Source organism: Martes martes (genome assembly GCF_963455335.1).
Source record: "Martes martes genome assembly, chromosome: 2".
Taxonomy (NCBI): Eukaryota; Metazoa; Chordata; class Mammalia; order Carnivora; family Mustelidae; genus Martes; species Martes martes.
In genome coordinates, this window is record NC_137889.1 from 95,526,915 (window position 1) to 95,671,093 (window position 144,179).

The window sequence follows — 144,179 nt, forward strand, 5'->3', positions numbered from 1 at the left end:
AAAAATTCTGGATCCTTGATGACAGTCTGACCAATTCTGAGACCAACAACTGGTAGCCTTGTAAAGAAAACAAGATACGGCCTTATGGTTTAAATCACTGTTAGTTTTTCTGTTTCTTTCGGGAAAAGCATTTCTGAATAGGAAACCGAAACAGGAAATTAGTTGAGGGAAGAAAGACAGGAAGGAATAAGCTGATACCAAATTAAGACTTCTGTGTCACACAGAAGTGGCCATAGGTATGATTTCTGTAGAATGAAGAAATGTTCTCTAATTCCAGAACTATTTTCTCATCTATTTTTGATGCTTCAAATTCAATTAACTTCCTTTTATTATGTAATTAAAGATCAAATTTAAACTGCAAAGATATGTGGCAGAAATAGCCACTGAGAGACAGTGTTGCTATATTATTTCATTAGTTCAGACACCCAGAAAATGATTCTTACAAGCCTGAGGTTGGGGAGCAAATGCATGAGGACTGGAATGTTGACCCTTCATTACATATACCTTGAACAGATAGATTTTATCCACACTTATCTTCACCCCCCCCTTTGCAGAAGACACAGAAACATTCATAACTTAGTGCCTATGTACAAGTATAGCTTTCAACCAGAAAGTCTTATCTCATCTCTTTGTCTTCTTTCAACTCTTCCTTTTAGGACCCAACTCAATAACCATAATCTTAATGTGGGATATCTCCCAATATCCACAAAGCTAGTTGTATGTTTTCTGTGCCACTTTCACTTTTATCTTTGTAATAGCACTTACCCTGTGGTAATATTCTGTTGACAAGCTTGTCTCTACCATTTGATGATAAGATTTTTCCTTTATTATTTCAGATAATAAAATCACTAGATTTTATTATCTCTGTGTTCCTAGCATCAAGCATTGCAACTAGCATATAAAACATAAAATGATTGGGACAGAAATCAAATCAGTGGATGGCAGGAACTGGGGAAGTAGGGAGAAAACTGGTACTAAAGAGATAAGATGGAACTTCCTGGGGTGATAAAAATGTTCTATATCTTAGTTGTGGTGTGTAAATAACCACATATATTTGTCAAAAATCATCGAACTGTATATTATATTCTATATAAATTATATGTCAATATAAACATGTATTGTAAAAGACTATGTAAGAATAAGGAAATAAACATGAATGAATGCAAAACACTGATATATTTACCTGAGATTTTTCTATGCTTAGCTTTTTAAAGCATCATCTAAAACCAAGGCAATGCTTAGCACAAATAAAACTTGAATGGTGGGCATTTTAGATAAGCCAGTGAGATTTCTAAACAGAAGTACTTCTAGGAATTCTTTAATTATTCTATATAATTTGCCTAAGGAGAAAATTGACTGGTCAATATGTATAGTTTGGAGACAACTTTAGTATTGATTCTAACATAGTACGAAGTAATCCTTTCTAGTACACTAACTCAAATGTAACTTTGCAGTCAGTCTTGGAAGTAACTTATGTTGATATTAAGAGGAGAGAGCAAGTATACCATAGAAATTTCAAATGAAGCCAATCTCTGGACGTGTAAAACTTACAAAATATTTTGTCTACCCTGTATTTTATCACATTAGATTTCCTCTTCTCACATGTTTTAAGATTATCCATGTGTCTAGAGAGTTACCCTTACACACTTTTAACATGAAGGTAATCTGACAACAAATTGTTGATGTTGAATTAGAGTTATGATAGATTACTAACCTACCGGGGCACCTGGGTGGCTCAGTTGGTTAAGCGTCTGCCTTGGGCTCAGGTCAAGGTCTAGCTGTCCTAGGATGGAGCCATGCATAGGGCTCCCTGCTCAGTGGGAAGTCTGTTTCTTCCTTTCCCTCTATCCTCTTCCCCCAGCTTGTGCTTGTTCTCTCCCTCAAATAAATAAAATCTTTTAAAAAATTAAAAAAAAATTACTGACCTACCTTTTCTTTATAAAGACTTAAGCCTAGTTTCTCTTAGGACATAAATTTAAATTTTTACTACTTCTAATCACCAGAGAAAGGTGGTGTATGTCTATGCAGGTATGTATACACAGCATGCTATATATAGAATCCTACCCCTCATGAATTTCAGTCTCTGCTCAGAAAAGGCATAATCCTAAAATTAAAAGTGAAACTTTAAACCCGTGTAGAATGTTGTTGTATGTTACCTGGAGCAATGTCTGAGATCACATAAAGTTCAGTTGTTTCATTACTTCTTACTCAGTTTTTTAAACTGAGCATTTTCTACAGCACCTGTGTGGTAGGTTTGGCCTATGTCTGTTTTCCAGTTCTGCTTCTTACCAGCTAAAACATGGGCTGAGTTATGACCATTTAATCTTTCCAAGAGCCCATCTCTTCATTTATAATATGTAAACATAACATCTTCATGATTATAATCAAGATTAAATGAAATGATATATGCCTTTTATAAACATCATATCTTCTACTATTTTTATTCTGGATTCCTATCTTAGGGCGTGGACAAATCAATAACTTTGTTTTTTATAATTAGTCATAATACAAGCTTGTTTATTGGTAGAATGAAAAGTGAACATAGGGGCTGGAGCGGGGTGGTTCAGTTGGTTAAAAGTCTGCCTTCTGCTTAGGTCATGATCCCAGGGTCCTGGGATCGAGTACTGCATTGGGCTCCTTCCTCAATGGGGAGTCTGCTTCTTCCTCTGTGTCTGCCTGCTGCTCCCCCTGCTCTGCAATCTGACAAATAAATTTTAAAAACCTTAAAAAAAATAAGTAAACATGGGGAAATTCCAGAGGTGTTGCATTTAATTCAACATATATTTATTAAGCACTCATTATACACATAGGTATTATAGTAGACACCTGGGACACAATACTTTCCTGAAGTTTATTATAATATGACTAAGTCTTTTTTTTTTTCCTTTGGCATAAGTGAAGATTTCTGTATAGAAATGCAACAGATTTCTTTACATTGATTTTGTGTCTTGCAGCCTTACTGAATTCATTTATGAGTTCTAGTAGTTTCTTGGTGAAGTCTTTAGGGTTTTCTATATATAGCATGTCATCTGAAATAGTATAAGTTTTACTTCTTTCTTACCAATTTGGATGCCTTTTATTCTGTTTACTTATCTGATTGCTGTTGCTAGGACTATGAGTACTATTTTGAATAAAAGTAGTGAGACTGGTCATCCTTGTCTTGCTCCTGACCTTAGGGGAAAAAAAAGCTCACTTTTTCACCACTGAGTATGAGGTTAGCTGTGGGCTTTTCACATATGGCTTTTATTATGTTGAGGTAGTTCCCTCTAAACCTACTTTGTTGAGGGTTTTTATTACGAATGGATGTTGTACTCTATCAAATGTTTTTTCTGCATCTATTAAAATGATTATATGGTTTTTATCCTTTCTCTTATTGATGTAATATATTCCATTGATTGATTTGTGAATATTGAACCACCCTCGCATTCCAAGAATAAATCCCACTTGACAGTAGTGAATGATTTTTTTAATATATTGTTGGGTTTGGTCTGCTAATAGTTTTTTGAGGATTTGTATCTATTTTCATCAAAGAATCAGCCTGTAGTTCTCTTTTTTGTAGTGTCTTTATCTGGCTCCAGTATGAGGGTAATGCTGGCCTCAGAGAATGAATTTAGAGGTTTTCCTTCCTCTTCTACATTTTGGGAATAGTTTGAGAAAAATAGGTATTATGTCTTCTTTAAATGTCTGGTGGATGGTGTGCTTAGGTGGCTCAGTTGATTAAGTGTCTGGCCTCAGCTCAGATCATGATCCCAGGGTCTTGAGATCAAGCCCACATCGGCTCCCTGCTCAGTGGGGAGCCTGCTTCTCCCTCTGCCTGCCACTCCCCCTCTCTCTGGCAAATAAATAAATAAAATCTTTAAAATAAATAAATAAACAAATAAATAAGTAAATATCTGGTAGAATTCCCCTGTGAGGTCATCTGGTCTTGAACTTTTGTTTGTTGGCAGTCTTTTCACTACTAATTCAATTTCACTGATTCAATGACACTTAACCAACTGAGCCCCCCAGGCACCTGATGGTCCTGTAAGTTCTTTACTCCTCTCCCCCCTGCTGGTAGCTGGTCTGCTCAAATTTTGTATCTCTTCCTGATTCAGTTTTGGTAAGTTAAAGAGGTCTAGGAATTTATCCCTTTTTTCTAGGTTTTTACATTTCTGTCATAAAATTTTTCATAATATTCTCTGACAATCTTTTGGATTTCTGTGCTACTGGTTGTTATTTCTCTTCTTTCATTTCTGATTTTGTTTATTTGAGTCCTCCAGCTTCTGGTTTCATTGCTCTATTCTACTGTTTTTTTAATTTCTAAATCATTTATTTCTGCTATACTCTTTTTTTTTTTAAGATTTTATTTATTTATTTGACAGACAGAGAGCACAAGTAGGCAGAGAGGCAGGCAGAGAGAGAGGAGGAAGCAGGCTCTCCGCTGAGCAGAGAGCCCGATGCGGGGCTTGATCCCAGGACCCTGGGATCATGACCTGAGCCAAAGGCAGAGGCTTTAACCCACTGAGCCACCCAGGCGCCCCTCTGCTATACTCTTTATTATTTCCTTCCCTCTACTGGTTTAGGGTTTTGTTTTCTCTTTTTCTAGCTCTTTAGCTGTAAGGTTAGGTTGTTTGCGATTTTTTTCTTGCTTCTTGAGGTAGGCCTATATAAACTTCTCTCTTAGATCTACTTTTGCTGCATCCAGAAGCTTTTGGACTGCTGTATTTTCATTTGTCTCCATGTATTTTCTTATTTATATTTTGATTTCTTAGTTGCTTAGTAGCATTCATTGCTTAGTAGCATGTTGTTTAACTTCCATGTATTTGTGCTTTTTTCCAGATTTTTGCTTGTGGTTGATTTCTAGTTTCATAGCATTGTGGTCAGAAAAGATGCATGGTAGGACTTAGATCTTTTTGAATTTGTTGAGACTTGTTTTGTGGCCTAATATGTGATCTATTCTGGAGAACATTCCATGTGTGCTTGAAAAGAATGTATATTCTGCTGCTTTAGGATAGAATGTTCTGAATATATCTGTTAAATCCTTCTGGTCCACTCAAAGCAACTGTTTCCTTATTAATTTTCTGTTTGGATGATCTCTCCATTGATGTGAGTGGGGTGTTAAAGTCCTCTACTATTATATTACTATTCATTAGTTCCTTTATGTTTGTTATTAACTGCTTTATATATTTGGCTACTCCCATGCTGGGTGCATAAATATTTATAATTATTTTATCTTCTTGTTAGATTATCCCCTTTATGATTATGTAGTGTCCTTCTTTGTCTCTCCTGACAGTCTTTATTTTAAAGTCTTTTTTGCCTGGGGCTCCTGGGTGGCTCAGTCAGTTAAGTGTCTAACTCAGTTTCAGCTCAGGTCATGATCTTAGGGTTGTGAGATGGAGTCCTGCATTGGGCTCCATGCTGGGCATGGAGCCTACTTAAGATTCTCTCTCTCTCTCTCTCTTTCCACACCCCCTCCAAAAAAAATTTTTTTAATTAAAAATTATAAAGTCTATTTTGTCCAATACTGCTGACTTGGCTTTCTTTTTCATATCCATTTGCATGATAAATGCTTATCTACACCTTCACTTTCAAGGTGCATGAGTTTTAGGTCTGAAATGAGTCTCTTGTAGGTAGCATATAGAGGGCTCTTGCTTTTTTAAAAATCCATTCTGTCACCCTATGTTTTTTGATTGGAGTGTTTATTCCTTTTACATTCAAAGTATCGACAGATATATGCTCATTGCCAGTTACTTGTTTTATGGTTGTTGTTATAGCTCTTCTCTGTACCTTTCTTTCCTTGCTCTTTTCTCTCACAATTAGTTGGCTTTCTTTAGTGGTATACTTGGATTCCTTTCTCTGTATTTTTTGCATAGGTGTTATTGGTTTTTGATTTATGTTATTGTTTGGTTTGTATATAACATCTTCTGCATACAGCAGTATATATTAAGTTGATGGTCATGTAAGTTTCTTTTTTTATTTAAAGATTTTATTTATTTATTTGACAGAGAGAGTGAGCAAGTAGGGGGAACAGCAGAGGGAGAGAGAGAAGCAGTCTCCCTGCTCAGCAGGGAACCCCAATATGGGACTTAATCCCAGGACCCCAGGGCCACGACCTGACTGAAGGCAGACACTTAACTAACCGAGCCATCCAGGTGCCCAATGGTCATGTAAGTTTCAACCCATTCTTTACTCCTCTCCCCCTGACATTTTAAGTATAAGATGTCATACTTAATGTCTTTTTATTTTATAACTCCCTTGACTGATTTTTACAGATATACTTATTTTTACAGTTCTTGAGCTTCCTACTTTTCTCAAGTAGGAAGAGACCCCTTTAATATATCTTACAGGGCTGGCTTAGTGGTCATGAACTCCTTTAACTTCTGTTTGTCTAGGAAACTCTTTATTTCTCCCTCTATTTTGAATGATAATCTTGCTGGATAGAGTATTCTTGAAATTTTTTTTTCTTTTCAGCACTTTTAAAAGATTTTATTTATTTATTTGACAGAGAGAGATCATAAGTAGGCAGAGAGAGAGAGAGAGAGAGAGAGGAGGAAGTAGGCCCTCCGCCGAGCAGAGAGCCCGACGCGGGGCTTGATTCCAGGACCCTGAGATCATGACCTGAGTCGAAGGCAGGGGCTTTAACCCACTGAGCCACCCAGGCGCCCCTCTTTTCAGCACTTTTAATATATTATGCCACTCTCTTCTGGCCTGCAAAGTTTCTGTTGAAAAATCAGCTGACAGCCTAATGCAGGGAGTGGCAGGAGTTGGGGGGAGTATGCCTTTGTATGTAACAGTATTCTTTTCTCGGGCTTCTTTTAACGTTCTCTTTTTATCACTACTTTTGCCATTTTAATCACTGTCTTAGTGTAGACTTCCTTGGGTTGATTTTGTTGAGGGAATCTTCTGTCTCCTGGATCTGGATTTCTGTTTCCATCCCCAGGTTCAGGAAGTTTCAGCTATTATTTCTTCAAATGAATATTCTGTCCCCTTTTCTCACTCTTCTACTTCTGAGATCACTATAATGAGAATGTTATAATGCTCTGGTGTCGCTGAGTTCCCTTAGGCTATTCTCATTTTTTATTTTTTTTTTTTCTCTCACCTGTTCAGATTGATTGCTTTCCATTGCTCTGTCCTCCAGGTCACTGATCCATTCTTCTGTTTCCTCTAGTCTTCTATCTATTCCATCTACTGTATATTTATTTTCATTTATTGAGTTTTTTATCTCTTGACTGGTTCTTTTTTATGTTTTTTATCTCTTTGTTAGAGGTCTCACTGATGTCTTCCACTCTTTTCTGAAGTCCAGTGAGTATCTTTATGATCATTACTTCAAAGTCTCTATCTGGCACATTACTTATCTCTGTTCCACTTAGGTCTCTTGCTCTGATTTTGTCCTGTTCTTTCATTTGGGACATATTCCTCTCTCTCTGCATTTAGTCTACCTCTCTGTTTCGGTTTCTGTGTGTTAGAAAAGTTAGCTATGTATCCTACTCTATAAAGTAGTGGTCTTATGAAAAAGAGGTCCTCTAGAGTACTGCAGTGCAGGACTAAAGACTGTCACTAGAACCTGGTGCTTCAGGGTGTTTCCTATGTGTGTTGCTGCACACTGTTGTTGTATTTACCAATTTTTTCATCAGTCTAGTCATCTGTGGTGGTTTTCTTTGCCTGTTGTAGGCAGTATTTGGTCCATGCAGTGTTAATGGACCAGTCTGGGACGTGAGTTAAGTGAGACCACACATTTTTCAGAATTGCAGTAGCACCAAAATGCAGGGCACTTTCCCTGTTTTCTCTGGAGAAGCTTTCATTGGTGGGTGGGGCCTGCAGTCAGACCAGCTGTCTGCCCCAGACCACTGCTGGGGGCACAGTCAGACTAGTGTGGTTGTTGTTTCTTCTGCCTTAGACAGGAGTCACTCTGGAGTACTGCAGCTTCTGTCAGGGCTGCTTATACACTGCCAGACTTGTAGTCACTGCTTTGGATGGGCTGTGGCCAAGAGTGTATTGGATGTGGCAGATCTGCAAAGTGCACAGGGGCAGGACATGCAGTGTGAGCAAGGTTTGCATGCCCATCCTCTCCAAGAGGGGACTTATAGCCATGTGGACTGAGGCTATCCTAGTTGGAAAGGGTAGATCCACAGAAGTGCAGAGGGTGGGGAGTGGTTCACACAGCGTAAGTAAGTTAGGTAATGAGTGTCAACACCTTTTTTTCCCTCAGGTGGCTATGTATTTATGCTGGGGAATGGGAAAGGGAAACGGCACCTGCCTGCTCCTTTGTTCCTGGACAAATATTCCATTAATCTCTGCCCCTCCAGCATATCTTCTGAGATTAGTAAAGAAATCTTCTGGTATTCTCCAGGTATTTCTCAGACCACCATTTCTATGTTATATCTCTGCTTGCTTTTACTTGTGCTGTCCCTTAAGGGTGAAGACTCAAGTTTTCTCTTGCCCTCCCAGCTCTTCCAGAGCCACGCCCTCTGATTTTATTTAATTTTTGCTCTTTTCAGTTTGATTGTTGGTTTGTTTGTTTTTATCTTTCAGAGCCTGCTGATTTTTAAAGTATTGGGTTGTAAGTCCTACTGGTTGTGTGAACTCATAAAATTTTGCCCCTTTGGTCTTCAAAGCCAAATATTATGTAGATTCATCTTCCTCATGTCAGCTCCCTGGTGTGAGGGTCTGTTTCTCTCTCCTCACTACACCCCTGATGTCCCTCCCACCAGCATATAGTCCCATTGTCTATTTAGTTCCCAACCATGTCTCTGCCCTTCCTGAAGAGGTTCAGTGTGACCTCTTCTCCACATTTAGTTCTAAAGTTTGTTCTGCCAGTCTTTGGATCATTTTCTGGGTTATTTACACTGATGTGAGTATTATTTAGTTGTATCCATAGGACAAGGTGGGACTTGGGTTTTCCTACCCTGTCAAGGTTGGTTTCTTCTCCAGGCATCTTTCCTTGATGTGTATATGTCCATCTTTTTCCTGTCTTTTCATGGTCTTTCCTCTGAGTGAATCTGTGTGCTCATCTCTACTTCTTATAAGGACAAGAGTTGTATTAGATTAAGTCCACCCATGACTTCATTTTTTCTTTTTTTCCCATGTAACCTCATTTTATCTTGATTACTTCTTTAACGATCCTATCTCCAAAACAGTCACATTCTGAGATACTGGGGGTTAGGATGTCAACATATGAATTTTGGAGAGATACAATCCAGCCCATAACAACTTCTTATTGCATTACATCAAGAGGCACATAAGATCAAGTTCACAAGATCTCTCCATTCTAAGGATGCATATTTTGCTTCGTAATTACTAAATCATCTGTAGGATGAAAACTTGAATATCCTGTGATTATCCTGTTCCTTGCCATCTTTTCACCCATTCATTTTACCATTATCCATTAATGATTCTTCCCTAAATTATAATTTGAAGAATGCATAGTAGTGATTTTCTAATTTCATTCCTCTGAATTTATTAGTTTGAAAGAAGCATTACTGAACCAAAGACATAGGCTTCAATAAAGAGTCATGGATGACATATTTATAGTTATCTATAAGGAGTACAATGAATTGGGGCACCTGGGTGGCTCAGTTGTTAAGCATCTGTCTTCAGCTCAGGTGGCTCAGTTCTTAAGCATCTGTCTTTGGCTCAGGTCATGATCCCAGCGTCCTGGGATCAAGTCCCACATTGGGCTCCCTGCTCCGCGGGAAGCCTGCTTCTCCCTCTGTTGAAGAATTAATAAATTCATTAGAATGAATTTATTACATTCTTTTGTAAAGATAGACCTTTAGTCTTACTGTACTCCAATTCAGTGCTATATAACAACAAAGTCTATAACTGCTTAAGAACTTTTAATCCTATCCTCTGCCATGAGGGTTAAGAACAAACTTCATTACATGGCCTCCATAGGACTTCAGCCATTTCTATCCTTGTCATAAATGTACCTCTCTGTTGGTTAATTTCTATTCCTTCCTTCAGAACTCAGCTGTCACTTTCTCCCTGGCTTCTTCCACGAAAATCATAAGAGCCCCTCTAGCACCCTATACTTTCACTATTAAAGCACAATTTGTACTATTTGGTAATTTATGATTAATTGTCTTCCTGACGAAATTAAGTCCTCTGAGGAAAGGAATCAAATCAGCCTTGTTCATTCTTCTATCTCTCATCACTTCTCATAGTCCTTGGCACAGCATAGGCACAGAATAATGATTAAGCACATTAACAGAAGTTACATACTATACTAAATCTATTATGTACTTTGTAATTTATTATTGATTTACTGAATTTATGGGGGTAATTTTAATTAAAAGTAATTTTTCACATAATTTGCTTACTGGGAGTCTAACTCCTAAATGAGGTGAATTTCACTTTAAAAATCACAAATATTTACTTGCTATTAGCTCTATGCCAGGCCCTGCCCTAAATATGAATTATTTCAAATTTAATTCACAGAAACTCTTTAGTATGGGTACTATTTTCCCTCCATTACAGATGAGGTAATTAAAAGAATATTACAACACTAATCAACAGAAGAGATGGGATAAGGTGTCTTTAATCTCATAATGAGTTTGTAGTTTTTAAACTGCTTTCTTATGAAGAATTCATTGTACTCTCTTTTTTAAAAAAATATTTTACTTATTTATTTGACAGAGAGAGAGAAAGAGAGAGAGAGAGAGAGAGAAACAGTGAGAGAGGGAATACAAGCAGGGGGAAGCAGCAGAGGGAGAAGCAGGCTTCCTGCGGAGCAGGGAGCCCAATGCGGGACTTGATCCCAGGATGCTGGGATCATAACCTGAGCCAAAGACAGATACTTAACAACTGAGCCACCCAGGTGCCCCAATTCATTGTACTCCTAATAGATAACTATAAATATGTCATCCATGACTCTTTATTGAAGCCTATGTCTTTGGTTCAGTAATGCTTCTACTTTCAAGAATACAGACATGAATAATGTAAAGCATTTATAATATTATCAAATAACTAAGTAGGAACAATCCACAAACAACATATATTGCACAAAAATGTAAAATGTGAAAATTGAATTTATCCCCAGAATTGTGTTTTGACTAAGTCTAAATAGATATGGCAGTAAGAATGGCTGAAGGAAAAGAATAACTTATTTTATTTTGGAAAGTCTTGGTAAAGACCAATTCAAGAAGAAAAAATTTATATAAAGAACTGATTAGAATTATACAGTTTGAGTTAAATATATGGTGGAAAATGATATTTGCACAGTGGCAGATGTAAAAGGATAATTTCAAAGCAAGCATTACTACAAGAAAATGAGATAACATAAGTACAGATGTGGAAAGTTTTGACTGGATGTGTGAATTGAATGTTTCAAAGTATCTAGCACCATCCTGACATTGTGGGTGTAGAAAATGACAAAATGATGACCACACAGTATCATGAGGAAACTGTGTAAAGTCTTGTGTATTTGTGTATGTGAACTCAAGTTCTGGTTGAAAGTATCCTGACAATTTTAAGACATAATTAACTACAAAAAGAAAAAGAGAAAAAAATTAGGATGAAAAAATCAAATAAGGAAAAGATACAACATAAGATTTTTTCTTTAATGGGAAATTATTGACTATCAAGCATTATATATTTTTAATGAAATTAATTTTAAGATTTAATAAAATCAAATTCCATTCTAGATTTGAGAATAAAAATTTTCTGACTAAACTACTTTACTTCATGTTTGACTTTTATAGCAGGATCATAGAGTCTTTCTTTTAATTCCAAAAATTAATATTTGAAAGTTTAATCAGTTTTCCATAGGCCTTTCTTTTTTTTCTTCCAAATTTTTATTTAAATTCTAGTTAGTTAACATGTAGTATAATATTGGTTTCAGGAGTAGAATTTAGTGATTTGTCACTTACATATAACACTCAGTGCTCATCATAACAAGTGCCCTCGTTAATAACTATCACCCATTTAGCCCATCCCCTACCCGCTCCTTCCATCAAACTTGAGTTTATTTTCTATTATTGATTTCAATTTCAGTTCTCAAAAACTGAGAGCTTTTCCTCTACTGTCAGTAACAAGACAGGAATGTCCACTCTCACCATTGTTATTTAATATAGTACCAAAACTCCTAGGCACAGCAATCAGACAACAACAACAAAAGGCATCCAAACAGGCAAGAAAGAAAGAAAACTTTTATTATTTGCAGATGACATGATACTTCATGTAGAAAACCTGAATGACTCCACCAAACAAACAAACAAACAAAAAAAAACTGTTAGAACTGATAAACATATTCAGTAAAGTCGCGGATACAAAATCAATATACAGAAGTCTGTTGTATTTCTATATACCAGTAATGAAGCAGCAGAGAAATTAAGGAATCAATCCCATTTACAATTGCCCCCAAAACAATAAGATGTCCAGGAATAAACTAAACCAAAGAGATAAAAGACCTGTGCTCTGAAAACTACAAAACACTGATGAAAGAAATTGAAGATGACACAAAGAAACAGGAAAACATTCCATGCTCATGGATTGCAAGAACAAATATTGTTAAAATGTCTATACCCAAAGCAATCCACACATTTAATGTAATCCCCACCACATTTTTTACAGAGTTAAAACAAACAGTCTTAAAATTTGTACGGAACCACAAAAGACCTGAATAGTCAAAGGAGCCTTGAGGGGGTGGGGAAGCAAAACTGGAAGCATCACAATTTCAGCCTTCAAGTTACATTACAAAGCTGTAGTGATCAAGACAGTATGGTACTGGCACAAAAAGAAACACGAAGATCAGTAGAACAGAATAGAAAACCCAGAAATGGATCCATAACTATATGGCCAATTAATCGTCAACAAAGATTAATTTCCAAAGCAGGAAAGAACACACAATGGGAAAAAGATAGTATCTTTAACTTGTGAAAACTGGACAGCAAAATGCAAAAGAATGAAACTGGGCTACTTTCTTACACCATACACAAAAATAAATTCAAAATCAATTAAAGACCAAATTGGAGACATGAAACCATTTAAATCCTAGAGGAGAACACAGGCAGTAACCCCTTTGACATCGGCCACAGCAAATTCTTTCCAGATATGTCTCCTGAGGCAAGGGAAACAAAAGCAAAAATAAACTCACTGGAACCTCATCAAAATAAAAAACTTCCGCACAGGAAGGAAACAATCAACAAAATGGAAAGGTGACCTTTGGAATGGGAGAAGATATTTGCAAATGATATATCTGATAAACAGTTAGTATCCAAAGTAAATAAAGAACTTACAAAACTCAACACCTAAAAAATGAATAATCCAATTAAGAAATGGACAAAAGATATGAATAGACATGTTCCCAAAGAAGACATACAAATGGCCAACAGATATGTGAAAAGATGCTCAACGTCACTGATCATTAGGGAAATACAAATCAAAACTATAATGAGATATCACCTCACATCTGTCAGAATGGCTGAAATAAAAAAACTCAAACAACAATTGTTGGCAAGGATGTGGAGAAAAAGGAACCCTCTCGCACTGCTGGTGGAATTGCAAATGGGTACAGTCACTGTGGAAAACAGTATGAAGGTTCCTTAAAAAGTTAAAAATAGAACCACCTTATGATCCAGCAATTGCACTACTAAGTATTTACCCAAAGAATACAAAAGTACTAATTCAAACATACTATTTACAGCAGCATCATTTACAATAGCCAAATTATGGAAAGAGCCCAAATGTCCATCAACAGATAAATGAATAAAGAAGAGGCACACACACACACACACACACACACACACACACAAACACACACATGAATATTACTCAGCCATAAACAAGAATAAAATCTTGCCATTTGCAAAAATATGGATAGAGCTAGAGAATATTATGCTAAATAAAATAAGTCAGAGAAAGACAAATACCATACGATTTCACTCATATGTGGAATTTATGGAAGAAAACAAATGAGCAAAGGGAAAAGAGAAAGAGAGAGGCAAACCAAGAAATAGACTTTTTACTATTGAGACCCAGCTGATGGTTAACAGAGGGGAAGTGGGTGGGTGGATGGGTTAAATAGGTGATGGGGATTAAGGAGAGCACTTGTCAGGATGAGCATCAGATATTGTATGGCAGTGTTGAATCACTACATCGTTACACCTGAAACTAATATTACACTCTGTTAACTAACTGGAATTTAAATTAAAAATTTTTTAAAAAGACCCATACAGGCATGGAATAATCATGAATTCCACCAGTTTTAAGGATTGAGGATCTCTTTGTCATAATTTCTCAATGTAAAAAAATAAAAAATCCCCAATGTGAATTTCACAGAGCACTAGGAGCTCCATGAATCTCCTGAAATTATGTGTAGTCTATCACATGCATATGCAGGTTTTGGAAGGCATTCCATGGCTATTTATTTACTTGTTTGAGAGAGAGAGAGAGGGAAAGCATGTGTGTGCAAGCATGGAGGGGGTAAAAGAAGGAGAGAGACAATCTTAAGCAGGCTCCCTGCCCAGCACAGAGCCCCACGCAGGGCTTGCTCTCAAGACTCTGAGATCATGACCTGAACCGAAATCAAGAGTCAGATGCTTAACCAACTAAGCCACCCAGGTGCCCCTCCATGACTTTTTAAAGATGAGATTCTCAAAAGAGTTTCATGACCATCCCCTCTACCTCAAGAAATTAGGAATTACTACTCTGGGAAAGAAGTATTTGCTTACAAACTGGTAATATTTGTCTCAGTCTTGTTACTAAGGAAGCAAGATCTACTTAGTTTTATGATTTGGTATCTTGTCTTTTCCATTTCATATTTGTGTGTGGGAGCTAAGATTAGTTTACACAAGTTTCCATTACCAATTAGGTGTGGTTCACATTTTTAAGGTATCAAGTTAAGAAGGGATCCAGGTCTGCAAATCCCATTTTTAATCTCTGTTGCTGTTTATTATTTTGTTTGGCTTTTTATTTAATTCAAATTTGGAAGGATTTCCTTGAATTGGTTCATGATTTTATTTTGGTAAATATAAAGCAAAAAGAAATAAAAATAAAATTTCCACGAAGTCTTTCCTCCTATTTAATGAGGAAATTTGAGTCTTCTATAAAACATTTTCACTGGGCCTATTTCAAAGCTAACAAGTAATTAACAAGATTTTGGCAGCTGTATTAGTCAGGAGTCTATGGAGAAACAGAACTGGTAGTATATGTAAGTATACAGAAAGCGATTTATTATGAGGAATTGACTTACTCAACTTCAGAGGCTAAGAATTCCCTCTACAAGCTGGAGATCCAGGGAAGCCGGTGGTATATCTCCAGTCCAAGACCCAAATCTGAAGGCCTGAGAACAAGCTCAAAGGCAAGAGAAGATGGATGTCCCAGGTCAAGCAGAGAGAGTGAATTTGCCCTTCTTCTACCTTTTTCTTCTATTCAAGCCTTAAAGAATGAGGTGATATCCACCCACATTTGTGAGGGCAATCTTCTTTAGTCAGTCTACCAATTCAAAGGCTCAACTCTTCCAAAAACACTCTCAGTGGACCCATTTAGAAATGTGTTTTACCAGAAATTGATACATAAAACTAACATCACAGCAGCTGTACATAAATATTTATTTTAACTTAAAAGGTGAATTCTATCCCCATAGGGACGCTTGAAGCAATCATTTGTTTCTGAAATCTTAGTCACCACATTTGAGTAGTCCTGCTGACAAAATTCTACTTTATAATCTGTTATTCTAGAAACTTCATCTTAATTACCACATTGAATCACCTTCTACAAATTAGAAATGATATGCTTTTTTGTGACCAAGTATATATTTCTAAAAAGAGGTGACTTTTATTTGTACTACTGAGAAAGAGAAATTAGATACTATTGTGGGAAATAATTCTTTTGGCAAGGAAGACAGAAAGAAAGTATGAAGACACACTAAGTATTAAATGTTGATTTCTGGACTCAGCCACTCCAAACTTGAGGGGAACAGGAAATGAGCCTAAGATTTTCAGTTTCTGAGTCTAGGTATTTCGAGACAGGAAAATAAGTAACATTTTACTTCTAACTGGAAGAATCAGTATACTTGAAACAAAATGTAGGAAAATATTTGTATATGTTCTAATTATTCTCTATTACTGCACAACAAAAATAACCCCTGAATTTACTGGTTTAAAATAATAGCCACTTTATTATATCTTAAGATTCTGTAGGTCAGAAATTTGGGCCACACTTGCTGAGTGATTCCAATTTTATCATTTCTTTCTACTTACTAGTTGGAATACTTTTTTAAAATAATTTTTTAAAAGATTTTATTTATGTGACACAGAGAGAAAGATCACAAGTAGGCAGAGAGGCAGGAAGAGGGGGAGGAGAAAGCAGGCTCCCTGCTAAGCAGAGAGCCCCTTGTGGGGCTGGATCCCAGGACCTGAGACCATAACCAGAGCCAAGGCAGAGGCTCAACCCACTGAGCCACCGAGGTGCCCCTAGTTGGAATACTTTTATAAAGAAACATTTCCTTCATCTATTCTTTGATTACCTAGTAGAAAAGTAAAGGCAATATAAAAGCTTGATTCTTTTCCCACACTTACCAGTTTTCACAATAATGAATTATCTTTTCCTTCCATTCTCCAAAAACACCAGGCTTTAAAAAATACCATAAAGAACTCATGAATTTAAACACATTTGATCACTTTCAAATAACTGAAATTTTTAACCTTACTCAATTTCAAACTTCTCCATCAATGGCCAGTAGTAGGAGCCTCTTTGAGTTGGCTCCTGAATCTTTTTGACATGATGTTAGTGGTCTTTGATAACTTTTTTGCTTTTGGTATAGGAAGATATTCCAGGCTCATCCTGTACATTTCCTTTCCTAGAATGGTGTCTGTTCTTTTTCCAGGAAGGATGGGTGTGTGTGTGTGTGTGTGTGTGTCTGTGTGTGTCTGTGTATCAAACTTCATAGGTCCCTGCAGATATTTCCAATTCAAATAAAAGACCACTCTGCATTCTAGGATTTGCACTCTAACCTCTTTCTTTCTCTTCTTAAAAATTTTATTTACGTATTTGGGAGAGCGATTGAGTGAGAGAGAGCTCACAAGCAGGGGGAGAAGGTAGAGGGAGAAGCAGATTGCCCACTGAGCAGGGAGCCCAATGTGGGACACAATCCCAGGACTCGATCATGACCTGAGCTGAGGGCAGATACTTAACTGATTGAGCCACCCAGATGCCCCACACTCTAACATCTTTCTATCACATCTGTACCTCCTTTCTTCTACTTGAAAATCCTGGCTTCTAAAGAAATAGGATATAATGGAGTTATTTATTTGCTTTATTCAAAAATGTACACAGAAAAGTCTCAGAATAACAATACTAATATACTTATTCCAATACAATCACTGAAAAATTAAAAAAAAATTTTCATATGTTCCTACCATTCACTTCCAATTTTAAAAGGTGTGCACCAACAGATTATATAACCATTATATGCTGTTCTTTTCCTTTTAAACCTCTTACTGTCTTTGTTCTACAAATAACCATATATCTAATGTTCAATATCTGTCCTTTTGTGTTGTTAGTACAGATATTTTGGTTTTACGAAGTTCATTCTCTAATAAATTCTGTAGGAGTGCTCATGAGAATAATACCCACAGAGTTCTTGCATGATGTTAAGAGTCCATTTGTGTCTTTATATTTGAAAAGCACTTTTGCTCAATATAAAATCCTTGGATCACATTTTATTCCTTTGAGCCTCCTATATACAATATTCCATTTTCTTTTAGCATAAAAGTTTGCTATTAAAACTATAATAATAATATAATTTTCTTTCTTTTATTTTTGTCTAAATGTTGAAGGAATTAAAAAAATTTAAGTCTAAATTTTACTAGAACAGGGCTTGGTATTTGCCATCTTGGTTGATATTTTGGGGTAAATGATGTGCTCTTCCAATATACGGTTTCAAATCTTTGATATTTTCAGGGAATGATTTTTGAATTATAGTTTTTAGTTCTTCCACATTTTTGCTTCTGTAATGATTCCTATTATAATTATGTTGGATCTTCTTTGCTTATCTTCAATATTTATTATTTTCTCTTGAAATCTATTTACCTTCCTATTTTTATGTTTTTTTCCCCCTTTTCACCCTTTCTCTTTAGGCATTATCTGTTATGTTTATTTAACTACATGTTACATCTAGTTTAATTTTCATCTCTGAAATATTTTTTTTCTTTTACTTTTCTTCCATTCTTGAATGGTATCATCTATTTCCTGAGTTGTTTTTTTTTTTTGTTGTTGTTGTTAATTCTAATTCAAGGGGTGCCTGGATGACTTAGTTGGTGGAGCCTGCAACTCTTGATCTTGTGATTTCAAGCCCAAGACTGGGTGTAGAGCTTACGTAAAAAAATAAAACAAACAAAACATATTTTAAAAATATTTTGGTTTATGTTGTTCTTCCATGATGTAATATTTTGAAGATAATCAGCTTATTTTAAAGTTTATTTGTGGTTATCTGTATGCTTAGGCATCTTATGTAGTAATTAATAGCATCCATTCCATCAACACATATTTATTGAGCATGTACTATGTGCAGATAGGCATTGTAGCCCAAAGTTGAACCACCCTAGCTGATCAACATTATTGTTTTATACAACTAAAATTTTGTGTGTTGATGAATATACCATATTTATAATTATTTATAATTATTAATTATAATTAATTATAATTACTAAGTCCTAACTTTATTTAGTTTCAACAGAATACTTCTATACCATGAATTCTGCATTCTTCTTGACCCTGTCACCCAAATTTATGTTTTTAGGAACAGTTTAACAAAGATGTATTTCAAGGAATTAAAAGTTTGCAATTTTTTTATCCATAAATGAGTAATGTACACATAATCTAAAAAATGACTGAGTTACAATCTTTTCCCTCTAGATCTCTGTAGTTGTTTCATCATTACCTTCTGGTATTTAGTTCATTGGACAAGTTTTTTGTTTTTTTTTAAGATTTTATTTATTTGACAGAAAGAGATTAAGCACAAGCAGGTTGAGCAGAAGAGGAAGAGGGAGAAGCAGGTCCCCTACCAAGTAGGGAGCCCAACGTGGGACTTGATCCTATGACCCTGGAATCACGACCTGAGCTGAAGGCAGACACTTAACTAACTGAGCCACCCAGGCGACCCTATTAAGCAACTTTTTTGACTGATTTTTTTTTTTTGTCTTTTTGTACGCTGTTTTTTCTGAAAAAAAAAAAAAATTGCAATACATTTTTTTTTAATTCTTGAAATTAAAAAACATTCTTTAGGACATTTTTAGTGTCTACTTTCCTTGTTTTTGTCTTGAATACCATGAGCATTTTCAGTTGCATATTAATGAGAGCTCAAGAAATTTTCTATCTTATATTTTCATTATTTATTCTGCTCCTTTTGTGTGTATTCTGTTCTTTGATATTAATTCATCAAAGTTTGCTTCTCAGTCCTCTGAATCCTATATTTATCATCTCTTTAAATCTCATTGGTTCACCTCTTCATTCTAGGGGGAGAGGTGGTTTTCAAACTTTCTTCCTTTTATCAATTATTTAGTATTTTTAGTCACTTTTAAAAAAGTGTTAGGCTTAGGGGTGCCTGGGTGGCTCAGCAGGTTAAGCCTCTGCCTTTGGCTCAGGTCGTGATCTCAGGGTCCTGGGATCAAGCCCCATATTGGGCTCTCTGCTCAGCGGGAGCCTGCTTCCTCCTCTCCTCTCTCTGCCTGCCTCTCTGCCTGCTTGTGATCTCTCTCTGTCAAAAAAATAAATAAAATATTTTTTTAAAATGTTAGGTTTATTGAGTTATAACTTACAAGCAGTAAGATTAAGCTTTTTAAGTCTATAGTTGAGAATAAGATTTCACAAATATATTTAGTCAGCACTATAATCAGTGCACTCTGGGCAAGAAGAGAATGAGATAAGCAGGACACCAAGGACTGAATTTTGGAAAATCATCATATTTATGGTCAGAGGGAAGAAAAATCAGAGGACTAGTTTTAATCCCAATTCCTGCTATCATTCCAGAAGATTTTACATTCATATTGATAATCCTTCTGCCCTTTTGCCCCCCATTATATACTGAATAGTGCTCCCCCAAATTCATATGCTGAAGTCCTAACCCCAAGTATCTCAGAATGTGACTACACTTAGAAATAGGGCCTTCAGAAATGTAGTTAAATTAAAATGTGGTCTTTTAAATTGTGAAATTTATTCACAAGTACAGAGGGAAGATTACATAAAGACACAGGGAGAAGATGGCCAATGAGAGAGGCTTGAAGCAGATCCTTCCCTTATGGTCCTCAGAAACCAACCCTACTAAGACCTTGATATCAGACTTCCAGCCTTCAAAGCCATGAGAAAATTAAATTTCTGTTTTGTAAGCCATCCAATCTGCAGTACTTTGTAATGGCAGTCTGTGTACTTTGCTATACATTCTCTTAACCTTTTGATCCACAATCAAGCAAAATCCCAATCATGGAAAATTCTAATTCTCCCAGGTCAGTGAATGCTAAAGACATCCCACCCTTAGAACTGGGCAAGAGCGGTGCCTGTACTGCACGTATTGCTTTACAGAACACAATTTGGCCCTTTTCCTGCTATACCGAACCCTAAAGAGTAAGGAATCTGTGGGGCCAAAAAGACAGGTTCACTCAGAACCTATATCTTCAATTTTAGACAATGCTTTTGAGTAGCAGTTGGTCTTTAAAACCTCAGCTCACACAGCTCCAAAAAGGCAAGGAGTGACCTTTCCCCAGGTCCTCTGTGCTAAGGGCCAACAGTGCTTCTAGTATCTAAATCCTTAGACCAAACATGTAGTAAAAAAGCTCCCAGCCCTAAGAGGTGCCTTAGCAGTGGTGTGGGAGTAGGCTTGCCAAGTAAAATACAGTATACCTTATTAAATTTGTATTTCAAATGGACAAGTAAGTTTTTAGTACAAGCAAGTTCCAAATATCACATGGTACATACTGACTTTAAAAGGTATTGTTCATATAAAATCCAAACTTAACAAAATAGCCTTTTAAAAAAATTTTTAGCAATATAGGAACCCTAGGTGGAGTCATAGTTGGGCATCTGAGCTGGGTGTTCATATGCATGAGCACAACGCCCCTAATGGTATCAAACTGAGTGAGAGGACATGATACAGGGAAGGCAGGATACATGCGCCAACTAGTTCTCCTGCTATTATCCATTCAGTCCAACACAGAAATTCTAAATTGAACCTGGCTTTCCAGGTCATTTTCAAAATAGGACAATAAAACAAAATTTATTTTTACATTTTGTTAACTGTATTTATGTTTAAATATTCAGGCATATGATGTTTGGGTCTCTATTTTCACTCTTGCTCCAACTGTACAAATGTCAAGGGGTTAATACTATGTTGCAGAAAATTGCCTTAAGAGGTCAGTGGTATCATCAACCACATTTAAAAGATGAGGAAGCTAAGGCTTAAAGACGTTAAATATAATTTGCCACAGTCATTGAGCTAGTGGAATCCATTTTCAATGTTAGATCTGTCTGAATATAAAGCAAATATTCTTTTTTAAAATTACATGTAGTGAATGGTGACTGCATTTAATACTGTATTGTATATTAGAAAGCTGCAACAAGTAGATCTGAGAGCAAATATTCTTTATCACCAACAATAATTTACTATATATACATTGACATACGTTTTGATACCATCAGTATACCTGGAGGCATAAAGCTGGTGAATTTCATGGGCTATCAAAAATAGGTATAACAAGGGGCGCCTGGGTGGCTCAGTGGGTTATAAGCCTCTGCCTTCAGCTCAGGTCATGATCCCAGGGTCCTGGGATGGAGCCCCACATCTGGCTGTCTGCTCAGTGGGGAGCCTGCTTCCCCCTCTCTCTCTGCCTGCCTCTCTGCCTACTTGTGATCTCTGTCTGTCAAATAAATAAATAAAATATTTTTTAAAAAGTAGGTATAATGAAATCACACTTGTTCAGGCTTTGATCCTGAATTTATGGGTCTAGACACTTAATTGTATAAGTGTACCCGCATTTGATAAAACTGTGGGTTCATGTTATAATTATACAGTTCAAAACACTGATTTATAAAATAGAATGCCAATTTAAGTCACAATGACCAGTGTGTTTGGTAGAATAATGATTTGTAGTAATTTCTCTTTAAGGGAAATGCCAGCCAGAGGACCAAATTAAAACAGAAAACTGCCTGTTCAGCCTAATGTTAGAACAAAAAGGGTAAATATCCTTAAGGTAGTATTTCCGTCAAGATAGGTGAATTGTCATATTCCACTCTAAGAATAATCCAGTCAACAGTGGGGAGGCAGTTCATATGCTCTGAAGCTCAACACACCCGGGTTTTTACTTCTTACTGTTTAACATTTGCAGGCCTCAGTTTTCTTATTATGTAAAAAAAGCTTCTTGTAAGGGTTGAGATTATTCATGCAAAACATCTAGCACACTATTGCCATCATACTATGTATACATTATACAAAATATTATACATTATATCAAATGTCATATTATTTATTATTATGTTATTGCTATTGTGCAATTTATCATTGTTCTATTTAACAACTCTTGCTAACCTGGAAAAACAGGCCATAAGCGCGCTTCCCAGGCGTAGAGGCGGGTACGAGTTACCATGGCAACAGCGCGCGCCTACACATCTTCCGCTCGCGCGTCGCTGGAAAAGAAAAAAAGCCCAAGCTGCGTGTTGCGTCATCACCGCGCGCTCGTTTGGGCTCTCCGTTTTGGAAGGTCCCGGCCCGGCTACCGTCGCCCCCCCGCCAGGAATTATTTTTTCTTTCAACCTTTGTTACATCGCATCGAGCCTGCAAGACTGTAAGTACTAAAGAAAGAAAGAGGGCGAGCGAGGTAGCATTAAAAAAGTAATGCCGCAGCACACTCCCCACCTCTGAACCCTCCCTATGTTTTCTTGATCCTATCAGCTTCCTCTCAGCTGGGTTCGCGCCGCGTCAACTTCCGGGCGGGTGCCCGCCAGCACGGCCTCCGCCGCTCCCCTTCTTTGGCCCCTTTGTGTCCCCGCAGTATCGAGGCGCGGGCCCTGGCACGTCCTTTCTCGAGGCAGGGAGCACCATAGTGCAGGGAGCCTCTCACTGTGGGCGGGCGCGCGGCCCGTAGGGGGGTTAGAGTGGGAACGTGCCTGCGCGTGCTGGGGTAAGAGGAGGTTGCACGAGGGTCAGCGTGTGGTTCGAGGAAGGAGGGGCGGGGCGGGGAGGGGGGAGACGAAGGGGGGTAGAAAGAGCAATGGAAATTTTTAAAAAGATACTCCTGTCCACCTTCTGATTATTGTGGCCTAACAATGAGGCGCAGCCATAATAGTCATCCTGTGCCATGTTTTCGTGCTCTTAATTGCCTTGGGAATGAACTGCTAAGGCTTTGTATTTTATATTGTTTTCATGGCCTCTGTTTCTCTTTTTATTTTCTTCCTGCAGATAGTTCATTTAAAGTTCTTAATTCCACAGGGTGGTGGTTTCTGCCAATATGAATCTTTTCAACTTGGACCGTTTTCGCTTTGAGAAAAGGAGTAAGATTGAGGAAGTGCCCGAAGCAACCCCTCAACCCACCCAGCCTGGCCCTTCTTCACCAATTTCTCTTAGTGCTGAAGAGGAGAATGCTGAAGGGGAAGTTAGCAGGGCAGGCACACCTGATTCAGATATAACTGAAAAAACAGGTGAGTTACAATGTTGCAAAATGATGTAGCATCAAGAGGTATTTTTTGAGAGAAAGAAATTCTAATATTCTTGATGTAATACATACTAATACATTGTCCTCTACCTTGTCCTTTAAAATACCGCTTTGCTGCCAGAGGCACCATATACCTGCCATGAACTGAACATCTATGGCTTCTTCAGTTTTATATGAAGTTCTTGGAATATGACCCAGTGATGGAAGGGTCATATTTCATCACTGGGTAGCTGATGGAATATGGTAGGATGGTAGCTGAATTTAGGTCATCCTTAGGTCAGAGTAGTTGCTTCTGGAAGATAAACTAGGTGATTCAGACTAATGATGTAGACTTTGAGTCTGTTATTTGGCCAGGTATTTACATCTCAGTATTTTTCCAGGAAACACTGCTCACTTACTATGAACCAGACTTTAGACTCAGGGTGCTTGAAGACAACCTCTGGACAAATGAAGAGCAGATCACATTCAGATTTTGCCACTATTTGACTTCCTGGAGATCCCCAGGGTGCGAATGAATAATTGGTATTCTTCAAGGTGAAAGAACCATTTCGAACCTCTTCAGCAGATTGTCCCAGACAATGGGATTTGAGAGGAAGCCAAAAATTAGCATTTCCATCTTAGTCTGTGTTCTTTGAACAGTGAACAGGACATATTTGAACTCATGTTTTAGGCACTGTGCTGTGTTTCATTCTCTCATCTGATTTGTACGGCAGGCCTACAAGATGATACCCACATTTTGCAGAAATGAGACCCAGAGAGGTTAAGTTGTTACGAATTTGATAAAACCTGGAACTCACATCCAGTCAGTCTAGTTCCTGAGCATAAACTTTTAATTGTTTACACTGTGCAGTTTCTTATGAAGGGTGGAAGGAATATTAGAAGTTTTCTTTTAATGTTTATTTTAGTGATACCTTTTTAAATGCAAAACTCAATATTTCCCGAGTAGCTTTTATGCTGATGTGGCCCTGACACGATTGGTAATAAGTATGCCGTTATTGTTGGTGTCTTATTTTTTGCTAGTCTTATATTTAATTGTACCAGTGATGACAGACTCCGTACACATTATCATTTGAATGACATTTAAAAATCTTTGGGTGTAATTGGAACATGCTGGAATGATTTGCTAGGTTGAATTGTGTGGTAATGGGGAGTCATAATTTTGAAAGGCTTTGTTGTATAAAAGGTTCTGAACTCATCCAGATTCTGTGGGGAACCACTGAAGCTTAGGAGTGCTGTCTCTTTGTTCATTCTTTGAATAGGTGTTTACTTTGCATAACATGCTGTAGTTAATGTGTAGATATCCAGGTACTTTAATATTCTAATAATAAACATTAATCTGTGTCTTATGTAGTTATAGAGGGCTGGGAAGGCAAGCATGTAGGCATGGATTTTGAATCCTTAGAAGTCTCTACTGCTTCATTTCAGTTAAATGGGATATTGGACAAATTACTTAAAATCTGAGATTAACATTTTTTCATCTTTAGGATAAAAAGCACTTTGTAAACTGGAACACTGTGGAATATTTAATTTATCATTATAAATAATGTGAAATTCTTAATTGTCTCTTCTAATCAGAAGATGCTGCTGTACTTTTTTTTTCCCCCGTTTAAGGAGATTTCATTCATCTTTATTGTGATTTTTTTTTCCTCATGTAAATTCCTCTTATAAACTGAGGTTACCTTTAGGACTCACATGATTAGTCTTAATAACATTGGGAAATACGAAAATTAAGTTTGTTCTGGAAATGGTGAGAATTCATCCTACTAGGAATAGAAAGCTCCAAGAAAAGATGATTGTAGTTGCTATTGTAAAATTGAGAGAATCTTGAAACTGAAGGCTAGGTTTTGGTTTTACATTGTAGTTACAAGAGATCCGTTAAAGCCTTCACAGATAGAAGGGTAAAATGATGAAAGTTGTTTTGTTAAAAAAAAAATCAGTCTAGCAGTCCTAAGTACCATACTTTGTTAGAAGGTAAGTTTTGAAGGGAGATAATTCATTTTGGAAATAGAAATAACAGTAGGAGTGGAGAAGAAAGAGAGATGAGAGATTTCAAAGAAAGAAAGGGCAAAGTTTTAGAACCAAATCTATGGGAAGAATGAGATAAATAAGAATTTTAGTTCAGGGTCACCTGGGTGGCTCAGTCGGTTAAAGATCTGCCTTCTGCTTAGGTCATGATCCCAGGGTCCAGGGATCTATTCCCACGTTGGGTTCTCTGCTCAGCAGGAAGCCTGCTTCTCCCTCTCCCACTGCCCCTGCTTGTGTGCGTGTATGTGCGCTCTTGCTCTTTCTCTCTGTCAAATAAATGAAATCTTAAAAAAATCTAAGAAAATGGTAGTTTTGTACATCAGAATAGGTGTAAAGTACCCATTCTAACTCATTGGGCATGCCTTTAAAAATTCAAATAAAAAATGTCCTGTCCCCAATTTAGCATGTTGGACGAGACCTAAAGCAACTTAACATAGAGGTGGGGAATTCTCAGTTGAGTGTTGGAGCTTGAGCCTGTATACAGGATGAAATACTGAAGCTGGTTTAGGCTCCTGACTAGAGATTAGGGAATCATTGGTGGGATATGGTTTTTTACCTTATTTCCTTTATCATCATATGCTAACTTCTTATTTTGCGGTTGTGTGTAATGCTATATTTGCTTATTTACAATAGAGTGTTAGGGTCTAAATCAGGTCTAAATTACCTATTTCTTAAATCAATGAAATTTATTTCAATATATCAATGAAATTTTTAGCTAGCTCTTTTAATTTTACCAATATGAATTAAGATTTTATTTCCTACCACTCTCTCAGCTACTGTGCCACAGCCACACCTTTTCTTAAATATGCCAAGGATAGTGCAGTCTTTCCTTCTTCCTCTTTGCTCTTCTTCGTCCAAGACCCTGCCTGCTGATAAGTGCATATGACTCTGGGCTTAGTGATGAATTACTGTCTTTAGAAGCCCTTCCCCTGATCACACTCTCTGAAATAGCAATACCTCCCCCCGCCCTCAGCTTTACTCTTCTGTGTTTTTCTGTGTAGTATTTATTTCTACCTAACATGGTTCTATATATTTGTGTCTCCCTTATTAGAATATAAGATGCATGTGAGCAGAGACTTTTTCCTGTTCACCATTGCTTAGAGCAGTGACTGGTGCATAGTAAGCTCTTAGTAAATATGTATTGAAGGAGGGAGTATTGGGTGATAAGTGGGCAATACTAGTACTTTGTACAAATTTTTAGAAGTATCCTTCCTCTTTATGATCTTGAAACAGCCCCATAGCCATCAGGCTTCTTCACCCATGCTAACTTGAAACTGCTTTTGATGCAAGATAGTCTTCCTTCACCCAGCCTTTGGATATGAGGGCATACACTTAACTTGTGGGCACCTCTCTCTCCCGTGTTTATTTTGCCCTCATGGTGTCACATTATTAATGGTTATTGCTTGCTTACACATTTTTTTCTTTTGACCTTTTTGAGAGCACAGTGGGTTTCAAGGGAATAAAATAAAGGCACATGAGTCAGAGAGGAGAAAACTTACTATGTTTTATGCATAAAGAGTAAAAATAAGAGCAAAGCTTGATCCTCAAGGAACACCAGGAGGAAGGGACATATAAGTATATATAGTAAAATAGTACAGTGTAATAACTCAGGAAAATATTAAGCAGTGTAGAATCACAATCTAACTCAGAAATCATTATCTTTTCCTGGAGAGGGTCAGGAAAAGTCACAGAGAGGTAACTTTGAGTGAACCCTAAACAATGAATCAGTGCTTTTTTTGTGAACAGGTCAAGAAAATATACATTGTTTAGGAGAGTGATACGTCAGTGAGAAGGGAGGTTATCTGTGGAAGAGGTGGTTTAGGGAGGTATAGATGAAACTGAGAAGATAGACGTGTAAACTGCTGGGTTGTAAGGGGCCTTTATATGCTAGGCCAGGAAGGATGGACTTTTTTTGGTACACAGAAGAGAGCATTTCAGTGTGGGAAGACCGTTGATGAAGCTGTTGAATTAATTGAAGCCTAAACGTAGGAAAATGATAGTAGGATAAAGGAGACATTTTAGAGAAGTTTTATATTTCAGTATTTGATGGTATTTGGTGATTAGTTAAATGTAGAGGGTTTAAAGTAACTCATATTTCTTGCTTAGACAGCTGGGTGATGGGCACCATTAACTGAATTAGGCAGTGCATTTAGGAGAAAGATACTTAAACATGTTGAGTTCAGGTCACCTGTTTCAGAAATGAGGTCTAGTGGAGGATTGAACATTAGATTTGTAGCTCAAAGATGGTTGGAACCTTCCAAATCAACTTTGGAAGGATCATCATTGTGGCAGTTAACAAAAAATATCCCCAAGCAAGGCATATAGTGAAATTCAGCATCTAGTGGTGAACAAATGAAGACAGACCAATGAAGATAATAAAGGATAACTTGAATAGTCATATAAAATGATGGTACTCTGAAAGCTAAAGAAAGACAAGTTTCCAGTTTTGTGTATAGTGAACACTATCAGATACTGTAGATAAAGTCAACTTGGATGTGGACTGATGAGAGACCCCTTTCCTTGGAAATTAAATGTTATTGTTGACCTTTAACAGACAGTTTCAGTAGAAAGGTGGGGAAGTGAAGGCTAGTCTTTAAAGATGTTTCAGGAGTATTGAAAATTCAGCATATTTATTGGCCCAGGGGAAGAAGCCAGTGGAGAGGGAAAGGATGAAGGGAGGAGAGGTATCTGAAGACAGGCATCTAGGGCATGGGAACAGATGCACAGCTAGACTATTTAATGTTGCAAAGAAATAGAGACACATTTTACCTGGGGAGAAAAAGTGATAAAAGTGAATGGGTTAATCAGTTATTTTGTGGTTGGAATGGAGGAGAGTTTTAGTAAATTCTTGATTAGTTTCTTTCGCTAGTGAAATACATTCAGTATCCTAAAATGATTACCATTTCAGTGTGGTGGTCATGTGGAAAGTAACAGCTGTTAATAAGAAAATTTTAAAATTATTCCAGTTAATCAAAAAGGTTGTTCCAGTTAATTAAAAAAAAAAAAAAAGAAAGAAAGAAAGCTTTCCAGAGAGCACTGTTCTGTCATACAGGTTGTGTGATCTCAGGTAAGACATTAACATTTTTGGACTTCATTTCCTTTGCCTAGATGTTCTCTGAAGTCCCTGCAAGCAGTAAAATGGGTATGATCTTTTGAATAATGGAGCCAGATGTATCATTTTAGCATCATGATTCTGTAACCATTGGGTGATACTCAGGGTATTTTTTTAAGTGTGTGTGGCCAAAATACGAATCATCCCTATATCTTTGGATAGTTACTGTGGTTTCTTAATGTCTGCAAGTGTTAGTTGACAAGCAGTACTTGGTAGAAGGCTAAGTGCTAAATAATTCTAATAGAAGAAAGTACAATGAGTACTTACATTTAAGTAAAAATCTTCAGTACATTTGAAGTGTATACTTTTTTTTTTTAAGATTTTATTATTTGACAAACAGAAATCACAAGTAGGCAGAGAGGCAGGCAGAGAGAGAGAGGGAGAAGCAGGCTCCTTGCTGAGCAGAGAACCCAAGGTGGGGTTGATCCCAGGACCCTGAGCTGATGACCTGAGCCAAAGGCAGAGGTTTAACCCACTGAGGCACCCAGGCACCCCTGAAGTGCATACTATTATCTGTGTTTTCCCTTCTCCACCTTTTTACTCTCCATGCTTAGCTATTTTCTTCAAAATAAAATGTTACATGTAAAATATGCAGTATTGTATAATGAAGAATATTCTATAGTCTTTTTTTTTGGTGTTTATATTCATATTTTTTTCTGCCTGAATCTATTTATATTATATATATAATATTTACTTATGCTTACCTCTTTTTTTAAATGACTACGGTGTCTTATATAGCTATAATTCATGTAGTTTTCTTAATGTGCGTCTGTTGGTTGGGTTTTTCTTCATTTTTTTTTTTTTTTTGCTGTCTTAAGAAGGCTGTAGTGACCATCCTTTTACACAGATTTTTTAGCTTGTGTACAATCTGAAGAAAAATTATTGGAAATGGAATTGTCAGATTAGAGTGAATATTAGTAATGTTTTAGTAATTTGCAAGTTACCATACACAGTTTTACCACTTTGCGCCAGACTACAGCTTGGTGTTTAGATGTCTACTTTTTCATACTAGGCTAAAATATTACAAACCATTTTTATCTTTACCAGGGAATTTAATTGCTTTGCTTTTATTCTTTAAGGTTAATTGTGTTTTTGTAAAGGTATTAGTCTTCTGGACTTTTTCTGTGTTCCATTTTCTTTTTTTCTGATAAATGATTTGTAAGTTTTTTACTCTTTTTATTCCTTGTTTGTCACTGAGAAATTTTACATTTTCATGTGGTCAGTTTGTTCATTCATTTCCTTGATGGCTTCTAGGATTTAGGTCTTGATCAGACAGGCATTCCTTAATATCACATTATAAATATTTTCATGTGTATTTTATTCTAGCACATCTATGTTAATTTTATTTTTAATTGTAAAATATACATAACATAAAATTTACCATGTTAACTATTAAGTATACAAATCCTGACAGTGTTAGGTACATTCACATTATTGTTCAGTTGATCTTCAGAACTCCTTTTATCTTGCAGAAATGAAACTGTACCCATTAAACACTTCCCTCCTATCCCCAGCCTGTGGTAACCATAACCACCCTTGTACTTTCTGTCTCTGAATTTGACTACTCTAGGTACATCATAAAAGTGGAGTCATACAGGATTTGTCTTTCTGTAACGGGTTTCCCTTTGCATAAGGTCTTTAAGATTCATTCATGTTGTAGCATGTATCAGAATTTCCTTTTTAAGGCTGAAAGCATTCTATTGTATGTATATACTGCATTTTGTTTATCCCTTCATCTGTGGATGGATACTTGGGTTGCTTCTACCTTTTGGTTATTATGGCTATTACTGCCATGAAATGTGTGTACTAGTACCTCTTTGGGACCTTGCTGTCACTTCTTTAGGGTATATACCTGGAAATGGAATTGATAGATCATATAAGAAATCATCACATGTTTTCCATTAATACCTGAACCATTTTACTTTTCCACAAGCAGTGCACAAGGGTTCCAGTTTCTCCACATCCTTGCTAACACTTGTTACCTTCTTTTTTGTTTTTTTGTTCGATCGTCTTGATAGGCAAACTAATGGATCTGAGTCAGGTTTTGTGTTACTAGCCAAACTAATGGTATGAGTTAGGTTTTGTGTTGATTTTTATTTTACTTTTAAATCTCATCTAGAATTTATATTATAAAGACTAAAGAAAGGATGGTACAGACATCAATATAGTCTAAATTCTCATGTATATTTGCATCTTATAGGCCATTAATCTACTTCTTTAGTTTTATATTTGTTTACCCATTATTTTAACTCTTGTAGTTTTAAGGTGTTGTTTTTTTTCTTCTTCTTTGACTGGAAAGTTCAAAGAAGTGGTTTCTATGGCTTCTTTTTTTCTTAAATTTCCAAGTGGCTGAAATTTTGCTTCAGTGTTTTTATTAACATTTGCTCCTAATTATACTCTTTTACAACTGGAGAATGTGGTCTACAGTATTTCTGTTTTGGTTAATCTACTGAAATTTTCTTTGTGGCCTAATTTGCCATTAATTTTGCAAAAGTACTAAGACTACTTAAAAAGGTGATATTATCTAAGTATAGATTAATTATATACCAAATAACATATGAACTTTATATAATTTTATTCAAACTTTAGATGACAAATATTGTGTCAAAGTCAGTTTCTTGGATCTTGACTAATTACATGCAACTGTTTTTTAATGGAGTAGAATAAATAGAAAATTATCAAATATCACCGATAGCCTCTGAAACTTTTATTTCAGTTACATATATTTAATAATCATGTTTTGGGTCACAATCTAAAAAGGGTCTCTTACAGTGGGTCCCAATCAAAAATGTTTGGAAAGCATTATTGTAGGTTTTATTATTTTTGTGCAGTCTGTTAAGAGCTTGGAGAAGAGAGTTAAAGCCTTATATTTGTCTCTTGACTTTTTGCCTTATGTATCCTGCAGCGTTTACGTCTTTCTTCATTAGTATGCAGTTAAGATATATGTTAGTTATGTTTTTTGTTATAGATCTAAATTCGCTTATTTAAAAAAGTGTCTTTCGGGTTAGATGCTTTTGTTTGTCCAGTAACAATAGCATGGCTTTGTTTTTCTTTACATTTTTCCCATTTATCTTTTCTTTTGGCTTATGCCTGAGATGTTTCTTCTCTTATTTCATCTTAGAATGATGTCAGAAACTACTCTTCAGTCTTGTATTTATTATTGTGTTTTGTCTTTTTTAGAGCTTGCACCAGAGAAATAGTTTGATTTATCTTTTAGGAGATGTTTATGTATTTCTCTTTTATTATGACACTGAAATTAAGGCTGCTCAGATTTTACCATCTATTATTTTGGTTACATTTTAAAATGGTAAATCAGGGGCACCTGGATGGCTCAGTGGGTTAAAGCGTCTGCCTTCTGCTCGGGTCATGATCCCAGGGTCCTGGGATCGAGCCCCACATTGGGCTCTCTGCTGGAGAGGGAGCCTGCTTCCTCCTCTCTCTCTGCCTGCTTCTCTGCCTACTTGTACTCTCTGTCTGTCAAATAAATAAATAAAATCTTTAAAAATAAATAAATAAATAAATAAATAAATAAAATAAAATGGTAAATCAGTGATGTGTTTTACTTGGTATTCAAAGGAATTGCCTTGAAAGTTAGTTGCCATGTTAAAGAATTGAACCATGTAGAGCAACACAACTAGACGATCAGAAGTGGCACAGTTTTCTAAGTCTTCAGGACAGATATAAAGGTTTATGTATTTGTCATTCTGCTTTGGAAGATAACTTCTATTTATGGGCTATCAAATTAATTTGGACTACTACAGTGTGAACTCATAATCTCCTAGTAGTGATTTTTGTTTGTTTTTCAGTGGCCCTTGATCTTGGACCCTTTGGAAAGGTGAAACGAGTGTCAGACTTAAATGCTTCTTTTGTTTTATGGTAGACTTAGATATGAGAATGGGTACAACCACACTGGAAAAATTTGGGGTGTAAGATTGCCTTCTCTTGAGTATACCGTTGGTGTGGAATTTAGTTTGAAAAACTCCCTGGAACCTTGGAGTGTTCTTGTATATGCTAATGATGTAGGTTCCCATTACCTTTTGGTAATGAGAAAATAATCATCTTCTATCTCTAAAATACAATAGATTTCTTTATGATATGTGTATGAAAGGATAGGCTGTTTTCACTCATGTTCCTGTAGCATTTTGTTTATTCCTTTCTCACGGCACAAATCATATTTCATAACAGTTACTTGTTTCGTTAGGGCAAGTTGAACTTAATAATCCCTACCTCCTGGTACAGTGCCTTATGCGCAGAAGGCAGTCAGCAAATGTCAGAATTTAATAGTAGCTGATGCCTTCATGATTGTTTCAGTGTTTCACCATTCTTTCATTTGTATTTTTCTGTTTCCTGTCTTGTGCTGCTGCTTCAAAATGCTTGTTTGGCTTGGGTCAAAAATCATCACTGCATCGTTATGACCATTGCCTCTTAGCTATTTTTGCTTTTGCTTACTTCCAGAAATAGTCCATATAAGCAAATCTAATTCTAAATTATTGACTATATTGGAAAGTTGCTATTTTTATATAAATAAACTCTTACTGTATCCCATCAGTTTTCAAAGTGTGGTATGTGAACCTTTAGGATCCCTAAAGATAAACTACTTTCATAATAATGCTAAGGTAGTACTTGCCTTTTTACTATATTGATGGTACAAAGGCTGTGGTAGGTAAAACTGCTGGTGCCAGGCACCTGGGTGGCTCAGTCAGTTAAGTGGCTGCCTTCGGCTCAGGTCACTATCTGATCCCACCATCTTGGGATCAAGCCCCACATCAGGCTTCTTGCTCAGCAGGCAGCCTGCTTCTCTGCCTGCCATACCCCATGCTTGTGCTTGCTCTCTGTCTCTGTCTCTCTCTCTCTCTCTCTCTCTCACTCTGTCGAATAAATAAATAAAATCTTAAAAAACAAAAACAAAAGAACTGCTAGTGTCTTAGCACAAATCATGGCCAAGACTCCAAACTGTTCTAGTAGTCATTGTCAGTTTCACTTAAGAATTTTTTTTTTTTTTAAGATTTTATTTATTTACTTGACAGACAGAGATCACAAGTGGGCAGAGAGGCAGGCAGAGAGAGAGGGGGAAGCAGGCTCCCCGTTGAACAGAGAGTCCAATGCGGGGCTCGATCCCAGGGATCATGACCTGAGCCGAAGGCAGAGGCTTTAACCCACTGAGCCACCCAGGCACCCCAAGAATGTTTTCGATAAGGCAGTAAAAATTATTAATTTGGGTAAATCTCAACTAAGCAGTAGATGTCTTTTTAATATTCTTGTGAAACAAAATGTGAACCAGCCTTTGTTGTATACTGAAGTGTGTACAGTGGTTATTTCAAGGGAAAGCATTTGAACAGTTGGTTTCAGTTCTGATTTGAACTTGTCATTTTTTCACCAAACGCCGTTTTTACTTAAAAGAATGACTGACAGACTGTAGTTAGGCAGACTTAGGTGTGGACATTTTCTTAAAAATGGACAGTGATACCAAGGAAATAATTGGCAGCATTTACCCTGTTTTCAAAGGGAAGTTCGGATTTTGGACTGTGAGTTTGACAGTCTCGGATATTTCAAGATCAGTGGTGATATTAATAAGTCTGATTTTTTTTTATTTTTTTAATAAGTCTGATTTTTTAAAATAAAATACCATGAAATATGTCAGCATTTGGAAGATCTACATTAATCAGCAAGTGAACCAGTATTTTTCAAATGACCAGTGCACACCATGTTACAAAATAATTCATGGTTTAAAGGTCCATTAAAGTGCAAGATAGACCAGTGGGTTTAAATGTAATAGAACACAAAAGTTTATTCATATGGTTCCAGATTCCATATTGCAACTGACCTTTAAAAAAAACTACCACCTGTCAAATTTGGGTTTAGTATCAAAGAATATCCATAGTATTATAAAAAAAGGTTATGAAAATACTCTTCCTAACTGTGTAACTGTGTGAGGCATGATTTTCTTCATAAACCTAAACAAAAACAGTATATTACAATAGATGAATTGCAGAAGCAGGAGAATTTAGCTGTCTTATATTAAACCAAAGACTTTTACAAATATAAAACAGTGCCACTGTTTTATTAGATCTTCTCATTAGATTCAGAGGAGAGGGATGGAATGAGAGGATATAGTTTTCGTAAAAATATTTGTTACTATGTAAACAGTTTTATAAAGTTTCTCAGTTTCTGCTTTATAATACGATGATATCATAGATACAACCAACATAAGCAACATAAGCAAAAGCTCTTTAGGGTGTTCAGTTTTTAAGAATGCAAAGGGTTCTGAGTTTGAGAAATGCTGTTGTATTGTAACCTTCCTTTATCCTCCATATTGTCAAACTACTTCCTCTGTTAGTCACTTACCAGTTGGGCTATGGGGATGTCACTTGGTTCAGAGTTGTGTACATGTTTAAGGTATATTTTAGGTAGAGATATATAGGCATATATAATATATATTATATATAATATAAGATATATGTATAATACAGAATACAAAACATTATATAATATACAAAATAATACATTAAATGCAAACAGTATATATATGTAATGTATATAAATTGATGGTGTATATTATATTACCAGTAAAAGCTTTGAGTAATTGAGTACATGATGGAGAGTATGCCAAACTTCTTAATTTTTTTCCTGTCTCATTAACTAAGCACATTAAGTTTGCATTTTAAAAATTGGTATGTCTTTATTGTATATTTTGTATTATCTGTATAAAATAAGAGGAAAAAAATGAGAGAAAATCAAAGATGAATATGTAATCAAGTTCAAGAAACTCTAGTTCTAATGTTCATTAACACATCTTTTAGGACTCCTCCAGGCATTTAGGCATTTAAGTAGCTAACTTTAAAAAGATTATTGTTCAAAAATAAATAAATAAAAATAAAAGTTTATTGTTCATTTTGAATAAAGAGACTTTGAAGAAAAGCAGACAGTCCACATCATTTTGCCTTAGCCCTTAGAAAATAGGACACTAGTTAACATGTTTAAATGATACACAGTAGCTTTAGGTGAGATTTTGCTACAGTGAACATCTAGTTTTGAATTTTATGTATGCTTTGTGATGTATCAGGAACACTTTGTAAAAGCAAAAACCATATTACCCTCATACTTACTTTATAGGAGTTGGACTGTAATCTCGTTATTCACATAACTATCCAGAATTTGTAAGTATCGTCATGTTTATGGCAGTTAATAGAGCTGTGATTTGTTCCAGTGCAGAATTCTTCATCCAGGTTCTTCACTCAACATTTATAGAATTTTCTTTTGGAAAAAATGTGATTTTTTTTTTTTTTGGTAGTGTTTAAGTAGTGTTGATAGGACTTGTTTGTAGGAAGAAATAACAGTTTTAGTGCCCTCCAGGTGAATAGTAGTTATGTAGGCCATGGTTAATCTTAATTACAAATAAGGCTCAAGAGCTTCATTATAGTGATTGCTATCATTTTGTGACAGGTATTGGGGATGGTCTACGAGTTTTAGAGTATGAGGATTTAGACCTTTACACATGGATTTCAAATTTGTTACCGCCTATCCCACATGACTTTGGACAAGTTGCTTTCTCTAAACCTAGTTTATCTATAAACTGGCCATATAATGTGTACCCTCAGGATTATTGTGAGGATTAAAAATGTGCATCACTTGAGGACTTGATTCTGACTTAGAAAGTAGTTAATGGAAGTGATAATTTTTTACACTGACACCTTTGAACTAAAGATTCATTTGGTCATTGCTTTTTATTTTTTTATTTTTAAAGATTTCATTTATTTATTTGACAGATAGAGATCACAAGTAGGCAGAGAGGCAAGCAGAGAGAGAGAGGGGGAAGCAGGCTCCCTGCTGAGCAGCCCCATGTGGGGCTCGATCCCTGGACCCTGGGATCATGACCCAAGCCGAAGGCAGAGGCTTTAACCCACTGAGCCACCCAGATGCCCCTGGTCATTGCTCTTTAAAATACATTCATTAGACCAAGGCATTGACTACTTTAATATGAATTTCTTAAATGTGATCTTTTCATTCTCACGTATGTAAGGGAGAATGGTGGTTTTGCTGGGATAATAATTTTGGAACTCCACTATTGAAGAGAAGAGACCTTGGTAAGATATCTTATTCACCTGTTTTGAATGAGCCAAAATTTTTAGCTTGTGATGACTGCCATAACAAAATACAGTACTGGGTGGCTTAAACACACCTTTATTTTGTTAATGTCTGGAGGCTGGAAACCCAGGATCGATTGTTTCTGAGGACTTCCTCCATAGCTTGCAGATGGCCACCTTCTCACTGTGTCCTCACATGGCCTTCCCTTCATGCGCACATCTTTTGTCTCTCTTCTTATGACATCACTCATACTGGATTAGGACCTCCACCAAAGCAGTCTCCTCTTTGAAGACCTTATCTCTAAATATGTTAAACTCTAAGGTCCTGGGGGTTGAAACTCAAGAATTTTGGAGGTTTATAATTCAGCCCACAACACTCACATTTGTGTAAGAGGTAATGTGTATTGAATATGGGCTATGTTCCAGTGTCTGAACTAAATGCTTAATATATGTCTTCTGATTTTATGTTCACGAGCCCTGTGATTATTACATCTCTATTTTACACGTGAGGACATTGAGGTTTAGAGTGATTATACAGCTTGACTAAGAGACAGGATTGGAGTACAAGTCTTTTGGGCTGTGGTGTCTATGTTCTTTTAGGCCAGAATTGAGTAGTAGGAAATAATAGCACAGAGAGAAAAAGATGACATATAAAGCACAACTTCTCTTTTACAGTTTCTACTAGGGTCTTGAAAGTAGATTAACCTCTAAAGTGGAAGATCATTTAACATCAGCCCTGGTTTGACTATTAATTTTTTCTTTAAAAACTGGTGGGAATTTTTGGTTTTAGAATGGAAACAGTGAGCAAATTAGAGATTTTTAGCACATGATTGTAATTATCGAAAACATTTATTTCCAAGTTGCTGAAAATGCCTTTCTCCTTCTTTTTCTTTTGCAGAAGATTCTAGTGTTCCAGAAACTACAGAAAATGAAAGAAAAGCTAGTATATCATATTTCAAGAATCAAAGAGGAATACAGTATATTGATTTGTCTTCTGATAGTGAAGATATCATTTCCCCAAATTGCTCCAGTACAGTTCAAGAGAAAAAATTCAACAAAGACACGGTGATTATAGTGTAAGCAGTTTAATAGATTTATTCATTATATTTGCCTATGTAAGAGGTTTTTCAAGAAAAAGTTACTTAATTTGAAAAATAGTTTGGTGACTTCTCTCTTTTTTTTCTTTCTTTTCTGCCTTTTTCCTATTGCATCTTGGTTATTTTTTTCCCTAAGTTACAACTGTAGAGAGGTATTGTGTGTGTGCATGTGCGCATTTCTGGATAACACTGATTTTCAATAAAAAGTTAATGAGAACAGATAATTTAATTTTTTAACCCTCCATCAACAGGGAAGTTATTTTAACATGTACTTTTCTTTGATCACCTGTAATTGCTTTATGATGTATTCTTGAGTCTCAGAGTCGAATCATTTTAACATTTTTTAGACACATTCTGTGAAGTAGCATGGAGCTTGTATTATAGGTAGAAAGGCAGTAAACAAATAATGTAGTATGCCAAATAATAAATATTATGACCAAAAGGGAAGGAAAATAATGGATTTCAGGGCCAGGGGTAGGGGGTGTGCTTTCTAAAGAGCACAGTTGGAAAAAAGCTTTATTGAGAAGATGATGCTTAAATAGAGATCTGAAGAGGTAAGAAAGTGTGAATCATATGGATATGAGGGTGTGGGGCAGGAGTGGAGTATTCTGGTCATTGGAAATAGCTTGTTCAGTGACCAGAAATGATTATTATACCTGATGTTTCTAAGGAAAGTAGGGGGCAGATGAAATCAGAGAGGAACACCTAAGGTCACAAGGTAACCAGTGGGGTAGAAGAGGGATTTAATTATAAGCCTATAGGCTATTTGGCTTTTACTGTGAATGAGATAGAAAGCTAATGAATGGAGTGTATTGAGCAGAGGAATAACTTATTTCACTCACATGTTTAAAAGATCTTTGAGACTATAGGGGAGCAGTACTAGAAGCATGGATACTGTTGTAATAACCCAGGCAAGAAATGATGGACCCTTAGACAAGGCTACTACTTGTGGGAACGGTTGGAAGGGGTTAGATTCTGTATATACTTTGAAGGTAGAGACAGAGGTTTTATTGTTGGATTTTGGGTGGGAGAGAAAGGAGTCAAGGATGATCTTAAGATCTTAAGATTGGCCTGAGCAACTGGAGGATGGAGTTACTATTAACTGAGATAAGGAAGACTGTTTGGGGTGTGGTAGGGGACCTCCTTTTGAAGGGAAGATTGGCAATTCAGTCTTGAACATGCTGTGACTAAGAAGACTCTTAGACATCTAGGCGGGCGATGTCAGGTAGGCAATTGTATTTGTGACATTTGAGTTGGGGAGGTCTGGGTAACGTCTAAATTTAGGAATTGTCACAATATAGATTTGATATTTAAAGTCATATGATAAGGTGAAATCACTAAGAGATACTGGTATAGCTGGACAAGAGACGCTCTCCTGGTTGAAGGACTCAGTCCAGGGGAACTTGGGATTTTAGGTACAGGGAGATGAGGAGAAATCTGTGGAAGTTCTAGGAAGGAATAGTTGTTGAGGTAAGAGAGTAGTCAAAAGGTTGTATGCTCAGAAGCTAAGCGAAGAAAATGCTGCAAGAAGGAGCCAAGAGATTGAGAATGTCTGATGATGATAAGATGAGAATTCCTCTTAAAGTGAACTTCTTGTAAGTAAGCCATAGTGAACATGCTTTTCTCCTGAAATTCACTCTGAAATAAAAAATAGTGAAGATCCTGCAGGGTTAAATGTATTGGATTCACATTTACCTGCCAAGAATAAGGTCATTCTCTTAAACTACAAAAGAAGCATTTCAAATTCAGAAATACCAGTAAATGTTGACACAATACAGGTATCAAATGTACAGTACATATTTAAATATTTCCAGTTAATCCTGTTAATGTACTTTATGGTAGTGCCGTTCAGAAATACTCGTTTGTAAATAAGGAAAAATCAGCTCAACTAAGTGATTTTCTTAGTAATATAGTTGTTTTACCTTCTGGTGTAAATTCCTTATCTTGTCATTGATGGACAGCAGTGTGAGTTTAATAACTAGCAGTCAGTCCTTAGACCATATTTTAAGTAATTACTTTATGGTAATTTTTCCTCAGTATCATGTTGGAATTTTTTTTTTTTTGAACAGTGTCATGTGTCTTTAGTCTCATTTAATCTGTGAATGAGATAGAAAGCTAATGAATGGAGTGTATTGAGCAGAGGAATAAATTATTTCACTTACATGTTTAAAAGTTTCTCAGCCTCTTTTTTTTTTTTTAAATATTTTATTTATTTATTTATTTGACAGACAGAAATCACAAGTAGGCAGAGAGGCATGCAGAGAGAGAGGAGGGGAAGCAGACTCACCGCTGAGCAGAGAGCCCCATGCGGGGCTCAATCCCAGGACCCTGCGATCACGACCCGAATCTCAGCCTCTTTTTGTTTCTCATATTATTGGCCTTTGAAGATTAAGGGGCCATTTTTAAAAATTTTTATTAACATATAATGAATTATTAGCTCCAGGGGTACACGCCTGTGAATCGTCAGGCTTACACACTTCATAGCACTCACCATAGCACATACCTTCCCCAGTGTCCATAACCCAACCACCCTCTCTCTACCTCCCTCCTCGCCCCGCCAACCCTCAGTTTGTTTTGTGAGATTAAGAGTCTTATGGTTTGTCTCCATCCCAATCCCATCTCGTTTCATTTTTTCCTTCCCTACCTCCCAATCCCCCTACTTTGCCTCTCAAATTCTAAGAGGCCATTTTTTTAAGTAGGTTTCTCAATTGTACTTAACTGATTTTTTTCATGATTAAATTTGGGTTAAGTGGTAGGAATGGTATATAAATGATTTTGTGTCCTCAGTGTGTCATGTTACAAGGCACACTGATAGCAATTTGTCTCTTTATTGGTGAAGTGAACTTGGATCACTCAGAAACCTGCCCGCTTTCTCCTATAGAGTTACTATTTTATACCCATTTGTAGTGATTAATCTATTGGCAGATACTTTGAGACCAAGTAATGATCTTATTCCTTAGCAGACTTTCACTCAGTAGTTTCAGTATCTATTGATGATTCTTACCTGAATCAGTTACCTAAATGAGGGTTGTGAATTGCTGGTATTTTAACTAGCATTTCAGATCTTATACTTTAATTATTTGGTATTCTAATGTAAAGAAGGGTTTTCTATTTCTCCCCATTTATTTATATAGTATTTGTATAGTATAAGTAAATATCAAAGTGGAATCTTAGATATTTATATTTTCAGTGGGTTGTAATTCATTTACTGTCATTATTCATTTTAGTGCTAAAATTGCTAAATTTTGACAGTTTAGGGCCCTTTTAGTCAGGCTCTGACTTTGAGAGGTTCCTATCATTTTTTGAGCCTTTCCCCTCTGGCAAAAGATGGTCCAGACTTAACACTATTCCTATCATATGCCTGAATGTAGAATTAGCCATTTCTCCAAGAAACACTGGTTCCTTTTATATTTTTTTATTTTTTATTTTTTGCACTGGTTCCTTTTAATAGAGAATGGTATTTGGAAATCTGGGGACTAGGAGTGTTCTTTCTTTGCTGTTGGGCGAGGTAGAGGTTATGTCATTGCCCTTTTCAGCTGTACAGACTAGGAAATATGAGGGGAATGTGTGTGTGTTGTTTTTTTGTGTGTTTTTAAGTCATGAGTTTTTAATGATAACCTTTAATTCTAATCTACCCCTACAGGGCTTTTCCTTGGCTCTTTTTCTTTTTCTTTTTTTTTTTTTTTTTTTTAAGATTTTATTTATTTATTTGACAGAGATCACAAGCAGGCAGAGAGAGAGAGAGAGGAGGAAGCAGGTTCCCCGCCGAGCAGAGAGCCCGATGCGGGGCTCGATTCCAGGACCCTGGGATCATGACCCGAGCCGAAGGCAGAGGCTTTAACCCACTGAGCCACCCAGGCGCCCCCTTGGCTCTTTTCCTATATCTTTTTCTGGCATTGAGAACTCTGGCTTCTTGCAACATTAGTTTCTTAACTTGTTCAGTTATCCAGTATTGATAAAATAGTTTCAGAATTGCTGTGATCATACCATTTGACCATTAAGCATACTAAATAGAGTTCAGAATTTGTTTATAGGTTTGTTTTTTGTTTTTTGTTTTTTTTTCAAATTTTTATTTAATAAACATATAATGTATTTTTATCCCCAGGGGTACAGGTCTGTGAATCGCCAGGTTTACACATTTCACAGCACTCATCATAGCACATACCCTCCCCAATGTCCATTTCCCCACCACCCTCTCCCATCCCCCCTCCCCCCAGCAACCCTCAGTCTGTTTTTTGAGATTGAGTCTTTTATGGTTTGTCTCCCTCCCAATCCCATCTTTTCATTTTTTCTTTTCCTACCTCCCCCCAACCACCCCCCCCGCCTTGCATCTCCACTTCCTCATATCAAAGAGATCATATGATAGTTGTCTTTCTCCGATTGACTTATTTCGCTAAGCATGATACCCTCTAGTTCCATCCACGTCCTCGCAAATGGCAAGATTTCATGTCTTTTGATGGCTGCATAGTATTCCATTGTGTATATATACCACATCTTCTTTATCCATTCATCTGCTGATGGACATCTAGGCTCTTTCCACAGTTTGGCTGTTGTGGACATTGCTGCTATAAACATTCGGGTGCGCGTGCCCCTTCGGAGCACCACGTTTGTATCTTTAGGATATATACCCAGTAGTGCAATTGCTGGGTTATAGGGTAGCTCTATTTTCAGTTTTTTGAGGAACCTCCACACTGTTTTCCAGAGTGGTTGCACCAGCTTACATTCCTACCAGCAGTGAAGGAGGGTTTCCCTCTCTCCGCATCCTCGCCAGCATCTGTCATTTCTTGACTTGTTCATTTTAGCCATTCTGACTGGTGTGAGGTGGTATCATTGTGGTTTTGATTTGTATTTCCCTAATGCCGAGGGATGTGGAGCATTTTTTCATGTGTCTGTTGGCTGTCTTCTTTGCAGAAATGTCTGTTCATGTCCTCTGCCCATTTCTTGACTGGATTATTTGTTCTTTGGGTATTGAGTTTGATAAGCTCTTTATAGATTTTGGATACTAGCCCTTTATCTGATATGTCGTTTGCAAATATCTTCTCCCATTCTGTCAGTTGTCTTTTGGTTTTGTTAACTGTTTCCTTTGCTGTGCAAAAGCTTTTGATCTTGATGAAATCCCAATAGTTCATTTTTGCCCTTGCTTCTGTTGCCTTTGGCGATGTTCCTAGGAAGAAGTTGCTGCAGTTGAGGTCAAAGAGGTTGCTGCCTGCATTCTCCTCAAGGATTTTGATAGATTCCTTTCTCACATTGAGGTCCTTCATCCATTTTGAGTCTATTTTCATGTGTGGTGTAAGGAAATAGTCCAATTTCATTTTTCTGCATGTGGCTGTCCATATAGTTTTGTTTTGTCTTTAGACTGAAGGTATTTGGTCAAAGTATTTGGATTATTTAATGTTTTCTCTGTTAATTTGAGATATAGTTCAGTTCATTAATTTCTGTTTGTATTCCTTTTAAGGTTTCTTCCTTATCCCTCTTTTAAATTTTACTTTGGAATATTTAAAATATTAAGAAGGTTTCAGAAATCAAAACTCTAAATAGAATGTGCTTAGAAAATTATTATGTCTCTCCCTTTTCTTGTGATACCTACTGTCTTTCACCTCAGAACTAACCAGTTTACTTTTTCATCATACTTTTTCTTTCATGTATCTTTTTTCTTCTTTCTTTCTTACTTTTTTCCTTTCCTTTCCCTCCTCTTCCCTTCCCTTCCCCTTCCTTTTTTTTTTAAGAGAGAGAGAGAGTGCACATCCATGTGGGGTAGAGGAGGGACAGAGGTAGAGAAAGAGAATCTTAAGCAGGCTCCATGCTCAGTGCAGAGTATGACTCGAGGCTCAATCTCATGACCCTGAGATTATGACCTGAGCTGAAATCAAGAGTTGGAGTGTTGGACACTTAACTGATTGAGCCACCCAGGTGCCCCTCTTTTTCTTGTTTCTTACACAAAAGATAGCACACCACATAAATGCATATATATGTATATACATATGTATATATACACACATACACATACTCATTTGATCTTTGTTTTACTCACTTAGGTATATATCCTAGAAATAGTATCAGTTTATAGAAACCTATATTCTTTTTCATACTCTGTAGTACTGCACTGTGTGAATGTTCCATGGTTATAATCAATACTCATGAACGGGCCATTTTTGTTATCATTTCTTAATCTTGAGGTTGACAGGGGCAGATAATTCTTTGATGGGCTTCTTTTCTGTGCATTGCAGGATGTTTAGGATGTTTTGCAGAATCTCTGATCCCTACTCACTAGATGCTAGTAGTACCTCCTTAGTCAGAACAAGCAAAAATGTCTCCAGGCATTGCCAGGTATTCTCTTGGGGCAAAATACCCCCCACTTTTGTCAGTAATAGAAACTGGCAATTGATGAAATCTCTTAAGAATTATTAATAGATAAGAAGGAACTGAAGGTAGAATCCTAGGAAACACCAGCAATTCACAAATGTGAACAAGGAAGAAAAGCCTTCTTTAGACATTAAGGACAGGCAGGTGGACAGGTAAAGGAAAATTTGAGGCACTAATGTTGCAAAACTCATGGGGTGAGGATAGGTGTGGGGCCAGATTTTCAGAGATTTGTAGCAGTGTATGGGACTACGGAAGAGTAGATAACCAATGAAAGGTTTTTATTATATTTGACATTTCAGAAGATATTATTGCCTGGGTAAGAACAATTTCACTGAAATGGATGGGGCAAAAGGTAATAAAACATTGAGAGGAGAACTGTACACGAAATGAGCAAGTAGATAATTGATTTTATAAAATTTGTGAAGGAGAGGAGGATTTGCTGATTTCAGTGCTTATTTCCACAGTTCCTAGAGTTCCTGGCACATTGAACTTGTTAATGCAGTCTTGAGCCCATTGTAGGCTTGGAAAGAAGAGCTCAGGGAGAGAGAGGAGACTGGGAAGAGAACATAGTAGATAGTTGAAACAGGGTCCTGTAAGAACCAGAAAGGGCTGGAATCCCTTAGCAGTAAGAGGGGACTTTACCTTCAACAAAAAGGAAGAACTTTATCTGAGACCAGATAAAAGAACACAAAGTAGTCAACTTTTGTTTTTGTAGATTTTTTTCTTTTCTTTTTAAATCTGCAGGCATACAAGAAAACAAGATAATAGACAATGAACATCCATTTATGTACCACCTAGACTTAACATTTGTTAATATTTTTCCTTGTTTGTTTTATTTTTTCATCTATTATTATTATTATTGGCCTGGAGTACTTTAAATTATGGACATTCCAACATTTCTACCCGTAATACTTGGTGATATGTCTTTCTCCTCCCCAGAACCCAGTACCAGTCAATGAACAGTTATCTAATATCATCTAATTCCCCTTTTATGTTCATTTTTTTAAAATAGATTTTATTGATTAGAAAGAGAATGAGCACAATTAGGGGAAGGAACAGAGGGAGAGGGACAGGCAGTCTTGGCCCTGAGTGTGGAGCCTGACGTGGGGCTTGATCCTATGACCCTGAGATCATGACCTGAGCCGAAACCAAGAGTTGGACGTTTAACTGACTAAGCCACCCACATGCTACTGCATTCATGTGTTTTATAGCTGCTTTTTCAAACCAAGATCCAAACAAGAAGCGTCCACTGCATTCACATGTTAAAGCTTCTAACTTCTTTTGATCTTAAAGAGTCCTCTCCTCTCCTTTTTTAAGGATTTTAACTTAGTGAAGAAGTAGAATCTTTTCTTCATGAAAATAGTTTTTTCTTATTGTTTCCTCATGATGGTATTGAATTTATTTCTCTCTCACTTGTATTTACATCCTGCACACTGGACAGTTAATCCAAGCCATGGTAAGACTGGTAGTCAGTATAAGTACTACAGCATGAGGCACATGAGTTTATCCCACCAGATGGTCATGAATCTGATGGTTAGGTTAAGGTGATGGCTAGCAGAGTAAAGAAGCTTTGGAAGTGGTTTTCTAGGGCAAAAATTGTGAGAAGATTCCAACCTGAATGCTTTCATTTTCTCAGTGAACTTGGTGCAAAATCAGGAATGTGACCGGAGTGAAGTGAAGTAATAATTCAGAGTTAAGGAAATGAAGAATGGGTGTAATGGAAAGGAAGATGCATGTAATCACCTTCATATATTGAAGGACATTCCTTCTACAAAAGAAGCGATTTACCTCGTTGTTTTAGAGCATTTTCTCAAAGCAGGGTTCAAGAAGTCAACCTAGCAGTCTGTTAAAATATATATTCCTGGTCCTTGGGGATCTGTCTGCTTTTAAATATTTTGGGGGATTCTCAGGTAAAACTAATGCCCTGACCAGTACAACTGAACTAACATGAGTAGATACATTGAAGTTATTAAAATACAGATTCTGGATATGTTTCCCAAAATAGAATTAGCTGTGTAGCAAAGTCCGCATGGAACGTACTTAATAAAATTCCCACCTTTCTTTCTCTGATCTTTGAAACTTCTGTCCATTTGTTATACTTCTGTTTTCTGATCTCCAGAATGGCTACCATGGTTGAAAACCAAAATTTCAAAATGAGATTTTTGTTTGTTTGGGAGATGATTAAAATTTGGCCCCAAATGTCTTTTATAGGAGTAACATATAAATTGAGATGGCCTGAGATTAAAGTTGTAGGATAAAACCTCATGGAATCAGAACTCTTTGCTGAAGAGTGTTTGTTTCTTGGCAGAGATTCTGGTACTCACTGGAACCATTCTGATTTTAACATTTAGATTCTGATCATCTAGGTAGGCCTTGAAAATTCTTTTATATTTGTATTAGTGTAGGCTTTATAATTTCTGAAGAGCAACCTGACAATGCTCATCTGATATATAGAGTATAGGTGAAAAAGGAAAAGGAGAGAGAAAGTGGGCATGCAGTATACGTTTGTATCTTAAAATAAATGCCAGGTATTTTATTGTTCTTCTCCGCCCCAGCCCAGGTAATGAGTTATTTTCAAAGTATGCTGCCTCTGGGAATGTAGATTTATATATATAACCATATTGAAGTGAAAAAAATTGTCTTAATCTTTGACAAAGATAGATCGTGTTTTTATTGAAAAGAACTATATTACATATGTATATTATTCTAATAAAATAACAGTCATACATAAAATATTGTTTTTTTCCTCTGAAAATATTTTTAGTTCTGAGCCATCTGAAGATGAAGAGTCCCAGGGCCTTCCTACAATGGCAGGTAGAAATACTGATGATATCTCGGAATTGGAAGACCTTTCGGAATTGGAAGACCTTAAAGATGCTAAACTTCAGACCTTGAAGGAACTTTTCCCACAGAGAAGTGACAGTGATTTACTTAAGGTTATACTCTTTTAGTAATTGGTTATTGTAGCTGTAATGATGTTTAAAATTTCCCTTGTATCTAGTACTGTATTTAGGGATAGTCATTTTTCTAAAGATATCTTATGCTTTGAGGTAACTGACTTATTTTACATAATAATACAAGTAAATGCCAGAGATTTACTTGTTGGGAGTCTTAACTTTTTAAATAGGTATGGTTATTCACCTATAAATAATATAATAATATATAATATTTCCCTTAATAGCTCACATAGGTTGTGAAAAATTTTTTTGTGCTTAAATAGTTTGAAAATAGAGACTTTATGGTTTCTCACTAGAAACTCAGAATGACAAAGCATTGCTATTGATATTTAATGCCAAGGGGCCAGGGACTCTAAAAGCCCTGCAGTACTGGGGGTGGTCTTGCATAACAAAGAATTATCCTGTCAATAGCACTCTTGCTGAGAACCATTGATTGAACTATGTAGAAACAAAATAAGTGACTGTATTTGGACTGTAATAGTTATCTTTATAAGAGCACATAAAAATGACCAGTTAAATTTCAGATAGAGAATAAATCTCTGAAGATTACTAATAAATAGGTTATTTCTAGCTCTATCACTTATTAGTTGAATGACTCTAGGAGGATCATTTAATTGCGGGTTTGTTTTTCACCTTTATATCTGTCATGACCACCACCATCTCCAATTTGAACCTTAGGAGGTACCATATCTATATGCGGTAGGCAGGTAACTTTGGAGTGATGGACACTGGCATGTTGTAGAGTATATGTTCTTTCTGAAATGGGTAGCTGCTCCCTAGTGCCAGCAGGATATGGCCATGTCATACCAATGGTAGCCTGTTTTTATTAGGTTTGAATTTCCAAATAAAGTGAAAAGATGGCTATTTACTGTTGATCATTTAAGGTTCCTTACCTACTTGAAGTGTATAATTTAGTGGGTTTTAGTATATTTACAGAGTTGTGCAATTATTCCCATAATCTAATTTTAGAACATTTTAATCTTTCCAAAAAGAAACTTTTTTTTTTAAGATTTTATTTATTTATTTCACAGAGAGAGAGATCACAAGTAGGCAGAGAAGCAGGCAGAGAGAGGGGGAAGCAGGCTCCCTGCTGAGCAGAGAGCCAGACACGGGGCTCGATTCCAGGACCCTGAGATCATGACGCGAGCCGAAGGCAGAGGCTTAAACCACTGAGCCACCCAGTCGCCCCAAGAAACTTTAAAAAAAAAAAAGATGTTATTAATTTTGTTTGTCAGAGAGTGAGACAGTGCATGCACAAGCAGGGGGAGGGGCAGGCAGAGGGAGAAGCAGGCTCCCTGCTGAGCAAGGAGCCATGTGTGGGACTGGATCCCAGGATCCTAGGATCAATCATGACCTGAACCAAAGGCAGAGGCTTAACTGACTGAGCTACCCAGGCATCTCCAGAAAGAAACTTTGTATTCATTAACAGTCATTCTGCATTTCCCTCCTCTTGCTCTAGGCAGCCCCCAGTCTCTGTCTTTATAAATTTATCTATTCACATTTTATATAAATGGTAGTATATAATATGTGGTCTTTTATGATCTGGCTTGTGAATTGGCGTCATTTAGCAAAAGGGTGTCAGGTTCGTCCATGTTAAATCAGTACCTCATTAACTTTTTATGGTTAGCTAATTTTTTAAAGATCTTATTTATTTGTTTGAGAGAGAACATGATAAGGGGAGGGGGAGGCTGAGGGAAAAGCAGACACCCCACTGAAGAGAAGGGCCCAGTCCCAGGACTCTAGGATCATGACCTGAGCCCAAGGCAGACACTTAAGCTTAACCAGCTGAGCCACCCAGGTGCCCCTGTGGTAACTAAAGAAAGAAGTACTATTCAACCCCAACAGCATGTCTGAACTAAAGATGGTCCTGGGCCTGCTCGTTTAAACTCTGTAGAATAAATTGTTATTATTCTCTATTATTTATAACATGAATCTTTTTTCTCCCAAATCATTTTGATACCTTCTTACTGTTAGCTAAGTGAAACTTCAGTGGATCTTGAGTCTGCACCCTACTAGCAGTGTTATTTTCCTCTGGATGTAATTTTTTTCTAGAATAAGAAGACAATAAATGTAGCAACTAATAGCTACAGGGGCTGCTTACAGTGTTGGAAATAGCTTCCAACAGAATAAGCATGATGGAGTATTAAATATTCAGAGGAATAAATCTCAGTTTAAAAATACTTTAGTCTGGGGGCGCCTGGGTGGCTCAGTGGGTTAAAGCCTCTGCCTTCGGCTCAGGTCCTGATCCCAGGGTCCTGGGATTGAGCCCCACATCGGGCTCTCTGCTCAGCGGGGAGCCTGCTTCCTCCTCTCTCTCTCTCTGCCTGCCTCTCTGCCTACTTGTGATCTCTGTCTGTCAAATAAATAAATAAAATCTTAAAAAAAAAAAAAAAACTTTAGTCTGATTGCTAATTGTTCACGTAGTTGAAGGGTATTTTTCTTCTGTAAGAATATTTATATCTAATTTTGTAATTACAGTGGGAAAATAGGATCAATACACAGAATTTGTATGCATGTTTTGTTCGTCAGTATTTGAAATTTAGGGAATTTAGTGTTTCAGTCCAAAGCAGAGCATTTCAGCTGATCCCTATCATTTCAAGAGATTTGAAGGTGACATTTATAAAGTACTCTGCAAAGGCTCTTACGAACCCGTTTAACACCCATATAGAAGAATTCAGGAAGCTGTACAATATAAATTTAGTCCTGGACTTGATAAGAGTATGCTTTGACTATTTTGAAAATGAAGAGGGGCTTACAAGATATTAAAGGATCCAAGATTGGGAAAACTAGTAGAAGAGACCATTCTTACTATAGCAAGGGAAAATTATGGGATGTTTAGCTTCTTTTGAAATGCAGAATGTTATAGATCAGTATAAAAATTATATATTGAAGTTATTATAGAAATAGTATATGAATATGTTCTTGAATAAATTCAGGCAACTCAGAAATAGAGGAAGAATCAAAAAGAGCTTTTTGTCCCACTCATCTTAAGAAGTATTAGATTTAAGAAAATGATTGCAGAATTGTGGTTTATTTTTTCATATTCTAAAAAGAATAGTACAAATGTCTACCAGTGTCCCTCCTCCTTCCTTCTCTGTTTGTCTCTCTCTCTCACACACACTGCCTGGACACATAAACACGTAGGTAGGGAGTTTTTAAGGCTTTAATGCAGAACTTTGTAATTAAAAAATTATAATAACAAAACCTTGAATATACTGTATTTCTCTACATATGGATGATGAGTAAGTCTAGTAACATTTTAAGATGTGCTTACGTTGTGCAGACTTTTGTGAAATAATTCTTAAAGTGTTATTTTTAAAACAATCTCTTCTCATTCTGTTAGTTGATTGAATCAACAAGCACTATGGATGGAGCAATCGCTGCCGCCTTGCTGATGTTTGGTGATGCAGGTAGGCCTGACTTCGTTTCTAGCTATTTGACTATTAGTTTTATAATAATAAATATCTTCACATTTTTAATAGTTGCTCTACAGTTTACTAAGCACCTTCATGAATTCTTACAGGAACCTTATGAGTTATTAATGGCTTCAGTTTTTTTAAATGAAGAAACTGAAGCTTAAGAAGGTTAAGTGACATACCTGAGGTCATACAGCTATTTGGGAACCAAATTTTCTAGATTGATTTTCTTTTTTTTCCCCCTAGGGAGGGGACAGGTTTTCATTGGTAATTTTGCTTGTTTTCTACAGATCAGATCTCGTAACAGTGAAGTTTTGGAAGATATATTTTCTTTCTTAAGTGTCCTTTCTAATTGCATTGTGGTTTTATTTACAGGTCTACAAATCTGAGTCAGTAGGAACATAATGTCTTGTGGAAAGTCCTAGCTGGTAATCAGGATTCCTTCATTTAGTAAATATTTATGCTATATTCCAGGCTTGGGATACAAAAATAAATGCATTTGAAGGACCTTGCAATATAAAAGCTAAAAGTACCTCCAATTTTTTTTTTTTTTTTCTTAGCAAATACTGTCTTGGTCTCCCCCCCCCAACTTGTATATACCAAACAAGTAAAAATAACCTATAATCCCACTACCAAAAAAGCATTTAAGAAATGAAAGCAAACTCACACTCCATTAACCACTCTTAAATTTGTTTTGTATCATTTTCAACTTTTCCTGTGCTCAAACCTGCCATTACACAACACATGCACACATATTTAATTAGGAAATGCAATAATCATACTGGTTTGCATTTAAAAAAAAAAATCACTTGATGACTTACGATGGATAACTCATCAGAACAATCAGATTTATCCAATTTTGAAATACTGCCCATAACATTCCTCTGTAATTACCTATATGGTTCATTTATTAACTATTTCTTTGTTAATTAGCCTTTTTATTTCCATTATTTTGTTATTATAGCACAAAGGTAAATAACCTTATAAGGAGAGCTTTATATTATTATCTCTGCAGGCTAAATTTCAAACTAGGATGCTGAATCAAAGTATATACATATTTAAAAGTTTAATATGTACTTCCATGTTACCTTTTTAAAGGTCATACTGATTTTTTCATCAGCTTTGTGTGAATTGATGCCCATTTCCCTAAGTGGATCTTTTTAGCTTTTTAAAATTTTTTGAAACATTAAAATACATATGGAAAAATAGAAGATAGTGTAGTATGTTCCCATGGGCCTATCATCCCTCTTCAACAAATACCTATCTCACTTGTACCTCCAGCCAAGTAGATTCTAATGGAGTGAGTGCATTCCAAAGATGAAATTGTTTCATCCCTATGAAATACTTTAAATCTTTCATTTCTTCAGTTTGAGTCAGGGAATAGTATTGTGTTGTGTGGGTGCTACCTATACAGAATGTTAAGCTTCTTCCTCTTCTTCCACTTACTAGCTGTGTGACCTTGGGCAGTGTTGCCTAACTCTTCCATGTCTCTGTTTCCTTAGCAGCAAAATAGTGTAATAATAGTATTGAACTCATAGGTTGTTGTGAAGAAGTGATAAAGTTAATATAAATTTCTTACTGTAGTGTGTGGTACATAATAAGTATGCTAACATAGTAATTGTTAGCAGTCATTTGTTCTTACAGGCTATCTGATGATAGAAAATGCTATAGGAGAAGGTTGACTATATTTCCCTCATTACCATAGCCCTAGCAATTATTATAAAAGTTCCTGAAAAATGGTAGACTCATTGAACATTTGTTGAGTTGCAAAATGGTTTGGGAAATTTTACATATATTTTCTTGTTCTTATAATATCTCAGTATTCCATAATCTCTCCAGATTTGTAGAAAAAACTTTATAATAGTGTGTAATTTTTTTTTCTCTTGAGCAACTTATATCACTCAGCTTATATATTAATTTAACAAATCTTTATTGTGCATCTACTACTAGGTGCCAGATGCTATTTTTGGCATTGAGGATACATAAGGAAACAAAATGGACAAAACCTTTGCTTTCATGGAGTTCACAATCCTCAAAAAATTTGAACTTCATCTGAGTTTTTTTCTTCCTTTCATTCTTGCACTGTACACTGATACTATTTCTTATTAAAATAAAGTGTTTTGGGGGCACCTGGGTAGCTCAGTTGATTAAGTGTCAACTCTTGATCTCAGCTCAGTCTTGATCTCAGGGTTGTGAGTTCAAGCCCTCTATTAGGCTCCATGTCAGTATTAATAATGATAATAATAATAATAAATATTTTCAAGTGGAAAGTTATAAGGAAAGAAGAAATCAGGGTTTTCTTGTTTTTAAAGTAGACTTCCATGCTTCATCTTAGAATAAACTAGACCGTCGTATTAATCATCTTCATTTTTAGTACATTACACTTCTGAGGTGATGTATAGAAGAATGACAGCTTTGCCTCACCAACAAAAGATAGCTTTCAATATACAGTATCATTAGGATAAGAAATTATTTTGGACATATTAGGATAGTTTTCCCAAAAAAGACCTTTTAAAGTATCTGTAAGTTATTTTGGAAAATTCTACACATAATGATATTGGATTGGTTTTAGCACAAATTATAATCTCTTATAGATAATATTTCACATATTAAACAATAGGGGTACCTTTTGTGCATTGTTTTCTGAAAGTTTTCTTTTAAGAATACTAGGTTACAAAAACAAAAAATAATGTGTATGTGTCCGAAGTTTTTACCCTGTTTTAAAAAATAATAATATGAATTTATTGATGTTGTCAGGAGTCTCTAGCTATTTCTTCCACTTCTCTGTGTTTGTATAAAAATAAGCAAAGCATTTTTAGGTGATTGTGTCCCTTTTATGTTTCTGCTTTTCATTTATTATAGAGAGATCTTTGCATGTATATCTTTAAAAGTCTACCTGATTTACAACAGTGGAATTTATGTGTATATTCTAATTTGTTTAACATCTTGGGCATTTAGACAGAATTCTTGTATGTATACTTAAGCACACATTTCCATCAGTTCTGTTGAATAAATTCTTAGAAAAGGAATTGTTGGACTAAAAGATGTCTAAAATTCTAAGATGTATTATTTATATTGCCTTCCAAAAAGGGTATAACAGTGCATAATGTTTAAAAGTGCCTTTTGCCTGTGGTCTGCTAGGACTGTCTATTTACTACTCTTTTTTAATGGATGAAAAATTGTTGTATTTTATTTTTTTATTTTACCTGTTTTTAATTACTAAGGAAGGTAAGCATCTTTTCATTTTTTTTCCTGTTAAACTGCCTTTATGTGTTTTTTGGTCTGTTTTCTTTTTACAGTGTCATGTTTTATTTATTTATTTTTTTGGTTAAATACTGAACTTAGATGAAATTTATTTTTATCTGGGGTATGAGGTAAAATTTTAACTTTTTTTTTTTCCTGAAATTGATGGATGCTTCCAATAAAAGATGGAAATTTATGAAACACAATTTGGAAGTTCTATTTAGTATAAAATACTAATTTGTTTTCTTTGGATATATTAAAAAATTCTTTTATTGAAGTATAGCTAACACAGTGTTTCATGAGTTTCAGGTGTACAACAGTGATTCAACAACTATGCCTTATGCTGCACTCATCACACATGAGCACATCTCACAGCACAGGGAATATAGTCAGTGATACTGTAATAGCATTGTATGGTGACAAACGGTAGCTACACTTGAGGTGAGCACAGCGTAACATATAGATACATACAGAGTTTTTAATTAATTGTACATAGAGTAGATTTAGATGTAGGCAGCATTCTGTGCTGTTATGTAACCTTCTCATACTAATTTGCATTTTCTCTCCCATATTTTGCAAATTTTTTGCCTGTAGCCACTTTAAATACAGGTAAATATTTGATGTCATAATATTAACAAAAGGGGAAGATGTTTAAACAGATAATTAAGGTTGAAGAATCCTTTATTGACAAAACAAAGTTCTTGTTCTTTTAGGAAAGAAACATGTCTAGGTCACATGGCATAAATCATCAGATTTGAAGTTTTTTTCAGACTTAGACTATTGACTAACAGTGCTCACTCTACCCCAATAAATATATGAGTAATAATCTCTTTTTAAAGTAGATAATGGGAATTCGTTGCTATCTGCAGAATGCGCATTTGCTTTGTGAAATAAATTAGGAGATACTAACCACACTTACATGAAATTATACTTTAAAACGTTAATAACATTTACTCACTTTGTTACAACTATATTATAAAATTTACAGGCTTTCAACTTAAAAGCTGTCATGTTAATGTTTAGTTTGAATGTTGTACTTCTACAAGTTTTAATTTCTAACAGCATAGTCAGGGTACTGATTTAATTACTACTGCACTCGGGGCGCGTGGGTGGCTCAGTGGGTTAAAGCCTCTGCCTCCGGCTCAGGTCATGATCCCAGAGTCCTGGTATCGAGCCCCACATCGGGCTCTCCGCTCAGCGGGGAGCCTGCTTCCCCTTCTCTCTCTCTGCCTGCCTCTGCCTACTTGTGATTTCTATCTGTTAAATAAATAAATAAAATCTTTAAAAAAAAAAAAAAAAAAAAAATAATTACTACTGCACTCTTGTAAGCTTTAGCAGATGGTTTCATATTAGCACAGCAATATGTCTGAGGAATTTTCTCTCTGGTATATAAGAAATAGATACATGTATTCAAAGTACAAATATGTAATATAGCTTCCCTTTTTTTTTTTTTTTAAGATTTTATTTATTTATTTGACAGACAGAGATCACAAGTAGGCAGAGAGGCAGGCAGAGAGAGAGAGAGGGAGGAAGCAGGCTCCCCGCCGAGCGGAGAGCCCGATGCGGGGCTTGATCCCAGGACCCTGAGATCATGACCCGAGCCAAAGGCAGAGGCTTTAACCCACTGAGCCACCCAGGTGCCCCCCTTTTTTGTTTTTATTTTTCAGTAACCTCTACACCCAACGTGGGGTTGAATTTACAACCCCGAGATTGAGTCATGTGGTCTATCTACTGAGCCAGCTATGTACCCCTGTAATATAGCTTCTTAAGATCATGTAGATTGAGTTTTTCTTTCAGTTATGACAGAGTATGTAAATTTTCTATCACCGTTAGAGCCTGTGTGTTCTACTCTCTTGGTTTTAGGTTTAGAGCATTAATTGCTTGAGCTGTCTGTATTTCACATGCTCCTTATTTGTTTAATGAGAGAGACTGTTAACTACTTTGTAAGTTTATTGTGGAAGGTAAATGAAACAAGAGTTAGTAAAAGCCCTTTGCACAGCCTGGTGTACATAGTAAACAATTACTGTTATCAGTTATGGTATTCAAATAAGCTACACTGATAGGGCTCAACTTTTTTTCACTGCTGAACACTTAGTCACCAGGGAGATACCCTTTCCTTTCAGTATTGCTCTGTAGAATTACCTGTCAGTTTAGTGATATATGTTATTATTAAATAACATGATGGTTTACAAATAACACGATTACATTGATTTCTAAAACTTTTGAAAGACTGGTAAGTGTCTCTGTTTTTCCTTTAATTCAGTTGACATTTACTGAGTATAAGTGATATGTAGAAAAAATAACATTGGGCCTGATGTCAAGAGAACTGTCTGCATAAGTATTCATTATAATAACATTTTTGCCTTCATTTTGCATTAATGCTGGTTATAATAACTGTGCAGACTTTGTTCTTCTCTGTTTTAGAAGGTGGTGGACCCAGGAAAAGAAAATTATCTTCTTCTTCAGAGCCATATGAGGAAGATGAATTTAATGATGATCAGTCTATAAAAAAGAAAAGACTGGATCATGTAAGTTACATTTGAATTGCAATATCAAAATCAGCTGTTAGGCATAGAATATCTTGAATCTGTGGATATTAGACCTAAATGAATCACTCCTTTTTCACAGCCAAATCAGAATGTGTTTGCATTTCATTTATGACTTTTTGCTTTCTTTTTAATTTATCTGGTATTAATTGCTTATCTCTGAGTTATAAAATGAATTATTAAAAATATCCTAGTGGCATGATAAAGTAACTTTGGGAAAATACACTTTTAATATATAGTTGAATACTTAGGAAAAACAGCTGTTATCACCACAAGCACTATTTCCTCCTCAGTGCAGCTATTTATAATCCTTCTAGATGACATCTTTGATATTTAACTGCTTATCTAAAAATAATTACGGTTATGCTTTTATTGGATTACTCTATAGTTTTCCATTAACTTTCACTTTATGCGTGGAACTACTGAGAGGCCTCCCAGTGAAACCAGACATAGTCCTCCCTGCCTGCATTCAAGACAACACATTTTCTTCTTGGTAATCAAAATCAAAATCAGTTATCCCAACTAGTATAGTAACTATTTTTTTTTTTAATCTGTGGTTTGACGGTATAAGAAGCCCAGAGTAGCCAGGTGGCAATCTCTACCCTAACTTAATGAGATATTTGTTATGTCCCTATGTGGAAGCATTTTTTCCTTAAGAACTAATACTGATGGGGAGTAAAAATTCTGTGACTGGGTTTTTTAGGCATAAGGAACAGTTGTAGTATAAGAGACTAGGCCCACATTTTAGTTCACAGATCTCTGTATAATGGCTGTGGGGGAAATAGCATCATATTGATTGCTGATTTAAAGCATTTACTTTCTTTGTACATCCTGTTGAATAGCACATCAGACTTGGGTGTTCTCTTTAAGTTCATTTGCTGAATTTTCACTAAGTGGTACCACTGTTCTATAAGCCTGCTGCTTCTAAGTGTTGAGGAACATGGTTTCACTAGTGGTTCTTTAGTGGTTTCAAACAGTGCTGCAAATTCCTTTGCCCATCAACTGTCACACAAAGCGATGAGTGTAGATGGGAAAGCTGCAAAAGAATTTTCCAGGTATGTTACAGAAGTAAACTAAAGGAAGCAACTGTACATTAAATTAAACTCTCAGTTTTGGTGAAACAGGTATCTGTTACCAGTGCCTGCCTTACAGGTCCCAAATCTGAAAGACAGAAAACAGGAATTAGGGCTTTGAAAGATAGCATTACTGTGATGTTCAGCCCTAGTGCCAGGTAGAAACTTAGAGCTAAAACCATTAGTAGTTTATTACTAGCCAAACTGAGCTGAGCCTTTTAAAAGAAAGTCAGACTTAGAGTTCACTACAGGTATAGGAAAAATGGATGGATTGCTCAAATCTGCATTGATATTTTTCCTTAATTCTTGTCTGTTATAAGAGGATTATTGTAAAAATAAAAACAAATTAAAAAACTTTAATTAAAAACTCTTAAAATGCATCAGCTTGCCTATTTACAAAAACTGAACTCAACCACATTTTTCCCCTTCTTTTTGCTTCAGAAAACCACCTTTCTGAGATAGCCCTGTGTTAAAAGCATTTATGGCTTACTGTTTAAAGTGAGCATTTAAGATGCTAATTGCTGTTACTGAAAAAATGCGGATGTGATTATAGAATTTGGGAATAGATTTAACATCAGAATGGTCATTGCTACCAATGTAAAAGCCTAGAGTAATAAAAGAGTGTTTGCATTATGTGTGGTGGGAAACTCTCCTTGACTTAATTGTGATTATGGAAGATTTTGAATCTCTAGAGAAGTTTTTAAAATTGAGAACAAGCTGTGTTAATTTAGGAAAGCAGGTTGGATTTGAAGAAATAGAAACTGGAGATGTTGAAGAGCTAGGGTCCCACTCTGATGATCTAACCACAGAACTCTTGTAGTAATTTGCTGCTGCTGGCCATGTGGATGCAGAAGGTGATGATAACAATGATGGTGAAGACTAGAAGGCTACACCATGACAGCTAACACATCAAGTTAGCAGGTGTTCTAAGTGTTACTGAAACAGTTGTACTGGTTGGAAAATAGTGGCTTTAATGCTGAATGTAGTATAAGTCATGCATAGATTCAGTTGAATTTAGAATCATACAGACAAGGGCTCTTGGGTGGCTCAGTTAGATAAGCATCCGACTCTTAATTTCAGCTCAGGTCATGATCTCAGGGTTGTGAGTTCAAGGCCCACGTTGGGCTCTGCACTTAGTGCAGAGTCTGCTTAAGATTCTCTGCCTCTCCCTCTGCTCCTTTCTGGCTTGCAACCATGCTCTCTATGTCTCGCTCAAATAAATAAGTTAAAAAAAATATATAGACAGCATTAGTATGAAAGGAGGGGCTAGCAAAGGAGCAGAAATATATATTTGTTTATTTTATAATTTCTTATTTATATTTTCAGCCAGTACAGCAGCGATAACACAAGGACAGTGAGCCATACCATTCCATAGCTGATGTTAACAAATTTGTTCATTTTTAGATAACCCTTCTACTACTTCGCAGTAACTCATAAGCTGCCATCCTTCTAGTGCTAACACTCCCCAAGCAGACTTCAGTTCATATTTTTTATAGTATTTATGTATTTCTTAACCATTTAATTTACGTGAAATTGTGCTACCCTATTTTGAGAATCCTTTCTCTTTTTTTTTAATGTGTCACTGATGGAGTTTTTGAAAGTTGTGCCTCTACTATGGTTTTTCTTAAATACTGTTATAGTTTATTATTTTCATGATTTTGCACAGTGCGGTAATTTTGGAAGTGCATATATCATGTTGTAGCAGAACAGACTATAGTTTTCAGCAGGACACCAGACCTTGCTTCAAAGGCTTATGGGTCTCTGCTGTGATTTTCCTATTAGGGCTTCCTAGAGACACCATATACAGCATCCTTGTTAGCAACAGATTCTTTGAGAACATTGCTTCTGCTTTTTGGTTATGAAGCCCAAGTGGCAGAGCACCTTGTACTGTATCCTGGACCTGCTACAGAGCCTTCTCTTAATGTGGGCACATTTATAACTGTGACAATGTTAAGATTTAGTTTGTAAACAAATTAAGTAGCACCCACCACTTTGCATCTAGTATCGAAGGAGGTGACCAAATGTTGTGCTGCTTTCGTAGAATTAAACGATATGCACCCTTTTTCTTTCCTTTTTTTTTTTTTTTTGGAATGGCATTTGCAACATGCCCAGATTGGATCCCCCATAAAATTTATGAAAGTGGTGGTCCCCAGAAGTTGGGGGGGTGGTTATTTCCCACTCTTTGGCATGCATGTATCTTACTGACATAAGGTGCTGCTTCTTGCCTACCAAGTTCAGTCAGTGTGATGTCTTCAGAGTAGATGATTAAAGTGAATTCTGTGGACTGTGCGAAACTATCAGTCCTAGACTACTACATGAGGAAAGAGCGGGAGAATTACCATAGCCTTAAAGACAGCGAAGGTGTATCTATCGCTGACCCTGCCCAGATGAAAACAAATTGCTTTGACTTGTCTTTTCTAATTGGAATGGAGGCAGTGGGGGAAGAAGCATCTGACAGATTGATAACTGCGTAGTTTTATTGATTTGCTCCAGTAAAAATAACCACATCTGATATAGTAGTTAAAATTGGGGTCATCACCTATTTGTTTATGATAACCTGAAATAATCCCCCAAAACCCATCATCCAGCTTTTGTATAGGCCAAGAAGTCCCCATTATATTGGGATGGGATGGTGATATCAGTTCCTTCAAGAATATGGTATTGCTACTGCTGCTGCTGCATGTACTTCTCCTCTTCCCCTTCCTCCCCCCTCCTCTGTCCCCTCCTCAGTTTTAGGAACTTGGATTTTTTTTTCCCCCTCCAATAATGGTCCTTACTTCATGGGCCAAGGAGCTAATATGGGATTGCTGCCAGTCCTAAATATGTCTGGTCCAGCTCTGCATTCTGGAATAGGAAAAATAACCACAAGATTAATTCATAACCTTACAGCCCACTGAGACAGATCTAGGCCTGAACTCTGTATCTCCTGTCTTCTGAAAAACTCTAGTCTAACCACTGGATTGCATAGGTATTTTAAGTCACCAGGGATTAGCAGAGCTGGCAGAAGTATTAAATCTGAGAGCAGACAGCAAATGAGAGGTATACTATCTACTGAATGTTTAATTAGTGCAATCATATATTTGATTCCCAAAAGATATTTTGCTGCTTTCCAAATGTCAAACTTCTTTTATTAAGGTAAAATTCACATAGCATAAAATTAACCACTTTAGAATGAACATTGCCAGTCTACCACCCCTGTCTAGTTTCAAAATCTTTTTATCATCCCATAATAGCATGCCATCCTGTTTAAATCATTTCTCTCCATTCTCTGCTTCTCCCAGCCCTGGGCAGCCACCAGTCTGCTTTCTGTCTGTGGATGTACCTATTCTGGATATTTCATGTAAATAGAAGTAATACAGTATGTTACCTTTTGTGTCTAGCTTTCACTTAGCATGTTTTTAGAGGTTCATCCACATTGTAGCCAGTATCAGCACTTCTTTTTTTAAGGCTGAATAATATATCATTTTATGTATATGCTACAGTTTGTTTACCCATTCATTTTTTTTTAAAGATTTTATTTATTTATTGGACAGACAGAGATCACAAGTAGGCAGAGAGGCAGGCAGAGAGAGAGGAGGAAGCAGGCTCCCCGCCAAGCAGAGAGCCTGACGCGGGGCTTGATCCCAGGACCCTGGGACCATGACCTGAGCCGAAGGCAGAGGCTTTAACCCACTGAGCCACCCAGGTTCCCTAACCCATTCATTCTTTGATGGACATTTAATATATTTAAAACCAGGAATGTGCTACCTGAATGACTAGGGTTTAGCAAACATTTACATAGTAGAAAAACACCAGTGTATAGTTAGATACCTAAGTTTCTCTTCCTGCCTCAGATAGTTACTATCTATGACCTCCAAAAGGTTTGTTCTTGGAGTTTCAGTGTCTTCAGCTGTTAAGGGGGGGTGGCAGTATGAATTTCTGAGGGCTTTGAAATGCCTTCTTCACATATTAGTGTTTTATTCCCCAGCTCAAAATCCTTCACTTTCTTAATAAAGGCTGACCTCAATTTAACACTCCAGGCCAAATACAGTATTAGCTCTGATACAATTTTTCAGCCTTGCAGCCTACCCATGGTCTCTGTGCTTCAACCCAGATGGGCCATTCACTGTTATAAAAACACATGCAGTTTTCTTCTTCCTACTCCAAACTTCTATAGTATTTTATTTACATCTGTTTTGTGGAACACCATTTTATACCTTTGTGCAGCAGAGGTTTCACTCAATTTAGTATTGCTACTTTGGTAGGGAAAGAAAAATAACGTGTAGTTGTTGAATAAGAAAGGAGGTAGAAAAGAAAACAGGCTGTATTTTTCTATATCTTGATTATATGGCATGTGGTATAGTTCTAAGCAGGGTTAAATAAATGTTTTTTTGATCTAAATGCAAAAATTTTTCTTATGCGTGGACCCAAGAATTTTTTTTAAGATACAGTCATTTATTTTGAGAGGGAGAAAGAGAATCTCAAGCAGACTCCCCACTGAGCCTGTCGCAAAGCATGATCCCGTGACCCTGGGATCGTGACCTGAGCAGTAACCAAAGTTGGGCACTTAACTGACTGAGCCACCCAGATGCCCCTTAAATATGGAATTTTAATCAGTTTCTTTAAATCAAGTGACAAAGAAGAAAGAGATTGTCTAAGTAGCTATAATTATTCCCAAATTAATGTTTTGGTTTCACATAAATTCTTTATCATTGTGTTACTTTTATGTTGTGGCTGAACAATTAATACTTAAGCCATTCTGTAAATCAGCACCAAACAAAAAGTAAACTTTTTTCTCTCAGTATTTGAAATTTGTAGGGAGGTATAGAATTGTGAGCATAGATGAGATATTTGAATCTTTTTTTTTATTTGCCATTAGTAAATATACTTAAATATACCTTAATTATTTAGAGTAATTTGAGGAACATGCTAGTCTTTTAGTAGATTTATTTTATTTTGAGTGCTTTATGAATGAAGTGTGAGTTACTGGATAGGCAGTCAGGGTCTTTTTGTGATCATAAAGCAGCAATATTTTTTATCCTTAAAGATAAAATTTGTCAGTTTTCACAAGAAACAGAAAGAAACATTTTGGATTCTTAATGTGCTAACTTCCAAATCAGGTCAAATATAAATATAATTGTCTTAAGACTGTTAGCATTATAGATGATCTCCTTAATTGGTTCTTTTTTCTTTCCTTTAGGGAGAAGAATCCAATGAGTCTGCAGAATCTAGTAATAATTGGGAAAAGCAAGAAAGCATTGTATTAAAATTGCAAAAGGAATTTCCCAATTTTGATAAACAGGTAGGTGATCATGGACAGAAATTTAATCAGTGTGTGCTGAATATTTGGAACAAAATAGTGTTTGAGATAAACTGGAAAAGCTTAAGGTGTGTTTTGCATTTTTCTAATTAAATATATTCTTATTAATATTATAAAATACCTTTATACTGCTTGTTAATTCTTTACATTGTTTACTTACTTTAATTGCTAACTATATCAACATAATGACCATAATATAACAGATATAACAGTTGGAACTCATTTATGAAATGTGAGTACGTAGAAAGCCAAATCAGCTGTTTTAGCTTTTTTTATATTCTTGTCCTTTAAATTTTTCATTAAGAATTTTAAAGTGTTAGGGGTGCCTGGTTGACTCAGTCAGAAAAGCATGACTCTTGGTATCAGGATCATGGGTTCAGGCCTCACACTGGGTGTCGAGATTACTAAAAAATAAATAAACTTAAAAGAAAAAAAGAATTTTGAAGTATAATACTGCATTTCAGTACTTTAGTATTCCATAAGGTTTGTTCTACTTGCTAAGTAGTAAGAATACTCAGTCTGTATATTCATGCCAAGCTTACTTCTCTTCTATCACCTGATTGTATGTAGAAGCACATTATTTAACATTTAGAATACATTCACACATGCATTGATTTATTCAGGTATATGCACAGGTAGTACATCTGCTGAATTCTTACAAGGTAAATGCAAAATCTTGTTGTTATGTTGGTTCTTTATATGTGTTGAAACTGTTTTGAAGTTGGCAGTTTGTAAAAGCCTAGCTACCCGGTGAAGTTTAATTGAACAAACATTTTGATCCTTATGTATTCAGAGCACTTTATAGGGAGAGTAGAAATGCAGAGAAAGTCTAGCTTCCTTTCCTTTGGAGACTTAAAATTCATAGAGGTGAAATTTTATGTACACAGAAACCATTTGTAAAGCAGCATATAAACAAATGTGAAATAATCAGATACGAATTTTCAAATGATTTACTTACTTTTAAAAGAGCGTAAAAGTTTATTGCAAGTTGCTTATTTTAGATTTTTAACAAAGATCAATGACTTATTTCTAGGAACTAAGGGAAGTACTGAAGGAACATGAATGGATGTACACAGAAGCATTAGAATCTTTAAAAGTGTTTGCAGAAGACCAAGGTAATTAGCTCTTCTGTCCTAGAAAACACATTCTTCCCATTATGTTCTTATTTTGGTACATAAGAAAATCTAAACCTATTAGAGAATGGGATTGCAAAAGATCTTGGAAATAATGATGTAAAAAAATTTTAAATGAGCAGTTTCAAAATGTTTTGGGCTGTTGTTTAATGGCAGTGTAATATGAAATAGTAAATATATTTTTCCAATTGGCTAGCCTTTTGGTTTTTTTTGATAGTTAAGGCTACTTTTAAATTACCATTGTTTTATTGAATATAGAAGCAACATTTTTTATATTTTAATAGCTCGCAGGATGGATCTTAGGATTGCTGGTGGTTTATAATCACTGCAGTGTAGGTGTCCTAGCCTGCTCTTACATGAATATCAGAAGTACCAGTATCAGAAACCTTTAAGATGAATATCACTGGCATGGGAGAAGTTCCCTAAACTTGTATTGGAGTACTTTTAACTTTCAGAACCAAATGTTAGAGGAGAAGTAGTAGAGAAGAGTTGAATCATACATGTTTAGTAACATCCTTATGAAGAGCTGATCTAATTGATGCCTGCTTGATTGCAAAACCAGCTTAAAAAGCCCAGTACAGTGGTTTTAGTTTTTTGTTTTGTTTTGTTTTTTAATAAATTCTTTTAAGAAATACCTTAATACCAGTGCTCTTGATGGCGCAGAGAATGATATTGTGTGGAAAAAAGACAGCAACCAATATCATTAGTTCTGCATCTGAAAAATGATTCAAAAGAGATAGATTATAAATGTGAAGAATTTGAGGATTACTTTATCCGATTTCTTTTTCTCTTCTATATATGCACAGTATGGTAATCAGTGTGTAAGTCTGAAAGCTCTTTGAATAAGCAAAACAAACATACTAAATAGTGAAGTATTGTGTTATAGATTAACTGGTAAGAAATAACAGAATTATCTTCAATCATAGGCATCTTAGAAATCTATGGAGTCTGATAGGCTAATCAGTGATAAAGTAGCAATGTTTTTTTAGTAATAGTATATTTCAACAGATGTACATGGTGATGGAAAATTAATATAATAGGAATGGTTTTAATTTAGGGTGAACATGTTTTTGCTGTACCTGTCCGTGTTGGCGTGGAGATGGGGCTGCTAAGTAGCATCTGGGATATCTTACAGAAATGCAGCTGCCATTTATAATCTCAGGACCTTTGTTAGAAAATGGGGGTTTTTATTCATTTTTTAAAAGTTATCGGGCGCCTGGGTGGCTCAGTGGGTTAAAGCCTCTGCTTTCGGCTCAGGTCATGGTCCCGGAGTCCTGGGATCGAGCCCCGCATCGGGCTCTCCGCGGAGCGGAGAGCCTGCTTCCTCCTCTCTCTGCCTGCCTCTGGCCTGCTTGTGATCTCTCTCTCTGTCAAGTGAATAAATAAAATCTTTAAAAGTTATCACCTGTTTTTGAAACTTTCTCAACTCCTATACAACTTCAAATTCCATTTTAGTATTTCTCTTTAAAGCATATCAAGATTTAACAAATTATAGTTGAATTCTGTATTCAGAAGGAAAATAACACATTTAGGTAATTTTGGGGGTCTTATTTGAGGGCTTATATCTTTATATTTAATTTATATTTTTCTAACTTAGTTATTTTTGTCTTTCTTTTGACACAGATATGCAATATGCTTCACAAAGTGAATTTCCAAATGGAAAAGAAGCTTCTTCAAGAAGTCAGAATTACCCTAAAAATGCAGCTAAAACAAAACTAAAACAGAAGTGTTCCATGAAACCACAAAATGGTTTTAACAAGAAACGTAAAAAAAATGTATTTAATCCTAAGAGAGTTATTGAAGACTCTGAATACGATTCAGGCTCTGATGTGGGTAGTTCACTAGATGAGGACTATAGTAGTGGTGAAGAAGTGATGGAGGATGGCTATAAGGGTAAAATTCTTCACTTTCTTCAAGACGCTTCAATTGGTGAACTTACTTTGATTCCTCAGTGTTCTCAGAAGAAGGCTCAGAAGATTACAGAACTCCGGCCCTTTAATAGTTGGGAAGCTCTGGTAAGGCTACATTATTTTTTTTTCCCGTGTGTGTGTGTGTGTGTGTGTGTGTGTGTGTGTGTGTTTAACTCACAGTACCGTTTATAGTCAAGGTGTCTTCAGCCCAGGGAAGCATAGATGGGTGGCCTTATCCTGTGTAGAGGCAAACATTACTTTCATTGTAAGCCAATAGTATTTCAAATAGTGTCATATGACCTAATTTTGAATGAATTAAGGGGTGATTTTCCTGAAAAATCCCAAGCCGATTGGCTGGGCATACTGTCACTCATTCTTTTGCATAGAAACTTGGTTCATTTCACTGCAGAAGAAGAAATTAGAGCTTACATTTAGAAAGGAGTTGTTTGCTAGCCTGTTCTTCTGATCTGTTACTGCTGAGACACCATGCAGAAAGCAAGAATGTGGCAGAAATTTTACTACAACTTACTTGAAGAGCAATAGCAACGTCCAGGGGAGCTCCATGATTCAAAATGCCAGCCTAAGTGTTTTATGCTTCACCACAAAAGAAGCAAGTGTTTATTTTCTTTTTCTTTTAAAAATGACAGCTCAATCTCTAACATGTTTTTCTTGGTTAAACAACACGGCCATTTTATGGAGTGTAGCAGGCTGCAGCGTTTTTAATTGGAAAAGATAGAAAAATGTTTGAAGCCTAGAATTCAAGCGTTAGGTGAAGGGAATGCATAAGTAACTGGTAAGTACACTTTGCATGATCATTTTATGGAATTGGATTTCCTATAAACAAGTGTTATCCAAAATACTTGTATTTTGAATTTTATAAATGTCAGCAGTGAGCAAATTGTATTCATACAGAAAAATACAAGAACTCTGTCTTTTAAATTTTGCCTTGACTTTTGTGAGAATGTGGGTTTTTATAGCATGAATTATATACAGGCCCCTCTGTGAAAGCAATATGGATTTTTTTTACAGCTTTAGAAGATGAAGTGCCTCTTGAAGCTTTAGAAATTTTAAGGAAGTTTTATTCCCTATCTCAGGGAGTAAAGTTGTTTTGTGGTTAATTTTATACTTGTGACAAATCCGTAAGAGCATAAGTTCCCTTAATAAGTGTCTTTAAAGTGGCAGGATCGTAGGGTCCCTGAACAGTGGTTCTAAAAAGCATTTTTTAAAAAATTAAGATACTTGAAAAATAAAGAAACAACATTACTAGTATTTTGTAGCTTAAAAAAAAAATAAAATAAATAAAGCCATTCGTTTTGCCTAAAGCCTTTGCTTTTCTAGAGAACATCTGTCAAAGCAGGTCCTTTCAAAACTTGTTCAGCTTTGCCTGAGTGATTTATTTGTTAAAGTATTTGCTGAAGGGCTTTCTTGTTCTTCTTTTCTTCCTTTTCTTCTTTCTTTTAATCTTTAATGGTCTCCTGTGTTATTGCAGAGTCGGTTGCTCAGGCTTGTTGGGATTCTAATTTATTTAATAAGGAATGCAATTATCTACGCCACTGTATTTGGTAACTGTAACTACTTGCCCAAATATCTTATAGTAAAAGTAAATTATACCAGACTTATATGTGCCAGATGCTTTTAAAAATATTCAACTTAACATGTAGAAATCATATTTTCCCTACTAATTAATTGGCATAGTGTAGTCTCGACATGAAATTTTTGTAGATTATGTATTACCTGCATAAATCCCCTATTGTATCTTGCCCCCTCTCTAAAAATTGAACACAAAGGTGATATTTTTTGCTTGCTATTTATTTAAATGTTGGTTATTTTATATAACAGTTAAAAAGTAAACTTGCTACTTAAGCAAAAACAGGGTTTTTAGTAAAATGGAGGTAAATGAAGAGTTTTTGAAAATGAAGTTAACATTGGCACATCTGTGTATATAAGCTTTGAATTTTAATTTGTGTAGAACTTTAAGCTTCTACTTTCAATCACTTTAGAATTTTCAGTGTGGCTGATTTAGAGAGCAATTTCATCTTCAAATCATCAAAGGTAAAGTTAATATTATGTACATTCTAGTAAATGGCTGTATATGACATACTCTTTTCCTATTATTCAGAAAGGTTTAATAACGTACCTATAAACAACTTCAGAAAGAAACAAAAGAAACATTTAGTTTTGTTTCCATAGCTACTGTTTTTAGAAATTCATATGAAAATTAGTTGACATTTTAATTAATATTCAGTCATACTTTAATGAAAATTATATGGCATTGTATATTAAGAACAGCATGTAACAGTCTAGTAAAGTGTTAACATTGTTGAAGCATATTTGTCTTAAGGATTGGGGAATTTGTCAGAACTTGAAAAGTCATTTATAGTTCATTTAAAAATGCATACTGAGCCAACAAATCAAGTACACATACATTTTAGTTATGATTTTTGTTAAAACTGAAGTCTGTAACATTGGTAGGTTAAATGTTGTCATTATTTCATTGTCTTATAAAAACAGTTTGTGAAAATTATGTTTGCAGTACCTTTTAAAACAATTTGAAAAGTACCTCAGTTATGCCTTTCATTGTCAGAGAATTACACTTTTTAAACACTAAATGCTGTAAGATACTGATATTCTAGTCACCTTTATTTTACATGAGTAAAATTTGTTTATTTAACATAAATGCATTGTGTATGAGAGTGTTTATGTTTGCAGCTTTACACCTATTGTTTTCCTTGAATCAGAACTTAAATACTGTTCGTGAAATTGTTTTCATAATTTTTACATCTTATTTTTCTGCTTAATAGTAGTGACGTATGTATCTACTGTAAGAAACCACAACTTCAAATCCCATAGACTTTGGAAGTACAGCAAGCCAATAATGTCAGTTTAACATGTACTATTAATGTGGTAAAATTAAAGATTTTAATTGCCATATTTCACGCATTTGATGGCATCAGTTCACCAACCACTTACTGAGTATTTGTCTAGCCTTGTGCAAATTAGGGTGGGGATGCTGTTACATTTGTGATAATCTTATGGTGTTGCATCTTTATACTTTAATCAGGATGTAATGTCTGCTGACCAAAGCAAGAGTTACTTGTTCATGGATATAACTCAACCTAAAAACTTGTCATATATGCATCTACTTTCTTAACATTCAGGTCAGTGTAGGTGTAGTTTTCCTTGATTGTTAACCATGCAATCCAGGTTTTTGTTTATGAAGCACTCTGTGCCCCTCATTGTGCTGTTCCCCTCTACTAGTAACTCAGACCACAGGGGTTTTTTTTTGCTTTGTTTTCCCAGTTGTTACTGTAAAATGTCTGCTTAAGCTTGTCACTTAAAGCATTGTGATGCCTGTTACTTCCTTCCTGATAGGATGATTTTCAGTAAATTCAGCATTTTATTTTAATTTGTATAAATTTGATAAACTTTTATAAGAAAGTTATAAATGTATTCTGAGCACTTTGTCGGCTGCTGCCAGGTATTTATGTCTTCTTAGGACTCAGTCCTCAAAAATGTTACTTGTTAGGTGGTGGTTAAATCTGGTTTTAAACAATCCCCCCACTTCCTGTCGAAATCAAAAATACTTGTAAGAGTGACACACTGTGGTGGGAGAGAGGTACTTCAATTTGTGACTCTTTAAAAGAAAAGAGTGATACTTCAGTTTTTAATCAGAGTGATCATAATCAGGGCCATACTTATAGTCTTTTTTTTTTCCATGCAGTTATCCAACAAGTAAGAATTGCTTTTTTTCCTTCCACCTGACAAAAAATAGCTTTATCACTTTTTTGAGGAATGATTTTTCTTTGTCTAAAATAAAACAGTATCTGCAATAACAAAGAAGAAAGCAAAAATTCTTCCGGATACCCACCACCTAAGACTGTATTGAGCATCCATTTGTACATTTCATATTATATAAATAGGATCATATTTACTAGCTCATCAGTAGCTTTAGATTTACTAGCAGATCCTGCATTTATAGAGTATTTGCATTTCTTAAATCCTTTTTTGGTGAGGCTAAGTAATTTATAGGATTCCTCTGTGCGTTTTGTCTTCAGAAAATAGTAACAACAGTAGAGTGTTCTTACATATTTATTTAAGTGCTGGCCTGTCTGTCTCTCTCTCTCTTTTACATACACACAAACACACACACCACTAATGAAGATACTGTAGAATTACATGTTGAGATTTATCTGAGTTTTGATTTTTATTCATATATTTAGATTAACAAGTTAAATAATTCTACATGCTTATTCTCTCCAAAAATCCATATTCAACCACTTCTCCAGCCTGTTTCCCACACTGCCAATAACTGCTTTCACTTTTTTTGTCTGATTCTTACCCCTTCCATATCTCTAGGTAATATAAGCATAAAGCTATTTTTTATTTTTGTTTTAGGTCTTACTTGTTGACATGACATTATAACACTATGGTGAGATTAACTCCCATTGGCAGTCTTATATCCCATACCCATATCCTATTCCTCAGTCTTACTAATTGAAGTTAATAGGATAATTTTGAAGGTCATTTTTTAGTTATCTGCATTATTGTCACTATATAAATGCCTTTGCTAGCTTAGCCATGTAGATAGTGTAATATTGCTTAGCATTTTGTCTTCTCTAGGTATTAGTTGCCTTGGTTTTTCTGTTTGCTTAGTTTTCTATATATTTATTAGTTCAACTCTAAAATTTTCCTCAGTTGTCTAGATTTCCTGTCAGTTTTTAGAAACTTCAGGTATTCCATCAGGTTCATCTTCCTAAGAAAGTCTCTTTGAGTAAATCTTAATGACCTGCTCTGGTTTATACTGGTTGGATTATGGGCCTGCTATTCATCTGTGACCTTGGGCTCTCACTTCCTGACATTCTCAGGAATCCTTATTGTCTCTCTTGTGTAGGATCTCTTCTTTCTGAATTTCATACATGCCTGTTTATTCCCTTGGTCGTATGAGTACATACTAAGAGGCGGAGGTGGGTGAATTATACAGTGGAACCAGATGACCTGGCTTTGAATCCCAGTTCTGACATTTCCAGCAGTTTATCTGACTTTCAGCAAGTTCTTATTCTCCATTTCTTCATCTATAAGTAGGGCGTAGTTATGATACTGACCGTTGGGACTTCTAAGTGTTAAATAAAGTAAACGTCTGTTTAGTTGCCCAGTTCTTAGCTATAGATGTCCACAATATTTTGTATTGGAAGTGCTGCATATGTTACTGGTGAAATGCTAAGAAACTGTTGTTTTCTGCTTATCCCCCTTTCAGTTATAGCCATATTGAATGGAACTTTTTTGGATCAGTTTTTCTTTATCTTAAAACTCCTTCTGGACTTTTAAACAGATTTATGGCTTGTTACATTACCCACAGTACATTAAGACAACATTTTTCAACCTTCCTTGTTAGGTAATTTGGCAAAGTTCTGTCCAGTGGGATGTAAGCAGAAGTATATTAGGACTTTCGGAAACTGTCCTTAATAGGCTCACTTTTTCCTGTTGATTGAGAGGTCATTATGGTGGCAGGAACTCCACACGTGGAGGCTACGAAGCAACAAGGTAGAAAACTCCTTGACTTGGGAACCATCACACCAAATCTGAGGTGCTTCTGCAACTCTTCGTTTACATGGGAGAGAAAAAAATCTTACGTTTTATTTAAACCCCTTATTTGTGTTTACTGTTACTCTTAACTGAACCTGATCCTAACAACTTTGTCTTGCAGTGAAACTTTATCCTTGAAAATCTGTGTTTTACATTCATGGACACTGTATTACTACTAGACAAATTTAAATTCTAAACTAGCAGCAATAAATTGGATCATCTCTAATGTCATTTGGCTTTTATGGGAGGAAGGGTAGGGACAATAGAAAGCCCTAGGGAGATAAATTTTGACTTAGGAAAAAACCAGAATGTCAGGTTCGTTTAAAAATCTTAGCTAAGGGGCTCCTGGGTGGCTCAGTGGGTTAAAGCCTCTCTGCCTTCAGCTCAGGTCATGATCCCAGGGTCCTGGGATGGAGCCCCGCATCAGACTCTCTGCTCAGCAGGGGAGCCTGCTTCCTCCTTTCTCTCTCTCTGCCTCTCTGCCTACTTGTGATCTCTGTCTGTCAAATAAATAAATAAAAATCTTAAAAAAAAAAAAACTTAGCTAAAACTAATGCAGTATCCTGAAATAAGAGTTACCTTTTATACTCTCCTTTATTTCCCCTACAAGAATTTCAAACATAAAATTAGAATAGTACAGTTAAACCCCATGTATTCATCAGCAGCTTCAGTTCCTGGCTGATGTCTGATCTTGTTTTATCTTTATCCTCATCCACTTCCTTCCTTCTCATATTATTTTGAAGCAAATCTCAGAGTTCATCTTATCCATGAAAATTTAAATATATATATCTGCCTTAGGCTCGGGTTATGATCCCAGGTTCCTGGGATCAAGTCCCAGCATCAGCCCGGCATTGGACTCCCTGTTCAGTGGGGAGTCTACTTCTCCCTCTACCTCTGCTCATGCCCCTTTCTCATGTTCTCTCTCTCAAAATAAATCTTTTTTAAAAAGTTCTAACATAACCTGAAAATCTTCAAGGCACTGATTCTTACATATCCTGGTGCTTATGTATACATCTTTCCCCTAGAAAGCACAAAGTGGGAGATCACATTGTGATCGTTAATGTTGCCCTTGTGAAGATGTAAAGTCATGTGCAAATAACTTTGTATTTCACAGTGTCATTTTGTGAAGTGCTAATTCGTTTTTTAATCCTGCAATTTAATAATAACATGGCTTTGTAATAGATTGGAAATTTTATTGTTTTCCAACTTTTTCTAGATCAAGTATGAAAAAAGTATATTATAAATGCATTTTTGATGAAATTATCTTTATATATCCCATAAGTGTTGAATTTGTATTATTTGAACTCTGAATTTAGATAGACTGTGATCACAAAGATTATTTAGAGTTGTTAATGTGATTCTTGTTGTGACTTGAAAGAATATGCTAAAAAAGATGACGAATTGGAATCGTGTAGTTTTATCTTAGCAGGTGATTTTACTCTAGTTTCTTTTGTTCATTTCTGGATTATGGGATCTCTCTTTCTGCCCAGCAAGGTTTTCAGTTTTCAGGCAGTTATGGGCTTTCAGACAGTTATGGCCTCTTCATGAAAAGTATTTTTTCATAAGGTTCTTCAGGATTTTTTTTTCCAGCTATTTGTATGTAAAAATTCTAATTCTTTTATAGCTTTTATATGAGTAATTATTCATGTTTTTTTTTTAATTTTATTTACTTATTTGACAGAGAGAGACAGTGAGAGAGGGAACACAAGCAGTGGGAAAGGGAGAAGCAGGCTCCCCGCTGAGCAGGAAGCCCGATGTGGGGCTCAATCCCAGGACCCTGGGATCATGACCCGAGCTGAAGGCAGATGCTTAATGACTGAGTCACCCAGGCGCCCCTTCAGTGTCTTTTTTTAAAGGTTATTTATTTTAGAGAGTGCACAGGAGTGGGGGGAAGGAACAGAGGCACAGGGAGAGAGAGAATCTCAAGCAGCCTCTATGCTGAGCATGGAACTGACAGTGGGGCTCGATCCCAAGACCCCATGATCATGACCCAAGCCGAAACCAAGAGTCGGACACTCAACCAACTGAGCCATCCAGTTGCTCCTCAGTGTCTTAAATACAGATATGTTTTTGAAAAAAATTCTCTGAGATTTCACACAAAAAAATTTATACAAGTGTTGTATTGAAATTGACTTTAATAAAACTTTTATCAAGTTATTTAATTGGTCGTAGTTAACTTTTGATTCATGCAGTATCTTTCCAAATAATGGTCTTAGTTTAAGAGCAAAATTTAAGTGGCAAGTAATAATTGAGGGTTTGAAAACTCAAGGGGTGGTCCTTTATGTTTCAAAAAAGTAATCATATAGTAATACGTCATAGTCATGGGAAGTGATGAAAATGGAGCAAGATTTCAGGTATACAGTTACTATGTTTGGTGCCATTCCTTTGGTGATAAAGGTGAATCTGAGATTTTGAAAATAAAACTTCATAGAAGACATTAATGATCATTTGAGAGTATCTCCGATAAGAGAACAGCTACTAGGGGCAAAGTAACTAGCTTGAGATTGAGATTGTGCATTTTGGTGAGAAAGATATGTTTTATTTCGATATAGGGAATTGGATTTATCAAGAGAAACATGGAAATTCAAGTGTAGACATGAAGAAACAGTTCTCTTAGCACTTGATTTAAGGTCATTAGTAAAAGTATAATTAAATATTTTCCCCTCAAAAAAATTGATACTAGATTTTTATTTACTAGATCTGAACTATTGTTTTTCTTCTTATGTCATAGTTCACAAAGATGTCCAAAACTAATGGCTTATCAGAAGATTTGATATGGCATTGTAAAACACTGATCCAAGAAAGGGATGTAGTTATAAGACTTATGAACAAATGTGAAGACATTTCAAATAAATTGACAAAACAAGTTACCATGCTCACTGGAAATGGAGGTGGATGGAACATTGAACAACCCTCCATTCTGAACCAGAGGTAATATTTATTGTACTTACCTGTTTCTTACTTATCTTAGCCATATAAAAATTGTGAACTTATTTCTATATTGTGCCTAGGGAACTTAAATGTGGAAGTCTTAATGAGAACTAATGTTAGAAGGGAACCCCAGGGTTTCCTGTAATGACACAGAAGTGATACAGGAATTTTTTTTTTTACCAATACCCCCCACCCTGCCAAGGGTATTTTACTCCCTTTTATCATTATAAATTAGAGGGAGCAAATGTTTTGATCTTATTTAACTGTGTTTTCCTTGTCTGATGACAGATAATCTCATATATAATCACAAAAATGGAAAAGCTGGTTTTAGCTACCCCTTTACACTGTACAGTGCTTCAGAAAGTCAGCAGCTTAAATTGCATCAATGAAAAAAAATTTGTCTTAGCTCAGTTTCTTTTTAGTCATAAGTAAGGTGAAATGAATGAAATATCCTGTATCTGTGATTTATTGTTTTAAATGCTTTCAAGAGCCCATATTCTTAAATTTGTTTTTGGAGTAGAAACACATCAAAAATGAAAAGGACACTTATTAAATAGTTTACATAAGGAAAAAATTTTAAAAAGTGTATTTCCCAAAACCGCTACTGTCAGTAAAATGCCTTGTCAGAATCCTTACAAAAAATAGACATGAAATTATTTTTAATAATAAACTCATAGAACAGCCAATACATATGAAAATGGCATTTTATAATTGTGAACACCCCCATTTTTCATGGTGTTGGGATATTGGGATGGGGAGATTGTTTTGAACTTCCTTTAAAAGTTTATTTTTAAGTGGTTTGGGGACTCAGAACTATTTAGAATACCTTTTCTTAAGAAATGTATAAAATTGTTTACTGTGGTGATATTTAAAGTTACAAAAACTTGGAAACAATCCAATTTCCTAAAATCAGAATGGTTAGAATGAATTATGGTATATCCATGCTGTATAGTGTTATGCAACGTTAAAAATGAGCTACATCTGTTCAGAATATTTCTAGTAGGTATTTAATAAGATTAGCACTAGGGCCTCATTAAAATTAATTATCTTAGCTGGTGATTTTATTGACTTCTTTTAGCATTTTTCTAGTTAATGATCAAAGCATATTTGCTGATCATTGGTTAATTAAAAATCAAGGTATGGTTACTGGCCTTTAATAGTAAGCTACAATTTTTTCTGTGCCCTTCTAGGGTGCTATGGGATGGTGTAGGGAAACGTCATGCAGTTCCCACAAAGAAGCTCTTTTCTCTGTTGCATAGAAAGAACTATGGCCATGTCAGCAAATTCATCTCCTAAAAGTGTAGTTGGAGCTGCTCCTTCTTGTTCTACAGCATTGGATATGGGGAGTTCTTCACTCTACAAGACTTACCCAGTTGAGTCTACTTTATAATAATTTGGATTTTAAAAAATCAAGTGCTTTATTGCATCACTTAAAAAATTTCTCTTTTAAACCCACATCCACAAAGTCCTGTTACTTGTAAATAGTATGATCAGGTAATAAATTATCCTTTCCATTAGGCTGAGGAATTTTTTGATGAAATATATAATGAGAAAAATAGCTCTTTTTTTCAAAGTGCTCTAGCCCAAAATATAACTTCTAATCCACCTGTGTGATAGTTTACTTAGAGTTTATTTAAATGCACTTTTAGGGGGTGAAATTTGTTGTCCTGGTTTTCATTTTTAGCCAAGGTAAGAGTTACAAGCTGTTATACTTGGTGTACTGGCCAGGCATCGTTCTGCTTAACTTAGAGATATGCAAAGTAGTTGCCTTGCCTTGGGAAAGGATTTATTAGCACGGAGGAAAATGTTGAACTATCCTGATGACTAAACTTTCCCGCTTTTCTTAACAGAACCAATTCTTTCTAGCAAAATTATGTTAACTGTTCATTTTCTTATTGAAATTTTATATGAATTATAACAGAAAAAAAATGCCTGTTAGTGGTTAAGGACATACAGACATACCAACATCCTTAATAAAGTTTTTGCGGAGGAAAATAAAATGTCTCTTATCAATCTCAAAACCATTACACTCATCATTTTTATTTTAAAATGTCAAAACTAAAGATTCCTAAAGTTAAAATATAGTATAGTGAGGGAAAAGGAAAAAAAAAAATCAGCATTTCTCGCTTTTCCTACCATTAATGTAGCCATCTCTCAAACTTTAGCTTTTTATCTAAAATTTATTGGGTTTAAATTGTCTTAACTGAAAAGATTTCTCAGATGTTCACTATAAAGTATATTTAATATATGTGTCCTGTCTTTTCTGGGCTAAATCTACTTGAGGTTTTTCTGATTTTGTCTGTCCTCAACTTGATGGGATGGTTTTCTGTCCTGTTGTAAACAGTTGCTGTGAAGCCGTTTGACAGTGATGTGATTGCACATCAATACTGCAAATGCGATTTGACTAACTCAAAGTACTATGATGAAAATACTTCAGTAGTTTGGATACTACTGTTAGTACAAACTAATGTTGTGATAGTATTTTCAGCAACTATGTTAGACTTATGGGACGTACAACTTTTGGTCAGCTGATATCCCTAAACTTGTTTCATATGAACAACTTGCAACAAGTCTCCCTAAACTATTTCTGCATTTTAAACTCAAAGTTAGCATATTATATGGACTCATGTTGTTTCCATTTCAGGCTTTTTCACCTTTCAAAATAATTTTGATGCTATTTTCTATGGCAGGAGATTTAAACCCACTTTAATTTTCACTCTGAAAAGAAATTATAACTGTCTGAAAGGATTTTTTTTTCTCCTAACAAAATAAGTACCTCAAAATGATGTGCTGCCTCATTTTCTTTCATGATCTCAGAAAACTTAAAATTAAAAAAAATCGTTTTTTTCCTTAGTAAGTGGTAAGAAAACCTTCAGTTTAAAGGTATTTATAGTCTGTTAAATGAGAAGAGAGCACTTAAGTAATTCAGAAGGACTGGGCCTTCTTGCCATTTGGGTAACCCTGAACAGATTACATTCTTACCTGTAAACTGGTGGTTGGGGTTCATACGTAGTCATGAAAATTCTTAGAAAACTATAGAATGTCAAAATAAATTGAATAAATGGAAGGTACGTCTGTACAACATCTAAATATTAGACCCTGCTAGAGAAAGAATACAACTGCCCTGTTTTAAAAATTTGTTATAACAAGTGAATTGGATTTCAAACATCTTTGTCAAAATTGCGTTTTCATTGATCTTTTGCATTCAGAAGAAAGGATCTGTTGATGGACAGCACCGTGTTGGGATACTAAGCAACAAAAAGTTACTTGTAGCTTAGATAAATCCAGTAGAGAGCACATACACACACAAATATATATACGTATATAGATGTAAACAAGCACATACACACATAAATACTTGTGTATTTTAAAATTTAATTGTGTATTTAAAATTTTAAAATTTTAAATTTTTAAAATTGTGTATTTAAAATTTAAAATTATTTAAAATTGTGTATTTAAAATTTTAAAATTTTAAAAAAAATTACAATATAGCAAAGCTATTTAATGTCCTGATCAAGAACAGCCACCAGAGCTGTTTTGTGATTATGGATGAAACAGTTTTATTTGATCGAAAAATTCTGTATAGTACATGCTTCTCAAAATTCCTTCATCACTTTTTAAAGTTGTATGCGTACTGAAGAATATATTAACAGTTATACTAGCTTTTCAATATTTCTTGGCTGCTTGTGAAAGATTGATGTTGGGATAGCATACTGGCCCTCGATGCATTAGTAAACGGTGTGCTATGCCTACCTTATCAGGTTTTATCCTTTTCATGAAATGGGAATTTATGTGTGTGGGATGAATAAGGCCTTGAGAAGGACTCAAAAATAGTAACTCAGTTTTGACCATAGAGTGTGGGTGGGTCAAAGAGATAGAGAACTTTTTCATGTTTTGCTGTTTAAGGGATGAGCTCTGGATCAGAGTTGGATTGGATACTGTCTCTGCCACAGCAGACGTGGATTTGGATAGTTATGTGACGTTGGACAAATTACTTACCTTCTCTGAGTTCCACAGTCTCATCTGTAAAATGGGGATAATAGTCCTACTTGCTTGATAATGTAGACTAAATGAAGAAATAATGCATGTCAAGCCCATAGCATTGTGTCTGGTCTATAATAGTAAGTATTCCAGTATTAGCATTTCCTTTCACCATTATTGTAGTAGATTTACTTGGATCTGGAAATTAAAATATCTATGATAATATATTTTATTTATTATTACTTTCATAGTGGTAGTAGAAATTATATTGGCCAAGAAGACAAAGACATTTTAAAAAATGAACTACAAAGACTTCAATACTACTGATTTTTTTTAAAAGATTTTATTTATTTATTTATTTGACAGAGATCACAAGTAGGCAGAGAGGCAGGCAGAGAGAGAGGGGGAAGTGGGCTCCCTGCTGAGCAGAGAGCCCAATGCGGGGCTCTATCCCAGGACTCTGCGATCATGACCTAACCTGAGCCGAAGGCAGAGGCTTAACCCAGCCACCCAGGCGCCTCTAATTTTTTTTTTTTAATGAGAAATGTATAGATTGCCTACCTCATCAGTTGAAGCATAGATTCTGATTTAAGATGGAAATCTTTATACCCCAGCTCTTTCACCTCTGTTCTAATTAAGGTATATTAATTTTAAAATCTGGCCCTTTAACTGTTTTCTTATACCATAGTTATGTCCAGACCCTGTCCCTATGTGCAGATAGGATGTGTGTAATAGGAAATTAAGGGGACAAGATCAAAGCTGGAGAATGAGCACACATGGCCTTATCCTAGCTTTCCATCTTTTTCCCCCCCCTTTCATGTTGTTTTATTTTTTTTCCCCTCATTTTTTTTTTAATTAACATATAATGTATTATTAGCCCCAGGGGTACAGGTCTGTGAATCGCCAGGTTTACACACTTCACAGCACTCACCATAGCACATACCCTCCCCAATATCCATAACCCAACCACCGTCTCCCCACCATCCCCCCTGCCCCCGGCAACCCTTAGTTTATTTTGTGAGATTAAGAGTCTCTTATGATTTGTCTCCCTCCCGATCCCATCTTGTTTCATTTATATTTTCCCACTCCCCAAACCCCCCACGTTACTTCTCGACTTCCTCATATCAGGGAGATCATATGATAGTTGTCTTTCTCCGATTGACTTATTTCCCTAAACATAATACCCTCTAGTTCCATTCACGTCGTCTCAAATGGCAAGATTTCATTTTTTTCTGATGGCTGCATAGTATTCCGTTGTATATATATATACCACATCTTCTTTATCCATTCATCTGTTGTTGGACATGTAGGTTCTTTCCAGTTTGGCTATTGTGGACATGGCAGCTATAAACATTCGGGTGCACGTGCCCCTTCAGATCACTACGTTTGTATCTTTAGGGTAAATACCCAGTAGTGTAATTGCTGGGTCATAGGGTAACTCTATTTTCAAATTTTTGAGGAACCTCATGCTGTTTTCCAGAGTGGGTGCACCAGCTTGCATTCCCACCAACAGCGTAGGAGGGTTCCCCTTTCTCTGCATCCTCGCCATTAGCTTTCCATCTTAATATGGGCTATATGTTTATGTAGGGAGTATGAGACTAAATTTCCAAATTAAATAGACTTCCTTATTTAAATCTTAGCCTTCCAGGGACGCCTGGGTGGCTCAGTTGGTTAAGCAGCTGCCTTCGGCTCAGGTCATGATCCCAGCGTCCTGGGATCGAGTCCCGCATCGGGCTCCTTGCTCGGCAGGGAGCCTGCTTCTCCCTCTGACTCTGCCTGCCACTCTGTCTCCCTGTGCTCTCTCGCTCTTTCTCTCTCTGACAAATAAATAAATAAAATCTTTAAAAAAATAAATAAATAAATAAATAAATAAATAAATAAATAAATCTTAGCCTTCCAGAAAACACTTAGTAGCTATTAAACCTCAGGCAAATTACTTAGCCTCAGGCAAAATTTTCATCTGTTTAAAATAATGGTAATAGGCAATCTTTACAGGATATTAAAAGATTAAATGAGGCGGTGCTTGAAAATGATATTTCTGTCTGTCCATATATATACACACACACACATATATATATATGTTCATACATATATATATATGTTTGGTAATAACTGTTACTACTTTTTTTTTTTTTTTTTTTTACTGTTACTACTTTTTAACCACTTGAATTTTTAGGGAAAAAAATACTGTTTTCATCCATTATAACCTTCCATGTTACCTTCCAGACAAGTTATTTCCAAATTATGTGTTTACAGATTAAATGAGATTTTGACACTGTCTTGCTACTTTCTACTCACTGATGCTCATTAATGTCTAGCAAGTTTCCATTTGTACGTTGTTCAAACACAAATATACACATACGTATGCCTTCTAGAATTACATATTCCACTGATAACTAGAGGTGATTGACATTCATTTAGTCATCCCGGCGAAGGCAAATTAAGCTTGTGTTGTTGTCCAAATATTTGAAGTTCCTTAATGTGGTAAAATTCAAATCCATACAATACCATTTTCTAGTATAAATATTAGATTAGTAATATGTCATATTAATACAATAATTTGATCATTTATGGAATTAATTTGGTGACATTACATTATGACTGAATATGGAAATTTTTTTATAATTCTTATAGCCAGAAAAAATAAATCAATACAAAATAATATTTGAGAAAATTGAAAAAAAATGTATTGTGTTTTGGGCTGATTTTCTTAACTAAGTATAAATAGCTTGTATAACATAAGGTAAAAGGTAAGACTAGACATAGATATTTCAGGTTTTGTGCGCACTGTAAACTTAACCTTCATGTCAGAAAACTAGTAAAGAAAACTAATAGAAGTGCAAATCCATAATATTTGATAACTCTTTTTACCAGTTTATCACTCAAGCCCTATCAGAAGGTTGGTTTGAATTGGCTGGCATTGGTACATAAACATGGACTTAATGGCATTTTGGCAGATGAAATGGTAAGTAGTACTCTGTTTCTACGATTTGTCATTAAAAGGTGTTCTTGCTGTCATTTAAAAAATAGAGCAGTTTACTGCTCTCACTTTAGTATTTTAATACCCCAATCACCCCTTTTAATTTTTATTGCTTCTCTTAGCTCTAGCCTCCTCATTGCACCCCAAAATGAAAATGGACTTGTTTTCTTTCTGATTATCAAATTAATAAATATATGTTTTTAAAAATTAGACTATATAAAAGTACAAAAAAAATAAGATCACTCATATTCCTACCGCTTTGAAATAAGTATTATTTGATGTGTATCTTTTCAGATTATTTTATTCTGCAGGTGTTTGTGTATGTACATATACATATATACATATGTATATATGAGATTTTGTTATATGTGTTTTCTGTAGTTACAGCTACTTTTAAATTTTACAGATAACATAAATCTCCACATTGATCAGCAAATTTTATAGATATATATAAATAAATCCACAAATTTATTAGCAGCATCATTTCAGCCATTTTACTTTTGTCAGATATCTCCGAGTTTCTGTTTTTTCCCAAATCACATTTGCTTGAAACTAAGCTTAGGAAATTCATTACAACCTAGTTCAGGTATTGTCACATAGACACTGACCTTTCATCTAACCTTATGTCCTTCCTCCTTTAAAAGTTTATTAAAAATAAGTCCTGCTTAGTGGAGAAAATGTTTATTAAATACACATACATTACATTGTATATTACATTATTAAAATAAAAATTACATAGTGATCTTTATTCTGTAGTTAGCTTCCAGTAGTGTTTTTTATTTAAGACTACTCCCACAAATACATCATACTATCATCATAACAGAGATGCTATTTATCTAATAGAACGCTAAATAATATGTGCAGGATTTCAAAATAGTTATAGAATTAGATACAGAATATTACAGTTGTGGAAAGCTGGACTTGAGATTCATATCTGGGTTTGGGGCCCCAACTTTGCCTTTCATGGGCTAATACTTAGCAAATGAGGTATAATATATAAAACTCTTTGTGGCCTGTAAAGCACTATAAGTTAGTGTCTTGCTTGGTCTACTAGGACTCGCATAGTGAAAGACCAAAGACTGGGTGGCTTAAACAGCAGAAATTTATTTCTCATAGCTGTGGAGCCTGGAAATCTGAGAACAAGGGGTTGGCCAGTTTGGTTTCTCCCAAGGCCTCTCTCCTTCATTTGCAGATGGCCACCTCCTCCCCATGTATCGCATGTCTTTCTCTCTGTGCACACACATCCCTGATGTCTTTTTCTCTTAAGTTGGGGATTGGATCCCCATCCTTGTGATCTCATTTAACCTTAATTACCTTCTTAAACGCCCTGTCTCCAAATACAGTCACATTTTGGGATAGAGCTTCAACACATGAATTGGGTAGTGAGGACAGTTCAGTTCTTAACAGTTGGTAATGTTTGGTTCTTCCCCAATACCCTTTAAAAACAAAAGAACAAGACAGAAAAAAAGCCCTTCATTGATGTATAATTTATTTGCAGTAAATGCACAAATGTTAGTTTGGTGATCTTTTTACATATATGTGCACCTGCGTGACCACCCTCTCCAGATCAACATTTCTATCATCCCAGAACATTCCCTCATGCTCCTTTTCAGTCATTGCCACTACCACTCTTTGGACACCTATAGCTATAGATTTTTTTTTTTTCAGATTTTGAACTTTATATTAATAGAGCCATATAGTATAAACTGTTTGTTTCTGGTTCATTTGGTGCGTGATAAAGTTACTGAGTTTCATCTGTGTTCTTACATGTATCAGTAGTTTGGTGTTTTATTGACATGCGGTAGTCCCTAGTATAAATATGCTACAACTTAATTTATCCATTCTCCTGTTGAAGATTTAAGTTATTTCCAGTGTTTGACTAACTACTGACAGTAGATAAAACTACTGTCAACATTCTTACTCAAGTCTCTTCATGGACATATGTTCTTATATCTCTTGAATATACTCTGAGAAGTGAAATTGGTGGATAATAGGATAGGCATATATTCAAATCCAATTAATCATTGGAACATGGTTCTTAATCTATCCAGTATGTATAAAATACTTGTTTTATATAAAACAGTGACCAAGATTATGTCCTTTGTATACATTGCAAAGCTCTTCCATATTATGTGTCCCATTTTAACTAGAAGTTAGGATACATCCTGCTCATTAAACTAAGTTACAGTATATAACTAGTATGTATAACTAGTATAGTATAGTATATAGGATATGTAGTTTAACTCATTAAACCAAGTTATAGTATCATTTGGAGATTATGATCTGTTTTATCTGTCACTGAGAACTAAGAACATGATAGAATTCTCATAGGTTTGCATTTTGGGGAATCAAAAATAAAACCAGAAATATTATTTTTCCATTTTTGTTTTCTAGTATTTTTTGTTTGTTTTTAAATTTCATATATTGTCTTTTAAACATTCAATTTTAGGGCCTAGGAAAAACTATTCAAGCCATTGCATTCCTGGCATACCTCTATCAGGAGGGTAATAAAGGTCCTCATTTGATCGTTGTTCCAGCGTCAACTATAGGTTTGTAATACTGTGAACAACCGTACTTGACTGTTTAGTGTTTTATACAGGGAGAAGAAAAACTGTTTATGTGTGATTTCTTAATTTGTGGAGGTGAATATTGATTCTGTGGTTCCCTTATACTTTTCCCCCCTTTGTGTATGTGTATGTATGTGTATTTGATTGTACTGGACATCTTTTAAAAGAAAATATCTCAAATACAAGTCAGTTATTCAGCTTTTAAATGATTATGCCTCAAGGACCATCGATCAGATCATTTGTTTTTGTAATACTTTTAAAAAATTGTTTTAATGAAAAAAATTGTTTTAATGAGTACCTAATTTAAGAGAAACAAGTGTTTTTAAATTTATAATTAAGCATTTATTGAATCAGAAAGTATACAGTTAATCCCCACTGAAAGTACTTAATTGATTGGATGTGGACTAGAATAAGTGAATGTACATATGAACGTAATCCAAAAAAACTCTTTAAATGGAATTTAATCATCCTATAAATATAATGATTGGTCCTCTATCTTTTGTTTTACATCTCAAAATTATTTTAAACATCAGGAGTAAAATTGTGAAGGGTCTATGATTTTTAAAGATCTTGTATTATTTTGCAAAAGAAAAATTTCTGGATAGAACTCATTTCACTGTATACACCTAACCTATTTAGCAGATGCAAGTAATACCTCTCTTGTTACCTAGATAACTGGTTAAGAGAAGTTAATTTATGGTGCCCCACTTTAAAGGTGCTCTGTTACTATGGTAAGAATGTCATTTTGCTTTAATTGGAAATTTATTTAAAATCCTAACATATCGCAAAGTACATTAAATAAATCAACGTGTGTGTTGTTTTTAAATTACAGGCTCTCAAGAAGAACGTAAACAGATTAGATATAACATCCATAGTAAATATGAAGAATATAATGTAATTGTGACCACGTAAGTATTGAGAAAAAAATATTGGGGGGGGAGATATTGTGTAACCCTATATTTTAAAAAATATGTTTAAAATATGTTAATAGTAACAGGAAAGAAAGTTCAGGCTAAGGACCATGCAACAAAAGTAATGGAATGACTTATATTGAGTATTCAGGCATGTTTCAATTTTTTTACTAGTACAACAGGTGACTGATACTGGTATAGAAAGGTTTTGTCCACGTGATTGAAAGTATAGTTTTATAGAATTGTTTCAGTTAAACTTCAAGTGAAATTGAAGAAATACCACCAAAATGATTTGTAATATTTGTAACTTATAAATGTTAATTATTAATAATTAAGTATTAAATACACTGGAATCTCAATCTAAATGAAAAAAATTGAATTAAAACAGAAGGATGGAAAATAGAACTTTGAATAAGTTAGTCATTACTTATAATAACCGTTTAGCATAAATATCTAACAGAGAACTTAATGCTGTCAAATGTTGCACTTTTAAATATAGGTTATGTCAAGTTCATATTAACTGTCAGTATTTAGTTACTATTTCCATCAACTGACTTCTGTAGGAGGCCATAATTAAAAGATGAATCCAAAATTCATCTTTCCTACATAAAATGGACTCCCATTTTTATATATAGTCCAGTACTGCTAGCTACTATTAACTGTTTTTTCTTGGATGTACTCTACTAGTTTAATACAGTACTATTATGTTCTTAACAAATGTCTTCATTTTCTGTTCTTTTTTTCCCCCTGCTTTTGTTCTGAAAATGTAACAGTTCCCGAAGCAAAGTGTGTAGCAGTTGCAGATAACATACAAATTTTACCCAAATTGGTTTCTTCTTAGTTCTATAGAAGTTGTCTAATTATAACATTAAAATTTTCCTTTACCTACATATTGCAGCTTTTATAACTTGGTTACATGTACATAAATAGTTATTGTATACAAGTGGGTCAGCATTTATTTGAACACCAACTATGTTCATTGGTATCTTTCAGATCCTGGTTATTAGAAATGTATAAATAAAAGTAATTTTAGAAAACATAAAGTCTCACTATGGTCCTGGCTTTTTAAAGGTATAACCTTAGAGAATTTTTTTTTTCGTGACAGATATAATTGTGCAATCAGCAGTTCTGATGATCGTAGTCTGTTTCGACGGCTGAAACTTAATTATGCGATTTTTGATGAGGGCCATATGCTAAAGAATATGGGCTCCATCCGCTACCAGCACCTTATGACAATTAATGTAAGAGTATTTTGTGAATGTTTCCAATTATAATGAAGTTATGTGTTTTAATGTTTTAATATATTTAGTATTTTATATCAGGGGTCAGTGAACTTTCTCTGTAAAGATCCAGGTAATAAGTATTTCATGCCTTGTGGGCCTTCCTCTGTGACTTGTTCTTTGCTTTTGTTTTGTTTTGTTTTTCATAATCCTTTAAAAATATAAAACCCATTTTTATTACCTCATGAGCCTCAATTTACCAACCCCTATTCTATGTGATAAACTTTATGAATATCAAATACAATCAAGTTACCTACTTATAAAACGAAACTATTAGTTTTATACTTTCTACCTTAAAATACAATAGATGATAATTTTTCTAAATTACTAGTCTTTCATCTCAGAATATTACATTATTATTAATAAAGGTTTTACTTTTTTTTTCTCCCCTACTGAAGAGTATAGAGAGGAAGGACTTGGCTCTTTAAAAAAGAAAAGCTAATCTAAATTTTACTTTCACAGGCAAATAACCGTTTGCTGCTCACAGGCACACCTGTACAGAATAATCTGTTAGAACTCATGTCACTGTTGAATTTTGTTATGCCACACATGTTTAGTAGTAGCACCAGTGAAATACGAAGAATGTTTTCTTCTAAAACAGTAAGCATAAATTTATATTTTCTCCCAAATATATTACTTTGTGTGTGTGTGTGTGTGTGTGTGTTTTTTAAGATTTTTATTTATTCATTTATTTGACAGAGAGATCACAAGCAGGCAGAGAGGCAGGCGGGGTTGGGGGGAGAGCAGGCTCCCCACGGAGCAGAAAGCCTGACGTGGGGCTCGATCCCAGGACCCAGAGATCATGACCTGAGCCGAAGGCAGAGGCTTAACCCACTGAGCCACCCAGGCGCCCCACTTTGTGTTTTATATAGGCAACTCTTCTGTCTTTTTTTCTTGTTCTCATAGTGTATACATGATACTAAGTTTAAGTGGTTGCTACCCCTATATGACTTGGAAAATCTGCCAAAATACCATGGGAAATAAATTGGTGACATATGTAATTGATACCCAAAAGTTTTGGTTTTAATATCCTAATTTTCTGAAATGACAATTCTAAATTAGTGGAGTGTTCAGATATAGAATATGTGGGGAAGGTTTGGTCATTGCATTTACCTTACTAAAATTTGGTAAATTAGTAGCATTTCTTTATAGGTAAACTGTAGAACTGGACAAAAGTAGATTATCCAGAACACTCTTATACTGGGAAAAATGTTGTGAAATAAAAGTCCATAAATTCAGAAGTAACAGTTTTTTAAAAATTTTCATTATTTTGGAGAGAGAGAGTGGTGGGGGTGAAATGGTGGAGGGTGAAAAGATGAGGCATGGAGAGGGAGAGGTAGGATCTCAAGCAGACTCCTGGCTGAGCCCATGACCCAGAAGGCCAGAACCTGAGTCAAAACCTAGAGTCGGATGCTCAACCTACTGTGCCATCCAGGTCCCCCAAAGTAATAATTTTTTACATTACACAAAGAAATTCTATATATAAGAAAATCTGGTTAATTTTCTCCATGTTGCTTAGAAAAAGTACAGTATAGGGATGCCTGGATGGCTCAGCTGGTTAAGTGTCTAACTCTTGATTTCAGCTCAGGTCATGATCTCGGAGTCATGAGATCAAGCCCCATGTCAGGCTGCGCACTCAGTTTGGAATCTGAGTCTGCTTGAGATTGTTTCTCTCCCTCTCCTTCTGCCCCTCCCTCTGCTCACGTATGCACACATGCTCTCTCTCAATGAAAGAAAGAAAGGAAGGCAGGAAAAAGAAAAGAAAAAAGATCTTTTTTCTTTTTTTTTTTAAGATTTTATTTATTTATTTGACAGACAGAGATCACAAGTAGGCAGAGAGGCAGGCAGAGAGAGAGGGGGAAGCAGGCTCCCTGCTGAGCAGAGAGCCGGATGCGGGGCTCCATCCCAGGACCCTGGGATCATGGGCTTAACCCACTGAGCTACCCAAAAAAAGATCTTTTAATAAAGAAAAGTACAGTATAGTCTTCAGGAACTCCTACTAAGCTCTCCAGTACAGCAGTGTTTATATAGATTCTTAATTCTTTCCCGTTACATATATTTTGCAAAAATTCTCTATGATGTTCTTCCACTGCAAATTAACTGCCTTCTAAACTTTCAGTAATATATTCACTCCCACTTGATGGTCTCATAGATTATAGAATATGGAGGACTTCTTTAATTCTTCAAAATTAACAGGGCTTAACTAGGAACCATCCGTGTCTTTTAGAACACATGGTGCACATCACCTGTACTAGCTTTCTTTTGGGGTCATTTTTCTAGATGTAAATACAAATTTTCTACTTATCTCTCTTTTTCCCTTCTCTTCTCCCCACCCTGTTAAACACACACACACACTTTCATGAGAGCTATCTGGTAATTTAGTTATGACTCATTAGTTATGACTTAAATTTCTGAACACCATCGTAGTTCAATTTTATTAGCTCAGCAGAGTACATGAAACCTCAAAGTACATATGGAGCTTGAAGAAGTAGGTTAATAGCCCAGAGTTAAAATGTGGAATTCCATCTAGAATGAAGTGAGTTTCTATGGAAAATAACTCAGATTGTGGTGAGGATGATTTTCACATTCTGTAATCTTGCTAACTGTGGTCTTTTTTTTTTTTTTTAAAGATTTTATTTATTTATTTGACAGAGATCACAAGTAGGCAGAGAGGCAGACAGAGAGAGAGGAGGAAGCAGGCTTCCTGCTGAGCAGAGAGCCCGATGCGGGGCTCGATCCCAGGACCCTGAGATCATGACCTGAGCCGAAGGCAGAGGCTTTAACCCACTGAGCCACCCAGGCGCCCCAACTGGTCATTTAAATGAGTAATTTCTAGGGATGCCTGTGTGTCTCAGTTAGTTAAGCAACTGCCTTCAGCTCAGGTCATGATCCTGGAGTTCCAGGATCGAGTCCCACATTGGGCTCTCTGCTCAGTGGGGAGTCTGCTTCTCCTTCTCTTGTTCTCTCTCTCTCTCCTTCTCAAATAAATAAGTAAAACCTTAAAGTAAATAAGTAAATAAATAATTTCTAAGTGGATGTGTTCTTTTTTTTTTTTTATTTAGAAATCAGCAGATGAGCAAAGTATATATGAAAAAGAGAGAATAGCACACGCGAAACAAATTATAAAACCATTTATTCTCAGAAGGGTAAAAGAAGAGGTAACTTACCTGCATACTTATTGTGATGATTGTTTTTTAGAAATCTGTTTTCTTCTTTATTTGAAAGATCTGCTTAAACTGTTTTCCTTTCTCAGGTTCTCAAGCAGCTACCCCCCAAGAAAGATCGAATTGAATTGTGTGCAATGTCAGAGAAACAGGAGCAGCTCTATTTGGGTCTTTTCAACAGATTGAAAAAATCTATCAATAACATGGGTATAATCTGATTTTCACAATTGCATGTAAAAAGTAATCCTGTATTGGTCCTACATTTTGTTTAGTCATGTTACAGTGGGATTTGCTCATTTTTAAAAACTACTTAGAATTTGAAGAAATAATTTTAAACTTTTTGTTTGCACTGAGATGTATTTCAGCAGACAGCTGTAAACTTGGTTTTGTTTTTTTGTTTTTAATGTGTGCTCTTTGGATTACAGAAAAAAACACAGAAATGTGCAATGTCATGATGCAATTAAGAAAAATGGCCAATCATCCTTTATTACATCGCCAATATTACACAGCTGAAAAGCTCAAGGAAATGTCTCAGCTTATGCTAAAGGTAAGGATTTCATATTATGTTAACATTGACCTTTATTAACACTGTTAAACATAAGGTTAAATTGTCAGGCTACCTAAAGATGAGTCAAGCCTCATAAGAGTATTGATCCATTAACCCCGTATTTAAGAACAGCATTTTTTATTAAAGATTTTATATATTTATTGACAGAGACACAGTGAGAGAGGGAACACAAGCAAGGGGAGTGGGAGAGGGAGAAGCAGACTTCCCACTGAACAGGGAGCTGGATGTGGGGCTTGATCCCAGGATCCTGGGGTCATGACCTGAGCCAAAGGCAGACGCTTAACGACTAAGCCACCAGACTCCCCCCAAAAAACATTTTTAAGACAAAGTTCAAGATAATTTAGGGGAACATAAGAGCTGAGAGGGCTAACAGTCTGTATTAGGAGTCAGCAAACTATGGCCTTAGGGCCAAATATGACAGTGGCTGTTTTTATAAATAAAGTTTTATTTTAACACAGCCACATCTTTCTGTTTCTGTTTTTTGTGACCTCTTTCTCAGTACAGACATACCTGGGAGATATTCCAGGTTTGGCTCCAGACCACTGCAGGAGAGTCAAATTAATTTTTTGTTTCCCTGTGCATATATAAGTTACGTTTACATTGTACTGTAATCAATTAAGTGAGCAGTAGGATTATGTCTAAAAAAGTGTACATGCTTAAATTTAAAAATGCTAAAAAAAATGCTGCTGTCATCTGAGCTTTCAGCAAGTTGTAATCACTGATCACCATAACAAATACAGTGGTAATGAAAAAGCTTGAAATATTTTAAGATTTACCAGAAACACAAAATGAGCAATATTGTTGGCAAAATAACACCAGTTGACTTGGTCAACACAGGGTTGCCACAGACCTTCAATTTGTAAAAAGCACATTATCTGTGAAACCCATACACAAAAAAGGTGAAGCAAGGTATGCCTCTATAAGGGCAGAGTTGAGGAGTTGCAAAATAGATCATTGTGCCTACAGAACCTACCCAAGATATTTACTGTGTGGCTCTTTACAGAAAGTTTGCCAATTCCTGATTGAGATTGCCATAATGCACTTCTTTATTCTACCAAAAAGATCACTCGGATTTTATGTCCAGGGTAGTGAGTTGTTTTCTCCATTTGTTTTCTTCATGTTTTTATTATATTTTGTCTACAGTTTTATTAATCTTTATTTTTGCCTCATTCTCCATAGCACCCACCCTTAGTTCTCCCTTACAGATCTTCATGTTAAAAGCAACTATTTGCTTTTTAAATGTTTTTATATTATTTTAAATTTATTATGGAAAATTTCAAACGTGTAAATAGAGAGAATTGTATAATGAAATCCTCTGCCCATGTAAGCTTCACCCATTTTTCTTTTTTACAGTTATTATCTAGAATGACACTACTCTTGTTTCATCTAGACCCTTCCCCAGGATTATTGTGAGCCAAATTCTAGATATTCCTTCATCTATGAATATTTCAGGATGTTGTCTAAAACAATAAGGACTTTTCCCCCTTTATTGTACCTAAAATAATGAATATTACTTTCCTTTGTTAAATTGTACCATGTAAAATGTGCTGTTTAGCTACTTAATATTTTATCAGATATGAACAGTTTTATTCAAGCATTCTGGTCATATTATAAATTATCTTCATTTTGATGTGTGTATTATTCTGTTTTGTTTTAAGGAACCTACACATTGTGAGGCTAATCCTGACTTGATCTTTGAAGATATGGAAGTTATGACAGACTTTGAATTACATGTACTTTGTAAACAATATCGACATATTAATAACTTCCAGTTAGACATGGACTTGATTTTAGATTCTGGAAAATTCCGAGTTTTAGGATGCATCTTGTCTGAATTGAAACAGAAGGTAATAAAGAAGAATGCTACTCTTCTTGTATTTTTCCAATTAGTTAAACTTCTTTAAAATAATTGTGGCATGATTTGACTTTCTTGAAGCTTTAGCCTATATCTGTTATACGTATTTCTAAAAATTAATGCTTTGAGCATTTAGGGGATATATTTGGGGATATGTTTTCCTGATTAATTTTCCTCCTTTGAGTCTGAAAAAGAAAAATAGAAGTTAGTAGAATACATTTGTATTGATGTTTTTAAAAAATAATCTTAAATGTCATTATTTCATGAGTGACAATCTATATCACTCATAGATTGCCTCAAAATTAGTATTTTGAGGATACCATGTTATTTATATACTACTACTATTTATATGTGAAACAGCTTAAATTGTAAGATCATAATCCAAATAGTACTTTTGTAGCTGTTTTCATTAACTGTCCTTGAAAATCAAAACAGAATTAAATTTTAGGTGTGAAGTTTAGAAATTAAGGTAGTTTTATTTATATATAAGCTTGTTACATCTATAACAAGAAATTTACCTTTGCTGTGGTCACTTAATTTTTATTAAAGAAGCAGTTGATCATTAGATACTTACAATTTTATTTTTCCGTGTATCTAATCCATATATGTATTTTCACAGGGTGATAGAGTTGTATTATTTAGCCAATTTACCATGATGCTGGATATTTTAGAGGTTCTCTTAAAACATCATCAGCATAGGTACCTCAGATTAGATGGGAAGACTCAGATTTCTGAAAGGTTGGTATACTTCACTTCAATTTCAGAAAATCTCCACCTCACCTCCAAATAAGAGTAAATGTTGGAATTTTAAATATGTATCAGGCATTTGATTGAATTTTATTACTTTTGAGTCTTTCGTGTGGTTATTTCAAATCATTGATTGTCCTAAAATAAGGAAAATTTTCTGTTTTTGATCTGAATTGCATAGAAATCTGTTCCTATATTTAATTAGAATGTTTTCTCCTTTAAGACTCATTCAGACCCTTGAAACACCTTACCTTTAAACCAAGATTGTTTAAAAAGCAAAAACCAAGATTGTTTTAAAATCTTGGGCTTTTTGTATTTTAAGAGTGATTGAATAAGTTTGGTTTGTTTATTTTTTTAATTCCCAAATATTAAAAGATTGTCTTAAAAAAAAAAAAAAAGGAATACTTTTTCCAGTGTGTTTAAACTGCATTATATCTTTTGGTTTATTTTTTATCAGCCAAAATGCAATTTTTTTCTTGCATTAAAGATAGAAGATATGCTAAAAGAGAACACACTGCTCTAGTTTGATCTTAAGATCTTTAGTTCATCTGGTATCAAGGGCAGCTGCTAATAGGCTTCTGAGAAAGCTAAAGATTGAAAAGTGGTATCCAAAATTTAGATAAGTCAGAAGTCATTAAACAAAGGAGAAAAAAACTCTTTGGCATTACTCAAACCTGAATAGTTGAATTAAAGTGAGAACTAGTAGAAAGAGAAATGGTATAGAAGAGAAATGTTATAGAAAAGAAGTTGGTGGGGCACCTGGGTGGCTCAGTGGGTTAAGCCTCTACCTTCAGCTCAGGTCATGATCTCAGGGTCCTGGGATCGAGCCCCGCATCGGGCTCACTATTCAGCAGGGAGCCTGCTTCCCCTTCTCTCTCTGCCTGCCTCTCTGCCTACTTGTGATCTCTGTCTGTCAAATAAATAAATAAAATCTTAAAAAAAGAAAAGAAGTTGGTGAATTGGGAAGGTCTTCCAGTAAAGTAACTGCAGGAAAGGTAATTATATTACCAAGACCATATATTTACATCTTTGGGGTTTTTTTTTCAATGCCGTATGATTGTTTTCAGTTTTAGCTATATACATTCTAGTGAAATTTAGCCTGATATTTTTATCTTATAGGATTCACCTAATTGACGAGTTTAATACCGATATGGATATCTTTGTGTTTCTGCTGTCAACAAAAGCTGGTGGCTTAGGAATAAACCTCACTTCAGCGAATGTTGTTATACTTCATGATATTGACTGTAACCCATATAATGACAAACAAGCAGAAGACAGATGCCACAGAGTAGGCCAGACTAAGTAAGTGTTTTGAGTTGAAATTTATTTTTAACCAAATGACAATTTAATTTGTATAGAATAGTAGAATATGGTCTGTCAGTGTCCTGCTTCATTTTTGTATTTTCAGCAGAGCTTGGCTGCTGATATATTTCATACCATCAGTGTTCCTGTGTAACCTATTCATTTTCTAGTAGTTAAAGGAAAACAACCTCCCACATCACCCCAATTAGTTCTGCAGCTGATGAAAACAAAATATACCAATGGTTCAGCTCCTTTGAAAAATATTAGTAGTTAAAAAGGCTTGTTAAACCACTGAAAAGCCAGATAGTAATATGTATACTATTGCTACCCTATTATCCTTTAGGAAATACATTATTTGAGTTGTAGATATTTTAGGTGAAGGGTCATTTTGACATTGGATCTTAAAGAGGTGCCAGTACCTATAATTCAACTCTACTTTCACATGTAAGTAGTGAATAATCAATGTTTTCTATTTGGAGTGTGTTACTGTATTTCTAAAAGATCTTGATAAGTTCATTTATGAATCAGATATTTATCTCTACCTATTACGGGATTAAAACTGCCTGTGTAATCTTTGCACTTCACTATACTTTCTTACTTTTTATACTGAATTATTTAATGGAACCTGACAAGTAAACCATGTTCCTTTTTATTTTTATTTATTCATTTTTGTTTTTGTTTAACATGTTCCATTTTAAGATGAATACCTATCTGAACCCAGACTGTTTGTTGTAGTAAGTTTTACCAGTAATTTTTGGATTACAGATATCTTGGATTAATAAGAAAGGTCATGTAAAAGTTACATGCTCAGAAAACATCAATCCCAAGTTTGAATAAAAGGGAATTTAAAGTTAAGGATATATTTGTTATACAGTTTTCAAATTATTCTTATTGAACTCTGAGATGTTTTGTATAGCTTATATGTATCCAAATAATTTTATATTAAGTAACCAATGGACATATCTTCTATTTACTTTAGAGAAGTACTAGTTATAAAATTAATAAGCCAAGGGACAATTGAAGAATCCATGCTAAAAATTAACCAACAGAAATTGAAACTTGAACAAGATATGACCACAGTCGATGAAGGTAGGTTGTTTGTAAACAGAAACATCAATATTTATTTATCTGAAATGGCATCAAAGTAGCACTAGCATGGGATTAACAAAAATTGCCCAAATCCTTCACTGGCATACAGTATAGGAAAAGCATGCTCATTTCAAAAGTACTACAGTAACTAAGATTATTTAGCCAGAATTGATACAACCACTTGATTTTGGATAATTCTGTCTCCTATCCCTTATCTCATGACACCAAAACCTGTTCTCCTTTAGCACTGCTGCCACCCACCCAGGTGTATAGATTTTATTCTAACAGTAAGTCTTTAAATAGAACCATCATAGTTACTAGTTAATGGGGTTTTAGCAGTTTGATTTTTGGACTCCCCACTGTGTTTATATAAGCTGCTTCTTATGGACTGGTTCATTTCCCTGAGAACATATTCACATACTCTTTTGTGAAATGAGGATGGTGGGAGATAGAGTATAAACCTATTGACTGTATTACTAGAGCTAAAGAAAAGCAGGGGAGGAGAGAGGGCTGTTGTCATATTTATATAGTTAATTTTCCTGTTCTAATATGGCTTCACTGTCTTCTACAATGCCCATATTCAGTGTCCTCTGATTAAAACTTTTCAAAAAATAAACTTTTTTTTTAAAGATTTTATTTATTTATTTGACAGAAATAGACAGTGAGAGAGGGAAAAGAAGCTAGGAGAGTGAGAGGGAGAAGCAGGCTTCCTGCTGAGAGGGATCTGATGTGGGTTCGAACCCAAGACCCCAGGATCACGCCCTGAGCTGAAGGCAGATGGTTAACCGACTAAGCCACCCAGGTGCCCCAGTAAACTTTCATTTGTTTATCTGGGGTAAGTGGCTGGCTCTGTTGGGCAGTTCAGTTTAGACGTTCTACTCTTCTGTTTTAGCTCTGTATATTCCTCATCCTTTGGGAGCCGTGTATTACCTCCGTGTCTTGAGTTTGTGGTGGGGGGGGGTGGTTTAGAGTCATAGTTTGAAGTAACCTTCCATTTTCTACCTTTATTCACTTAAGTTTTTGCTTTGTCTATTCTGCAGAAGTCAGCTTCCATTCTTCTGTTTGCTTTTCATCTCCCAAAATTTGTTGACAGCTCTCTCTTCACTATTGTCTTTTTCTTCTTTCTCTTTTGTATAGTGCCCCTAATTTCTTTTTTCCATGGCATTTTAATGGTATTTCAGATAAGCCCAGTGTATGTCCATATCTAGTCATAATTCACGTAAATTATTTGTATTTATGTAAAGTTGTTTGGTCTAAAATTTTACCTGTTATGTTCACATCAAGTATCTGTTAAAATAGCAATTTATTTCAGCTATGCTTTTAGACTGTTACCTCTAAAGCGTTTAGTTATAAAGAATCATTCTCCCATTTAGTACTCTTTTTTTTCTGTAGGAACTTTTCCTCTGTCTTGTTAAAGCTATTTTTATCAGTTTTTTCTGGTGTTTTATTTGGTAGGCTAAGGATACAATAATGTCTTTATTTTTTAACTACAATGATTTTGTCATCTTTGCTTTTGGTTTCATTTAAATGATTAGGCACTGACCCATTGAGGGTGCATGTACCCTTTTCATCTCTTGCAGCGAAGTTATTTTTTCCACTGTAAACGAAAAGTATATTTGTAATTGAGTATATCTGTGCTTTATGTTAACAATCTTGCCCCCCCCCCCTTCATAAAACTATGAAAGAAAAGTGCCATGATTTCTCTCAGAAATGCTTGTCAGATTTTTGTGTTTCTAGAGCTTGCCTTAGTGGTTCTCAAAGTGCAATCCCTGGACCAACAGCAACAACATCACCTGGGAAATTGCCTTGAGATGCAAATTCCCAAGCCCAGCTCCATCCCTGTTCAATCAGAAATTGGGAATGGAACTTGATACTCTTATTGGGGTTCTGATACATGCTAAAGTCAGAGAACCACTGCTTTAGAATAAGGATTGGGGCACCTGGGTGGCTCAGTGGGTTAAAGCCTCTGCCTTTGGCTCAGGTCATGATCCCTGGGTCCTGGGATCAAGCCCCACATCAGGCTCTCTGCTCAAAAGGGAGCCTGCTCTCTCTGCCTGCCTCTCTGCCTACTTGTGATCTCTCCCTCTGTCAAATAAAGAAATAAAATCTTAAAAAAAAAAAAAAAGAATAAGGATTGTGGTTTGGGCATGTGTTTTCTTTAATCTCTTAATGTGATTATATTAATAGATTTTCTACCTTTTAAAACTTTTAATAACGGAAATTTTCATGCAGAGATGTTGAAAGCATAATATAAGTGAATTTAGCAGTTCTAAACGTTTTGCTTCATCTACCTTTTTCCCTCAGCCATTTCAATCAGTTATAGACATGACATGTCATTCTGAATATTTATGATTCCCTTTAATTTGCTCTACAATACCATCATTACATCCAAGAAAATTAACAATAATTTCCAAATACTACGTTTTCCCAATTATCCCCAATGTCTTTTATAGCTTCAAAAAAAAATCTGTATTTCACACACTGCATTTTATTGCATTGTATCTTTAGCATCTTCAAACTCAGAAGAGTCTCCTCACCCCTTTTTCCTTCTTTCCACCTTTCCCTCCGTTCCCAGAATACTGAATCTTGTACAGTCTTGTCTTATACTTCTGCATTCTTGTTGTCTTACTGTCTTCTGGAGGACAAGTTTCAAGTTAGATTTCATGGGCTATTAAGTCTATGGATGAACCTCAAGACAAGGGTGTCTGCGAACTTGAGAGTTTATGGAATAGTCTGTTGTTTCTGTGCACATGTTTTTAAATGAAAGAAGAGTAGATAAAAGTACTCATAATTTTAGATTATAACTGGGGTGTATATGTATGGCAGGGAAAAGTTGTTAGTTTGGTTGTATTTTAGCCACATCTAATTATAAAATTACTCATTGCTATGAATGTACAAATATTTATGAATTGTCAGCTATACCATTGTCACTATAAACTAATATATCAGCTCATCTCTAAACAGTCTTGAGTAATTAACTGACACAAGGTGTTTTCCCACTTCAGAAAAATCCTGGGGGCACCTGGGTGGCTCAGTCGGTTGAACATCCAGCTCTTGGTTTCAGCTCAGGTCATGATCTCATGGGTTGTGGGATTGAGCCCCGTGTTGGGCTGCATGCTCAGTGGGGAGTCTGCTTGAGAGTCTCTCTCCCTTCCCCGACTTGGGAGTGCATGCTCTCTGTCTCAGATAAACAAATCTTAAAAAATAAAAAAAATCCAGAATGCTTCTTGCATAAGTGTCTAGATACTGGAGTCTGATTTAATTGAAATTTGGGGCAAACCTTGGGAGAAGGTTATTTACAGTGGGCACTTTAATCTTCAACTGGTATACCTTACTCATAATCTTGTTTAGATGTGCCAATTAAGTCTAAGTGATTGTTTCTTTGGGTTGAAAGTAAGGGTGTAGATGAATGATTTCTGTTTGGTTGTCTTTGTTTTCACTATTTAGTTTGTTGCATAAATGTTTTTATCGAGTAAACCTGGGTAGTAAATACTGTGTGCTATATGAATAGAATATGATCCAAACTAATATGTGCCTGTCTTTATATATTTCTGTCAGCTCAGAAACCTAGCCTCTAGAATACTGTGTTGGCAATATGAACATAAGCACAGAGGAAATAGCCCTAAACATATGTAGAGAATTGCAAAGGTTGTTTTGTTTTGTTTTGTTTTAGATTTATTTAGAGAGAGAGCGCATGCACAGTGGGGAGGGGCAGAGGGAGAGGGAGAGGGAATCTTAAGCAGATTCCGATCTGAGTGCAGAGCCCCTCAAAGGGCTCAGTGTCAAGACCCTGAGATTTGGACCTGAGGCAGAACCCAGAGTCAGGTGCTTAACGAACTACACCACCCAGGCACCCCTCATGAATGTTTTTAACAAGGACTGATGTGGAAGCAAACTGGGCTTTGAGAGATGATTTGGGAATTCACCAAAGATAGAGAAAATATATTTCATAAAATATTTTTATTAAACTTTTAATGCCCCTTTCTGACCTGCAGGTGACGAAGGGAGTATGCCAGCAGATATAGCCACATTACTAAAAACGTCAATGGGCCTGTGAAATTAAGAATTGTGAATTCCTAATTGATGAGGAAATATCAACTTGGTGCACTCAAGGACATTTACATTATGATGACCATGGGGTTTATGAACATTTATAACTTTTTATAATTTCCATATTACATTTCTCATAGTATGGACAACTTTTTTGCCACTAACTGAATTCTCCAGATGCTCACATGTGAAATTTCAAAAAAAAAAAAAACAAAAAAAAAACAAAACAAAAAAACAAAAAAAAACCCACACAAACATGTAGTCCTGAAGATGTTGAATAATCATTTTACAAAACAGTTTTCTGAATGGGGATTAGTTGGTGATTGTTTGTAACAAATATGCTAATGCTTTAGAAATGTCAGTATTTTTGTAATTATTTCTACCTCCAAATATATATATATTGTCTTTCACTGGATAATGTGTGTAGATTTTTACATGTGCCTTATTTGACAATGCTTATGTCTTGTTTTTCCGTGTCTCATTTGAAATTCTTGTTTTGTTAGTTTAAAGGATGCAGCTGTATAGATTATATAGCTTTCATTTTATTGCTATTTGAAGCAGATGTTCACCACTGTCAACAAGAACTCAACCTGAATTTAAAGGTGGCATTCCATTTACTAACACCCCCAGGTCCTTCCAAGTACTTCTGTTAAAACAAATTTGTTTGGCTAGGCACTAAGTTGTTTTCCAGTGATAGTAACGAAGAAGCCCTTATCTTGCTCCATGGATTAATTCCTTCTGTTCATTTCCCCACTGCACTAATTGTGCTTATTACTCTGCCTATTCTTGTGCATGTTTTCATTGATTTCCCTCTCCTGGCTTTTGCTTCTCTTGAAACTGTTGCCCAGTCACTTCTGCTCCAGTTCTCTTTACTCTCTAAATAGCGGTTTATTCTTGCCACGTATCAGCACAATGTGGGTAACATTTGTCTAGCCTGGCAGAACAGGTTAACAGGCAATTTCACGTCAAAGCAGACTGAATGTGACTTCGTATTAAGGCAGCGTTAGGTACTGCATGGAAATAGGTCATTAACTTTAAACACTTCTCAAAATATAATTTATCAGTTTCCAGAATTTCCAGTACAGGACCTCCTGAAGAGAGAGCCATTGTTCAATTCAATTCAGTGTGGGTGACAAAGTGAAATTTAGAAGAAGTAAAGTTGTCTATTTGATATTTAACTCTTTATTAAATCTTTCTTTAAATTTTTGCCTGTCAGTCTATCTTGCTGTTTTTATTATACATCAGTTTCTTTGTAAACTTGTGAGTTTCATGTGTTTTGTTTTTATTATGTAAATATCATTATAAATAAACTTATTTATAAATCATAGACTTGTTAATTTCGGAGATTGTACTTTCAAGGCATCCTGACTTGCTAAGATGCTAAGGTCATATAATCCTCTGGAATTAGAAGAGTAATGAAGCTCTCAAAGCAATCTTCAGATATTATACTCTGAACATGATTCAGTAGATTTACCCAATCTTGAAGGTATATTGGATATAATGGATATATTTTAGTATAATGGGGCTAGAAGGAATCTACAAATATTACTACCTCCTCCTACATCACAGGACCCAAATCTCTTGGATTGTTGGATATACTACCTTTCGAAATCTCATAACTTTTCTGTAATAATGTGTCTTTAGGGATAGGCTGGTTTTTTGTTGTTATTAAGTCCGTATTATCTTTAATGAGATGTAGTTGCATTCTCCCTGTAATGCTCTATTATGTCTTGGGCTTAATAAAAATATTTGTGATCATAAGTTGTATTTTCACACCCTTTTTAATAGTTTCTAACTCTCCTAAATACAATATTGAGCTCAAAGGAGATCGTTTGTGCTTAATATTGTCTGTTTCTCAATAAAATGGAATTTATTACTTAGGATATATTCCCATTAGTCCTTTCACTGGACTCATGTTCGTGTGAACATCATAATCCATTACCAGTGGTAAAGAGCATGTGAAGCCATAGTTGGAATATCATCCTGACCAACTGAAGCAACTTTTATTTTTTAATGTAACTTACAAGGAGGTAGAAGACATTTGCCTTATGTGTTTTATAACTATATTCCTGACCCCATAGACTTGTAGCTCTATTCCAATAGATATTTATATTGTAACTTTAACTACTCTTGTTTCTGTTGATGTTATTGTATAGAGGTTAGATAGGAGTATTAGATTTGGTTTACATTTGTGTGGCCCTAAGCAAGACACTTAAATGTCCGTAAAATTAAGCAATTCTTTTAGCTCTTTCTTCCCAGAATGTGTGTTTTCTGATTACAGTCTGCAACTCTGATTCATCCATGTTCTCTCTTGCTCACTCAGCAAGGAGCCGTTTGTTTTGGGTACAGGATGGGATAATAGGATGTGTTGTCCCTTCAGTAAAAAAAGATGGCCTAAAGGTTGATGATGATGCTGTGATTGAAATGAAACACTTCTTATGAAGCCTGCCGTGATTGCATTTTATGTTTGAATTAACGATTTGTGTAAACAACCAGGACTGATGTTGTGAATTTTCATGTTAGATAAGCATTGTAGTTCTCACTTTCACTAAATTCCACTTTCATTAAAACTTGTCGGAGTGTAATTTTATGGCTGAAAATGAACATGCATAAGAGGAAAGAAAAGTCACTACCTTCATTACCTGGAGTATTATTTGAATTTCTTTTGTGAAAGATAATTTTTTTCTTTAAATTGCCTTGATAACATGATACAGTATTTTGCAGTGAGATTCACTTATAACCTGTTGTCATTTTTTAACCTCCACTAGCTATTAGAAAATGTGATCCAAGGAAGCAAGCCATTTGGGAACTATAGTTTGTTTGTTTAAAGATTTTATTTATTTATTTGTCAGAGAGAGGGAGCGAGCGAGTACAGGCAGGCAGAGTGGCAGCAGAGGCAGAGGGAGAAGCAGGCTCCCTGCTAAGCAAGGAGCCTAATGTGGGACTCAATCCCAGGACGCTGGGATCATGACCTGAGCCAAAGGCAGCGGGTTAAGCAACTGAGCCACTGGCGTCCCTATAGTTTGTTTTTATGTATAATCCTTAATGATTTATAAAGTATTTAACATCTTTTCTCCTATTTCATAGAACATCAGTGAGATGAAAGAAGCACCTTAAACAAAATCATACTTAGTCCAGCTTTCCTTTTTTTTTTTCTTTCTTCCCCTACACCCTCTCCCCATTTCTGGCTTAACCATGTTCTTCTCCTTCCTCTGTCCTTCATTTCAAGTATATGCCATCTACTTCATTAGTCTGTTTCTATATATAACGTGACCTACCAAGATTAGACAATCCAGTATTAATATTAACATGCAAATTGAACTAAAATATATTCCAGTGCTACAATTATGGTTTAAAACAGGTTGAGGGATAATTTGCAGTTACTTGGAAGTTTTCTATTTAAATGGCTTGTTTATATGGGCAGTTCTTGCTTTCCATGGTAGTGTGGGACCATAAAAATAACTGCAGGTTGAAATTGTACAAAATAATCTTAGTCATTGGAGAAGATGTTCTATGACATTTAAATTATTTTCTCAACACATTAAAAACATTGTTCATTGTAAATGAAAAAAGTAAAACTAATTTTAGTAAAAGAAACTGATAATGTGTATTAATTTGTTAAGAATGTATTAAGAATAGTTTTAATAATACCTTCATGTATGATTGCAAGTGAGCATTCTTTTTATATCTTGGCAAATCATCATCATTCTAAGCTTGGATCACCTTCCAGCATTTTATTGCATTTCCAGTGTCATGAAATATCCCTGCTTTTTTCTTTTTTAATAGACTTTATTTTTTAGAGTTGTTTTGGGTTCACAGCAAAATTGAGCAGAAAGTGAATTCCCATATGTCCCTGCCACCACACAAGTTCACCCTTCCTCACTCACTATCAACAACTCCATTCCAGAGTGGTACATTTGTTACAGTCAGTGAATCTGCACTGACACATAATAATCACCCAAAGTCTATAGTTTGCATTAGGGTTTGCTATTTGTCTTGTACATTCTGTGAGTTTAACAAATCCATTACAGTATGCAAAATAGTTTTACTGCCTAAAAATTACCTATACTCAACCTGTTCAATTCTCCTTCCCGCTTCACCCCTCACAACTGCTGGTCTTCTTACTGTCTCCATAGTTTTGCCTTTTCCAGAGTGTTTTGTAGCTGAAATATCAGTTTGTAGCTTTTTCAGATTGGCTTCTTTCATTTAGTAATCTGCACTTGCATTTCCTCTATTTCTTTTCATGGCTTGATAGCTCATTTCTTTTAAGTGCTAAATAATATTCCCTTATTTGGAACACCACAGTTTGCTTAACCAACTCACTGTAGAAGGAAGGGCATCTTGCTTACTTCTAAGTTTTGGCAGTTATCAATAAAGTTGCCACAAACATCCATGTGCAGATTTTTGTGTGGCTTTAAGTTCTCACCTCCTTTGGGTAAGTACTAAAGAGCATAATTGCTGGATCATATGGTAAGAGTGGGTTTAGTTTTGTAAGAAACTACCAAACTCTCCCAAGGCATCTTTATCATCTCCCATTCCTGTCAGCAGTGAATAAAAGTTCATTTTATTTAACATCCTTACCGGCATTTGGTGGTGTCAGTGTTTTGAAATTTTGCCATTCTTTATAGGTATGTAATGGTAACTCACTTTTATTTGCATTTCCCTGGTGACACGATGTTGAGCATCTTTTCACATGCTTATTTACCGTATGTATATATTCAATGAGGTGTCTTTTCAGATCTTTGGTCTGTTTTGTAACTGGGTTCATTTTGTTGGATTCTAAGAGTTCTTTGTCTATTTGGGGTATAGTCCTGTATCAGATACATCTTTGCAAATATTTTCTGTGGCTTGTCTTCTCATTCTTTTGATCTCTGTTCTTTTAACATGAAACTCGTTGGCAGTCTCACTTCCTCTGGAACATCATTTCTGTCACAGCTATTTTCCTCATTTCTGTCAATAAGTTTGCCAAGTTCTTCAAGCTACATCTCTGGAGCCCCTTGACCTGCAGCCGTCTGCTCTTTCCATTTATGTGTGGTTTGAGTTTGGCTCCAGCATGGTTACTTTTCACTTCTTTATTGTACTTTTCCTCTTTGTTGATGAGTTCCCTTTTTCAGTGATCCACTTTGTAAAAAGTTCTGAGTGGGTTTATCACTGAGAAGCAAGCGGGCAAGGCAGCTACACACAGTGCTGCTGCTGAGTAACAGATGTGTGGTGACCAATCCCTAACAGACTTTCAAAGAGGTGATGTGATTGGTCACTGGTCATGACGGGCATCTATTATTTACATAGTGATTTGTGGACCACGGCGCTAGCAGCAAAGTTAATACTTCATGCAATTATAGCTTAAGTCCAAACCATTTTTGGGGAAAATGTGTATGTTCCTTAACAATTGTGACTGAAATCCATGCATGTCAAAGCCATGAAACGTGAGCCCTGCCTGTATTGTAAACTTTTTCCTCAGTTGTAAATGATGTGAAATTATTCTAAGGGAAAGGGGAAAAATAGGATGCTTGAAACTAAATGCTCTTCACCCCCCTCTTTTTTCCTTTTTTTTTTTTTTTAAGCAGAATATGGCAAAAGTGAGAGACTTGGTGGGGCTGGGGAGGGGAAAGTGTAGATTACATGGCAGGCTGATGTAGCTTCTCATCTGATGGAAGCCATGCTGTGAAGAACAATAAAGCTTAGAGGTAGCTCGCATCACCTAGAGTTTGGTTTGTGGCCTTCGTTGTATCCAGTCAGCAATGGCAGGAATGGCTTGAACTTTCTTCCGTAATGTTACCAACCTGGGATGGATGTCCAGCAAATTAGGTTTAAAGACCAAAAGTGTGGTACTGCAAATTTCCCAGTAGAAATCTGCCCAAGTTACCTAGTTTAAAGGAAACAAAAATTGCCATTTGAACATAAAAGTGTAGCATAATTTTGAAATCAATGATACTTTCTTTTTAATTCAAAATTACCCATTGATACGAAAGTGGAATGCATATATGATAGAAAATTACAGATCACACCATGATCCCAACACCCAAAGGTTGCTATGTTAACACCTATGTATAATGGTATTGTGTGTGTGTGTGTGTGTGTGTGTCCGCGAGCGCTAAGATGAGATCTTACATACTCATGTAACTTGACTCAATCTCTGCCTCTCCGTGACAATACATTGTTATCTAATATCTAGTCAATAGTTTTTCATCTGTTCCAAAAATATCCTTTAGAGGACAAAGCAGAATCCATTCCAGAACATGCATTTTGTCTGGTTACACCCTTTAACTCCCTTTTACTAAAGATCTCACACTAGTCCTGAAGAACGTCCTGTCTTCAGGATTTGTGTATTTCATATTATTTACCTTGTTCCTTTCTTTTGCAGAGTATAAAGGGACAGAGTGCAAGTTATCCTGAGAGAGTTCATAGTTGTAAGTTAAATATTCTTTTTTTAAAAAAGATTTTATTTATTTATTGGACAGACAGAGATCACAAGTAGGCAGAGAGGCAGGCAGAGAGAGAGGAGGAAGCAGGCTCCCCACTGAGCAGAGAGCCCGATGCGGGGCTTGATCCCAGGACCCCGGGATCATGACCTGAGCTAAAGGCAGAGACTTTAACCCACTGAGCCACCCAGGCGCCCTAAGTTAAATATTCTTGACTAACACATTGTATTGCATCACCTCGGAAGACATGGGGTCTGAGCATTAGTGGATCCCCAGTGTGATGACAGCCTGGTCCTACCCTTGTATGCTTTTCTTTGTACACTTGTTTTCTTCCTTTGTGACTAGAAACTAATCTGGCTGACATTACTTTGACTCCAGATGATGAATACCCATCAAAAATTGGAGTTTAAATGTGGGCTATCCATAATTTTATTTTTGTATGGAACTTAATAATGCTAATTGCTAGTGATTTACGAACCTGCATACTAAACATCTGTCAACCAGGAGAATTTATGGGTTCGAGGATTCAGAGTACAGTCAACACAAATTTATGGTGTACCTGTGGTGTGCGATATGCAGGTCTATGTGCTGGGCTGGACTGGAGAGCAAGATGGGACACGGGCCCTTTGCTGGGTGCACCTTTGTTTTAGAAGCAGGAGACAAACATTTGTAAACTGGTAGGGATGATGAAGAAAAAGTGAAGTGATGGGAAGGACTCTCAGATGGTCACAGAGGGAAGACCTCTAACATGTGACATTTAAACCAAGGCTTAAATGAGAACAGGATCTAGACAGGCAGTGGTCTGCAGATGAAGCCTTCTAGGCAGAGGGAACAGCGAGTATAAAGGCGCTTTAGTGGGAGGAAGATGTGTGTCGAAGGAACAAACAAAACACCAGTGTGTGTGGAACACTGAGGAAGGGAGAGAGATTGGGTCAGGAGGTTGTTTACTAAAGAATCTTTATGGAAAACAAGGGGGAAATTTTTAAGTCCTTAGAAATTGTCCACTCAATAGGGAAGGGAGAGGAACATTTTAGGAAAGTCTATTTTGGGGACTCAATGGGAGGAAATGAAGAGGCATGTGATGAGATTGAAAGTTGAGAATAGAGATGTGATAGGTAAGCAAACGTGTCACCCAGAAGGACTCAAAAGACCATGAAGAGAGTAAGTCACAAGAGTGCCGGCCCAAAGCAGTCTGTGTCTTGTCTCCCAAGAATGCAGCTCCTTGAAGGCACAGACGCCAACCTACCACAGCATCTGAGTCATGTTTAGATGTGAGTATTTGTCAGGACTCCGTATTTGTGTTCCTCTCTCTCGGCACCAGGGCTGTAATAGCTGGTTGTCTTGTTTTTTGTGATATTAACAATGATTAATCAATACCTCAGTCTGTTCCAACCATCAGGGGTTGGAAAATGGTGATAGTTGATTTAAATGTCCCCTTTTTACTTTTTAACCGGAATACTTATATGAAGAGGAACTTTGCCTTTCAGTTTGTATCTTGAGATACAATGGGGATAAATCAGAAAGGCAAGATAAATTCTTCATTCCAACCTCGCAACTTCCTAAAAAACAGTTTTCAGAGTAATAAGTTGCTCTGTGTCATCTTCCAAAAGTAAGCAGTGAAGTTCTGTTTCGTTTGGGGTTTTGCATGTATGTGTTTCTGTTTGGTTGTGGTGATAGGAGGGGACACCATAAACTCATGGATTCATTCATTTTGATTTGTTTCAATCCAGTGCTGTTAATATTCTTAGCGAAGCTTGAATTGTCCCATATTTAACCAGTGGAATCCTCTTCAAGTTGACTTGAGTCCCCAGTTCAGTTGTCTTTGATAATTTATTTGCTTTGATATAAGGTACTTCCAGCTCATCTCCTAGATTTCCTGTCCCAAACTGAGAACAAGACATTTCTCCAAGAAGCCCCAGTTCCTTTTAATATTTAGAGGCCAGATTCTGAGTCCTAGGGGTGACCAGGACAACAGGGTTGGTCATTGTTTCAAGAAAAAGAGATGAGATACAAGGTGCCTTTTTCTTTATCTTAAGATACAGTCAGTACATCATGACCTTAATTTTATATATATAGATATACATAGGTATATCTATATATATAGAGAGAGAGAGAGTTCATGTTCAGAAATAGGATGTTTACTTAACCTCACTGACCTTATATCTCTATCTTCTTTCTCTCATTCTGAAGATCCTGCTTCTCAGTGACATCTACATATTTTCTTACTGATTTACCCCATTATACTAATATCAGAAATACTAATAAAGCAATATGACTGTACCCAGCACCACCGAGAATAGAATTACCAGAATACTCAGTTTATTCCACTTTGCTTTATTGCACGTTGCAGATGCTGCATCTTTTACAAATGCTTGTGGCAACCCTGTGTTGAGCAAATCTGTCAGCTCTATTTTTCCAACAGCATTTGCTCACTTTGTGTCTCTGTGTCACATTTTTGCAATTCTTGCAATATTTCAAACTTTCATTATGGTAATCTGTAATCAGTGATTACAACTCTGAAAGCTCAGATGATGATTAACATTTTTTAGCAATAAAGTATTTTTAAATTAAGATATGTACATTGTTTTTTTAGACATAATGCCATTGCACACTTAACAGATCACAGTATCATGTAAACATAACTTTTATATATACTGAGAAACCAAAAAATCCATTTCATGTGATACTTTATTGCTGTGGTCTGAAACAGAACCCATAATCTCTCTCTGATGTATGCCTCTACCAAAAATGGTGTAAGTTTTCTATTTTTTGGTTCTGAGAGAATATTTATAAGATATATAGTCAAATTACTGTGTTTTAAGATGATTTTCTTAAAACGGTTCCCCTCACTAATTGAGTAATAGGTACTTCTCTATACACTTCATGCATCAATTTTTTTTTTAAAGATTTTATTTATTTATTTGACAGAGGGAGATCACAAGTAGGCAGAGAAATAGGCAGAGAGAGAGAGAGAGGAAGCAGGCTCCCTGCTGAGCAGAGAGCCCGATGTGGGGCTCGATGCCAGGACCCTGGGATCATGACCCGAGCCGAAAACAGAGGCCTTAACTCACTGAGCCACCCAGGCGCCCCTTCATGCATCAATTTTAACATAGGTTCATTTGCTTCACTTTGCAGTGTTAGCTTTTCAAAATACTTTTGTTGTTGCTTTTGTGTAATTATATAAACTATTTTAGTTCATAGTTCCAAAATTAAGTCCACCAAAACAGGTTTATTCAAAGAGGTTTAGGTTTTATCCCTGCAATCTAATCCTTCCTTATGGGTAACTTTTTTTTTCCTCCATGAGTCTTTGTAAGTTTTAGGTTATATGTACGTGTATGTGTGTATACTTCTATTTTTTTAAGATTGTAAAACATACTCACAGAGTTACCAACAAGCCACTCCTTTTCCCCTAAGTATGCATCCAAATCTTCCAGCAGATGAGGTCCATCATATGTAAGTAGCTCATTAAACATCTGATTCTAGGAGAGGAAGAAGAAAGATCACTTTAAGGATACTCGGGGGAAAAAATAACACGATTTGAAAAGGAAATAGAGGGAGGCCTGGGTGGCTCAGTCAGCTAAGTGTCTGCCTTCGGCTCAGGTGATAATCACAAGGTCCTGGGATTAAGCCCCACATCCGGCTCCCTGCTAAACCAGGAGCCTGCTTCTCCCTGTACCTGCTGTTGCCCCTGCTTGTGCTCTCTCTCTGTCTGACAAATAAATAAATAAAATAAAATAAAATAAAATAAATAGAATTCTCATTTTAAAAAAAAGAAAAGGAAGTAGATTTTTCCATCTTTATTCTCCTACATGAATTCAGAAAGAAAGAGAAGTAGCTATGTGTTCTTGGTTCTTGGTTGTTTGTTGTTTTTTTTTTTTTCCGAATGTATGTTATTATGGAGATTGAGGTCTGATTCTTTATACTTAGTCACCTATGTGTTGCTCATGGATTAAAAAATACTTTTGTGACCACTGCTTACAGTTTCTTTGTATATAATGGCCAAATATTTCACCCACAAAGTCTTTTCATGATTTCTATCTTAATGTTTATTAAGAAAGAATGATTCCATTATGTTTTTACATTTCCAAAATTATCCTCACTCTCTTTGAATTGAAATAATATAACTGAGGGTAAAGAAATTAATTTTACTTTGTAAGGGTAGGCTCCTTCAGTTTGACAGTCTTTTACCGCATCATCGCACTTAACAGAAATCATCTATGTAATGACTCCTTATGCTCTCAGGCTTTATGGATCTTTTCTTGTTGGCTTGACATTGTGCTTAATATGAGGTTTGTCTGCCTTGAGTATCATCTACAAAAACCATCAACTAGGTGCCCTCTTTTGATATATTTTGTAAGGTAACATAAACTAAATATCCTTAGAAGGGAAAAATTAACAGATATATCCATTTTTAAAAATTGTGTTTTTCCTCAAATCTCTGGAAGACAATTTATTCATGACCTCTTTCTTTGTAAGAACTGTTTGTTTATATATGAAAATTCTGGCTGGTGTGTGTCTTGGATATGAAATGTAAGCCAAACTAAAAAATATCATAAAATATGTGTATATATATTATTTATTAATAATGAGAATGACCTATAATAAAATCCAGCCTTTATTAAGGCAAGTCGGGTAGTGGTTGTTCCCTCACCAATGTGCTGATTTACTTTCTGTTATTACTATAACCTAGGTAGGTAATAGAGATTACTGCCACATAATGCCTGGTTTATAGAACAGAGTTTACAAAAAAACATCATTACAGGGAGGAGTCAAGATGGCGGAGAAGTAGCAGGCTGAGACGACAGCGGGTAGCAGGAGATCAGCTAGATAGCTTATCTAACCATTGTGAACACCTACAAATCCAATGGGAAATCGAAGAGAAGAAGAGCAACAATTCTAGAAACAGAAAATCGATCACTTTCTGAAAGGTAGGACCTGTGGAGAAGTGAATCCAAAGCAACGGGAAGATAGACCCCGGGGGGAGGGGTCGGCTCCCAGCAAGCGGCGGAGCAACGGAGCACAAAATCGGGACTTTTAAGTCAGCTCCACTGGGAGACATCGCTCCAGAGGCTAAACCGGGGGGGAAACCCAGGCGGGGTCAGCATAACCCCAAGTCCCGCGGGGTCACAGAAGGACCGGGGGTGTCTGAGTGCCGCAGAGCTCGCAGGTATTAGAGCGGGGAAGCCGGCTACAGTGACAAAGCCGAGGAATGAGCTCTAACCCCGGGGTTACCTTGTGCCGGTCGCAGGCTAGGTGGGCTCGGAGCGCGGCCGGAGGCCACGGAGACGGAAGCGACCGGGCGCTTTTCTCCAGGTTCCAGCAATTGACTGCTTTCCTACTGGCACGACCTCAGGCCAGGGAGGCAGGGCGGTTGGCCGCTTTACTCTGAGGGCGCACTGAGGAGCGGAACCCCAAGCTCTCAGCTCCTCCGGGCCAAGAGATTGGGAGGCCGCCATCTTCATTCCCGTCCTCCGGAACTCTACGGAAAGCGCTCAGGGCACAAAAGCTCCTGAAAGCAAACCCGAGCGGATTACTTAGCCCGGCCCCTGGCAAAGGCGGTGCAATTCCGCCTGCGGTAAAGACACTTGAGAATCACTATAACAGGCCCCTCTCCCAGAAGATCAACAAGAAACCCAGCCAAAACCAACTTCAGTCACCAAGAACAGCGGAATTCCACAGCAGGAGAAAGCAAATCTTATCTGGACAAAATGACAAGGCGGAAAAACTCACCTCAAAAAAAAGAACAAGAGGCCATACAGAAGGCTGGAGACCTAATCAATACGGACATTGGTAACATGACAGATCTAGAGTTCAGAATGACAATTCTCAGGGTTCTAGCCGGGCTCGAAAAAGGCATAGAAGATATTAGAGAAACCCTCTCCGGAGAGATAAAAGCCCTTTCTGGAGAAATAAAAGAACTAAAATCTAACCAAGTTGAAATCAAAAAAGCTATTAATGAGGTGCAATCAAAAACGGAAGTTCTCACTGCTAGGATAAATGAGGCAGAAGAAAGAATTAGTGACATAGAAGACCAAATGACAGAGAATAAAGAAGCTGAGCAAAAGAGAGACAAACAAATACTGGACCACGAGGAGAGAATTCGAGAGAAAGGCGACACCATAAGACGACACAACATTAGAATAATTGGGATTCCAGAAGAAGAAGAAAGAGAGAGGGGAGCAGAAGGTATATTGGAGACAATTATTGGAGAGAATTTCCCTAATATGGCAAAGGGAACAAACATCAAAATCCAGGAGATGCTAAGAACGCCCCTCAAAATCAATAAAAATAGGTCCACACCTCGTCACCTGATAGTAAAATTTACAAGTCTTAGTGACAAAGAGAAAATCCTGAAAGCAGCCCGGGAAAAGAAGTCTGTAACATACAAGGGTAAAAACATTAGATTGGCAGCAGACCTATCCACAGAGACCTGGCAGGCCAGAAAGAACTGGCATGATATATTCAGAGCACTAAACGAGAAGAACATGCAGCCAAGAATACTATATCCGGCTAGGCTATCATTGAAAAATAGAAGGAGAGATAAAAAGCTTCCAGGACAAACAAAAGCTGAAAGAATTTGCAAACACCAAACCAGCTCTACAGGAAATATTAAAAGGGGTCCTCTAAGCAAAGAGAGACCCTAAAAGTAGTAGATCAGAAAGAAACAGAGACAATATACGGTAACAGTCACCTTACAGGCAATACAATGGCACTAAATTCATATGTCTCAATAGTTACCCTGAACGTTAATGGGCTAAATGCCCCAATCAAAAGACACAGGGTATCAGAATGGATAAAAAAACAAAACCCATCAATATGCTGCCTACAAGAAACTCATTTTAGACCCGAAGACACCTCCAGATTTAAAGTGAGGGGGTGGAAAACAATGTACCATGCTAATGGACATCAGAAGAAAGCTGGGGTGACAATCCTTATATCAGATCAATTAGATTTTAAGCCAAAGACTATAATAAGAGACGACGAAGGACACTATATCATACTCAAAGGGTCTGTCCAACAAGAAGACCTAACAATCTTAAATATCTATGCCCCTAACATGGGAGCAGCCAACTATATAAACCAATTCATAACAAAATCAAAGAAATACATCGACAGTAATACAATAATAGCAGGGGACTTTAACACTCCCCTCACTGAAATGGACAGATCATCCAAGCAAAAGATGAACAAGGAAATAAAGGCCTTAAATGACACACTGGACCAGATGGACATCACAGATATCTTCAGAATATTCCATCCTAAAGCAACAGAATATACATTCTTCTCTAGTGCACATGGAACATTCTCCAGAATAGCCCACATCCTGGGTCATAAATCAGGTCTCAATCGGTACCAAAAGACTGAGATCATTCCCTGCATATTTTCAGACCACAATGCTCTGAAGCTAGAACTCAATCACAAGAGGAAATTTGGAAAGAACGCAAATACATGGAGACTAAAAAGCATCCTTCTAAAAAATGAATGGGTCAACCAGGAAATTAAAGAAGAATTGAAAAAATTCATGAAAACAAATGATAATGAAAACACAACAGTTCAAAATCTGTGGGACACAGCAAAGGCAGTCCTGAGAGGAAAATATATAGTGGTACAAGCCTTTCTCAAGAAACAAGAAAGGTCTGAAATACACAACCTAACCCTACACCTAAAGGAGCTGGAGAAAGAACAACAAAGAAAGCCTAAACCCAGCAGGAGAAGAGAAATCATAAAGATCAGAGCAGAAATCAATGAAATAGAAACTAAAAAAACAATAGAACAAATCAATGAAACTAGGAGCTGGTTCTTTGAAAGAATTAATAACATTGACAAACCCCTGGCAAGACTTATCAAAAAGAAAAGAGAAAGGACCCAAATAAATAAAATCATGAATGAAAGAGGAGAGATCACAACCAACACCAAAGAAATACAAACAATTATAAGAACATACTACGAGCAACTCTACGCCAACAAATTTGACAATCTGGAAGAAATGGATACATTTCTAGAGACATATAAACTACCACAACTGAACCAGGAAGAAATAGATAACCTGAACAGACCCATAACCAGTAAGGAGATTGAAACAGTCATCAAAAATCTCCAAACAAACAAAAGTCCAGGACCAGATGGCTTCCCAGGGGAATTCTACCAAACATTTAAAGAAGAATTAATTCCTATTCTCCTGAAACTGTTCCAAAAAATAGAAATGGAAGGAAAACTTCCAAACTCATTCTATGAGGCCAGCATCACCTTGATCCCAAAACCAGACAAGGATCCCACCAAAAAAGAGAATTACAGACCAATATCCTTGATGAACACAGATGCGAAAATTCTCACCAAAATACTGGCCAATAGGATCCAACAGTACATTAAAAGGATTATTCACCACGACCAAGTGGGATTTATTCCAGAGCTGCAAGGTTGGTTCAACATCTGCAAATCCATCAAGGTGATACAATACATTAATAAAAGAAAGAGTAAGAACCATATGATACTCTCAATAGATGCTGAAAAAGCATTTGACAAAGTGCAGCATCCCTTCCTGATTAAAACTGTTCAAAGTGTAGGGGATAAAAGGCACATACCTCAATATTATCAAAGCCATCTATGAAAAACCCACCGCAAATATCATTCTCAATGGAGAAAAACTGAAAGCTTTTCTGCTAAGGTCAGGAACACGGCAGGGATGTCCGTTATCACCACTGCTGTTCAACGTAGTACTAGAAGTCCTAGCCTCAGCAATCAGACAACAAAAAGAAATTAAAGGCATCCAAATTGGCAAAGAAGAAGTCAAATTATCACTCTTTGCAGATGATATGATACTATATGTGGAAAACCCAAAAGCCTCCACTCCAAAAGTGCTGGAACTTATACAGGAATTCAGTAAAGTGTCAGGATATAAAGTCAATGCACAGAAATCAGTCGCATTTCTTTACACTAACAACAAGACAGAAGAAAGAGAAATTGAGGAGTCAGTCCCATTTACAATCGCACCCAAAACCATAAGATACCTAGGAATAAATCTAACCAAAGAGGCAAAGAATCTATACTCAGAAAACTACAGAGTACTCATGAAAGAAATTGAGGAAGACACAAAGAAATGGAAAAATATTCCATGCTCATGGATTGGAAGAACAAATATTGTGAAAATGTCTATTCTACCTAAAGCAATCTACACATTTAATGCAATCCCTATCAAAATCCCATCCATTTTTTTTTAAGATTTTATTTATTTATTTGTCAGAGAGAGTACACACAAGTAGGCAGAGAGGCAGGCAGAGGCAGCGAGAGAAGCAGGCTCCCTGCCGAGCAAGGAGCCCAATGTGGGACTCGATCCCAGGACCCTGGGATCACGACCCGAGCCGAAGGCAGCGGCTTAACCAACTGAGCCACCCAGGCGTCCCCCATCCATTTTTTTTAAAGAAATAGAACAAATAATCCTAAAATTCATATGGAACCAGAAAAGACCTCGAATAGCCAAAGGAATATTGAAAAAGAAAGCCAAAGTCGGTGGCATCACAATTCCAGACTTCAAGCTCTATTACAAAGCTATCATCATCAAGACAGTATGGTACTGGCACAAAAACAGACATATAGATCAATGGAACAGAATAGAGAGCCCAGAAATAGACCCTCAACTCTATGGTCAACTAATCTTCGACAAAGCAGGAAAGAATATCCAATGGAAAAAAGACAGCCTCTTCAACAAATGGTGCTGGGAAAATTGGACAGCCACATGCAGAAAAATGAAATTGGACTATTTCCTTACACCACACATGAAAATAGACTCAAAATGGATGAAGGACCTCAATGTGAGAAAGGAATCTATCAAAATCCTTGAGGAGAATGCAGGCAGCAACCTCTTTGACCTCAACCGCAGCAACTTCTTCCTAGGAACATCGCCAAAGGCAACAGAAGCAAGGGCAAAAATGAACTATTGGGATTTCATCAAGATCAAAAGCTTTTGCACAGCAAAGGAAACAGTTAACAAAACCAAAAGACAACTGACAGAATGGGAGAAGATATTTGCAAACGACATATCAGATAAAGGGCTAGTATCCAAAATCTATAAAGAGCTTATCAAACTCAATACCCAAAGAACAAATAATCCAGTCAAGAAATGGGCAGAGGACATGAACAGACATTTCTGCAAAGAAGACATCCAGATGGCCAACAGACACATGAAAAAATGCTCCACATCCCTCAGCATCAGGGAAATACAAATCAAAACCACAATGAGATACCACCTCACACCAGTCAGAATGGCTAAAATGAACAAGTCAAGAAATGACAGATGCTGGCGAGGATGCGGAGAGAGGGGAACCCTCCTACACTGCTGGTGGGAATGCAAGCTGGTGCAACCACTCTGGAAAACAGTGTGGAGGTTCCTCAAAAAACTGAAAATAGAGCTACCCTATGACCCAGCAATTGCACTCCTGGGTATATATCCTAAAGATACAAACGTGGTGCTCCGAAGGGGCACGTGCACCCGAATGTTTATAGCAGCAATGTCCACAATAGCCAAACTGTGGAAAGAGCCTAGATGTCCATCAGCAGATGAATGGATAAAGAAGATGTGGTATATATACACAATGGAATACTATGCAGCCATCAAAAGACATGAAATCTTGCCATTTGCGACAACGTGGATGGAACTAGAGGGTATCATGCTTAGCGAAATAAGTCAATAGGAGAAAGACAACTATCATATGATCTCTTTGATATGAGGAAGTGGAGATGCAAGGCGGGGGGGTGGTTGGGGGGAGGTAGGAAAAGAAAAAATGAAAAGATGGGATTGGGAGGGAGACAAACCATAAAAGACTCAATCTCAAAAAACAGACTGAGGGTTGCTGGGGGGAGGGGGGATGGGAGAGGGTGGTGGGGAAATGGACATTGGGGAGGGTATGTGCTATGATGAGTGCTGTGAAATGTGTAAACCTGGCGATTCACAGACCTGTACCCCTGGGGATAAAAATACATTATATGTTTATTAAAATAAAAATTAAAAAAAAACATCATTACATATTTACATACATTTGCCTGATTTTACACACTGAGACTTGGGAAACTTGTCATTATTTTGATTTATATTCTTTCCACTGTTCTATACCACCTACATTTATAAGGTTATTTTTCTATGTTTAATGTGTTCATAGTTTAAAACAAAACAGTGTGAATTCTTACACATAATTTGTGAGCAGAGAGGCAGTGGGCCCGGATCCGTGTGGCACTTCCCACAGCCCAGCTCAGCTCGGCCTCAGGTGGGAAGGAGAAGGCCAGTTTGGCTCTCGTAGACAAGCTAGAAATGGAATGGAGTTGAATGGAACAGAATGTAGCTGCTGGACAGATTCCCAAAACATTTGTGTGCTCACCTGTATATTTTATTATTTCTTCTAATGTGCATTTCCACCACTTAAGGTACACGTACACAGATGCTTGTGCATACCCAATGCCAAATAAAAATCTTTTCTCTGTATTGATTTCTGTAGCCCAGGTTCTCTAGATGTTTGGTGAATCATCCCAGTGATTCATCTCATCTATATGTGAATTATATGTGAATTATATGTGAATTACTAACCAACGTAATTATTATTATTTAAGAGTCATTGTAAAGAGTACTCACCAAAATAACATAAAGAAGATGAAATTTGATTATACATCCTTTTTATCCAGATATGTACTTTTAAAAGCTGCATTTCTTGATAAATCTTAGCTAGCCACTCTTACACTCGGTAGACTCAGAAATTTCCTCCCTCTTCCTCTGGAGAGCTGTAAGGAGGTTTTTCAACCTGAGAATACATTGCTACAGTATCCTATCAAATGACTTTCGGAGAAATTATGTTTCTCCAAACCACCATTTTTAAATTCATACTACCAAAATCATTTAGTATTGAAAATGTGTCACTGGCGTTTTTGATCCTGCTCATCTATCATCCTCCCTGCCCCAGTCTTTAGATGGGGAAACTGAAACAGAGAGGTTGAATAACCAGAGAAACACTAGTGGTAAATTCAAGGATTATCAGGGTGACCAGTGTCCACAAACATATTTTGCCTTCTAAATTAACTTTAATTTTTTTAAATTAGAAATGGAATTTCTAGCAAGCAATACTGAAATATTTATAATTATGTGTATTTGATAGGTTTTAAGGGCACATATAATAAGAGGACTATGTTCACCATCCCTCTTCACTGTTACCAATATCCTGCTTTTAAAAATTTGATCTGACCACAAGGTGGCAGCAATGCGACCCCCTTACAGGGAGGTTGGGTGAAGAAATGTACTAAAACTGGAGGTTTTTTGTTGTATACTAGCCAGGTCCTCCTTATTAATCAGATAGTATGTAGCTAACTGCACTATTTCTGCAACGTGTTCTCCCTTCATATGATTTATTTATAAGCTTGGATTATGGCCTGTGGTGTTTTTTTGTTTTTTGTTTTTTGTTTTCCGAGATGGGCATGTAAGAGCAGTGTTACTCTAATACAAAAGTAGAGTGTTACTGGTATCATAAGCATTCAAAGAGTATTTTCCTCTGGGAGGTAGCTTCTATTATAGGAGGCTCACCCACAGAAGGGTACAAAATAGCAAAATGCAACCCATAAATTGATAGACTGACAATCAGTGGGATCTTTGGCATGTGAAACAAAAAGCTTTAGATCCATTTTTCTAAATTGGACATTATGTCTCTACTTGTTTCTGCATTTATAAGGATGTGTAAAATACAAATTCCATGTCTGACAAAAGGAAAAACAATGAGCAGTGAACTATATAATAACACTATTAATTATATATATGAATAGTTGTTAACATATTAGATAATATAATTATAATATCTAATATTTGTTGAACACTTTCAACCTAGTCATAGGTACTCATGCTAACATTTAATCCTCCCAACATACTTCAAAGTAGATTCTATGGTATCTCTACTTTACAGACAAAGAATCTGAACTATTGGTGGGTAGTTATGTGACAACTAGTAAGAAGGGAATCAGAATTCAAGCTTGGCAGTGTGACTCCAGAGCCCAAATATATTGCCATATCAAAGTTGAGCTTTTATCTTAGACTTCGCTGTGGTTAGTCATATATTTGTGTGTGTGTGTGTGTCTGTGTGTGTCTGTGACACACCTTACATTCAGTAAATGTGAATACTTTTCTGTTCCAAGTACCTCTATTGAAATCAGAAGTTCCTAATTAAACGAGTATTATTTAGCATAAATATATTTTAGCAAATTGATAAAACTGCCATTCATTCTGTGCTGTAACTTTTGACTGTCGGCCTTAAGCTACACCACATACATACGTATTTACCAGCTGTTGGCACTGTGGCCTTACAACCAGTGGTTGAGAGCATGGAGACTGAGTCAGAGTGGCTGGGATTCAGATTCCTTGTGTACCACTTCCTAGCTGAATAACCTTTGACAGGTTTCTTCTACTACATGAACCTCAATTTCCCCATCTGGGAAAAGGAAGGTAATAGTTTCTCCCTAAGGAATGCTCTGGGTATTAGTCACTAATTTAAAAGGAAGTATGCGGAGGTGATGAGGCCATAGGTCTGGGCAACTCCATAACCACTCTGAGTCTCAGTTTTTTCATCTGCAAAGTAAGCATGATGATAGCGCGTATCTAGTGAAGGGATTGGGAGGACTGGCTGAGGCCATGGGTATAAAGGGGCTGGAGCAGCATCTGTACATGCTGTTGGAGAAATCAGCTCTTGCTGCCTGTCGTTCAACAAGTATGTAGTGTCTGCGGTGTGAAAGGCACAGGGGTGGGTGTGGGGACCTGAGTGAGCAGTACAGACATAATTACTACCCTCACCACACGTTCTCCTGGAGGAGAAGTAAATGTATTTTAAAATACAGATTGTGATGCATGCCCCCAGGACACCACTAGGGGGTGGTAGTGGAACGTAACCTACAAGGTCTATTTAGAATTCTGGATAAAGATGATGGATTTGGCACACATATGTGATTTTTTCATCCCCAAACCACAGTAAATACATATTTTTGAAAAGACAGAACCCACAAAGAGGTAGAAAACAGGAGAGGAGACAAGAGAAAACAAAATTCGAAGTTATAAAACAAATGGATGACTGGTATCTGCAAAGGGAAAGCTGAAAATCAGCACTGTCTACCCCATAAAACCCTCAAATGTTTCAGGAAAAGGCAGGATGTATCTAGAATTGGGAGTAAGGAGGTAAGGGAGAGGATAACGTGAGGACTGGCAGAAGGCTACGGAAGAGGTAGTTTTAGCATAAGATATCTCTCTTCATTTTACACTGCTTGACACATGCCTCTTCCCCATCTGTAGCAGAAGGCTGGAGAGGGGGAAATTGGTGGTCTGTATGTTGGGAGCTGACATTCATAATGTTTTCAAAATAGGGGATTAAATGAATATATGCATACTGAGCATTAAGTTCTGAGACTTGTAGCCCTCTCTTTGCTGATCGTTTCCCAGAACACTGGCAGACACACCTTTCTTTCCAGGCAAAAGGCCAGAAGTCTTCTCTAGATACTCTTTCTAGTAAAGAGTCTAGTAAAGATAGTGATATGGGAAAACACTCCACAAATGGCCTAGCGCTGCTCAAAATCAACATACCCTGTCCATCTGCTGAGAGCTTTGGGTAAGCTTCTTAATTTTCCTATTCTTTGTCATGGATTCTAAAGGATGGTTTTACTCCTGGGGAAAGATGGAGACCAAACCAAAGAGGAAAAATATGAGGGGCACCTGGGTGACTCAGTCACTGGGCGGCTGCCTTCAACTCAGGTTGTGATCCCAGGGTCCTGGGATCAAGCTCCGCATCAGGCTTCCTGCTGGGCGGCAGGCTGGCTTCTCCCTCTCCCACTCCCTCTGCTTGTGTTCCCTCTCTAACTATGTCCTTCTCTGTCAAATAAATTAAAAAAATCTTTTTTAAAAAAAAGAAAAAGAAAAATATGGAAATAAAGACTACAGGATGACAACGGTGCACAAGGTTTTTAGGGCGACCAAACCAGACTGAATCAGTGTACACTCAAGACAGACACATCAGTGCTGTCTGTCATCATTACACCTCTTGTCATCAAGCCTTCATTTTAACTGTGGGACTTCTGGAGGACAAAGAAGTAAGCAAGGACAGAGGATGGCATCCAGGAAATAGGACCCCAACTCAAGAGAAGGACATCCCTGGGATGGCAGTGAAGGCAAGTCCAGTGGGGACAGATGTGTAGAAAACCCAGACAGCTCTGCAAAAAAGAGGAGATCTTGGCCAGATCTCTCCAAGAAAATAGTAGTGGACTTAATGGGTAATCTGATACCATTGACCTTGTGGAAAGCTGTATTGGTGGTCTACTGGATGGTGTGGGAGGGTTCAGCAATAAACATAAAAACAAGCAAATGAAGGAAAGGCAATTACTAATTTTGAGGAGATAGATGAGCAAGGAAATGAAATCAAAGTATACTACAACTGACAGTTCTGTAGGATATTTGCCTAGCATACTAATGTAACATTATATCGATTTGGCCAAAACATTTTAATATCATTATATTAAGAGTTTGGGAGAAGGGGAGCAGAGACAATGACTACATAAGAGAAAAATTCTTATTACTATAATAATAAGTCCAGAGAAACTAAAATTAGTGAATCAAAGAAAACCAAATTTACATGTCCTAAAGAAACAGTTAAAAGTGTTAATAAAAAAGTATTAAAAAGTGTCTGAGGAGGGGTTAGTGTGAAGAGGTAGAGCAATAAGGAATCACCTTATTTTGTTCTAAATTTTTAAATATAATTTGATATTTTAAAACTATAGGTATGTCTTACTTTGATAAAAAGAAACCTTTTCTGTAAAAGATTTTTTTATTGGAGAGAGCAAGCAAACACAAATGGGAGGAGGGACAGAGAAAGAGGGAGAAGCAGACTTCCCAGTGAACAGGGAGCCCAACGCAGGGCTGGATCCCTGGGCTGAAGGCCGATGCTCAACTGACTGAGCCACCCAGACGCCCCATAAAAAGAAACTTTGAAGCACCCCACAAGTAGATATGATTAATAGTAGTAATAACAAACTGATCACATTACTTTTATATCTTGTTTTTTCTCTGCCCAAGGAAAACGTGACATGAAATCGTCCAATGTGTCCACAATTGCATCAACTTGACATTGTTCCAATTCTGTTTTTCCAGCCAAATCTATAAAACAGAGACCATTTTATGCCCAGACATACACTGGATTTAATTTACTATATTAAAATGTTTACTTTTTAAAAGACAATATATTCTTATGGTTCAAAAATTCAGAACAATATAAAACTGTATCCAGTGAAGATCAGCTTCCATCCCTGCCCAACCAATCTCATTGGGCTCCTTAATCTACCTACCATATTGGTAACCACTCTATTAGAGGTTTTTTTTTTTTTTTTTGGTTTTTTTTTTTGGTAGTCTTCCATTATTTCTTTATGAAAATAAAACTATATATCCCACTCCATATACACATCCCCCATATATCCTACAGATCTTTCCCTACAAGTTTGTTAAGGGCATCTCTGCTCTTTTTTCAACTACATGGGATTCCTGTAAGAAGAAGCGCCACAATCCATTTAGCTAGCCTCAGCTGATTAGGTTTGTTTCTTTCGTATCTTTTGTTTCATTCTTTATACTATATTGTTCAATAATAAAGTTATTTAATAAATAGTGAATATAAGTTATGTATTCTTCTCAGTTATCAGAACTCTTCTACACAATAAACATATTACCTGTGTTTTTGGCCAAGTATCGTGCTATGGCTAGGCTCTGGTGAAGGTTAAATCCATCGACTTCCAAAATGGGGATTTTACCAAATGGAAGAGCTTAAAATAAAATAAGCAAAAAAATCAACTTCCATAACAAAATCAAGTAATACTATTTCCCATTTTTACTGGTAATTATGGAAACAAAGCATGATTTTAAAGTTAAGGTATTCCTGAATATTTGTTCTAAAAGGGACAATAGGCACCCTCTAGTGGAATCTTTATAGATCTTTTAGAAGAAGGGTTGTTAGAAGACCTTGTACAGAGTTCATGGCAGCACCAGGTCTAAAAGTGGTTGTTAGTGTTACTGCATATTGAACTGTGTATTACCTCATAGACTTACATATACTCACTACTTACCTTTTAAATAAAGCTTTTTTTTTTAAAGCTTCATTAATTTTTGTGGTCTCAATCAGCTATAACATTGATTGTTCTTTAAAACCACAGGTCAGGGTACCTGAGTGGCTCAGTGGGCTAAGCGTCTGCCTTCAGCTCAGGTCATGATCCCAGAGTCCTGGGATTGAGCCCTGCTCAACAGGGAGCCTGCTTCTCCCTCACTCTCTGCTCCTCCCCCCTACTTGTGCTCTCTCTCTCTCACTCTCTCTCAAATAAATAAATAATCTTAATAATAAAAAACTTAAAATACAAATTAAAAATTAAAAAATAAATAAAATAAATAAATAAAATTTTTAAAGATGAAGAAATGGACACAATAGCCAAACTGTGGAAAGAACCCAGATGTCCATCAACAGATGAATGGATAAAGAAGATGTGGTATATATATACAATGGAATACTATGCAGCCATCAAAACACGAAACCTTGCCATTTGCAATGACATGGATGGAACTAGAGGGTATTATGCTGAGCGAAATAAGTCAATCACAAAAAGACAATTGTCATATGATCTCTCTAATATGAGGAATTTGAGAGACTGGGCAGGGGGTCATGGGGGATTGGAAAGGAAAAAATGAAACAAGATGGGATTGGGAGGGAGACAAACCATAAAGGACACTTAATCTCACAAAACAAACTGAGCATTGCTGGGGGGGGGGTGGTGGGGAGTAGGGAGCGGGTGGTTAGTTTATGGACATTGGGAGCGTATGTGCTATGATGAGTGCTGTGAATTGTATAAGACTGATGATTCACAGACCTGTACCCTGGGGCAAATAATACATTATATGTCAATTTAAAAAAAGATGAGAAAATGGAGAGTTTGATTTATATATCCAGCTACGGTAAGGAATTTAGTCAAATTGTTATTTTGATGAGGGACCATGTGAAGTATATAGTAAGACAGCAAGCAATTTGTACAAAATAGGGCAGCCTTGCTGCAGATGTAATAACATTTTGTCTGTAGACCCTACTTTGTTTTCTTATCTAAACTTACCACATTTTTGTCAGAGGGTAATATATGTTTTTACAGAAAAATTCTAACTTGAAGATAAATAAAAATAATTCCACCACATAATTACAACCATTTGAATATTTTCATTGATTTCTCATATATATTTTAAAACAGCATCCTGAAGTATTTGTAAACCATTTTTTATTTGATAACATCTTTTTGAAATCTTTCCAAATCAGTGAAACTTCACCTTTTTAATGACTACATTATATTTTGTTATATGTATTGATCACAATTTTCCAACCAGTGCTTTACTTTGGGAAATATAATTATTTTGGGAAGAGAGAAAAGAACAAAGTGCCACTACACAGTCCCATTACTCTAGAGCAACTACCAGAATCAACCTCCAAGTGTCTTTCGTATGTACGTTAACTAAGTCCAAGATGAACTACATCTCTGAGTACTTACCTAATTAGTATGCCGAGTACTAGTCTACATTGCAGTGAGCAAACAGAATTCCAAAGACAGCTGACACAAATTGTGATGCCTCATGATTAGGAATTAACATTTAACATTTTGAGGGAGGCCTCCTTTATGCTAGGCAGTGTACTAAATATTTAAAGTACCCATTAGGTTTTCTAGTACTTACAACAACCCTATGATGTAGGCATCAACCCTTATCTTATTTTACAAATGAGAAAGTGAGGTGAAGAGAGGTTACATAACTAGTCCAGGTCACAATCCTGGTAGAGGTGAGACTCAGACTGAGTTCAGTTGGAAATTTTGCTCAGCTGTTTTGATAGTTCTCAGAGCCATGTTTTAAGAATACATTAAAAATCAGAGCAGGGTGCCTGGGTGGCTCAGTAGGTTAGTTAAGCCTCTGCCTTCGGCTCAGGTCATGATCTCAGGGTCCTGGGATTGAGTCCCGCATCAGGCTCTCTGCTCAGTGGAGAGCCTGCTTCCTCCTCTCTCTCTGCCTGCCACTCTGCCTACTTGTGATCTCTCTCTGTCAAATGAATAAATAAAATCTTAAAAAAAAAAATCAAAGCAAACCCAGAGGATAGTATCCAAGTTAGAGAAGGGTCCGAAAACCACATTTTATAAGCACTGGCTGAAGAACTTGGCATTCTTTCCTGGGGGAGGCAAAACAAACAAAGACAAAACAAACGTAATACCCATCTTCAAATATGGTACAGCTATCAAATGGATGAAAAATTTGACGTATTCTGACTATCTCTAAAGTGCAGAACAACAACTAAAAGATACTTTAAAGGGGGCAGATATTAACTCAAGATGAAGAATAATTTTTTAACATTGGAACCATTGACGACAAGAATGTGTTTTCCTGTGAGATGGTAAGCTTTCAGCTACTGGCAACGTTTGAAACCAAGCTTGGGATAATTGCCAACAGCTGGAATATTGGGCATCTAACAAGAAGAAATTGAAGAACACAAATGCCAATCCTTCATTTTGTTCCAGAAAACATAACTTCGGGGTTGTTGGAGATGTAACCAAACAGGAGCCCCTGTCAAACAGCTTTAAGGAATTTAGTGATGCTGAATGTAAGGCTGCGCAATGCGGCTGCCAAAATAAACACAGTGACCTTGGTGAAATGACTTTGGATGGTATCTGGACCTGTGCTAGGAGTGGTATTCCCACCATGCTCTGCGTCGTCCCCATGCCTGGAACATTGCGATTCCCCAGACACCACACATTACATGGCAGACATAAGTGGAACAGGAGCTTGTCCTTCTTGGGTGATGAGGAAATCCAAACCAAGGGATATAAATGGATCACTCGAGGAAGAGAAGAGAGTCGTCCCTCGGACCTACCTTGCAGATCAGATATAGTCCATGAGAAACAGTATCTGAATCAAGAAGTAGAGCCAGGACTGGGAAGTTTGGGCTGATAATCACAATGATCATCAGAGAAACAAGCAAGTTCTAAAACTTGATAGCCCGAGGGATGGATGCATGAGTTAACAGGGACTCAGTTCTCTATTCAGCCCATGACCTTTATCTTCCCTCAGGGTGTTATCATTGAACTGTCTACACAGCAGTGGCTTTTTCTCTATGTCTTAAAGATACTAAATGGCTTCAAAGAATTGGATGGAAAGAAGGAATAATCTGTTTCCTATGGATTAAAATGATATGTCCAAGACTAGTATATGAAAACCACTGAAGAGATAAATTTCAATTTTATGTAAGGAAGAGTCTTTTGAAAGTTTTCCTTCTTTCTTCCCAGAATTTCGCCGAGACATTGGACATCCTAAGCTTACTGAGTCTCAATTTTTCTAATCCCTTTTCTCTTATTTTTTATTTCTTTTTCTTATTGTACTTTCTGGAGGAGTTCCTTATTTTTTTATCATTTTTTATTTCATTAGTTTTGTCTATATCAAATTGTTAATTTTCAAAACCTTTTTGTCTCTAAACATTTTTTTTTACAGCATACTAGTTCAGAATGTATAGAACTTTTCTCTCTGAGGGTCTTGTATTTTTGAAGATTTTTTTCTTCCTACATCACCCTGTTGCCCTCAGATGATTTTTTTTCTCCCTCCGCTTCTTTGTTTATGTCTGTTTCACATTAGAGGCCTTCTCACAAATATCTATTAATTTTTGGTTTGCCCTTCCTGTTTTAAATAAGCAAAAGGAATAGAAGCTACTTGGACTCTCGGTGTACGTGGGCTATGACTGGGCCATGTCATTGAGACTCCCTCTGGGTTAGTGTCTGTTAGACATTCCTCTGGGACTGATCAGCTTCCCCTGAGAACCCTTCCTGCCCAGGGGATGCTTGTCTGGTTGTGGCATTCTGATTGTGGAGCAGAGGATAAGGGCTCTGGGTCTCATGCTTTAGTTTGTAGCCTTCCATTGAGTCCCACCTACAGTACTGTGTGCTCAGAAATGCCTGCTGTCCTCCAGTCCTCCGGTCCATCCTTCATTGAGAGTAATCTCCATACTTCTCCCAGGACAGTCATGCTGCTGCTTCACATGGTAACAGTCAGCCCTCTGTGGGTTCGGCTTTTAGAGTTCAATGTCACTACCGATTCCTGAGCCTTGGGAATCAGTACTCCCTGGAGTGATTCAGCTTGACTTCTACTCTACCAGGCTTATATATGGGCATCACTGGCCTACTTCGTCACCTTACCATTCTTGGACCTGTTTTCCAGCTTTGAGAATTTGGGGCTTATTCAAGCTTGAGGTCTTTGTCTTTGTAGAGCTTTGCCATTTTTTTTTTTTAAAGAAGTACTTTAATGTTATTTGAAAAGAGAAAAAAATGTTAATACCTGTGCACATTCCACCAGTTTGACCTGGAAGAACTTTTTAAAAAAAGATTTTATTTATTTATTTGAGAGAGAGAGACAGAGAGAGAGAAAGCATGTGCATGCTCAAGCAGGGGGAGGGGCAGAGGGAGAGGGAGAAGCAGGCTCCCCGCTGAGCAAGGAGCCTGACGAGGGGATGAGGGGCTCGATCCCAGAACCCTGGGATCATGACCTGAGCCATAGGCAGATACTTAACAGACTGAGCCATCCAGGTACCCCAACCTAGAAGAATTTTTAATAGAAATATCCAGTGATATTCTAGGTTATCACAGAGGGGAAGTCATAGAGGGTTTCAAATACCAGAGAGCACTCCTAAATCAGATAAGAGATGAGGCCAGCTAAAATTTGTAATAACTGTTTTTAACATTTATTTTTTCCTTTTTTCTCAAAGCAATAAAGTCAGCACTTCCTGGCTTCCCTTGCAGTAGTGTGTGAAGAAGTTCTTGCCAAGGGGCTATAAGCAGAAGTGAGGTATAAAACTCTCTGGTCATGCGGTTGCAAGAAAGAGATGTGCCTCTTTCCCTCTCACACTTCCTGTGAGCTGGAATGTGGAAAGAGACGGGACCATCTTACACTATGTAAATAAGACAACCAACTCGGGGTGGCGGATGAACAGAAAAGAAGGAATCTAATCTTTGACAACTCTGTGGAACAGAACTGCCATACCAGCTTGCGATTATATGCAAAAGAAATAAATTTCTATCCTCTTTAGTTCATTTTTGTGTTGGGTGTCTGGTTTTTGTTTTTGTTTCGTTTTGTTTTTAATTTAAATTCTAGTTAGTTGACCTACAGTTCAATATTGGTTCAGGAGTAGTGTTCAATGGTTCATCATTTACATACAGCACCCAGTGCTCATCATCACAAGTGCCCTCCTTAATCCCCCATTACCCATCTAGCCCATCCCCCACCCATGTCCCTCCATCAACCCTCAAATTTTCTGTCATTAAGAGGCTCTCACGATTTGTTTCCCTCTCTTTCTTTCCTTTTTATCCCCTCCCAAATGTCCATTTTGTTTCTTAAATTCCACTTATGTTGGGTGACTGCTAAAGCATTGGAGATATATATATATATATATGTGTGTGTATATATATGTCCATATATGTATGGAGATATATATATATGTCTCCTAACCATTGTGAACTTTAAGATCCCTTCCCACTCTAAGAATCTATGAAAATATGAAGAAAATACAGTAATTCCATTTTCAATAACATAATGAAAAGTCAAGATAGAATAGGGTATGAGACACTCAAAGAATGTATATCTAAAAACTAGAAGGTGGAATTTGTTATATGTAGCATCTTTGCAGCTTGTTATCCATCTTTATTAATGGATAAAATTAAATTTCACCTACTTTATATAGACAGAATTAAAAATCCTATGTACAAATTCTGATAGCAGGGTTTGGAAAGTTTGGATATTAATGAGAAAGTTTCATGAGAACAGGAAATAAGATATTCTAGCCCATCAGGGAAGAGTTCTCTAATAAGCAAAAGAGTGGATTTTTAAGGAACTCTTTCTTCTAAAAAGCATGTGGCAATATGTATTGTTAATATGCCACTTATCATGGTGTTATTGACATTATCTAGTGTAAATAACTTGGGTAACTGTATGAAGTTGACCTGTGTTTGAAAAATATTTCTACCTTGTAGGAATGCAAGCCTGGAAAAATAACACAAATTCTGTGTGCTATAGTTAACCCAACTATAAAATAGATACAATAATATATCTCATGAAGCCGTGCTGGAGAAATTAAACAAAATTCACCAGGCGCTCAAAAGTTTTCAAAGATTCAATAGGTGTTTTCTTCAGCTTTATCTTTATGCAAATATGTAATAATCCCAACACAAATATGTGACTTTTAGACAAATAATTAATATTTAGTTAGTATTTCTAGGCAGACATGATGGACAAAGAATTGGCTCATCTATCCTTTCGTTGTTCTAAAAAAGATAAGAAACTAACACCTAGAGGATGACTTACAACTTACTGAGAGCCACACACCCTTTAACATAATAATATTTCTAATCCTTCCCCTCTGTCCTGAGTGCTAACTAGCATGTTTTCATTGGATCAAACATCCCAGTTTTGTTCACATATTCACCCTCCTTTTGAACAGTCATATACTTTATGAAAAGTGATTCCAAACCCAACTTCTGAGGTAGACTAGATGGTTCAAGATTCTTCCTATTTGCTTAGTCAGTGACTGGTTCAGAAATGGACATGTGGCCCAGTCTGAGTCAGTGAAACATCACAAGTTTGCCAAGGTCTTCTGGGAGTTTTTTGTTTGTTTGTTTGTTTTCATTCTTCTGGGAACACTTAAGGAAGCAGTGCTCTTTCTCTCTTTCTCATATACCTCTTGATGATACTGTTCAAGGCTGTTGGGCAGAAATTGCTGCAAACTTATTGCTACTAGTCTCATGATGCTGCCAACACACAGAGGAGGAAAAATGAATAAAGTCATCTCTTGAAATCTGTCCTATTTCTGGATTTTCGGTTAAGTGATACAATTTTCTTGTTATTTAAGCCACTTTGAGTTTGGTTTTCCGTTAGAACAGCATATCTGATCCCTTGTCAGAAGGCTGTAGATATCTGTAGTAAGCCCATCCATTTGAGTTGTCAAGAATACTCACTTCAGTATTCTCTCTTTCAGCTCTTACAACAAAACCTATTGTTTATCTCTCTATATTTCTTCTGTGAGGTTTGTGTTTTCACCTTGAATAGGAAAATTGGGGGCACATAGCATTTATTTAATTTGTCTGAACTGCTGCTTCTCAATGTAAAGCAACATGAGATTTAAAACCTCTATTTTTTCACTTCCCTGAGGAAAAACAGAAAGTTTTGGAGACATATTTTCCCTACATTTTCATAAACTGTTACTTGTGACACTTACTTGATTTGACTTCAGGCCAATCAGCTTGTTCTATTCTGTGGTCTTCATATTTTATGTCCAAATAAGCAAATATGTAACGAATAATTTCTGCTCTCCCCCTCATATTAAAATAAATGAGTTTGTAGTTTGGCATGGTTGATTCTGGAAAAGGAAAAATTGGAAGATTATTTTAACAGTCCTCTAGAGATGTTTCATCAACATTTTCCTTCGGGGACTTTTTCAAAACTTCATGGCATCTTTTTTTTCTTTTAGGATTTTATTTATTTGACAGAGAGAGTGAGAGCACAAGCAGGGGGAGTGGCAGGCAGAGGGAGAATCAGGCTCCCTGCCAAGCAGGGGCTCAATCCCAGGACCCTGGCATCATGACCTGAGCCAAAGGCAGACACTTAACTGACTGAGACACCCAGGCGCCCCATTCATGCCGTCTTTTGAGGTAACTGGAAATATTAGAGAATATTTCAAGACCTGAATCCTAATAACATATGGGAAAAACTTGACAGAAATAAGATCATGACTCTCTCTTTAAGAACTAGCTGAATGGGGCACCTGGGTGGCTCAAACTGTGTCTGCCTTTGGCTCAAGTCATGATCTTGGAGTCCTGGGATCAAGTCCCACATCAGGCTCCCTGTTCAATGAGGAGTCTGCTTCTCCCTCTCCCTCTGTCCCTTCCCCGCATAGGTCCTGCTCTTTCTCTCTCTCAAATAAATAAATAAAACCTTAAAAAAAAAAAAAAGAACTAGCTGGAATATTCCAGTAAAATAACCAGACTCAAATTTTACTTATGAAAGAACTCATAGTGAGAGGCTATCTATACACCAACCGTCAGAGGATAGCGTCCAAAACTTTCCATTTTAAGCTGTTTTTGTCCTGCCTTTACTCACTTGTAATTTGGCATTTGGTTTATTGTTTGCTTTGGTGACACAGCTGAGTTTGTGAGGACAGCTGGATAAAGATTTTAAGAACAGGGTATGTGCAAGGGGAATGTGAGCCAGCTTTGCCAACCCGAGCTGGCTGTCCCCTCTCTTCTCTCATCCCTGGCATTTCCCTCTGGGAATCAAAGACTTAGGGAAACATTGCGTGCTCTCGCTCTCTCTCTCTCTCTCTGCCTCCATGCTGCTGGGTTCTATCAGGTTGCTAGCACCATACAAACATAGCCCATCTGGGTGACCTTTGCAGGGAGGGGCCAATGGTAAGCCTATGTCTCTATTTCTTCTGTAGGGGAGCAAGGAAGAAAGAAAGCAACTTAAATTTCAGAGAGTTTGTTAATAGTGGTTACATTGGGTAGATGTAGGTCATTATAATCTTTTGAATTTTCTGTGATTTGTTTCATCTCATGTTCATAGATGATTTTAAGCAATAGTAGCAGTATGTATTGTAGTAGTAGTAGTAGTATGTAGTAGTAGTAGTAGTAACATGTATTGTAATTTTATAATGATCCGGCAACTGAGAAAGAAACATTTTCATTTGAAATTCAGCTCTTCCACTTAGTTGCTATGTATCTTTGGCTAATGAACAAAATCTCTCTGAATTTCAAAGTTCACTTCTTGTAAACAGAGATACTAATATGGATTTGGAGACTTAATGAGGTAATACACGTAAAGCATTTAACACAATGCTAAGCACTTAATAATTATTAGCTATCGACAATAATAACTTTGGATTCATTCTATGGTCAAGAATAAACACTGTGAATACAGTACACCAGAAATAAAAAATAATTATAGTAATTACATGAATAGAAGTCATACGGCATTATTTTTAAGTGGTAAGTATAAATAGTTCATTCTCTGCTAAGGAAGTCTTTCAAAAATATGAAAGGAATATTAGAAAGAAAAGTTGGGCTGAAATTTCAAAATTCTATCTGAAAGTACATCACAGGGATGCCTGGGTGGCTCAGTCAGTTAAACTTCTGCCTTCGGCTCAGGTCATGATCCCAGGGTCCTGGGATCGAGCCCCACATCAGGACCGCTGCTCAGCAGGGAGTCTGCTTCTCTTCCTCCCCGCTGGCTCGTGCACTCTCACTTTCTCTCTCAAATAAATAAATAAAATCTTTTTTAAAAAATTTATTTGACAGACAAAGATCACAAGTAGGCAGAGAGGCAGGCAGAGAGAGAGAGAAGGAAGCGGGATTCCCGCTGAGAAGAGAGCTCGATGTGGGGCTGGATCCCAGCACCCTGGGATCATGACCTGAGCTGAAGGCAGAGGCTTTAACCCACTGAGCCATCCAGGTGCCCCTAAATAAATAAAATCTTAAAAAATATATATTTGAGAGCACATCACATAAAGAGTCAAACACAAACCATAAAAACCTAGATTGCCAAGTTTGTGCATTCACGGTGTCCATCGATGGTAGGATAACTGCAAAGATCTGTCCAGTTGCCTCTCTAGACCCCCTCAAGATCCAAGAAATGATGATGATGGTGATTGCAGAGGAATACACTTCTCTGGACCTTGGTTTTCCCTGTCTAGGTGTTGTGGGTGGAGGTAGTGCCCCTTGCTAGAAACAGAGTCAGTCTGAATTTCCCATGCCCCGTCCCACTCCTGTTAGCCACTCTGTCTGCACCCAAGTGACACGTGCCACCTGCCACCCACATCACTATGTGAGGGAGTGCTCTCTGTAGAGGGAAGAATTCACTGGAGTGAGCTAACAAAAATTCCAAGATTTATAGCCCCAACTCTTTGGGGGGAGAAATATGCACAGAAGGCATTCAAATTTGGGGTTAGGACCAAATAAAGCTTAGAAATAGTGGGGAAAATAGAAGCGTACAAAAATGGCCAATAAAAAATGTAAAGTAGTAAGCTCCTTCTGAAAAAAAAAGAAGGAAATATTTATGTAATCACAATAAAGGGAACATTCTTTTTTTTTTTTCTTTTTAAGATTTTATTTATTTATTTGACAGACAGAGATCACAAGTAGGCAGAGAGGCAGGCAGAGAGAGGAAGGGAAGCAGCTCCCCGCTGAGCAGAGAGCCCGATGTGGGGCTCGATCCCAGGACCCTGGGATCATGACCTGAGCCAAAAGCAGAGGCTTTAACCCACTGAGCCACCCAGGCGCCCTAAAGGGAACATTCTTATCTAGGAAATAAAGAACATAGTTGTTACAATTCCGTGATCTACCCGTTATAAATCTCAAAAGAACAAAAAAAAGGCCTTCAGAGTGGAAAAAGTGTCATTCTTGGTTGCAGTTTTTATTTGAAGAACATTTTACACAACTTTTCCTTTTTTGTTTTCTTTTTTTTTTTTTAAAGATTTTATTTATTTATTTGACGAGGGGAGGAACACAAGCAGGCGGAGTAGGAGTGGGAGAAGCAGGCTCCCCAGATGCCAGGCTCAATCCCAGGACCCTGGGACCATGACCTGAGCTGAAGGCAGACGCTCAACGACTGAGCCACCCTGGTACCCTACACAGCTTTTCTTTACTGATTTTTGCTGTCATAGGTCAATTTTTCCTCAGCAACAAAGAAATGATGTGTATTTTCCATACAAACTTTATATGAATGTATAGATTTATCTCCTTTATGATCAATATTAAAAATTAAAATCACTTTTTCTCATTTGGTCAAATGCCATGTGAATGTGTCTGCCTCCTAGTTCTGCATGAAAACACAGGGATTGTTTGTTGTTGTTCATTTGCAAAAACGTGCTATTTTATATTGTGTTTCACTCAAGTAAAGAAGACATTTAAAAATCCTTAATGTAAGTTGGCAGCTATCTATAGTTCTCTGCAAATTTATCTTTAAATCTAAGATTTGGCACAGGTCCGTGACCATCTGACGAATGCTTATCTTTCCTTCCAGAACATCCTTTCAACAGTCATAACTCATTAATGAAGCTGTGCTTGCACAACACATTCCTGTAGTTATTTGCATAATTATATTTTCTACTGAGCTCAAGTCTGGTTTCTTGATTTATATAGCTACAAACTTTTTTTTTTAGATTATTTATTTATTTATTTGACACAGAGAGAGAGATCACAAGTAGGCAGAGAGATAGGCAGAGAGAGGGGGGAAGCAGGCTCCCCGCCGAGCAGAGAGCCCAATTCGGAGCTCGATCCCAGGACCCTGAGATCATAATCCGAGCTGAAGGCAGAGGCCCAACCCACTGAGCCACCCAGGTGCCCCCGAACTTTTGTTTTTAGGGGTTTTTTTGTTTCTTTGTTTTTTAGGGTAAATGTGCACATTTTTATAACATGAAAAATTAGTAAATGTAAGTGCAATTGGAAACCGTTACGGATTCCTCAAATCCTTCTTATATTTTATAAACCCTTTGCATAAAAACTAGCAGAAGAGGGGAGCCTGGGCGGCTCAGTCGGTTAAGCATCTGCCTTCAGCTCAGGTCATGATCTCAGAGTCTTGGGATCAAGCTCTACATCGGGCTCCCTGCTAAGTGGGAAGTCTGCTTCTCCCCCTGCTTGGGCTCTCTCACTAGTACTCTCTCCCTCAAATAAATAAATAAAAATCTTAAAATAAAAAACTAACAGAAGAAATTCCAGGTAAATGTTTGTATGGTGAAAATTGACAAGGAAATTTACAATGTAAGCTAATGATCACCAAAGAGGACAGTGTCTAAAAAACTTTCCCTTTTACTGCATTCAGCAGTATATTTCTGTTGCAATAATCTCACTTTGTCAAAGCCTTTTTTTTTTTTTCATGAGGATGATGGGTTAAAAGGATGAAGGTAAGACATATCCTGCTTCCACTGAGAGAGGCCGTGAGGAACAGGCTCAAGGGCAGAGCAGGTAGGTGGCAAAGGGAATGTGTGATTTTGGTGTCACCCATGCCACTCTCTGAATGGCCTTGGGCAAGTCACCTGTCCCTAGCTTTAGTTTCCTCACCTGTAAAGTGGTAAAGCAGGACCCTGAATTCTGAAAGGCAGTGGCATCCATGAGGGTAGCTCCTTCAGAAAAAAGGAAAATAAAATCCCCTCACAAGTGGGAGACTGTGTAGAGATCCACTGCTTGAAACTAGGGCCTGCCCCCTTTTATATACAACCTTTAAAAGGTCAAATTATAAACCTCTAGTAAAACTGATAAAGAAAATGTGCAAAAAGTCACAAAAATTAATATTATACACAAAAGAGGTCATAACAGCAGATGAAATAGATCATTCAAAATCATAAGCTGACAGGCAAATAACTTTATGTCCCTGAATCAGAACACTTAAATGAAAAAATTTTGAGAAATATGTAAACTAACACAAATTAAAAACAACAACAAAAAACCTGAAGGCCTGCATTTAACATTAACCAGCAAAGAAACTGAATTGGTAGTTAGTTACATTCATGAAAGACACCAGGCCCCCCGCAAAAATAGTCTCTACAAAAAAAACCGAGAGCATGGGACACCTGGGTGGCTCAGTTGGTTAAGCGGCTGCCTTCGGCTCAGGTCATGATCCCAGCATCCTGGGATCGAGTCCCATGTCAGGCTCCTTGCTCTGCGGGGAGCCTGCTTCTCCCTCTGCCTCTGCCTGCCACTCTGTCTTCCTGTGCTCGCTAGTTCTCTCTCCCTATCTCTCTCTGACAAATAAATAAATAAAATCTTTAAAAAAAAAAAAACAAACAAAAAACGAGAGCAAACATCATACATCATGGGGAGCCAATAGAAGTATTTTGTTTAACATCAGGAATAAGAGAACCCCAGTATTAGCCTTACTGTTCAAGATAGTCCTAACTCAGTTAAGACAACAATAAACAACATATGTAAGAAATGAAATGGAAACTGCCCTTATTTGTAATCAAAGTCTGTGTTTGTATTTAAAATTGTTTGTATTTGTATTTAAAACTCAAGACAGTATGTGGCTAAACCTGAGCCTAAATTTCAAACGGAAACTCTAGGGACCAAAATAGTCAAGACAAATTAAGAGAAGAGAAGGAGAGGACTTGCAAGACTTATATTAAAAACCCTGTAATGAGGGTAATGGGATCTTCGTCCAGGACCAGACATCTAGAGGTGTGTAGAGTCTGGAAACAGAACCACAGATACACAACAGACATGCCATTTCGGTGGGGATCTAACAGGACCAGACTGAGACAAAGAAGAAAACTATACAGAACTAGATCCCAGCTTCCCATAATACATAGAACTAACACCCGGCTGCACGATAGACCGAAGTATGGTTTGCCTGGCCTAGGCCAATTCCGGTGTCATGGTGTTCACTGTGAGCTTCATTTCTGAGCCCTTCTACTGTCACTCTGTGTTAAGAATTCCATGTAGGGAACACTGCAAAATGTTTCCTGAAATGATATAGGACAAGAAGTAAAAAGGTAAGCTGATTGTGCTTAATGCTTTCCTTTACAACTAAAACTAACCACTGGCTTCTTTCCACTCTGAAGAAAGTCATTTAAAGTTCCGGATTCAAGGGGCCTGGGTGGCTTAGTCAGTCAAGCATCTGCCTTTGGCTCAGATTTTGGTCTCGGAGTCCTGGGTTAGAGCCCCACATTGGGCTCCCTGCTCAACAGGAGAGTCTGCTTCTCCCTCTCCCTCTGCCCCTCCTTCTGCTCTTGCCCTCTCTCTTTCTCTCAAATAAATAAAATAAAATAAAAATCTTTAAAATAAAGTTCCTGATTCATCAGATAAATTAAAAACCCACTTAGAATTGTGTTTGAAAATAAGATACAGTTTCTCAAAGAAGATATGAATGATGACTCATAAAACCCCTGCATAGACATTTTCACCTGTGAACTCAGACAGATGGAACCACTAAAGGCAAAAAGATTTAGTTTTAAATAGTTAATATTTAACATTAGTTAAATAGCCAGTTAATTAATTAAATTACTTCACTATTAATAAATTAATAAATAATTAAATTGTTTAATTAATTGAGTTTTAATATTTACATGGAAAGTAATAGTGTTTTTTTGGAAAGTTCTCTCTTGGGAAGCTCCTTTCTTTCTCCTGGTTTGTGGTTCTTTTTCCTTAATGTAACACTGGTACATTTCAACTGATTAACAACCACAAAACACAGGAACATTCAATCCCAGAGGCAATTTGAATGCAGTCATTGATAAAATACAAGCTACAATAAAACCATTTCATTTTAACTGAGCTGATGTTCTAATCTGTATGTTGCTGCAGGCGCACAGTAAAAAAGTATCAAAAAAGGCGAATGTCTGTGCCAGAAAGGAGATAAGCATCCAAAATCAGCTCTGGCAAAGAAGGCCAATATTCACTTACTATGGTACATACCTTCAAGATTTCAGCAAGCAACTGAAAAAAGGAATTGAATTTTGGGGGTAGTTTTGATGGATAGAAAAACTTACAAATAAGGAATTGAGTATTAACCATTTAACAATTTGCTTCAAAACCTAAATACTATTTATCTTTATTTTACTTATAGAAGTATTGATCTATATGCGCTCTTACTCATAAATAAAAGGAACATCAAACATATTCAAGAATTCCAGATACGGTTTTATATATGCCTAGTAGTAATCCAATAACCTACGAGCTGAAGTATAAAAATAAAGATTATTTGTGAATTTGCTCACAGTTCTTTGCTACATCTCAACCTGACCGGTATTTAAACCCATACAAAAGGTACCGGCATAGAGTGCCATGTCTGTGATCCCATCATATGGACTGTAGTGTTTTGAAATAAAAAAAGTGGATTTAGGGAACAATCACATGAGCTACTATTGTCTACATAAGAACTTCTTGCACATTATGACATTAAACAACAGCACTGCATTTCCCGCTAACGGTGCTAAAGAATGTTGATTTCCCTCCTTCACAGGGTCCCTGAGCCTGTCTAGTTTGATTCTGGAAAAGTTGCCAGGTTGGAGTTAAATTGTAGGACGATAAAGAAATATAAACATTTTTGTTAACTGAGTAAAATATTGATTTCAGTCAAATCCTGAATGTGTAATTTTACATTGGCAACCCAGGATTTTTCTTTTCTCACCGAAGACCAACTAAATATCTTTTTAAATGGTTGTCTCACATTAAAGCCAAAGCAAGAGGGATAACTGAAATATCCTTTGGGATCTGAGAGCTCAAGTTCTTAGCCTGGGGTAAATGCCTTAAATTACCTATAAAACCAAATGATGATAGAATGCAATTCTTTTTTTCTTTTTTAAGATTTTATTTATTTATTTGACAGAGGAGATCACAAGTAGGCAGAGAGGCAGGCAGAGAGAGAGAGAGAGAGAAGCAGGCTCCCTGCTGAGCAAAGAGCCCGATGCGGGACTTGATCCCAGGACCCTGAGATCATGACCTGAGCCGAAGGCAGTGACTTAACCCACTGAGCCACCCAGGTGCCCGATAGAATGCAATTCTTGGCAAACCATGGATACTTCAACAAAATGAGCCTGAAAGTGATAGAAAATATTACAAAGAAAATACCTAGGAAGGAAGGAAGGTAGGAAGGAAGGGAGAGAAAGAGAAAAAGAGAGAGGAAGGAAGGAAAGAAAAAAGGAAGGGAGGGAGGGAGGGAAAGAAAGGAAGAAAGAAAAAGAGAAGAACTTCCCTACTGCTTCACACATTGAAAACATTAGTGGGGAATTCCAAGAAAGAATTTTTCCTCCAGTACTGACTGCCTTTTTAATGTTAATGTCTACTCAGAGGGTCTTTTAAAATCTCTTAAAATCCTTCAAAATCTCCAGTACCTATATTTCTCTTAGAAACTAGTGTTTGATTTTGGGGCATCTGGGTGGCTCAGTCAATTAATCGTCCAACTCTTGGTTGCGGCTCAGGTCATGATCTCAGGGTAGTGAGACTGAGCCCTACACTGGGCCCAGCAGGGAGCCTGCTTAAGATTCTGTCTCCCTCTCCCTCTGCCCCTCCACCTACCCTCAAAAAAGAAAAAAAAAAAAAAAGAAGAAGAAGAAAGAAAAAAGAAACTACTGTTTGATTTGTACCTGACCACTAACAGAGAGGCTCTGCATGAGAGCGGAATGAATAACACGGTGAAAATAGGTATCAGTTGCTCAGTCACAATATCACAGTAATAAAAACAAACACTGAGATGAAGAAAGAACACGATCTCATTTCCTATCTTTGTAGAGTTCAGTCTTACCACTTACTTGTGCTATGTCTCCGTGGAGTCTCTAGTATCTTCTATGCTCTCATCAGGGATGGCATCTTGGGTTTATATGATGAGTAAGTGACAGTCACAAGCCAATGAGAGACGAAATGACTTACTTCCACCTAAGTCTCTTCCTTCATTTCTTAGATAAACTATGCCTGCCAAACAGTCCAATCCTGCGAAGAATTCTGGTTCTTCTTGGCATTTTATAGGATCTCTGTGTGTAAATAACCTAACAGATTTGTATTCAGTTGGTAAAATCAAAGTTACGGGGGCCGATGTGTGCCTATTGCCACATGCTCACCATCTGCGTTTAAAACCTTACGCCATAGGCTCCCAGAGAATGAGAGAAAGTGAACACAAGTAAGCCTTCTTTTCAGATCTGTACATGGCTGGCTTCCTCAATTCATTACGTCTCCTTGGAGAATGCTTGGCTGACCACATCCTCACCGGCCCCTCCTCCGACAGTCCCATCCTTCACCTTCCCATCCTTCACCTGTGGGGTGTTTCTTCATTACTGTGTCTGACAACATAGTGTATTTTCTTGGTTTGTTTTCACCTCCTCCAGCAGAATGTGAGCTCCAAAAGAGTAGGTGTTTCATTGTTGAGTTTACTGCGGTACCCTCATTATGGAAAGGAATGCCAGGCACATCATAGGCACTAATGTATCTTTGCTGAATGAATGATCCCGATTTATATTTCCCCACCAATCACATTTTTACAAGGACTCCTTAAGTTCTTATTGCTGCTAGTATATTTCATTTATATTCCTCTTCTCGGAAGAGCCATATTGTTTAAAGCAAACCTGGAGAGCAAGATTCTAACACACCTTGCTGATAATCCTTATACAGATCAGTAACAAATGCCTACTTGTTTAAGAATTTTTTTTTCACTCCAACTAATTCCAGCTATAATGTTGGGACAGCTCAGTGAAAAGACCCAGCGAAATACCTACCTGTGCGTTATTGGACCTACAGATTGTCCATGAAACATTTTGATTACAGCCTGGCTTTCAGCTTCCGGACTGTCACACTCACAGGCAGCAACAGCAACCTATCAACATGTAATAGTTCCTGTTTAAAAGAGCTTTAAACTCTGCAAAATGTGTTTATATCCATTGATTGTAAGCATAAGAAATGAAAAAATAGGGCACCTGGGTGGCTCAGTGGGTTAAGCCTCTGCCTTCGCCTCAGGTCATGATCTTAGGGTCCTGGGATCGAGTCCCGCATCAGGTTCTCTGCTCAGCAGGGAGCCTGCTTCTCTCTCTCTCTCTCTCTCTCTCTCTGCCTGCCTCTCTGCCTACTTGTGGTCTCTCTGTGTCAAATAAATAAATAAAAATCTTAAAAAAAAAGAAATGAAAAAATATATGAATGTTAGTCTGTGAAAAGTTTACAGTACCTTATTCACCAAAAAATTTATGTAAGTCAAAATTAAGTGCAAATGAAACAGGAGCTCTACCAAATTAGCATATTGTGTTTGTTCTCTTTCACTGAATTTTAACTTACACTTTAAAAAAACTTTTTTTTCCTTACCTCAATCACTTTTAACCCCTATTTTATAGATGAGGAAACAGACATAGAGAAATTAGATAAATTGTCTAGGAATTTGGGACAGGACAATCAAGGATCAACACTTGTGCCTTCTGAGGACATATTTAATATTGTCTCCCTATATTAAGTATGCTTCAGTTAAAAAAAATCAAATATGCAAGAAATAGCACTTTCCTCATTTTCTATAACAATGCTCTGCTTTGCAACCCATTTTTCTTGGTTGGAGGAAGACAAAGCAGTTATCAATTAGGGGAGGGGTGGCCCTTTGATTCCCCATCATCAATCAACACCAGCTGTCCTACGCGTGGCCCACTGCCCCTGTGTGCACGGCTCTCTGCTGCTTCTGTGGTATCCTCATCCTGCCACTCTCTTGCCCAAATATGGCAGTTTTGTCACTTACAATGCTGTCTAAAGTTCCAACTGCACAGTACCCAACACGGTCATTTCTTCCAAGTGGAATCTCACTGGCGACACAGTATGGTCTCAGGCCTCTGCTCTCAGGAACCACACATCCCCTCTCCTCTTGCTTCTCCCTTCCCCGGCCCAGGTGGGGATGCTTTAAATTCTCCCAGTCTATCACCGGCTGTGGGACTTTGGGCAGGTTATTAACGTCTCTGTGCCTCAGTTCCTCCACCTTTAAATGGGAATTTATTCTACAATAAATATTTAGTGAGTACCTAATATCCGCCAGGTACTATTCTGGATGATAGAGGTAAAGCAGTAAACAAAAACAGAAAAAAAAAATCCTTGCCCTCATGGAACATTCTTTTCTCTTTCTTTTTTTTCTTAAGATTTTATTTATGTATTTGAGAGAGACAGACAGAGGGAGAGAGAGCACAGGTGGGGAGGAGAGGGAGAAACAGGGACCTCACCCTGGTCCAATCCCAGGACCTGGAGACCATGACCGTAGCCCCTGAGCCACCCAGGGGTCCCCCTCATGGAGCATTCTTGACAATATTAGTAACAACAACCTTATAAGGTTTTGAGAGCATTAAATGAGTGCATACAGGTGTGCTTAAAAAGACGTGTGCATCACCTCCATGCTGACGAGGCGGATGAGTGTTAGTGAGGGTTTATTAACGCTGTTAGCTGTTGGTCTGTAGGGAGGGTGGTTTCCTTTCCCCAGTGTCTGCCGAAGAGTCCCTGTGCTGTCCCTGGTTAGGCCTCAGAACTAAAAGCCAGAAAAAGAAGCAGTTGCCAAACAACTTTTACGTTTTACCCTGCTTCATCCTCTCTGGAGGGAATGAGCTGAGTCAGCAATCTGCTTGAAGATGGGGAAGGTAACAGGGAAAAAGCAGGGTGAATACCCCTCAAGGGTTTTCTCGAGTCTCTCCTGCTTAGTGCTTTTTTCTGCAGGCTCGTGTCCTTCACATACACCCCCATGCACCAGATTGGGCTGTGTGAGAAAGAACTATGAATAAAAGTGACAGTCTGTATGATAATGTCCCACAGCATTTGAAGCACTATGAGAACGTAATGCAACATACCTTCCTTTTTCTCTGGAGGCTTTGGAACTGGAGCACTCTTAACCCCCTGGTATTTCATTAGTGAGTTCCTAACTGCTGTTCAAGATACAACATTGGCTCAGAGTCCCAATTTGCTCTTGTTTTTCTTATTTTCCAACCAATGTAGTTAGTTGATTATCTATGGTCCTGAATGAAGACTTCCAACCTGGACTGACTGCTTGCCTGAAATTGGTATCTCAACACCACCGCTTTGAGCTCTGGAACTTTCGGCAGACCAACACCCTCTGAAAGCATCGGTTTCCCCATCTGTAAAATGGTAATGATAAAAATCATTCTGAATTCTCAGAGTTGAAAGGAACAAACAAGTTAAGGTATTTAAATCATTTAGTGCTTGCTTGACATGCAGTCACTACTTGATAAGTATCAGTAGTTATTAGGTATTTCTTTAAGGATGGAAAAATAGGGGCACCTGGGTGGCTCAGTGGGTTAAGCGTCTGCCTTCAGCTCTCGTCATGATCTCAGGATCCTGGGTCCAAACCCCGTGTCAGGCTCCCTACTCAGTGAGGAGTCTGTTCCTCACTCTCCCTCTGTGCGTTCTGTCTCAAATAAATCAATAAAATCTTTTTAAAAAAAAAGGAAAAATAAATACAATGCTTAAAAAACAGCTCTCAGGGATGCCTGGTTGGTTCAGTCGTTAAGCCGCTGCCTCTGGATCAGGAGCCCACATGGGGCTCCTTGCTCAGCAGGGAGCCTGCTTCTCCCTCTGCCTGCTCTGCCTGCCTATTTAAAAAAAAAAAAATAGCCCACATATCGGTTCCTCTTTTTTTTTTTTTTTTATTTTGGTAAAGGGGAAGTGTTCAAATACACCCATTTCTACTTTTCCAGCTGTTCTGTTGATGGAGAAAGAAGGAAGTCCCCAGGAGAAGCCCACAGAACTTCCTTTACTCAGCTTCCTGATTTCCTTTTCACAGTTATTTGAGAAAGTTATTGGAGAAACTAAAAACATCAGAAAGGAAGTATTTAAACCTGGGATGGAGCAGTCAGGAAGCGAAGAATATGTTTCTCTTTTTGCTTACAACCTGTTTGGGTAATCGAAATGTGCTTGCAAATCTTTACTGTCTATGATTCCCAGATTTCAATAGGGATAGCACTATTCTTAACTGACTTTTCAGATACTGTGAAGAATCATACAATAATTATCTCCAAGATGGTCAGTAAATATTTTTCTGCCTAACCTATTCCCTGAAAGAGGATTCCCAGAGGTAAGTAAATAATAGTTGTATAAATAGCTAATATTTTTTTAACTGCTTCCTGTGAGCCAGGCATTAAGCAAAGTGCTTGGCATGTATTATCTCATTTAATGCCCCTAAAATGACATCATAAATGATGTGCATATCCTTGAGTATGGTTATGTAACTGTCTAGGGCATGTCATGAAAGCATTTCTAGATGCAAAATTCCTCGAATATTTTAATTTTATTCATGAGTTTCCATGTTATTTCTGTCGAGTGGGGGAAATAAGCATTACAATAGAGTAAATTGACTTGCATTTTTTTTAAAGATTTTATTTATTTATTTGACAGAGAGAGATCACAAGTAGGCAGGCAGGCAGAGAGAGAGGGAAGCAGGCTTCCTGCCGAGCAGAGAGCCTGATGCGGGGCTTGATCCCAGGACCCCAGGATCATGACCTGAGCCGAAGGCAGAGGCTTTAACCCACTGAGCCACCCAGGTGCCCCTTGACTTGCATTTTTAAAGACTTTTCCAGAATCGGGGCGCCTGGGTGGTTCAGTGGGTTAAAGCCTCTGCCTTCAGCTCAGGTCATGATCCCAAGGTCCTGGGATAGAGCTCCCCCCACCACATCGGGCTCTCTGCTCAGTGGGGAGCCTGCTTCCCTTCCTCTCTGCCTACTTGTGATCTCTGTCAAATAAATAAATAAAATCTTAAAAAAAAAAAAAAGACTTTTCCAGAATCAATTACTGTCCCCTCTGTATCATTACAATGTACACTGTAGGAGGAAGGTATGCCTTACACACTCCTTTGCCTTTACCCTGTCCTGTTACCCAAAAGCATCTCATCTCCTCAAAACCCCAGTTTTTAGAAAATAAAAGAATTGGCCTATTGACCTCTGAAATCTCTTTCCACTCTATTATTCAATGACATAATTTCCCCCTGAACACTTCTTACATGAAAACTAAGACCAAAGGGACACAGAGTTCCTGGACTGAAAGTTACAAGGGCACAAACTATCTTTGTCCCCATATCCGGCAACAAAGAAAAGATACTCAGATCAGAGGAAAGTGACCCTCTCTGATAATCCCAGGTCACAGAATGGATTCACTCTTTACAGGCACTAAAGTAATGCAGACAAAAGTATAATTTAGAGAGAATTTTTTGGTAAGATTAAATCATTTTCCTTAGAATTTGTCAAGAAGCAGACAACTAAAAAGTATTTATTAAAATAATTTGTATATTTAGATTTTTTACATATTTTAAAGATTATTAAACTAAAGAGGTGTGTTTTCCTCGT

General features: G+C 36.7%; 2 protein-coding genes across 3 annotated transcripts; one reads left to right on the top strand and one right to left on the bottom strand.

The window, feature by feature from the left end:
- Positions 1-22,644: 22,644 nt before the first annotated feature.
- Positions 22,645-100,210, top strand: SMARCAD1 (SNF2 related chromatin remodeling ATPase with DExD box 1). 2 transcript variants are annotated; one of them, XM_080796775.1, is made up of 24 exons: positions 22,645-22,751; positions 23,396-23,604; positions 37,738-37,915; positions 47,064-47,235; positions 50,600-50,666; positions 56,340-56,443; positions 62,714-62,815; positions 63,867-63,948; positions 65,590-65,981; positions 74,191-74,390; positions 81,246-81,336; positions 83,801-83,900; positions 84,590-84,649; positions 84,751-84,826; positions 85,935-86,070; positions 86,572-86,709; positions 89,172-89,267; positions 89,363-89,480; positions 89,699-89,820; positions 91,500-91,688; positions 92,316-92,434; positions 93,563-93,745; positions 94,725-94,834; positions 98,830-100,210. In XM_080796775.1, exons 2-24 carry the CDS (start codon positions 23,415-23,417, stop codon positions 98,889-98,891), a joined length of 3,087 nt encoding a protein of 1,028 aa, XP_080652901.1. In that variant the 5' UTR covers positions 22,645-22,751; positions 23,396-23,414; the 3' UTR covers positions 98,892-100,210. The 2 variants fall into 2 exon arrangements, with proteins under 2 accessions (XP_080652901.1, XP_080652902.1); XM_080796776.1 differs by lacking the exons at positions 22,645-22,751; positions 23,396-23,604; positions 37,738-37,915; ... (4 more) ...; positions 63,867-63,948; positions 65,590-65,981 and adding an exon at positions 66,304-66,669.
- Positions 100,211-103,517: 3,307 nt separating this feature from the next.
- HPGDS (hematopoietic prostaglandin D synthase) lies at positions 103,518-138,679 on the bottom strand. The gene is made up of 6 exons (XM_080796778.1): positions 138,636-138,679; positions 129,618-129,758; positions 122,026-122,118; positions 121,353-121,462; positions 108,687-108,785; positions 103,518-104,750 (listed from the first exon to the last, which is right to left on the bottom strand). Exons 2-6 carry the CDS (start codon positions 129,748-129,750, stop codon positions 104,586-104,588), a joined length of 600 nt encoding a protein of 199 aa, XP_080652904.1. The 5' UTR covers positions 129,751-129,758; positions 138,636-138,679; the 3' UTR covers positions 103,518-104,585.
- Positions 138,680-144,179: the final 5,500 nt, after the last annotated feature.

What these genes read in the sequence shown, in the direction of transcription:
- SMARCAD1 (XM_080796775.1), top strand. Translation starts at nt 23,415, where the DNA reads ATGAATCTTTTCAACTTGGACCGTTTTCGCTTTGAGAAAAGGAGTAAG. An exon ending in GCTGATGTTTGGTGATGCAG is followed by an intron (nt 50,667 to 56,339) that starts GTAGGCCTGACT and finishes TCTCTGTTTTAG; the next exon opens with AAGGTGGTGGACCCAGGAAA. An exon ending in TATGACCACAGTCGATGAAG is followed by an intron (nt 94,835 to 98,829) that starts GTAGGTTGTTTG and finishes TCTGACCTGCAG; the next exon opens with GTGACGAAGGGAGTATGCCA.
- HPGDS (XM_080796778.1), bottom strand. Translation starts at nt 129,750, where the DNA reads ATGCCAAACTACAAACTCATTTATTTTAATATGAGGGGGAGAGCAGAA. An exon ending in ATACTTGGCCAAAAACACAG is followed by an intron (nt 121,463 to 122,025) that starts GTAATATGTTTA and finishes TCTGTTTTATAG; the next exon opens with ATTTGGCTGGAAAAACAGAA. An exon ending in AGAAAAAACAAGATATAAAA is followed by an intron (nt 108,786 to 121,352) that starts GTAATGTGATCA and finishes TTCCTCTCCTAG; the next exon opens with AATCAGATGTTTAATGAGCT.